Source organism: Watersipora subatra, chromosome 11 (genome assembly GCF_963576615.1).
Source record: "Watersipora subatra chromosome 11, tzWatSuba1.1, whole genome shotgun sequence".
In the NCBI taxonomy this organism is placed as follows: Eukaryota; Metazoa; Bryozoa; class Gymnolaemata; order Cheilostomatida; family Watersiporidae; genus Watersipora; species Watersipora subatra.
Genome location: NC_088718.1, coordinates 2,562,874 through 2,673,712, shown reverse-complemented (window position 1 = coordinate 2,673,712; position 110,839 = coordinate 2,562,874). Strand labels below are relative to the sequence as shown.

The 110,839-nt window shown below is 36.4% G+C and overlaps 2 protein-coding genes across 3 annotated transcripts; one reads left to right on the top strand and one right to left on the bottom strand.

Moving 5' to 3' along the window:
* Positions 1-3,316: 3,316 nt before the first annotated feature.
* Positions 3,317-9,835, bottom strand: LOC137408510 (cytochrome c oxidase copper chaperone-like). Its single transcript, XM_068095062.1, has 3 exons — positions 9,744-9,835; positions 8,229-8,347; positions 3,317-3,863 (listed from the first exon to the last, which is right to left on the bottom strand). Exons 2-3 carry the CDS (start codon positions 8,324-8,326, stop codon positions 3,779-3,781), a joined length of 183 nt encoding a protein of 60 aa, XP_067951163.1. The 5' UTR covers positions 8,327-8,347; positions 9,744-9,835; the 3' UTR covers positions 3,317-3,778.
* A 148-nt stretch (positions 9,836-9,983) lies between these two features.
* Positions 9,984-87,575, top strand: LOC137408375 (ribosomal protein S6 kinase 2 beta-like). 2 transcript variants are annotated; one of them, XM_068094879.1, is made up of 20 exons: positions 9,984-10,140; positions 11,281-11,334; positions 39,460-39,585; positions 40,461-40,542; positions 42,710-42,790; positions 56,906-56,985; positions 59,312-59,418; positions 64,092-64,215; positions 65,248-65,378; positions 68,008-68,096; positions 71,821-71,988; positions 73,886-74,028; positions 76,848-76,973; positions 79,020-79,109; positions 79,605-79,763; positions 81,664-81,825; positions 83,151-83,345; positions 84,151-84,288; positions 84,408-84,541; positions 87,029-87,575. In XM_068094879.1, exons 1-19 carry the CDS (start codon positions 10,099-10,101, stop codon positions 84,531-84,533), a joined length of 2,223 nt encoding a protein of 740 aa, XP_067950980.1. In that variant the 5' UTR covers positions 9,984-10,098; the 3' UTR covers positions 84,534-84,541; positions 87,029-87,575. The 2 variants fall into 2 exon arrangements, with proteins under 2 accessions (XP_067950980.1, XP_067950979.1); XM_068094878.1 differs by lacking the exons at positions 9,984-10,140; positions 11,281-11,334 and adding an exon at positions 34,629-35,578.
* Positions 87,576-110,839: the final 23,264 nt, after the last annotated feature.

The window sequence follows — 110,839 nt, the reverse complement described above, 5'->3', positions numbered from 1 at the left end:
CTTTCATTCAACAGTCCTAGAAAATTGCAGAGTTCAACGATCCAGTGAAGCACTTCGCCGTCAATCTCAGACAGTATTTATTGTACTGGGAGTGTATGAACCCCGCTATGGTTGACAGACATTCATAGTCTGACTAGCAAAGTGAACATAATTGGATACAATGTACCTATGGTAATTAGCGGACTAGGCTATAATTCATATGATAACGTTGAGAGATTACCTTGAGATTGTTTGCTACTAAATACCATGAAACAGGTGGAGAAAACTTAATGTTACAAAAACCTAGTGAATGTTTTTATAAAACTCACCAAAATAGACTTTTATGAATATAAATGAGCAGTGGTTTTTTACTTCAGTAATACAGTCACTCTCTCCGTTAAACCTAATGTCAAAATCTATGTTATTTAGCTATTTAGCTTATTTAGCTATAAAGATGTGACCCATTGAGAAGATAACTCCATTAATATCAGTATTTTGAAATTGTAAACTTGTTAGATTCAGCAATTTATTTTGCTATACACGTAGTAATGTGTACATCTTTACTCACTGTCCAAGTCTATCAGCTGTCCTCAAGAGACAGCAAACAAGTCAATTTTAACCACAGGGTTGTGATTTCACCAAGCCTTGTCCTCATTTTATGTGTTTTTCAATACTATTTCAACATTTGTGTATTTGGTTTATAATCGGAAGTATGATTCATTAGCAATTGGCAGCAACACTTTTCTATTTTTTGGACCACCTGAGGCATTTATCTTGTGCACCTCAAGCTGGTAACTTGTGTTTTACACTTATCATATTCGTCAATATTCCTAAAGTAAACTAAGTCATCAGAAAGCACGATCAAGAATATTTATCACGTTATACGACAACCAGGACAATTCTTATTGCATTTCCTGAGAGGATGTAACAAGGTAATACTTTTTACTTTAATATCATTATTATACAGAGTGCCTTTTTTATTTGTTATTGTTCATATAGTTAATGCTTTGTTTTCAGCTGCTTTTTCAAGTATATGCGCATTTCTGCTTTATATATGTTATATACTCATTCATATCAAATCATAATTTGTTGGCAATGTTTTATCTGCTACATATTATTGCGAGTTTTTATACATCTTTTATGCTACTTTCACTTGCTATCAAACTTGCTATCGCCTCTTTTATTATTATTTACTCTTCATTTAATTTCATTTTAGATTCACGATATATCGGTATATGCATATATATCAAATAAACATACTATTCACATACAACTAACAACCGATAATCCGTTGGATCTCAGATCTATTGGGAAGTGCAATACAAAACTGTTTACATACAATAACATAAATTAATAAATTTATCGTAAGAATAAGGGAGTAATAAAGTGAGTTTTAAAAATCTACTAAATTAACAAAATTCATAGTTTCCATTGACTTCATTTGGTGCTTGACACAGTCCTATGCCAATATAACCATAAATCAGGGTGTTTCGCTACAAGGTGGGCCTGCCAAATGAAAGGCATAAGAACTGGCATAAGAACTATCATGAGAACTATCATGAGAGCTGGCATAAGAACTGGCATGAGAACTGGCATAAGAACTGGCAAGCTTGTAGCAAAAGAATGATGATATTGTGAAGCGCAGGAGCAGCATCACACTGACTGGAGAACTTTCGATGGATTAGCAATGAATTGACTATTGTATGCTATAAAATTGGGTTCATTTTACTAACTAGCTTAGAGCGAAGATTCAAACTAGCTTAGAATGAAGATTCAAAAAGGGCTGGCTATATAATTTGAATAAAGATGCAAATTCGAGGATCAAAAGACATTGGTTGCTGTTGAATAGTGAGCCTGAAATATATTTAAAAAAAAGAAGTGAATAATAACAGCACAAAAGCTCATTATGTTCCATTTTCAGCGTGCTGATAAGCCTCTAAAATTTAACAATAGAAAAAATTGATCGAAAATGATTATTCAAAAGCCAGGTTGTACGATACAATACAACGCCTAAAAATGATGTAGATGAGCTTATAAACTAATGGTATAATCTTGAACAGAAATCTATGAAAATACATTTCAACCGGTTCTACTACAACAAAGACTGCAAACAATGGGGTTAGTTAGAAAGTCAGGTGGAGATTTTTTAAATCATAGCAAAAATAGAAACTCAAGGAGCAATGTGGGGTGGAGATAGATGACAATATGTTTTATGTGTTTTCTTCTAAAGCATTGTATCTCGATAGTATTGCCATAAACCTCCCTAAAGTGTTATATAAGCATTATCTCCAGCATGCCTTAACTAGTATCACATCTTTAATCAATTGCAATGCAACAGGAAGTCGTAAGGCCAATTGGCAAAACGATGAAACCTACCTTATATGCCGGTGAGAACTCTCTAGCATCTAAGCGCTGCCACCATCATGTTATCCTGTCCCACCCTTAAAATAGATCAGAGAAACAGATTATGTGATCAAACAGACTGGATACTCAACAGCATGCGCAGTATTTATAATATGACATATTTACTCGCTAAACCTAAGTCAAGTGGGCTTTATACTATCTGATTAGTAAATCTACCTGCAGAAAATGGCGACGATCCTCATCTCAGAAGACATGTGCAAACATGTGCTCTTCTCTAAAGTGGCCCCTAGATTTACCGTCAATTGTAGATTCGGTAGAATAGCCCAAACAAACACACGCGCACAAGGAGTAAAGATTGGATAAAATATCCACTAGACTTTAGTGTTATCCTTATGTTTGTTATAGTCAAATACTAAAAACTAGGTCTTAAATCACTCAGAGAAGAAAAAATTAGGTGCATAATTAATGAATGCTTACCATCACTAAAGACACTCTTCAAGCATAACTTGTTCTGTGTATAAGGTATCGCAACTCCGATTTCCAACAAGCATACCAGTAGCTTTAGCGCAGTCTCCTTAATGAGCTCAATACATACAGGTGTTCAAGGAAAGGCTAGTGTAGAAACTTATAGTAGTTTTTAATAAAATAGTGCTTTTTTCATGCATAATGAGAAATACTCTAATGCTTGTTTTTAACACATGTCAATGACTAAAAAGTTGACCTGAACCAGAAACAAACCGCACAAATTTTGCCAATTTGTGTGCCGAGTATGCAATAGAAGCAGAAACTATACATGTGATATGCTGGGGAAAAGGGCTAAAATGGTTCATAAAATGAGGGTTAGATAACATGAAGGCTTTGAGATGACCTCATGACAATCAAACCCACATTAGCACTCAACCCACCAGCAGTCATGCATTCAAAGCAGCAATATTTGGTACAACATGCAAACTTTCCAAGTTAAAAAAATTAATTCACATAGCGTATCAACATAATTTAATAACAGTACAAATATCTGGAGGTTTCATAATCAGAATCTTATTTGATTTTTACAAAATTTCAATCACATCACACATCTTTGAGTTTACAATAATTGTAAGTACATATATAGAATATTATACAATATTCTTAGCCCTGACGTGGCTATTAATGTCTTCATGGGTTAGAATAAATGCTCTTCCTAACCGGAGGGCATACAACTCCAACTTTGAGCTGAAGTGGATTATACAAGCTTCTACGTCATGACTGCCAACATGAAATTTAAAATCTCGTTCAGAGTTGTCTTTCCTCAATCTGGAACTAAATCTTAAATTCAGAGGAAGCAGTAGGCTTCGGAAATAAAAGCTAAAAGAATTTCTTTGAAATAAAAAGTAAACATAACATGATCGTTGGCACACAGGAACTGTTCTTGAAACATCAGTTGATTTGGTATAAGCTAGACTTTGAACCCGAGTTTTCTCATGCACTCTTTATGAGCAGCTATCTCCTTGCTGCAGTGCTCCTCACCCCGCTCTATGATGCTGTCAACAAAAATAAGGCTATTTTATAGTAAGTACACTATGTTTAGCTTAGGACATAGGGCAGAATTGAGACCTGTTAAGCTAGTGGTTCTTAACCAGGGTTCGATTGAACCAAGGTGTCAGTGTGAGTCAGTATCATGGTTCGATGAAGGCCTCTCACAGGCAACAGAAGTCACACTGTTTTGCAAGGTAATACGATATCTTTATGATGAGATATGTAATTCGTTGTAAATTGTATCAGTTTTGTTCTTTGAGCAAAGTAATGTTAAAGGTTGACTTGTAACAAAATTCACATTACAGTTATTTGGTATCAAAAGATTCACCATGTCTTACTCTTTTGTGTTGCAGGTCCAAAATATGTGGGAATGCGATTACAAGCTTTTAAAAGCTAACAAAGAACAGTTAATCGCAGCCACACGAGACCGCCGTAGTTTGGATTCTCTTTCTAAAACGGCTCAAATGGGACGTAGTTGGTACAGGACGATTTCTGTTTACACTTTCATGCGATCTTATTCGTCGAAATATTTTCACAAATATACTTCACGCATTCAATAAAACCATGTATATTGTTCTTACACGTCTGTTTTATCGTCATTGTAATGCTGTCAGTTTTAGCACTGATACCTTATAACTTACCATAAAAAATCGTTTCATTTTTTAACCTTAGCTCGAAGGAGTACATATCATTGTCTGATAATCATGATGAGCCTGTTGATCATCTGTGATAATCAAAAAGTGCTGCAGTAATTATTTGCGAAGTATTGGGTCACATGATCAGATTACGACTTGACGATTTGATCAAGCCGAAACAAAAATGTAAAGTAGCGAGCATCTATATTTGATACGGGTTCTTTGGTAAAACCCGAAAGGTTTGTCATAAACTAGTGCTACGATAAGTTATATATTGAGCTTTTTATTGACCTTTCAATTCACGTGAGAATATCACGTGACAAGACAATAACCAAATGTAATGACTACGTCAGAGAAATAAACAGATTCCAATATACGGCAGCTTTTCGTTTTGAGCTTTTAAAAACTTGGAATCACATTTCCACATATTTTGCACCCACAACACAACAGAGTAAAACATGGTGAATCTTTTGATACCAAATAACTGTAATGTGAATTTTGTTGCAAGTCAACCTTTAATGCACACAGTTCATTCTGAGCACCAGTGAAACATATACCTGACTTGATGATAAAAAAAGTCATATTTTAGTTTTATATAAAGAAGAGTTTGGCAAAAAACGCATATGAAACCTGAGAAGGGTCAGTATGGCCAACAAGGTTGAGAACCACTGATCAAAGCAAATAAATACGAAAAAATAAGAGTTATTCTCTCACAAATTTCAGATGTAAGAAAGAGAACTTTGACGTAGATATTACTGATAAAACACGATGATAACACATATCTCTAAGGTGCGTTGTTTGCTGCCTGCCAGATCACTAGCGACAATGATAATACAGAAAAACACTGCTTTGGAACTTAGAGGATCTTCCCATTTCTTCAATTTCCTCAACCTTTACAGCCCAAACATTCGTACACATACCAACCTCAATTACTAATGAGAGAGGTGATATGTTATTGTGATGGCTCCACAGAAGTTTGCTTTGAATTATACACTTTCTTGCTGTTGTTAATATGTTTGACAAATCTAAATGAATGTTTAACAGCAAGAGGAACTTGCGATAGTTTTCCTTGTAACGCAAACATAACAAACCATGTGGCATATTTCACGAAAATCTCAACTCGCATAAAGTTAAATAGTTAGATGAGGGTTAGAAAATAAAACTTGCTATATTTATGTTGGAAGGCATGAAGCCATATACTTTGTGCTGTCATCTCTGATTGGTTTGGTTGTTTAAAAGCGTAATCATCTGAACGTTGAATTAATTCAAAATGGCTCACGCTGGCGAGCGATAACAATTTCCTCAAAGATCAGCTAGTTAGTTTGCATCAAAATGTTTACTAATTATTGGAGATGTTTTTAAGGCTTTAAAAATGACTCGATTCAATTCAATTCTCATCAAAAAAATTAACAATTCAATTCCAAATTCTTTTGCATCATGAATCATGTAAGAATCGATTAAATCCCGTCTTTAAGCTTCAAACACCACAATTCAGTTGTCAATTTTTTAGCTATCCCAATTTCAATGAATCGATTCAATTCATCCAAATAGACAAAATTAATTATTTATCAACTTTTGGCAAAAATTTTTTTATGACAATTTATCAAAATAACAATAACCTAACATACACTAGCCTAACTACACGCATTACCTCAACTCCTTGGACTGTTTACATAGGATATCACTGTCCGTGATAGATTTTCCATTGGCGCAGTAATAGTCATAGATATTATAGTACAGTGCAACCTCGGTTCTCGAACACAATCTGTTCCAGAAGGTTGGTCGAAAACCGAGTTATTCGAGATCCGAAACAGGTTTTCCCATTAGAATTAATACATATAAGTTTTAATCCGTTCCAACACCCTGAATGTTTACCTTTTTAGTATCTTATACATTATTTTATGCATGAAAATGCACATTAAAATGCTGACCAACACATAAAAAGCAATGTATATCTCAGAAAATGTTAAGCAAAATGGCAAAGACACAAATAACATAAACATAACCCAGGCTAATCGTACGTTCGCGTTGTCGTAATCTTCCATACGAAAGATTACGCTAACATGAACGTGTAAAAATAAAAAAAAGAATAAAGAAAAGAATTATGAATAGGATATTTTACTTGGCTACAGGATGTTCTTTTCTCTTTAAATATCTATCCAATGACACTTGCTTCTGCCTTCTTTTTAGCACTTTTCGGAAGTGGTTCACGATAGTGTCGTTAAAGTCATTGATGACTCTGGTGGCTGCAGCTTTATCGGGGTGGTGGAGTTGGATGAAATTCTGTAACTCGGCCCATTTGCTACCCATTTGTTTAATCTCAGACAATGCGACCACAGTTGGTCACGGAGATAGCGATCTACACCCGTACGCCGCTCAGCATCCCATCCTCACGCACGCACTCATGCGTCGTACCGGCGTTCGAACTCCGATTTGTGTTCGAACTACGAAGCAAGAATTTCTTGAATTTTTTGTTTGGACTCCGATTTGTTCGAACTGCGAGTCGTTCGAAAACCGAGGTTACACTGTAATAATATAGGGAAACATTGATGCATTTGACTCGAGTCATTTTGCTTATTGAAAACAGAGACGATTCAATTCTTACTGGTAAGATGTGCCGAGTCAACTCGATTCTACAGTAAGTAAGAGATACCAGAGAATCAATTCAATTCGTTTGTGAGTTGAGCCTTAAAGGTTGACTTGCAACAAAATTCACATTACAGTTATTTGGTATCAAAAAATTCCCCATGTCTTACACGGCTGTGTTGTAGTTGCAAAATATGTGGAAATGTGATTACAAGCTCTTAAAAGCTAAAAAACGAACAGTTAATCGCAGCCACACGAGACCGCTGTAGTTTGGATTCTCTTTCCAAAATGGCTCAAATGTGACATACCGTAGTTGTGGGAGATGGTTTCTGTTTACACTTCATGCAACCTTATTTGTCGAAATATTTTCACGAATATACTTCACGCATTCAATAAAACCATGTCTATTGTTCTTACGCATCTGTTCCATCGTCATTGTAATGCTGTCACTTTTAGCACTGATATTTTATAACTTACCGTAAAAATTCGTTTCATTTTTTAACCTTAGCTCGAAGGAGTACATAGCATTGTCTGATAATCATGACGAGCCTGTTGGTCACCTGTGATAATTGAAAATCGCTGCAGAAATTATTTGCAAAGTATTGGGTCACATGATCAGATTACGACTAGACAATTAGAGCAAGTCGGAACAAAACTGTAAAGTAGCGAGCATATATATTTGATACGGGGTCTTCTTTAAAACCCGAAGTGTTTGTCGTAAACTAGTACTACGATAAGTTTTATGTTGAGCTTTTTATCGGCCTTTCAATTCACGTGAGAACATCATGTGACAAAACAATACCTAAACTGTCACTACTACGACAGAAAAATAAACAGATTTCAATCTACGGCAGCTTTTCGTTTTTGAGCTTTTAAGAGCTTGTAATCACATTTCCACATATTTGGCACCTACAACACAACAGAGTAAGACATGATGAATCTTTTGATACCAAATAACTGAAATGTGAATTTTGTCACAAGTCAACTTTTAAGAAGCATTTGTAATGAGTAGCATGACTATAAGAGCTAAGGCTGTAACTTGCATACTTAAAATACGACTTGAAGACAATGCTTGTACCTAAACTTACATGTGAACCACAGACCACTACTAGCTTAGTCAATGTAGAATGATAATGATAGCCTTCGTACCACTGGTCTCTAGGTTTTCTAGTTTCGGGACATGCGCAGCAAGGCTTCAGCTTTTTTTCCCCTTCTTGGCTGGCAGAACTTTGGTCTGTTGAAGACATAATTTCTATCCTTAGATTCCTCTACAACATGTCCATATAATAGTGTACATATAGTAGTATATATATATTAGTGTAAAATGTAAATATAATAATGTATATATAGTAGTATACACATTGGAGTGTACATGTAATAGTGTGCATCTAGTAGTCTACATATAGTAGTGTACATGTATATAGTAATATAATATAGTAGTGCACATATAGTAGCGCACAAACAGTAGTGTGCATATACTAGTGGACATATAATAATGTATATATAATAGTGTATGTATTGAAGTGTACATACAACACTGCATATATAATACTATATATATCATATTATATCTGCACTATCAATGACACTCGACACCTAGCAGGAGGTGACTGTAATGTGTAGGAACACATGTAAATACTGACACAGTAAAGCAAATATTTTCATCGCTACTGTTGACTGTCAACAAGATATTTATTATTACGGTATATTGCTAAGTGAAATCACAAAAGATTTTCAATAAGCTTACGGTAGCCTATATACCGGCTTTTATTCTGTTTTCCAACAAACTTTGCCTGAAAGACCCATATGTTATTATAAACGAATATTTGTTTAAACAGACTTATTAATATAAAAATTGTAGGTATACCTTTTTTGTTAAATATGACGTGCATTGGAAACAAATTTGAAACATATAGCCAAGTAATTTGAGTTTTTACTTCAATTTTGCTTCAAAAAAATTGATCACTGTCTGATATAAGAGTGCATCGTTTGGTTCAGAGATCGCATTCTGATGTTGATTATCGGTATGTTAGAAAACAACCAGGTTCTGAAATTGCCCAATGGCCTCAACACTTGCTTTTTCAGAAGGATCTCATTAAAAAGCCAAATGCTCACTTATTGGTCAGCAGATACTTGCATAAGACAGAAATTTAGATCTAGTAGTGGCTTCATAGACAGAATATTTACGACTGCTGAGCACCAAACTTGCAACGCTAATTTATGTTGTGATATGGGTATTGTAGCAGCAAGTGGTTTGTGTATAATCAGAAACGTTCCTTGCTTTTAACTAGCTGTTGCTCCTCATCTAAGTTATTATTTTGCGATATACACAATCTGTTTGTCGAAATTTTCAATATTTATAACTGTCGTTAAAAAAAGTTGACAAACCACTAGAGTATACGTAATTTTGATCAAATTACCGCAAAATGCTCTAAAAAGCACAAAATTGATAGAGCAATAATGCAAAAAGAGATACATATATAATATATATGTATAATGGCTCTTTGAACAGATTTCTTTCACAGCTCGGGAGTCGCGAAATATTGCATCACTCGATGACTAGCCGATACATGCTAAAACACTAGGAATCATGGCCAACTAATGACTAGACTAAATGCGGACAATATGACTATCGCAAAAAATATTTTAAGCAGTTTTGAATACCTGTTATCAAATCAATACATGTATATTTACTTATTTCGTAAAAAATAAAACTTATGCAACTGGAGAATGCAATGAACGCTGATAGTGCTTTGTACCAAAAAGTAAAATAACGGAGTCGGTGACTTATAGTTTGTGTTCGTCACATAATTTATCGTAGCATAGTCCACGGTTCCATTACCGTGTGATTCGAAACTTGTGCACGAAAATTACTTCCGGTTATCACTCGCAAGGGTAGTTGACGCGCAAACGAGGTGCTTCTTTTCAAAATATTTGTTGAGTTGTAGTGTATTCGGGAATTACCTGCAGAATTCTGGCCGCCAGGTGTCAGACTACTCTAAAACCCTGTTTTTTCAACATGCCTCTTGCTCAATGTGTCGGTCAAGTTCCCTTTGATATGGTAAGAGCTAAAGAAAAGTGTACAACTTATCAAGTAGTGCTGATTCTGATTCTGATTAAAAAGAGTCTCGAGACCTCAAAAGGAGGAAGTGGAGACCGTTTGCATAGATTGTATAAGAATAAAAATTTATCTATTTGAACAAGTGAATTTAAAACATCAATTAATAAAACCTTCCTGTTCTAATGATCTCCCAATCTAATATCCCGAGAAGTTCGTGGAATGAAGCTGTTAAAATATGTGTTTGTGTTGCAGGCGATTGCCTTTGGAGCGTTAGACCGAGATGATCTGGTGTCATACTGGTGTGGTTGGGACATTAAAAAATTAAAACTTTCAATTAGCGCTGAGTGTGTGCTATTAGATAAAATGTTTATTAAAAGGTTGAGTCTTGCTCGTTTTCTTCTGATCTCTAAAACTTCCAACTGGATATTCTCTCGAGCTTCCGTTACGCTAGCAACTCCTTTCAAATTACATATAAATCTCACGGCTCTTCTTTGTATAAATTCAATTTGAGATATGTGTTTGACTAAAAAAGGGTCCCAGACCTCACAAGTGCTGAGTTTTCACTTTGGTCAAATGCAGCAGATTCGTATACTATATCTTAAGCAATCCTTTTTGCTAACTTTTTGCGTCTATTCAAACCTTACATATGTTTTAGCGGTCTGCGTTTTATAGATTTCTTCACACGCTGATCTTCATATTTATCTTAGGATTGCAAGGAATGTATCACTAGCAACTATGACTACGCCCATTTCGCTTTATGCTATTTTAACAGCACCTACAATATGAACCATTAATTGCTAATGATTCGGTCAACTATAAACAACCACCAAAATTTTTCATGACAGCACAATAACAGTTATTCATTTGACAATATCATGGATGATTGCTTGCAATGATTAGTTTAGATTCTTTTCAGGTTTATTTATTGAGAGAAAATAAATTCATTTATTTCACAATCTGCATCGTCCACGAATTCATTCTTCAGTTGCTAAGATATTCATTAATGACACACTTGACATAATAGTGAAGAATTCATTTCTGTTATTTGTAAATGGAAAGGCCACATCAAAATGGTTTGAAGTTTTCGATTACAAAGCACAGCCAAAGCGAGTTTTAGATCTTTATATTAATCTGTTTTAGTCCTTAGGGGATGGTCTGGAAGCCATGCATGTTGATGAACAGGATAGTGGAGGGGTAAGTTGCATTTGTTAATTGTTAGTGTATTACGTTACGTCATGGTGAGTGACTTAGCCTGGCAATCTTGGAAGATTGCCGGAAAAAGGAGCGCATATCCTTGCTACACAAAATGATATCGGTGATTTACATTCTGGATCTCCAGGAGTTTTATTACACAAATTTCCGAATCCTTTTTGGACCAAAGCTGCACCGCTATTCATAGTTAGCAAGCTACCCTACCGATGAATGTTTCTGCTAAATGTACTGCGTATCACAACAGTTGCTTCCGCAGAACGATATGGGCTGTAAAACTCGGTGACGTGTACAATTTGTGATAAATTTCACTCATTTTTATTAATAATTTTATGAGTATACATCAGTTGTTTTTATTTTAATTATTCATTTTATTTTTACCATTTTGTTGAGGCTTGCACAATATATTCGATGGAATATTTGCAAGTACTAATTTTACTGATATCGTTGTGTTAGCCTCTCGTCTTTTACTGTTCTGGTTGCTCATTGATATGTTTAGATGGAGGATATTGTGCTTGACTTGCTGTATTGAGGTCCTATTTAAAGGTAAAGACTGCGTCATATTTGTTGGTTAGTAACTAGTCATTTCTAAGACTGATGGGTAAGAATTTGGCATCATTCATCTGTTGATCGGAGATGGATGTGTGGATACCTCTCTGAATTCAATGAGCATCAGCAGTTTTACACTTACTCAAGCAATAAATCATTGTCCTCACATTTGTATGCAATGAGCTGTGACAAAGTACTTTTGTGATATCTTTGACTGACCTTTGGCCAAACTCTTTCATATCTTCTTCTTGATATTCTATGTTGACCATTTGCTTTAATAAAAGCAATCTCAAGGCTTATTGTTGTCATGTCTGAATGTCCAGTTGTGACATGTGACATGACTCGCCATCAAAACATTTGACATGACTGTCATCAAAACATTTGACTGCACTTATGGTTTGATTATACAAGAACAAAATATGCACCTCTGCAAAGAATGTTGTTTTTTTTAATGCTGTGTCCTGTTTTTAGTGTTGGTACGCAAGGGCTGTTTGATTGTGCGAACACAGTTTTTGTGTTTCCTTCAGTTGTGTTCCCTTTTTGTGTTTCCTTTCCTTTGGATTAGTTTGGTCACGGAAAGGTGAGGAGTCCTGTGCATGGACTTCACAGTAACTTCCCTGAAGGCTATTAATTATATGTTCATGTTGGGGGAGAGATATATGTCATAGATGAGGTTTGTCTAGTGTAACCGTTGTCATATGCTAATGAGGTTGCCAGGGTGTCATGCGTTGCTAGTAGTTGATGTACGGCTGACTTCCAGCATTTGTCATGATGTGAATGTGACTTGGTTTGTGAGATATTGTTCTTTGCATCTGTTGAACAGTTTGTTACTAGTCTATAAAAGCCATGAAAGTTTTTAGTAGAAAAACTCTGTCATAGTTCGTTATCAGATGATCGCTGTATGAAGTTTGCTAAACCAGAGGCCGCCGTTGCAAACTTCCATGCTATTCAGTAATGATTAGGCCTCTCTTCATTCCGTTTTTCAACCCAGCGCAGTTCTGGAGCGCTTCCAATAACTAATAAGCAAACAGCTATTGAGTCTATAAAAAGAATTTATTTGAACCAGTCCCAAAGGACTAGCAGCGCTGCCGTTAAGCACTCTAGTGTTTCCATGACTGGCGCAGATCTGCAGAGGTGCAAAGCAGGTGCATGAAGTCCTACTAGGCCAAGCCATTGTTACACAACAGCCCATTATACGCTAGCTATTATAGGGGTAGGTGACCTGCTAATTTGGCCAGGCTGTTGCTAGTTGCTAGCCTAGTAAGCCTAGTACTCCTCCATCTTCCCAACACCGTAAGCTGGACAGATCAAAAAGCCAACAACGCCCACTGAGTTCTTCCTGCAAAATCATCCAATAACTTCCTTCCCACAATGCTGTTGAGTTTATACGAGGTGGTGTGGCAGGTGCAGTTTACGCAGTTAGATTTGGTATGAGCACTTCTTGGTTGTAGCTGCCGGTCTTAACACCTCGAAATTAGTCTACCTTGTATGAAGAGTTGCCCCTTTTCATGCTTGCTTATATGATGAAATTGTTCAATTCGACCCTTTCAAAATGACAGATGTTGAGATGATTTGTTTTCCAGTGTGTAATATTCTGCCTTCTTACGCATCAAGTAATTATGTCTCTACTCTATACACTAGTGTTACATGCCACGAATTTTTTAGCTTCGAAGTTGTGGTTTTGATCGTAGGAATGAGGAGGGTGAGTTTGCATGATACGCAGAAGTGGTCGCACAACTCGAAATTATTCGTAGCTGACGAGTTTATGTGCTATGAATAAATTGGCTGCACAACTCCGCGTTTTCTATATTAGTCTGTTGCGCTTTTATCTACGACGGGGCGCATAATTTAAGTCGCGGCTGGCACTTCTAAAATGCGTCCAAGGTCAAATGCCAATATCAAAGCGTGTAAGACAATTTTCTTTAAAATTCGAAGCTAACATTTTTTATTTTGGAGATATTTTTAAAACACATGCATTAAAAACAGAGTTGCGTAGGGATGCGGTAAAGACGTCACTAATGAAGACGAGGAAAATCCAACTTACGATTGCTAAGATTTGTGCAATAATACGAATATCGATGTTTACATGATACGCAGTACTTCATTGTTGATACGATGTTTTCAAAAATACTCCCCCTTTAAACGGAGATTTGATCGCTTCAAAGATTTAAAGATTCGAAGTTTTAAACAATCACATGCTACGAAGATGAAAAGTACGACAAAACTTCGTAGCATGTAACACTAGTGATCGCCATAGACTGTGTTTAGCTTCATGTAAGCCATTGCTACTGCATTAGGGAAAGTAGTACCTACTTCATTAAACAATAACTGTCACGTACAACTTTTATCGTATTTTCTAGGTAAATCAGACACGCTGATTCCGATTTTGTACTCAAAATAAAGATTGGTCCACTAACCTTCAAAGTCATTAAGGCTTTTTAAAGCGTTTCAATATCCGTCTCGAAAACAACACAATCGGCATAACAAGCTCCGCCCATAAATACGTGACGAAACCTAGCTTTTTCAGGAACGGAAGTTAGGGATGCTTAGTCCGATTTAGAATAATAGAGATCGGTGTCTTAAAACCCATTATTATCTATATCCAGCCTGTAAAATAATCTCAATCTTTTATTAAAGGTATATAAACTATTTAAAATTGCTCGTAGCTTGTTACATGATGTTTAAATAGGCTGAACGCCGAGAAAAAATGAGCTCAGAAAGCACGGTTTTATCACAAGCTAGCGTAGTTATGACGCTTTTTTGAGCTCGTTTTTAAATATGCAATGTTAAATAGCTTATCTACCTTTGAGAAAAGACTGAAATTATTTTTAAGGCTGATTTTAGATAATAATGGATTTTAAAACACCCATCTCTATTATTCTAAATCGGTCTAAACATCCCTAACTTCCGTTCCTAAAAAGCTATGTTACGTCACGTATTTATGGGCGGAGGTTGTGCCGATTGTGTTGTTTTCGAGACCGATATTAAAATGCTGTAAAAAAGCCTTCATTATTCTGAAAGTTAGTGGACCAATCTTTATTTTGAGTACAAAATCAGAATCAATGTATCTGATTTACTTAGTAAATACGATAAAAGTTGTACGTGACAGTTATGGTTTAAGTAAATGAATGTTGGAAAGCTCCTAAGATTTTAGCGTACAATCTGCTGCCAAATGAACCAAATCAAAATAATCTACCTATTAAAAAAATTATACAAAGTATGTAGGTATTCTAACGGTTCTCTATATACATACATATATATATATATATATATATATATATATGTATGTATATATATATAAATATATATGTATGTATATATATATATATATAAATATATATAATGTGCCTTCTCATACGGCAATACATAACACCATCACCCTCGAAGTGGTCATCACTCTGCAATCTTAGTGATGACTGATACAGAATGTTAAAAGATCCTGAATGATCGGAGCCTGAAAATGGCCAAAGAAGCAAAGCTTAAAAGATTACTAGCACGGTTTGGTTCATCTAGATGTGACCAAAGCTCAAATATTATTGGACAAGTTATTAGTGAATCCAATATTTGCTTTATTTCCTCACCATCGTAAGGTAGTAAACCCAATAAGATTACAACATCATCTATAACAAAGCTTACAAACTGTATAAAAGATCAAACGATATAAATGGAATTGAGCAGCACTAAAATAATAAATAGCTGGAAGAATGCTATTTTCGTTTTTTATTTTTAGTTTAAACTCGTTTGGCTATTCATTCTAAACTTTGGGAGCCTTGGATGCTGTGTTTGTGGCTAGAGCATTCATCCTATCATTGTTAATCACTAAAGCTTGCTAGGTAGTTGGCTTTTCCTAGTCTTACCCAGACATGCGTAGCCGTTCTAACAGCAGTGTTCAGTCAGTGTATTACTGTATTAACACTATTAACTCACTATAGTAATTCATTATTACTATATTGTACTCAGTGATTTCATTGCTGGAATCAAACTCAGCAATTTGTTAAGATGTTGGTAACAGTGCATCTTAGGTCGGTACAACGCGCATACAACGCATGCGCAACGCACATTCAAGGCACTTGCAACGCACAAACATTGTGGATACAACGATACCAAAAGAAATTTGACGCACTCTGGGAAAACATTTAGAAATCAGAAACGAAAGCAGAAACAATCTACAAACAAAATTTCCGGTTTTATTTAAAGAAGTTTTTATTTTGGATTTTTCGTTTGTTTAGTATTGCAAAAGCAATCGTGTTTTCTCAAAACGGCTAATTTTTTGGTTGCTAACAGAGAACACTTGTAGTTTGCTATTGGTAAAAAAATAAACAGAACAGGCAGTAAGCCAACTAGAATTCATTCGCTCTGCCCATTATCGTCAGTTTCGCAAAACAACAGTGATGCCGCTATGCCTGCAAAAAGGTTAATATTTTTGTTTCAAGCTTGCTGAATGTTTGTCTTACAACAAACGTACTCTGTTACTGCTAAAAATGTTTTAGTTGACTCGTGTGCAGCTTATAGAGTGAGTGATCATTGTGTCAGTCTGATATCTCAGAAAATAGCTTGTAGAAAACAACTCCAAATCTATGAATAAAACTGAACGAATGCTTATCGTATTCGTTCAGCTCTACGAATAGAACTGAATGAGTTCATAACTTGATAGTTAATTCTTGGATATTTTGTCACTCATACTTTTCTAGGGTTCGCGTAGAAAACCAACAAGTATCCTGTATTCTGAAGTATGTAACAGGGATCTTTATTGCAGCTAGGAATTCTGGTCTAAAATTGTCTTGTACATTTCCTCACGCTCTGGTACCATAAAAAACAAAGGTTGAGGTGAACTCAAAGGCAACTTTGTGCTAATCGTTTCCATTTATTGGTGTATTTGATTGCTGATTATGTTGCAAGACCTGCTGTCATTCAGCTCTGGTTTAGTTGGATGCCTGAGTATGACATGAGTATACAAAGTTATAAGCAATGAAGCACTTGCTCGACTACTTCAAAGGTTTATTTGGAAGATTTGGCAGTTTTCTTTTGCACTGTTTGTTTTATTATCATTCATGTTTATTATTTTTTACAACTTATGTGTCGTCATACCTCCACATGCGAAGTTAATTAATATCCACTTGTATATAATGTTACCTTGAGACTATGCTAATCCCTTTGGTTCTCTTTATGCCCTAAAAGCATATCACTACTTAGTAAATACTGCAGGTAATTACACATAGCATTATTATTACACATAGCATTAAAATAAATAAATAATGTATAAAACTATGCAAAGAAATTAAAGTGATGTAGAAAAAAAGAGGTTCTCACTGTTATTGTGCAGTAGAGCCAGGTGAACAGAAGTGTAGACACAGCGTTGCAAAGGCTCAGCTGTAAAAGTGGTGATAGAGATACATAGTGTAACTTACTGTAAGTCTTAACTTGAACTAACTAGTGTAACTTACTGTAAATTCTAATGAGAACTAACTAGTGTAACCTACTGTAAGTCTGAACTTGAACTAACTAGTGTAACTTACTGTAAGTTCTAACTTGAACTAACTAGTGTAACCTACTGTAAGTCTGAACTTGAACTAACTAGTGTAACTTACTGTAAGTCTTAACTTGAACTAACTAGTGTAACTTACTGTAAATCTTAGCTTGAACCTACTAGTGTAACTTACTGTAAGTCTTAACTTGAACTAACTAGTGTAACTTACTGTAAGTCTTAACTTGAACTAACTAGTGCAACTTACTGTAAATCTTAGCTTGAACCTACTAGTGTAACTTACAGTAAGTCTTAACTTGAACTAATTGGTGTAACTTACTGTAAATTTTAACGATAACTAACTAGTGTAACTTACTGTAAGTTCTAACTTGAACTAACTAGTGTAACTTACTGTAAGTCTTAACTTGAACTAACTAGTGTAACTTACTGTAAGTCTTATCTTGAACTTACTAGAGGATAAACTGACTAAGACTATATATTTTTGCTTATTTTTATGTTTTTGTTCATTTTTTTCCTTTTCACCACCTTTTTCTCTTGCTGACGAAATTTTGCTGCTTCAGGAAGCTTTGAACTATTGTCTGTTGAAATTTACTTTGAGCGTTGAATACTTGCCGGAATTTTATGTCGTTTCATGAATAGCAGAGGTTTGGCTGGATTTATTCAACTCTAACATGGAAGTAGTGCTACAAAAGTTGGCTGAGTACGCATGCTCCTTCTGTCTCCTGTTCTATTCATACTGATGGGTTGCATAAGAATCAACTCAATGGGGAGATGGTTGATGGGAAACCAATATTATGATTACTTGCCAAATATCTGACCTTCATAAGAATGAAAACCTATTAATTTTGGAAGGAAGTAGTCCTGTTGGTCATGTGACTACAAGCAATTGGTGCGTGAATCGTTACTAGTTACTATTGACCCCATTCAAGTTCATTGTGTTTTACCCTCGAGTGAGTTTGCATAGAGAGACTCGCCAAGCCTTCTGCAAGTGTAATAGGAGTATAAAGTATGTGGAATTCAATGCACTCTGATTGTCGAGTCATGATCTTGCATGTATTACTTTCATCTTGCCCTCAAGGTCTACCTTCTACAGTCCAGTATTGATTGAATGTCCGTCCCTCTTGTGTAGATTGTTTATATCCAGAAGTTACCTACTCCATTAGTCTCCTCTTTAGAAGAAGCAGTCATCCATTACAGATTAATTTTTCACAAAGTTTTAGAAGATTTATCAGAATGTATCAGTATTTTTCTATCATTTGCTATCGTTTTTGATGTTTGAGGGGATCTGACTGCCAGGATGTTTCACGATTAACATCGACAAAACTTGATCATGGTTCAAAAGCTCAGAAGAAAAATATGTGCGAAATGATGTCACTAGTTGCTATTGCTGCTATAGTTGGTATCGGCTATTGCATTCAAGTTACAGCATTGCATATCTCTATTCTGGCAGTCGCTTTGCAACTATAGGCGTCATAATCACACTTTCGCTTGACCTGAGCGTTTTAACCGCGATCATGTTTAGTCGATTTTAATCTTGAAACATCCTGGCAGTCAGATCACCTCAAATATCAAAAACAATCTCGAATGATAAACAAAACTGATACTTTCTGATAAAATCTACTAAAAAATTTGCGGAAGTTATCTTTAAACCCAATGTCGACACTTACTTCTCTCCGGAAACGAACATCTTAAAACCTGTTACCTTCAGGTTTTTTCACCAAGTTGTGACCCTCTGATTACAAATCTCTTTGTTAACCAAACTTACATGGTTGCATTTTATGTCATACATGTATTGCCTTAACAATCGCTGACAATTTAAATGGATATACAGTGCGCCCTCGAGTTACGATAACCCATTTATATAATTTTTTCACCCTACGATATAAAACACGATGATTTTTCACCTCGCCATCCGAAATATTTTTTACCAACAAAAATTTTTCTCATAATTCAAATCTAGCAGTCAGTGTGCTAATATGTCGGAATAACAAATATGCTGATATGCTATTCGCCAAAATCCCTCCCGAAATTCATGAACGAGATGCGATGCTCGAGGTCTCTCAGTTCCGTGTTATTAGTTCTTATAAAAACGAAACTGGAAACAAATCGGTAATAAAATTTTAGCCGATGAAAAAGTTGAAGTTCAGTCAAATAGTTAAAAATACATACTCAAACTTACGCGTTGCATATCAATATATAGATTGAGATAGCTGGTTCATTCAGAACATGTGACATGATGATAGAGCAATTGAGAACATGGTAGTTAATCACGCGGTAGCAAGCACTACACAAACCATACTCAATTCAGACTTGTTAAACTTTGATGACATTATGTTGGCTCATTTCAACCTTGACCTTATCGCAGGCCCACCTAATGCAGCTCACTATTATTGATTGAATGCAAATCTTACATATTCATATCATATATATCCTTTACAGGTTTTTATATATTTCTCAAAATTTGTGTGTGTGTAGTTCCAGCTATAGCTATTAAAATCTTGGAATAAAGAATCCGTATTGCAGAAGACTTGATCTCAGACCCTCAGATTCGCCTGCTTGATGCCTTGCCAACTCAGCCACACGAGCTCAATGGATTAATTAGGCGATATATGTCACTATATGGGAGCAAATACGCTACCGCTCTCCGTCATGACGCCAAGTGATGGCGTAGCGTCATGAGAAGCAGTAGCTCTTATTAGTAAGCTTACTCAAATTATCCATTGGCAATGTGCCAGTCTAATAGCAGGTAGCAGGCAACTCTCATTACCTCTCATTAATTATAAGGTGATTTTTAATACCCAGGCAACGCCAGGTAGCACAGCTAGTCTATATTAGCGCTGGGCACGAGTTTGGCCAACATCGGGTAGATGGTAGTGCTTGGCACGAGTACTTTTTGGCCAATGGGTTTTTTGAGTATCGGGTTTGTTGATACGGGTTTTATATCTAAAAATTTTAAACATTAACCTTTTGAATACCGTTCCCGTAATCTGACGGGCTGAGAGCGCAGTCTCAGCGTACCAAACCCGTAATTGCCCGTCAGATCTGAGTCTTCGATACGTATTTTTTAAATTCATTTATTTATTTTACAAACGGCACTAAAATTTTTAATTAATATTTTTAGGAGTTTTAAAAGATATCACACTACTATTTTGAGGCAATAATTAGTCCCTTCTACGCATGTGCAAAAAGAACACGTTGTTAGAAGTTGAACGTTCTTTATGGAAAGCTGATCATCATGAATGGACTCGATATTCGAGGCGCTGCTAAAAAGATTCGTTTACAGGAAGATACCGACTGGTTTGAAAGTGAAGAAGAGGATTTTAGACCAGAAAAATGTGAGGAAGACGATGAAAGTAAAAAAGAAAATCAACAGAATGAATTGGATTGCGAAAGTGAGACTGAAACGGCCGGCATTGAAACGGCGAATAATGGCGGATATCAAAGAGGAGCTGATTTAAAACCAAAAGAATTACATTTTGCTGACAGCCTGAGAGGAGTATAAGTTTGAATTCTTAAACAGGTAAGTGTTTTTATTATTCAAAGCTTTTTAAACATCGGCCATGATACATGTTTTATTTAACAAAACGAATAAATATGGCCTTCAGAAACATTGCGATGCTTCGGAGCCTGTTGATGATAAATATTTGGCAAGTTGCTTGTTTAGTTTTGCATATAGGTATTTTTAAAAAGCCTACTCTATTGCCTTACTGGTCCACATTCCTTTATTATCTACGCTGATTTTTAATCAGTTTATAAATTGAAAGAAAATTAGAAGCAAGTTTACACTTTATTGACAATTTTGAAGACCCTGCTGGCAATAAATTGTTCAAATTAAAAAATGTTTTTGCCATGACATGCGACTGGTTCTATCCTGTTTTTCTATCTGATAAATTTATATTTGTAGATGAAAGCTTGCTGGCATGGAAAGGCTGGCTCAACTTCAGACAGCATATTCCATCTAAAAGATCTAATTTTGGAATTATGTTATTTGCTTTCCGTTGCTGTCTCTGGCTATGTGCATCAATTGTCTGTATACATTGTCGATGAGCAAGCTGAATGCACTGGCAGCGGAGTCAATTTTGGAATATCTTTGTGCGAGTCATGTTTTGATCCTTACCATGCTAGCTAAATTTATTTACAAGTGGTATTTTATTTAGTTTCTGCAAATGCTTCACTGCTTTGTATTGCTAGCTTTTGTACATACATTTGCTAATCTATTGTATTAGTTGTGCATCAATGTGCTGTATTTGTTGCACACTGCCATCTCCAGAGCAGCAGTCTAATCAAATATTTCGGTTCTCATATTGTTCTGCAATCTAGCAGTCCATGATTTGCTGTTTCTGCTCATAAATGTTTCTTCCTGTCTTTTGCTGCTTCACCAAATGTGTGAATATAGGCTCACGACTCAATTCTTCTTGCACACATCCAGTTAATCTTTGCTGCAGCACACATGAATCTGTGCAATGACTTTATATGCAAATTTTTTACATAAATCTAGTCTCAAGAAATGCATAAAAATTCAGAGCAAAAAATGGTAACTGCACATATATAGATGTCTAGCTGCAAAGTTTTTGCAAGCTGTGTGGAGGAAAAAATCTCATTCTGCAGGAAAATGTCTCCGCTTCCAGATGCATATTCATTTGCAGTTTTGTGCCAATTTGCACGAAAGTTAGAGCAACCTTGTCGGATGACTGTCTTGCGCTGCTTATGGACATGGCGTTTCGAGCTTTTCCAATGGCGCTCCCGCTGTACATCGGAGCTCATAACTCCGCTTTCAATGCTCTTGGACGACTAAATTTTTTTGCAAATTGTTGTGAACATATGAATTCATGCAAGAATTATTTATACAACATTGCCAATTGCTTTTAGTGAATATAAAATACGATTGAAAATGACGTACTAACATAAAAAACTCGTAGCTTCAACGAATTGCGACTCTTGCAGGTAAGCAAATGCAAGCTAACTATATTAAAAAGTATCAGCTTGTAGAGAAATTTCTCAGGATTCTGATGCATGTTAATTTATGTAACTACCTCAATTTTGAAGTAAATTGATGCAGTTTTCACGCAGTGGTGTCGAAGGCTCAAATCGCCATAGTAAATGCACTGGTACGCTGGGGAATTTCCAGCCGTAAGCCCGCGGTCGCTAAAGGGTTAAACATGTTTTAAATTTTACAATGTGCAATTATAATTTTATTTAGTTTATTTATTGTTTTTTACTATTTTCTAACGACTGATATCCGACTGAGTTTTTTTAAATCGTACAAAATTTTTATAATTTTAGCCCGAATAATGATAAAGTACTGCTTTTTTCTGTTTGATGACATTTGCTGTGATTTGCTCGACTTTTTTTACTAGTGTTTTACCAAATACCATTGTATTATGAGCATGTTCAGATATATACAATAAAAGTTTAAAAACTTCGGCTCATTCGACAGATTGCCTAGGGTTACTGACACGCATTGACAAGAAAGGCCAGTGTTCAAATGGTTAACAGGCGGGTTATTAAACACTATTTAGAACGCTGGGCGCAATAGACCGAATTTTTGTCCACTTTACTCGACGGTTTCGTGTAACAAAACCCGAACTCGCAAGTCAAAACGTGAACCCGCAAGATCGAAATGCTCAAAATCTCTATTACCCGAGACTCGAGAGAAGATAAACTCGCGGGTCCAACATGTTTTATTACCCGTGCCCAGCACTAGTCTATATATAAATGTGAGTGTCTGTCTGTCGTTCGTAAGTCCAGTTGTAGCGATAAGATACGCAAAAAACTGCTTCGCACTGGAATTTAACTCCAAAACATTGTTTCTGCAGACAGGTGTGCTATCCACTACACCACACGGCCTGCTTGCCATACTATGGAATAATTGTGCACATACCTATTACACCTGCAAATCTTTAATGGCGATTGATTATAATACCCACGCTTCATTTAGCAAGCCGAAACTAATTTACTATAAGAAAAACCTTTCTGAAAGAGAAATACATGCTTAGACTTACACAAAATACTATAAATATATGTTTATATAGCATAAACCTAATTAAACTTATAGTAGACACAAACATAAGCAAACACCTTCAATTAAAAGTTACAATGGTAAGTGTTGTATATGTTGATTAAAATTAACTTTTTTGTATAGAAACCTTTTTATCACCCGCACAACACCAGCATTCAGTAGTATAGATATACACCCTACAGGATGAAATCATTCGATGGATTTAATAGTTCGTGTACAGTCAGTTTCACGAATTACTAAAATCTGTGAATAGTTAGTTATTTTTAACCCAAGGAAGAATAACTACTACCTCAAATTAAAAACTAGCCGCTAGGCAGAGTTAGTAAACGTAGCTGAGTTCCAAACACTTTTAAAATCATCGCCGCGGCTTTGACTTAGGCCCATTGCCAATGCATCACACTTCTTTACAAAATGATTCAAGGTTGTCAAAAGTTATTCGGCACGACATCATCATCGAAAAAATCTTTCCTTCAGTTCTTTACATTGAAAAAACTCATAACTTACCACAGTTTGTCGGTTCACCAAAGGCCTTCAAATCGATGAACATTCATGAAAACATCTGGATGCAGCCAAGAATTTATAGCTCAGCATGATCGACATAAAATTCTTAGCTAAATAGAAACTTAAACACGTGGTATAGGCACGTGAAGGTTTTACTCCATTGCTAGCTGCTTTCATGGATTAATTTATTCGCGAATGTGTTCATTCGCGAATGAGTTCATTTGCTAATAATTTCGTCTGCCAATGGGCATGAAAGACGATTTTTGCGAAATTTAAATCCGCGAATATTTTCATCCTAAAGGGTATATGATATATATATGTATCTATATGATACATATATTATATATGCGTATTATGTACATGTATATATATCTTCGATACAATACATTGACACTTGTCATATATCCATCTTTACAGCAGTAATTGAAGTGAGGTGATACTTGAACCGTTTTCATCTCTTTCACTTAACTTTCTTTCATAAAAGTATTTTTGTTGTGGTATTATGCAGCTCCTTAGTGAAATCAAATGAGACAAACAAGTTAAATGATTATAACATGGGAGTCGTCTACCGTACACACTTACTTGCTTTGCCATTAGATGAGGAGTACTGAGTTGGACTGTACTTGTTCTATGGTTTTTGATCACAGTATTTGTGCCGTATTTATCTGACTATTCGTGCCGTATTTATCTGACTATTCGTGCCGTATCTATCTGACTATTGCAATACAACAGTATGAATCTGATGACTACCACCATTTCAAAAAGTGCTGTAAGGAAGTTCTTTTGAAAACATACAATATCGTCAATGACGACCTAGACAATTTTATTCTCACGGTGACTCGCTTCTATTGCAGTCTGTTGTTTTGACAATGACTGTCTTGTGGTTTAGGCTTTATTACTGACTTCCATGCAGCTCTGTTTTCTACCTGCTGCTTGTCATCTGTTTGGGTCTAGTTCTCTCAACTTCATGTTCCATTCAGCTACATTTTTGTATCTCAGTCTTGATCTGCCCTGGTTCTTCTTTTCCTCATAGAGTTGTGAGTATACTAGTTTTGTTGTCAAGACCATCAAAAACATTTTTACGCACTGTAAAATAGTGTGGATAGATAATCTTTCAAAAAATAATTTTTTCTTTTGGTTTATTACGAAGACATAATTTTGTTGATGATTATCATAGCGAATAAGAAGTTATACGTACAACCAACTCATGAAATGCTTCGCTATTTGCGCTAGCATGTCTGGCACAGAGATTAAAATGATGTCATGGTCCTTGGGCTATACTGACATTGCAATGTAAGTTTTCATCCTTGTAAGCCTTGCAGATGACCAAATGACTAGTCGCCAAAAGAATGGTTGTACTTCATTTTAAACTTGTGATAGAAATCATAAAGATGGGAGATGTCAAAGCTAATCTTTCTCTGTCCTATCTCCAAAAGCCAAGACAGTTTTTTGATGAACTAGTAAATAGACTTGCTAACCCTTTTGCAGGCATAGCGACATTATTGTCGTTTCGCGATACTGACGCCAATGGGCAGAACGACTATTATGTCGCCACGCGAACGTTTTTTTATGAATTGATTTCTGGTTAGCTTATTGCCTTTTTTTATTTAATTTTTTTACTAATAGTAAAAAAATTACAATATATTGGTCTCTGTTAGCAACCAAATAATTAGCCGTTTTGAGAAAAAAAACGATCGTTTTTGCAATACTAAACGAACCAAAAATCTGAAAGAAAAACGTGTTTGAATAAAATGGAAAATTTTGTTTCCAGCTTGTTGATGCTTCTGTTGCTGCTTTCTGAATATTTTCCCAGAGTGCAACAACTTTCTTTTACTGTCATGGCGTCCTCCAAAGGCTATAAGCAAAGGCAAAGCTATAGAGGAAGAATAATAAGCACATGATGTCAAGGCTGTGGTGTGGGCCTCTGCAAGGGCAAATGCTTCCAAAATTACTATAGCTAGAGAAACACTTATATAAGAAATTGACTTATAAATGTTTATTTGTATTTACCTGTATAATAATAATAATGTTTTTGATGTTTGAGCTGATTTGATTGCCAGGATGTTTCTAGATTAAAATCGGCAAAACTTGATCCTACAAGTTAAAAATATTCAGATCAAGCGAAAGCGCGATTATATCGCCTATAGTTGTAGAGAGACCGACAAAACAGAAACTCATAGCGCATCAACTTAACGCAATAGTCGATATCAACTATCACAACGATTACTACTAGTAACTGATGTGATGTTGAGATGTTCAACTGCGATCAAATTTTATCGCACCTATTAATGTACCTATCGATAGTACATAGTTCATTATCGGTGACTGCAAATTAAGACGATTATTTAACATTCGTGAATATTTCAGGTTAGTTAAACATAAGAAGTTTTAGCACGTCGAAACCTAATCTTGTATACACAAGAAAGTCCCCTGATCCCAGATCCTATTAAAACTTCCTATTGACTGTGAAAGTACTTTGACTAGCCCAACTTGTATAATATATTGAAAGTTCCAAGCTTGCAAGACTCCATGAAACAAAACAAAAATCAAACAAAGTAAACATTTTTTTCCCATTTCAAAAAAGTGATGTTTCAGAGGTAACTCAAGAAACAATGATTGCAGTACACAGAGTCTGATAAAATGTGTATATTTGTTATGAATAGAAAAGCAAATAGTTTTAATGTACAGCTCTTGTTGCTGAGGAGAAGAAGCTTTCCAGTTTTGTTACCAAGAATGTGAATCAAGGTGTCATTAAAAACTAATGTCCTGTCAGCAGCATTTTTCATTTCTCGGTTGGTCAGACATGCCCTCGGTCTTCTGACGATATCTCAAGAACTAATAAGACGATTGACTTGAAACTTTGCAATTGACCTGCGAATGTATCACTTACAAGGCGACCAACATTTTATAATCTCACAGAAACTGGAAATGCGGAAAAACGTAGTGAAACTACACAGCCAAGTTTACGCTGGCGTAGAATAAAGTGGGAAAACAACTTTGTAAATTATATTGGGTCCTTCAATGTGTCAAGCACATCGTTCTTTTCAGTAACAAGTTGCAGTAGGGTAGGAAGCTGTAAGAAACAACTGTATAATGCATTGCTTCTTGTCAGTTATTTTGGTGGGCAGATGACAAGTTCGGCAGGTGCTTGAATATTTTGTTCATTTGCTCATGCTATTTTGATTGCAATGTCAAGTAACAAGTTAACTTTGCAATAGTACTAGTGGTTGACCTCATTGACAACCTGAATATTGGCTACCTCTCATAACATTGGCTGATGGAAATTCATGCTCTCTGATGATTTAATGCGACGAAAAGATTACAAAACAAAAATACCTGCATTAAAAGCAGGCTTTAGTTTCTGTAAACACATTATCATAATCAAGAATGCTTCTAGATTCACCATAATAGCTACTTGTCCGCGTCTCAAGAGACCTTGACCTGCCATGGCCTCCTCTATTTGATTAGCTTCGGCTTAGACTATGGTGATATCATCTTATAGTTATTTTCATCTTGTTAATTGATTCCTAAACCGACAATGTTCTGATGCACTAACAGGTTGTTTCTGTTGTCCTAGCTTAGCTGTTAGCAACACAAGATGGAAATAGGTAGTAGTTGTCGCATCTTGTTCCTAGTTGTTCCAAATTGTTCCTTTTGATTGTAGAGAGGATTTTAATTTCACTCCATCGTGGTATGTTGAAGCTACCATGATTTTAGTTACTAGTTGTTGTTGTTGCTAAAGTATTTTATGACTTTTTTAGTTGTCATAAAGCTCTCTAAGCTTCTCTGTGCTAAGCATGTCTACTTTTGACTAGTTACAACGATTTGCCGACATCCTTCCAATGTTTATGTTAACTATGCTATGTGAAAATGATTTACAATGGCATAATTATGAGGCACAAGCACGTTTTGAAAATCTGAAAATTAAAGTTAGTGTGCGATTCACCTGTTGACACCTGCCATGTTTGATGTTGTTCTTCTGATAAATAGAATAAGCCGGCAGTAATAACATACCTATTTCCTTTTTAATTCAATTTGTATCCCAAAAACACATTTCTGCGGACATTTGCTACGTTTACAAGACCAGCAGAAATATGACAAAAATGATCAAAATGTATTGTATTTGGTTTTAGAAGTTGTCTGCTCTGTTGTTGTATTTAATTTTGCATGCTACCATTTAGTTACGACCAGTGTCGTATAGTTTCACAGAGTCCCGTGAGTCTTGTTACATGATGTTTAAATAGGCTGAACGCCGAGAAAAACGAGCTCAAAAAGTGGGGTTTTATCACAAGCTAGCGTAGTTATCGCGCTTTTTTGAGCTCGTTTTTAAATATGCAATATTAAATAGCTTATCGACCTTTCAGAAAAGACTGAAATTATTTTTAAGGCTGATTTTAGATAATAATGGATTTTAAAACACCCATCTGTATTATTCTAAATCGGTCTAAACATCCCTAACTTCCGTTTCTAAAAAGCTAAGTTACGTCACGTATTTATGGGCGGAGGTTGTGCCGATCGTGTTTCTTTCGAGACCGATATTAAAACGCTGTAAAAAAGCCTTCATTACTCTGAAAGTTAGTGGACCAATCTTTATTTTGAGTACAAAATCAGAATCAATGTGTCTGATCTACTTAATAATTACGATAAAAGTTGTATGTGACAGTTATGGTTTAAGTAAATGAATGTCGAAAAGCTCCTAAGATTTTACCGTACAATCTGCTGCCAAATGAACCAAATCAAAATAATCTACCTATTAAAAAAATTATACGAAGTATGTAGGTATTCTAACGGTTCTCTATATACATATATATACGTATACGCATGTATATATATATAAATATATATGTATGTATATATATAATGTGCCTTCACATACGGCAATACATAACACCATCACCCTCGAAGTGGTCATCACTCTGCAATCTAAGTGATGACTGATACAGGATGTTAACAGATCCCGAATGATCGGAGCCTAAAAATGGCCAAAGAAGCAAAGCTTAAAAGATTACTTGCATGGTTTGGTTCAGCTAGGTGTAACCAAAGCTCAAATATTATTGGACAACAAGTTATTAGTGAATCCAATATTTGCTTTATTTCCTCACCATCGTAAGGTAGTAAACCCAATAAGATTACAACATCATCTGTAACAAAGCTTACAAACTGTATAAAAAATCAAACGATATAAATGGAATTGAGCAGCAATAAAACAATAAATAGCTGGAATAATGCTATTTTCGATTTTATTTTTAGTTTAAACTCGTTTGGCTACTCATTGTAAACTTTGGGAGCCTTGGATGCTGTGTTTGCGGCTAGAGCATTCATCCTATCATTGTTAAATTGGTAATCACTTAAGTTTGCTAGGTAGTTGGCTTTTCCTGGTCTTACCCAGTGTCGTATAGTTTCACAGAGTCCCGTGACCAAAAACCGGAAACAAAAACGCTTGATTCCAAACAAACCCGATCGACGTACTGATCTCTAATGGAATATTCATACCTCGCTCTCAATACCGCTCTTTTTTGCATTTACTTTACGTTTTTACAAAAACGTTATTAGTCGCTTTTTGTAGGACATTTTGTTTTCTTTCAATGGTTTATGGTACAACGATCAATTTTAAAGCGACTGCTAATGAGAGTAGTTTTTGTTAATTAATGTTGCGGCCTTTCCATTATAACTTATATAAAAATAGTAGCGTGGCCTGTTTGTTTGGAATCGCAGGACCTCCCGTATACGCTTCTGTTGGTCGCGGGGCTCTGTGAAACTATACGGCTCTGGTTACGACTAGCTGTAAGCCTTAGATTTCTTCCGTTTTGTCTCAGATAGCTCTCTGACGGTTGTTTTTGAACTTGGTTCTCGAGAACCAAACGGAGTTTTGAAACTAGATGTTTTTTGGGGACCTGGTCGAAGGCACAAAGCATATACGTGAAGTTTCCATTAAATCGGCCCCCAAATATGGAAACTTATAGTGTTTGCGCAGGTTTACACACATAGGTACTAGTACAATTGCCAGTCCCGTGCACTGTGAGAGCTCGTCATGAGTAATCAGTATACGTAGAATTATCATATGGAGTAGTAAGGTGGCCGAGTGGTGTGGTGGTAGCATGCTAGCCCATAAATCTTACACCCTGGGTTCGATTCCTGTGTAAGGCAATCTTTTTTGCTATTACAATGCATTGACACATTGATGCATTGTTACATATATGCATTGATTGGTTTGATTGCATTGATTGCAATGCAATCTTTCCTTAATGTAGTAAAGATTGCGAGATTGATAATTACTATGTTATATTTTTATTACTAGTTCATTTATATATTTTTTAATTGTTATGTATTCAAATTATTGGAAATACATCATTTATTTGATAGGTTTAAAATATCTGTAAATAATAAATTTAGATATAACTGGATTAAGTTACTCCATATAATCTCCGTCTCTCACACTTCCGCCAAGAATAGCATCCAGCCTACAGTTCTCTATGTTAAAGGTTGACTTGCAACAAAATTTACATTACAGTTATTTGGTATCAAAAGATTCACCATGTCTTACTCTATAAATACTCTACAAAATATGTGGGGATGTGATTACAAGCTCTTAAAAGCTAAAAAACGAACAGTTAATCGCATCCACACCAGACCGCCGTAGTTTGGATTCGCTTTCCAAAACGGCTCGAATGTGACGTAGGTGTGGTAGATGGTTTCTGTTTTAACTTTCATGTACCCTTATTCGTCGAAATATTTTCACAAATATACTTCACGCATTCAATAAAACCGTGTCTATTGTTCTTACGCGTCTGTTTTATCGTCATTGTAATGCTGTCACTTTTAGCACTGATATCTTATAATTTACCGTAAAAATTCATTTAATTTTTTAGCCTTACCTCGAAGGAGTACATATCATTGTCTGATAATCAAGACGAGCCTGTTGGTCACCTGTGATAATCGAAAAGTGTTGCAAAAATTATTTGCGAAGTATTGGGTCACATGGTCAGATTACGACTTGACGATTATATCAAGGCGAAACAAAACTGTCAAGTAGTGAGCGTCCATATTTGATACGGGGTCTTCGGTAAAACCCGAAGTGTTTGTCATAAACTAGTGCTACAATAAGTTTTATATTGAGCTTTTTATTGGCCTTTCAATTCACGTGAGAACATCACGTGACAAGACAATAACCAAACTGTCATGACTATGTCAGAGAAATAAACGAATTCCAATCTGCGGCGGCTTTTCGTTTTTGAGCTTTTAAGAGCTTGTAATCACATTTCCACATATTTGGCACCTACAACACAACAGAGTAAGACATGGTGAATCTTATGATACCAAATAACTGTAATGTGAATTTTGTTGCAAGTCAATCTTTAAGGTTATTGAGTATTCCTTTATTAATTTTACTTTGGTATACAATTTAGGTTTTTAGCATTTTTTTATGCATTTGTTATTATGTTATATGTAATTATCGAAGTATTTATTGTTTTTTTCACTCTGGAACAATTTTTTACAAAATGCGATATATTCATATAAGACTCCACATACAAAGCAAATATCAAAGTGGACTAAATTCATGTTGAGGTTTGACTGTATGTCTATCTGTTTCAGATATAACATTTGAAATTGTATAAGAATGGCTCATAATATACAAGGTGGTCAATGCCCTAGTAACTCAACACATTGAGTGCACTCTGTATAGATAATTGTATCAATGGCTTACATAATTATTATAGCTATAGTGTTATGATTGTGTACTTATGCAATACTATTATATGTGCCTATGCAATACTATTATATGTGCCTATACAATAGTATTATATGCATATATTCCTATATTTTGCTGTTACGATTGCTACTACAAACTATGGTCGTTTAGAACTGCACACACATTCCTGTGTTCTCTTTAATGATTAGCAGCACCGTACTTATAAGTTGTCTTCTCATTTTTGCTTATTTCCGTGCCATGAGAAGATGATTCTTTGGGTGTGCCCAACGAATACCGTTTCATTTGTTTGGATTGTTTTTCTAGTTGTGAGAGGTTATTGGTTTGTGTAGTTGGTATTTTAACTCACTGACTGTATAATAGACGTATATGAGCTGCTCTTTCGACCCTTTACGCAGTTTGATTCGGTTCTATTTGGAGTCGTAATCCCTCTGGCCGCTTTTGGTGACTTGGTAGAATATTATTATCATGATATTATACGTTATTGAAGGCTTTGCTGTGAGTAGTAATTCAAGAGCTGGCTTTCATAGAAAGCCAGCTCTTGAATTACTGCCTTTCATGGAAAGGGGACTATCTAACACGTCTCGTTATATAAACAGGCATGAACCAGTGCTATATGAACCAGTGCTCAGGCAGAGAAGCCTCAGTGAGCAGAGCAAGTGAGCTGGGCTACCGAGTTGCCGTGCCTCTGCTGACAGGAAGTTTGTTTGTGGTGGTCTGGTCATAAGCGACCATCATATAGCAGCGAGGCTGCTTATTTGGCTTGCGTACAGGCCGGCAGTAGGGACTGCTGTGAGATTGATAACAGTATTTCTGCTATAGTTGTGTATCGTCATGGCGATGAAGGCTGGTAGAAAAGGGGAGGTTGGTGCGCCATCATTGCAGCTCGGTGCTGCGTAACAACTTCTATGTTGTTTTGTTTACAGACTTTCAATATGAGGTCCATACCAGTTGAATTGTTACTCAATAACAACAAAAGGCAATAAACTTTAGTCATGGTAGGTTACATAGACACACAGCAATGAAACCTATTGCGGTTTGGAATGAGTAACTAAACATGTACAAACCCAGCTTTAGAAAATAACATTCCTTCAGCTATTTATTGTTCTATTGCTGCTCAATTCCATTCGTATCGTTTGATTTTTATCCAGCTTGTAAGTATTTTCATGGATGGCAATGTATTCTTATCGGGTTTACTATGTTATTGATGGTGAGGGTATGATGTGAATAATGGATGCACTAAACATATTGTCCAATCAAATTTGAGCTTTTGTTATGCCTAGTCGCGATAAAAAGTAATAATAACACGTAAAGATGAGGAAGCTTGTCAATTGATCATGTGGTTTGAAAGAGTCAAGGCGTGCTACTAGGACACAACTTGTAGCATGCATTCAAGTCTTCAAAAGAACTGTATCAGGCTTATAAAAATAACCAGAGATTGATTTCCATCAAAGCCACCTTAATACCAGTTCTCTAATTTTCTCTAATTTTGCTCTCTGATGTTAGATGATTTTTACAGAGACACTGTTTAATTAACGCATTGTTAAAATTATTTAGCGGGGTTTGCCTGAGCGTTTTATTTCAGTGAAACATCGGTGTATAAAAATAATTTTTCCTAGATCGGCTACACACATTAAAAATAATATTCCTATAAGAGTAGGCCTACATGGCAATACATTTAATTCTTAATGAATATCACCGGTAATTCACATGCCATTAAAACAAATGCATTTTACAAAGTTATGTGAAAAAATTAAATGAATGAAATATTAATTAGAAGATAGATGTTTTCGTGGTATGTTATCTTGAAGAGACGTGAAGTGTCGACTGCACAATGCACAGATTCGAAAATAGAGGTGGCTATAGAAATATGAAGCTAACGAGAAATTACTCTTCGTTAATATAGAGCAAATTTAAGTTAATTTATTTTATACATGTATATGTTTCCTATGTATATTTCACTACTTTTTATTTTTAATTTGTACCAGCCTTTTCCACTTTAACTTACAAAACTTTTGAACCATTAATTAAAATCACTTCAGGTGTAGGGCCAAAAGATTGTATATCAGAAAATTTGTATGTCAAGGTTATCGTAAGTTAAGGTCCGACTTTGATTAAAGTCGGACCCAAATACACATATAATTGTGATCAGTGTAAATATGGTTTAACTTTCCTTTTCATGGCTCACCATTTTACCAAAATCCTGAGTTGTCTTTTCTGGTGACTGCACTCATATTACATGTAAAGACAACTTACATTTGGCATACATAATGCCACCATACTCTCAGATTCCTTTCAGTAAAAATGGCAGCAGGTAATACTGTTTGTACAATCATCTCATTACACATTGTTTGCAGTCTCATACAATCAGTTCAGATCAGGCCAATAGATTGCTCCAGCATCGAAGACAATAGACTGAACATTTGCAGCAAAGTTTTTATTATGGTGAAACTTTAGGATTGCATATTACAGGAATAGTTTTTTAGATTTTTTTGTAGACTTGCTTTGTCTACCAAATTTTATAGTTGCTCATAATAGTATTTAAAGTGAAGAACTGAGGTCATTGGGAAGATTTGATTTTTCCACTGTTGCTATTATCTGTTTTTTGTCTATCTAACTCATCTAAAATGCTTATCTGACACATATTACCAGTCAACTTGTAGAGAAGGAATTACACGTTATTGTAGGATGTATAAATTAATGGCTACTTTAGTTCTAAGCGTGGTCTGGTTCGTTGTTTCGTCTGTAAAGCTTTTGTCCATCGTTACTCCATATATATCACGGCTACTAGCAATGGCCAACACGACGATTTGTTGCGCGGTCCAGTGCAACCGCTAATAACTATAATTAACCAATCAGAGCCTTAGCCTACGCAACTATTTACTCCACACATTGTGAATGGCTGTTGATATACGCCCTTAGTAATGGATCTATTTGGACATGCCCAGGCAAATGCAGCTGCGAGTCACTCATAGCGCAGTTTGTCTCCAATTGCCTGACACTTCGTGAAAATCTGTCAAGTACAAAACAAGTGTTTAAGCAGAGAGAATTGCATTTGGAAGGTTTTAGAAGAGTTGAATTGGATTGCGTCGGTAAAGGGAGTATTTAGAAAGAAGATCACAGCTGTTTATCGCATTCAGCAGTGCATGGATGCTGTATAACTGGATTATTCTTTCTACTGCTAACATTGGAAAATATGACACCACAGAATAAACTAAAACGCTTTTTGCGATGGCTTGGAAAACCTCGTAGCAGCAGTAGTAGTCCATCAATATCTGTAGATACCGGTCAGCATCCGGCAGATGAGCACTGTCATCTGCCGATACAACGCAGTCAGACTGACGATTTTCTCATTCCTTCTCGCAAGGCATATACAGATGATGCAGAACACATATCAAAGTCATATGACAATGCTCATGTTTCGACTAAAGTTGGGAGAAGCATGTCATTACAGCCACAGAGAAATAGGAATTCACAGCTCGTATCTTATCGAGAAGCTGTAACAGTTACATGCGATGAGGATTGTCCTTGCGACTGTCACAAGCAAGAAACCATCCAAATGTATCTAACATTATGCCGATGCAATATGTCTGGATATGAATCGTATAGGAAAGCCGTATATGGCGGTAGAGGTTTCGTTCGACGACCACCAAGACAAACAGAAAAGCATAATCAATCAAAACGAAAATCTTTACCCGATACTAAAAAGTTCTTTGGCAGCTCAGACACTCTGGGGAGCACAAATAGCTGTGATACAATCAAGGCTTCTAGTGAGTATACAACTACATCAGGAGGTACAAAAAGCACAGGAAGTAGTGGTAACAAGAGCTTCAATTCATCTAGTCCATTTAGTGTGCAAGCGAGCACAACACGAGCATTTCGGGAGAGAGAATTGACATTAACAGAGGATCATGTATCTCCGTCTAGTCGTGGGAGAAATAAAACTAGTCGAAAGCATCACTCAAAGGTAGGCATGTACTTGTGAAGAAGGGTAGGCGTGTACTTGTGGGAAAGGTAGGTGTGTACTTGTGAGGAAAGATAGACATTCCGGGTTAAATATCGCCAGTATTCTCCATATATTCTCTTAATTGTTTTAAGTAACAGTTTGGTTGGAACTAGCTCCGTGTTTTCTGCGTTTAATTACGCCAAGTGTCTATGAGTGGGGCTAGATATCTTGCCCCACTCATAGACTAATTCCTCTGAGGCTAGATTATCTAGTCTCAGAGGTATCAGTTGGTGAGCTTAGCTAAGAGGCTTATTATGTGTTGGCGTTGTGTGTGATACTCTGGCCTCAAATTGCATGTTTAATTTAAAACATGCTTGTTAGACATACCTACGCACTAAAGGCTAGTTTACACTGGCTCGGCGTATGTCAGTGTTAAGACCACAATTATACTTCAGTGATCGTCTGTAATAGCAATATTCACACTATCACACACCCATCCGTGTTTGCATCAGCAAATATTCCGTGACGTAGTATTCTCAATATACAATATGTCGTTATACAATGTAGTCGCGGAAACGATGAAATACTAGTCCAGCAGTAACTGTCATGAAAGAAAATATAGATCAAGCTATCTGCAATGGCCAATCATTGCTGAAGTGGTGCACATTGCACGAACTGTCATTGGTTCTCGGTTAACTATCAGGAAAAATTGACAATTGCAATCATTTCCGATGTATTCGCGTTGCCTCGAAGATGCCGTCAGTTTACGATGCACATAGTTGACAAAATAGTCGCCAAGAGGTCGACATATGGCGATACAGTGCCAACCAGCCTTAACACATCGCAACAGCTTCGGCTTATCATGGTTGTCAGCTAGCGAAACAATACTGAATATATCTTTGCCTTCTGTTAGTAGAACTAGCTGTATTGTGTAGCTAGAAAGAAATGGTGGTTTGCATCTATAATGCAGTAATTACTTCCATCCTATGTCATAACCTTCTGACCCCAATTTCATAAACCATGCCGCAGGGATGCCATTCTACTAACCGGTTGACTTTTTTCTTACCTTCGAACTCGGTAACCAAAGCACTGCCTGCCTACACACCGCGTTACTATTACATAGGTTGATATGTCCTTATTAACGCATTGTCATTATGTACCCTAGCGAAGAACTCTAATGTCGGTTTGGACTCGATGTAAGAAAGCCATTGGGTTCAGTAACTGACTCACTCACCAACCTCCTGACGGACACCACTCTAGTTTCATTGCAGTTTCGCTTATAGTTTCTCGCCAAAAGAATGTTCTGGATTTGTCGTTGCTCAGATCTCAGCAGTCAGTTGGTTAGAGCTGGCAAGATCTAAGCAATAAATGAGAGTTCAATGAGGCCGGACAATGAAATGCCATGACAGGCATGCAAATCAGGCAATTCCTTGAGGGATGCTTCGCGTTTAGTCAGGTGTAACAAACGCCCGCTAGTAGTACAAATATCCATGCTAGTCACAGATCAGGGCTGATATAAAACATGTGTCCATAGCTCACAGTAGGTATCACTACGCTTCCATTGTACAGATTTGGAATTGTGCGCACGTTGATACGTTGATTTACCTTGAGATAAGTGTTTCAAGGTACATTCTTATGTTGCGGATTAGCTTGGGCTCTTTGTTGAAGAAGTAAAGGATTGAAGTGATAAGCATGATAGTCTCGAACTATCGGGCAGTCCCTTTTGCTTTGTTTGTATTTTTCTTATTTTCTATGTTTAACCTATAAATTACACGCAATTAAATATTGCGTGTACACACTGAAATGGAATAGCTTGCCCGACATTTTCTTTTACAAGAATAAAACATTTAATAAATGTTCGTGAGTAACAAAACTCGCTTGCATCGCGAGCTTTCGCCGGTTTCCTCTTGCGGATTGCAAACTTTCGGATTCAAGGCATCGTGAAAACCTAGGGAATAGGTTCCCAGGATGCTTACACTGAAAATATTGCTCGCAGAAGAATTACAAAACTCTTTTCCGTCTCTAATATTCCGAAAACTAAAATAAAGTATTGATTACGCAGAATGCTATGTGTCATTTTACAATGTGTCATTAAACCATAACTGCCACGAACAACTTTTATCGTATTTACTAGGTAAATCAGACATGCTGATTCCGATTTTGTAATCAAAATAAGGATTAGGCCACTAACTTTCAGAGTAATAAAGGATTTTTATAGCGTTTTAATATCGGTCTCGAAAACAACACAATCGGCATAACAAGCTCCGCCCATAAGTACTTGACGTAACCTAGCTTTTTAGGAACAGAAGTTACGTAGAGATGTTTAGACCGATTTAGAATAATAGAGACGGGTGTTTTAAAATCTATTAATATCTAAATCCAGCTTTAAAAATAATATCAGTCTTTTCTGAAAGGTAGATAAGCTATTTAGCATTGCATATTTAAAAAGCGCGATAACAACGCTAGCTCGTGATAAAACCGCGTTTTTTGAGCTCATTTTTCTCGGCGTCCAGCCCATTTAAACGTCATGTAACAAGCTGCGAGCAATTTTAAATAGTTTATATCCCTTTCATAAAAAACTGAAATTATTTTACAGGCTGGATTTAGATAATAATGGGTTTTAAGACACCCATCTCTATTATTCTAAATCGGACTAAACTTTCCTAACTTCCGTTTCTGAAAAAGCTAGGTTTCGTCACATATATTTATGGGCGGAGCTTGTAATGCCGATTGTGTTGTTTTCGAAACGGATATTGAAACGCTTTAAAAAAGTCTAAATGACTTTGAAGGTTAGTGGACTAATCTTTATTTGGAGTACAAAATCGGAATCAGCGTGTCTGATTTACCTAGTAAATACAGTAAAAGTTGTTCGTGACAGTTATGGTTTAACACCTTAAAACAAAAGAAAAGATAACAGTGCATTGTTTTTCCTTGCTACGATGATGCTGCATTTCTCTCCATAAAATGATTTGTAATTCAATTGACATTATTAGAATTACTTAACAACACTTGATTTAAAGGTAAATGTATATAAAACTACTATAAAATAAAGAGATATATGCTATAAAGAGCTACCATAAAATAAACAACAAGATACATACATTTGTATACACATCGTACATGTAGGAGTTTCATTAACTTCAGTAGGGAATTTAACCCAAATATATTTACTGTGTAAGCTCTATGCGTGCCATAAAGATATCACATGTTAAATCTATGGACTATTTAATTTTAATATGTTGGCTCTATTTGTTTTTCATATATGGTTTTTATATTTTGTTTTATTGTTAGAAATGCTAACAATAAAACTAAATAACTCGAACCATTTATAAAAAACATATAGAGTTACTCACCCAAATCATCATAAGGTCTTAAGGCTTGGTTAGACAGTCACTGTTGTTAGCTGTGGACCTTCATGCTCCAGTTCTTTTCCCCGCATTCATAATTTACTTTTAGAATTCAACCGTAATTGTTATGCAAATCTTGAATAGATGATAAATTGTTACGCTATAGATAGTCTGGTACATTGTCTTGTCAAAGAACTCAAGCACCTGTGGCTGCAGTTAATCCTAGTGTATGAGTGTGATGTGTTTCAGCCAATAGGCATCATGACAATCAGCAGGCAGTATGAGATCAGAGAGTTATCATTCACTCCCACTTTGGTCTCTTATCAGCTGATAGCCATGTCCTCCCTGACATAATGAAAACTCGGCGGCGCAGGCGTTGCTGATGAGCTGTCACTTTTCCAACTCTGTTTGATACCCTTGCATTTGCTTGTCATCGCTAGAGATTTGTTTAGAGGTGACTCCATAGTTGAAGCGTGCTGCCGATCCAAGTATTGTACTAGATGCGCCTTTTTACTGAATAAATGAAGAAGCTATTTACGATGTTGTCTGTCGCAGGAGTACGATGAACCAAAAGTGGAAGAGAGTGAGATGGATGTCCTGCACATCACCCGACATAATGACAAGGTCACTTCAAAGGATTTTGAGTTGTTGAAGGTTCTTGGACAGGGCTCCTTTGGGAAGGTAAAATGATTATGTTGTTACTGTCTTGTATTTCTATGAGCTGTCTTGTCCATTGCAGTGATGGATGGGCATTGTTCTGTTGTAACAATTTGCTGATCGGCCGCCAGTCCATGAATTGGATAATTTTACGTACCGTGCGTCATTCATAAATTTTAAGCAATCATGTGAATGACTTAGAATTGGAAATTGTGGCTCGCTATACCTCGCAGTTTTTTTTTCAATTTCTGCTATTCGAGTTCTATTTAATGACAGTAATACCTTGCTATTTCGTGAATCAGATTCCGCAGCCTCAGTACTGCGTAGGGTAAACAGCATCCATCCATTTAAAACATAAAAATAAGTCAATAAAAACTGAAATACGTAAATATATAAATATCTTTTCTACTCTCTTCTACTACTGTTTTTCTTGGTACATATTGTAAAAGTGCAAAATGCACTTGACATCCTTTATCATGCCTCCTAAATGCCCTCAACTTTCAAAATTGTCTAATGAACCTAAAGAAAAAGAGGAAAATACTCACGGATGATATAAAAGTGACTTTATTAGATATCAGTTTATTAGTTTCTACTTTTAAAATGTTCACTTATCGTGGGGAGGCTGAGAGTTCTATTCCTAGTCCCTCACTTATCATGGGGAGGCTGAGAGTTCTATTCCTAGTCCCTCACTTATTGCGGGGAGGCTGAGAGTTCTATTCCTAGTCCCTCACTTATCACGGGGAGGCTGAGAGTTCACTATTCCTATTGTTGTGCTTAATCGCAGAAAGTGAGGGACTACAGTAAGAGTGAACTCCTAGGAATGACGCCAAGTTCATTTGTTTCATTTCCCAAATTTTGAAATTTACAGTCATGTTAACACTGTTCATGTTTTCACCTAGGTATTTCTGGTACGGAAAATAGTTGGACCCGATGCGGGCACCCTCTATGCTATGAAGGTGCTCCGGAAGGCTACACTGAAAGGTAAATGTTTTGCATACTCTTATCATAGTCACTGATTACAGATGCTAGTTTTATGTAATTGTATGATAACACTGTTAGTCAAGCTCCTGTGACAACTAGTATATGTCCTGTGACAACTAGTATATGTCTTGTGACAACTAGTATATGTCCTATGGCAACTAGTATATGTCCTGTGACAACTAGTATATGTCCTGTGACAACTAGTATTTGTCTTGTGACAACTAGTATATGTCCTGTGGCAGTCAAGGCTGGTTCACACACTGTCAGAGTTTTCCTCTCATCGATTATGTGCACCGTAAACTGAAGGCAACACGGATACTTCTGGAAAGTTTGGTACTGTCAAACTTTCCTGATAGCTCACCAAACATCCGCTACAGCTCCTGCAATGTGTCAATGATGATGATTAGCTGTCACAGTTGGCTCGATCCATATTCTCTTTAAACACTGTTGCTGCGGGACTAGTATTTTGTCATTTCCAAAACCGAGTTTTATAATGAGAATGCTATGCCGCAGATGTTGCGGATATAAACGCGGATTAGTTTGTGATAGTGTGAACAATGTTATCACAGACGATCGCTGAAGTGTTGTGATCGCGTGTTGGCGGTGAGGTGATGAAGTATGGCTTGCAATATATTAGGGTTTCCTCGTTGTCATAGTTGCGCATTACTCATGGAACTACCTCATGCTCTAGGGAACTCAGATGTTGCCAGACATTCGCATCATGGAAATTCCTAAACTGCAAACATAATTGGATACAACTTTGTTAAAAAAATTTCAAACAGTTTAGTAACTGCTACAATACTGAAGCAGGATATTAGACTATTATTAAACTATATTTAGATCTCTGAATGGTAAGAGGTGGGTGAGCCAAAATGTCCTACTTCATCGTTCGCTGGTCTTACGTCATTGGATTGCATTTGCATTGGCACAGTGTAGTATCTTCTTTAGTAGGTCTCTGACTTTTTGTTTTTTGGTTGCCGGATTGCACTCACATTAGCGGTAGTCTGTCGGTGTTTTAATATCATTTATTCAGGATATAGAAAAGCTGGGTGTCAACTTGGGTTCCGCTAATGTCAACAACTTATACTTTCCTGTCTGACGCAGAGCTGTGATAAAATCATACCATATCTCATACTGACAAATTCTTTATGTTAACACCAAAATACCTACCATACCACTCTACAGATAGTTACCAACCAAATGTCATTGTTAGCCTCAGTTCCTTTTAGAGTGAATGCTAATAACTTATATTGATCTCCTTAGAATTTTACTATTATGCCATAAGTTGGTCACCGTTGCCCGTTAGATCACTGCCTTCCGTTTGTGACCAAAGACCGATATGTACAAAGTAATGGCTTTTATTGCCATTAGCCAACAGGTTGACACTGATGGCTTTGACTGGTATTGACAGCACTACCTATATTTGTTGAATTAAAGCCTCAGTGGGGAGGAAGTATATCCATTTATAGCTCTAATGTGCCAAATGGAAATCGGAAAATGTCTCTTTAGCACATCCATGGCACTCCGACTAATTCGGTCAAATAGACCTGACAGAATACAGCCAAACAGGGATGATATTAGGTTCATATCTCAAGACATTTGTAGGTCAGAACAAAATATTCGATAAAAATGTACTGTACGACATTTTATTCGTTTTAGTGCCAAAAACCAACAAGTAATACTTATTCTGTTCAAGTATAACATAGTATAACCAGTGTTGAACATGTATACGCATAATAACTACTTACTCATATTTAAATTATAATGCATTATATACTGCGTAAAATACTTAATGCTTATATCTAACAATAAATTAAATATATAATTGGTATAATGAGGCTCTTATATTAAACATATTTTAAATTAGTTTTCTCTATATATATATATATATATGTTACTTTTCCGTGTTATTTTTAACTTTTATCAGCTTATGTACTGTTACTTGGAAAGCTGGCATTATCTGAGACATTTCATCCGTCATGTAGTAGAAACTACTCGGTATGTTGAGATGAATACTATTTTATGTCAATGCCCAAAAGGTTTTTTAAATAGAATTGATTGTAAATCGAGGTTAGACTGTAGACTGACTATTTATCTTGTATATGTAGGGCCTATATACCTGAATATGTATCAAATGCATTCTATTTCATGGTTTGTTTTATTTCAGTGAGAGACCGTGTTAGGACCAAAATGGAACGAGACATATTAGCCGAAATTAATCACAATTTTATCGTGACTTTACATTATGGTGAGTTGTCTGACCATTTTCAGTTTTCCATTGTAATGTGACTGGTGATAGTAGGATGTCAAAGATGATATAGATGAGTCTCAGACTTCGTTGACTTTATGGGTTGTGGTACCAAGACGGCGCTGAAGAAATGTCGCAAGGAAAACACGGTTGTGATCAGCGAAAAATTGATTCCAGTTATGGTAAATGACAGATTGTTGGCTATTTATTATTGAAGTCAAAATGATCCAACAATAAATAAGTGAATAATGAATGCAAAATCACATGCTTTAAATACCGTGTGTTCCAACTTCACCACAAGCTATGCACAAGTAGTTTTGAATGCATGACATGCTCCATAGAGTAGTAACTACCAGTTTACCACCACCTCTTGTATATAGCCACACGAGTCTTACAATGTGATGAAGGAACTGCCTCATCCATGTAATCGTACCGTGATAGGTTTTAAACATCACTGCCTTCCGGATGGTGTTAAACATCACTTCCTTCCGGATGGTGTTAAACATCACTTCCTTCCGGATGGTGTTAAACATCACTTCCTGTGTCTTTATTCGTTGCTTTATCAAACGGGATGGTGTTAATATAAGTTTTATTGATTTTTTTTCTAAACATTAGTCTCATGAGATTCTCTGTCCTCATGAGATTCTCTGTCCTCGTGTGATGGTGTCTTGCCTAGAGTCACAGCTGATAATCGCAATTGCAGTTGACCCTCGCTGTATCATTCATAATGTCAGTACAAGATACATTTATAAATAAATGTGTCACAGGCCAAGGTCACAAGTTGATCGAACTTATAAAGCTTTGATTTTGGTACAATGTGAAGTTGTGATATACGTGTATCGGCCCATGACTCTTCGTGATATTGACCTTTTTTAAACTATGACGTCTCATTATGTACATCTCTGAATATCAAAGTGAAAACTTTAGCAGTCACACAAACTGGGTGTCAAGGTCGGTCGCTACATTAGATGACGCACCCTCTAACTTTTGGCTATGTATTTCTTGCTTTGTGGGCTTTATAGCTACATTTGGCGCGATTAAATCGATCTTTCCGGGGCCGAATTTTTGCATGACTACCGTGTTCACGACATGATCGACCAGCCGCTCTACCAACCAGATTCCATCAATTTAGCTTCTCTCATCTTAGTCACTTATGACTATACTTTTGTCGATATTTTAATGTATTGACCTTTTTTGATTAAATTTTTATATTATCATAAACGCAACTTATCGAATCATCAATGACTTGTCCTTATTAGTCTAGTGTTACGTTTTGTAGAACGCTACTTGGCAGTCAGAGGTAGGTTATGGCTGCCAAGTCAAGAGGTACATACCGCTTTTACAATGTGACACTTAGTAGATGCAGTGTTCTATCTCTGCTGTTTATCGCTCCGCGCAAACCTTGAAAACTACTGGGAAGTTTGCTAAGAGGATTTCATCATTTTACAAAATAAAATAGCTTTGCTTCTGTATAATTTCTACCATATTTGCTCATGACGAGAGGGAAGTGTGTGCAAGTTCTGTTTATTTAAGCGGTAGCCACGTTCTACTTAATAACCTTTTTGGTTTATGCCTCCATAAAATTGTGAGCACGAACGACAAAAGTAATCACTTGCATAGGTACCGACTAATTCACCTGCCATAAATAGCTCTATAGTGTAACGGGAGTTTGTCTTTACTGTTGTAATATGGAATGCTATCAGGCGTGGGTGGGGGTGGGGTCTCAGCCCGAGGCGGTAATTAGGGAAATCTTACATGGTGGCAGAAGCTACTATTTCGTTCAAACTGATGAGAGCTAAGTTAGTAAAAGGATGACCCATAGAGCTATTGTCACTCCATATAGCTATTTTTTCTCCATACAGCTATTTTCACTTGATAGAGCTATTTGCACTCCATAGACATATATTAACTCCATAGAGCTATTTTTATTGTGAACATTCGACTTTGCTGTGCAGTACTTATTCACTTCTCTTTGCACCGGAATATAGCCTGGCATTTTTAATGGTTTTTTCCTTTTACAAAACACTGCATTGAAAGACGAACTTATACAACGTTTTAGTTGATTTTATCAAAAAGCATTGGTATTGTTCTATCATTTGCGATTGTTTTTTATGTTTGCGGTGATCTGACTGTCGGTATGTTTCAAGATTGAAAGCTTGATCGCATTGAAATGCTCGGGTAAAGCAAAATCACGATTATAATGTCTATAGTTGCAAAATGATTGACAGAATAGAGACGTACGTGTGACCCTGCAACTTGAACGCAATAACTGATATCAACTATCACAATCATAACTAATGACGGTCATTTCACACGTATTTTCCTTTGAGTGTTTTAACTGCGATCAAGTTTTGTTGATTTTAACTTGAAGCATCTTTGCCATCAGACCTCAAACATAAAAAGTTGCAAATGGTAGAAAAATACCGATTCTTTCGGAGAAAACCTGCTTAAATTTTTTGCAGGTTTGTCTTTAAGTAATGTATCAACTGAAGCTAGTACTCTACTAATGACACAATGTCATTATGGCAGCAACGATTGGTAGCGCATCAGCCAAGTCGTAACGACTACTTCAGCTTTTCCTAAATTCTGGTATGTCCGCATGCACACATAGCTGATAGTTGATGCTGTTGCTACAGACTGCGAGACCGGTTGGCTCGAGTCGATGCCGATTGTCTCGAGGTGTTTTTAAACGATTAATGCTTAATAGTTTTACCCATTGATTTGCCTTTGTTTGATAGCAGAAGCAAAATTCCTCAAATTGCATCACACTGTCCGATGAATGGTCGAATCAATGCATTGGCTCGGGATTATACAGAGTTATGTTAAGGCACATTGTGATATGTTTTTCTATATCCTTTTGAAGTCGCACGCTCTCTTCAATGATACTTATTGCTGCTATGTTCACGCTGTCAAATGCTGTTGATTGCTTCAGCACAGAGTTGTATGCTTGGTAAAGCATGTGCCAGGCATACAACTCCGAAACTTGCAAGACGAAAAAATCCCTAATAGATTTAGTACTCTAGCAACACAATCGCTGTGTTTCCACTCTTCGAATGGGTTCAGAGTTGCTTCCACTACAGATCATATGAACCGTAAAATCCAAATGCATGCGATGCCATTTCGTTTCGTCAAATTTATGCGAAAGCAGTCATTCTGAGAATACTTCGAAATCATAGAGACACGACCGAATCGATAATACTCAGCTAAACTCTCCCCAGTAGAGGCTACTTTACCAAATTAAAGTTCTTTGCTAGAATTGATTGTGATTCTGAATTTAGATTTGAATACTAAGCAGTAAATTCTGTTGATATTTTGTAATATAGAGTACAGCAATAAGGAACACAGAAAATAAAATTGTGATCAGTCATCCTGGCTTAGTTAGTAAAACTAGTTGATTGCGCATGGGTTGAACAGTGACTGACCCGAATACGAGTACATTTTGGCAGGTATTGTTATGAGGGATACATTGTGGATCTGGAGACGATCTGTATAGTGCGACTCCAAATCGTTGAAATGGTAGGGTGCGAATTCGTCAGCAACAGGCAACTCATTCAAAGCATAGAAACACGATTATATTAATGTTCCTCCAACTGTTGATGACTCATCGAATATGGCCACCGTTAGGCTAGGTTAGGTCTCGTGCTATTGGCTTGTAAGTACATGCCTATAATGTGCTAGTGTCATGTGTGGCCCTTTTGGATAATGCAACAAAAATATGGTCACCATGTCTTGAACTCAGTTATGCTTAACAAACCTATAAGAGCCTCGATTAAAGATCAGTTTTTTTGTGTTTTATAATGTATCAAACAGTTGGCCAGTGCACCTCGATTATATTGTGCGTTGTTCAAGCATAACTGTTCTGATTGATTGCATACACTCGTCTTGGAATGGCAAGGAAGTTACACTTCCGAAAAGGCAGAGTAATTAGCTGTTTCATCGAATCCATTTGTTTACTATTCTTCGTCTGATGGCATTGTCAGTGATAGTCATTGTTGTCGTCAAGCAAAGGCTTAACCGAACGCTTAATTTAAAGCTGGTTCACACCGTATCGCAGTATGTCGTCGTTGTCCTCTCGGCTGTTATTCATAGACACGTGCGCTGTAGTCCAATGGCATCACTGAGGCATCACAGGTATGTCGGGAAACATTGCAGCTTTCAAACTTTCCCATTATTTCACCGTGTATCCATGACAGTTTGTGCAATATGCCCCACTTCGGTGATGTTGATTGGCTTGATTTACATGTATTTATCTCTTCATGGCAGTTGCTGCGGGACTAGTATTTCAGCGACTGCATTGTGTAATAAGAATGCTGTGCTGCAGACTATTCACTAATGTAAATGCAGATGGGTTTGCTATCTGTTATATGTTTTAATGGGAACAATGTTATCACAGATGATCACTGATGCATTGTGGGATTACTACTGACATACTTTAATATAGTGTTTACCAGCCATAAGATTAACATTTTACACTTCAGGATGCTCTGAAGGACGTTCACTGTACGGATTATGTTAACACAATCTTTTCGCAATGTGTATATGTCCTAAGTATTGTGAAGAGATATTTCGGTAGTAGCCTGTCATTGTGGCTCCATTGTGCAGATTCAGACTTATGAGCACCATGCGTTACCGTGTGATGTGTCAATAGCAATATGCGTGTTGCGGATTTGTGTGGCCAATTTGTCAAAAAAGAATCTATAGAAGAAGTTCTGCATCAGAGGTCATAACGGCGCCCTCCTGTCTCACTTAGCAGCATACTTTTTTGATGGGCGAATCCAGCAATACACTTTTCGCATGGTTACACTGACGCTATGTTGTGATGAATGTTTGGAAACTGTTTAAAATGGAAAAAATATCATAGCAGTGTGTCGCAAATCATACGAAAAGGCCGTTTCCATCATTTACAACTTGAAACCGCCGATAAAAATATATGAGTAATCTAACTCGCTTGACTTGTGACTTTTGTCACTTCCAAAGCAAACTTGCTGATTAACCCATCGTGGAACCATAGTGTAGGAACGTGTACATACATTCCAGAACCCTCTGATGGCAATATTAACAGAGTGTACTAGTTGTACTTATGTCGTTTGATATAGAGCAGCTCTCTAGGCTACAATTTGGCCCAGACTAGAATTAGTGCCAGGCGATTGACCTAACTAACATGCCAAAGCCAATCAATTGCGGCTTTCTTTCCACTCAACGTTTGTTCTTCTCGCGACAGGAAGTGTCGCTTCCTGAGCTTGCCCTCGTCTGTTTGGACCGTATGTACTAGAGTCTAGAGCTAGTTAGTAACAAGGACGACAGTGCTCTGTTTAATCCTAATATCCCACTTGTTACACCCGGTAATCTCTCCCACACTCTCATCGCTCTGAGTAGCTGGCCATCCATCACGCTGCCAAATGATCATTTTGACAGAACTTCATAGATGTAGTACATTGCTCAAGAATTATTCATTGAATTTAAAATCATCAACCACTATTATTACTTTTGTAGTAATCTGTATGATAGAGATATATTTGATCGCCTATTATCCCCAAGCTTTTGCAATCACCAAGGCTCAAAGAGGTCGTGTTATATCGAGCAATTGGGCAATTTCATGACAGCTGAAGCATATATGCTGATATATTGTAGAGCTCAGTGTATGGTAAGGAAAAAATTAGTACTAACAGATAAATATTTAATTATTTCGCCCACTTGACTACATACACGGGTTGTTGTGATGTCACATCGATCAACAGAGTTCTTTGATGTACATGCTCACTAGTTTTCATGTGTTGACAAACCATATATAGTGAAACTCGGCTAACTCGACCTTCACGGGACCGAGAGAACGTGTTCGAGTTATCAGAGCATTCAAGTTATGAGAACATTGTCACAAGTGCATGTATTTATCAGTACATATACAAACTATATATAAATCAAAAGCATTGATTGCTCGTTGCAAGTTAAGGGGCCTCTCATGTAATGTCTAAGTTTATCTGAAGGTTACCTTGCTTTCGAAAAGCTATCCCCAAGCGGATGTTCGGTAAAATTTGATTTTTTGCAGACCTTTAGAAAAGTCGTTAACGAAAATATTTTGCCGATAGTGTTAATAATGATGCCTAAGAACTACTAAGGTTGATGTTTATCTCTATGGCTTGAAATAAAGTGATATTCTAAAGCGATAACAACCGTCTCGGTAGACGTTGAGGCAAAAACTGTTGGAGTTGACGGAGTTAAGGTCGAGTTATCTAAAGCAATTTATCATTGCGTTGGAACGGACCAAACAATTCCGTTCGAGCTAACTACGTGTTCGAGCTATCTGAGGGCGAGTTATCCGAGTTTCACTGTACAATAAAGGGGTGGTCACAGGAGCGCCGAACCGAACTAAATGACACAAAACGACGTCGCTCTCAGCTGTAAAAAGTTCGGCCGAAGACATTTCTGGCCGAAACGAACCATTTCGGTCCGGCTCGAAATTTCGTGGCCGAACCCTTGCTCTTATTGGCTGGTTAAAGTTTCTAGAATTCTAGCGAGCATGCGTCACATTTCTCCTTACGTGCGTGTGAGTAAAGTTAAAAAAGAAATGGGACGATACTTTTATTTCGTTAAATAAACAACATGAAGCAATTTACGACAAGGTTCACCCGGACTTGTGATTGTGTTGCATAAATGTAAGAGGTTGCGCTTAAGTTTTGCATAAATGTAAGAGAATGGTTGTGATTTTCTTTCGTGTAGAATATAAGTAATGTGTCATATTCATCCTGATGAAGTATCGTTGACTGATTTATTTATGTAAAACCACAATACTATAATAAAGACTGTTTTTATTTGTTATGTACTCAGCATAGAAAAACATTAATATGCAAGTAAAAAAATATAATTATGTTGATGGGAAGGGTTGGCAAAATCTTTGTATCGAGTGATTTATTTTGAGCAGCTGAACGATCTTCTGATAAATCTGCTGTGTAATTATAATTTATAATTGTTCCTCAAAGTTTTTAGTTTACAATAGAAATATTTAACTCAAATACATAACAACTACTAATGAAACCGTGTCCTGTCTCTATACGTATGGTATCTAGGAAGCGAAGTGACTTCGGATGCCGTGTGACATGTGCCACGAACCGAACCAGCCTCCGAACCGATCCTACGTTGGTTCGGTGCTCGTGTGACCACGCCTTAATGCCCCACATATACCACGCAAACAACTACAGAGTTCATATATTCGTATAGTGGAAGTGCTGCAGGCTTCCTTACCAGTAAACGAGTGAAGCCTAGTAAAACTCTGGTGCAATTAGTTTAGGTGAGAAATATAATTATTCATCGGCCAGGTGATTGGTCAATAATGTGGCGTGTTTTAGAAATCACTGATCTAATTAAGCTTGTTTTTCTGCAAAGGCAATCTTATATTTAGCATATATTACAGAGCCTTTTCCATGGTTGCTTCCCTCACCATTCAACCACCACACAGGTCGGCGTATACAATCATCTCTGTCAGACTTTATTAGCTAGTTCCGTGCAAATACCTCTCAACATCTTTTATCTGCAAGATTATTGTAAAATATATATTGCTCTGGTTTCGCACTGGCTGTTTCTTGAATAGCTGACAGGAGCTAATAGTTCGTGACAGCAAATCAATCCACATGTTTGGTTATCACACTTGCTCTGATGAGTGAAGATTATGGTCAACTGTGTGGGTGGTCGATGTCCGCCTCCTCTCCTTCCCCTCCCTCGCATTCATTATGCATGACTGGTTGAGTCACTGCAGTGAGTCGCGTGTTGCAGTAGCTAGGATGGAGGTTGCTCTTTCCTCCACACAGTTAGACTTGCCGACTGATGTTTACGTTACATGTTTGTTCATTTTTCGTGCTTGGTGTCTTTGAAATTAAGTTTTACTTCCATACTTCTCATACGATAGCATTTATTTACTACATTTTTGTTTAAATAATTTTTGTGAGATATTATGTACTCGCTGCTGCAATAAACTTACTACTTTTCAAAAGCAAACATCTTTAGACAATGATTAAAAATAACTATTTCGCTTATTTGTTCTTTAGTGTTGCTATCTAATTGTCTGATTCAATTCAAACATCGCTGTAGGAAACAATCAACTTCTGTTTCCAGATATTAACAGAGGTCCTATCTTTTATACAGTCAAACATGGATAACTCGCCCTCGGATAGCTCGAACACATGGTTAACTCGAACGGTTTTTTGGTCCGTTCCCACGTAATAATAAATTGCTGTAGATAACTCGACTTCAACTTCGTTAACTCGAACAGTTTTTTGCCCAACGGCTACCGAAACGGTTGTTATCGCTTTAGAAAATCACTTTATTCCAAGCCATAGAGGTAAACATCAACTTTTCATAGTTCATAAGCGTCGTTGTTACCACCATCGGCAAAATATTTTTGTCAACGACTTTTCTAAGGGTTTGGTGAAATTTTATTTTTACCAAACATCCTCTTAGCGATGGCCCTTCGGAAGCAAGGAAAAGTGAGGTAACCTTCGCATAAACTTCAAGAAAAAGCGGCAAAATTTATCTTGGTTAAAAACGCTCAAAAGAAAAAGATGTTTTTCTTCTGAGCATTTCAACAACGATCAAGTTTTGCCAGTTTTAATCTAAAAACCGTCCTGGTAATAACATCACCTCAAACAACAAACCAATCTCAAGTGATAGAAAAATCTATACTTTTTGATAAAAACATTTTAAACTACATTAGAAGCATTTAATTTGAAACAATCCATTTATGCTTTTGATTTATATTATAGTTTGTATATGTACATTTATCTACTAATGAAAAAATAAATACATAGACGTTGTGACAGTGCTCTGATAATTTGAACGCTCTGATAGCTCGAACACTTTCGCTCGGTCCCGTGAAGTTTGAGTTATCCATATTTGACTGTATTTACAGTAATCTCTTGCTACTTGCTGGTTCAGCCTTTGCACCACTAGTACTTCGTAAGGTAAAAAATATTAAAAACTAAAAACGAAAGAGACTAAAATACATTAATTTATCTCATACTCTGTTCCAGGAAGATCCCTCCACGAGCATTGTGATAGCAGTTGTCGAGGTTCGCTGTTTTTCTGTTACGTTTAGTAACGTGTAAAAGTACAAAGTTTTCATGACACTCTTAATCATATCTCTTAAATGCCCTCAACCCTTAAAATTGTCTATCGAGCCTCAGAAAATGCGGAAAATGTGTATGATTGATGAAAAAAGTGAATTTATTACAAACATATTAGTTTATTAGCTTCTGTGTTTCACTTTTTGCTAGGCGTCAGTCACGATTAATCTCGAGAACTGAGGAATTACTGTACTACTAAGTGTTGAACTAAATCAGGATTTATCTCCCTTGTTTATGTATGCATTATCAGCCTGATATAAATGGTAGTGTGCTGTGCAAATGTATTAGATTTCAAAGGTTGTCTGGTGAATGAAGGAGATGTGATGTTTGATAAGGAATGGTAATGTGAGAAGGTGGAGAAGTGTTGAATAACATTTCTGCATTGGTATTTCAAAAGGATCAATGCCCTCCTTCCATGTTCTTTTAACTTATCATGCCTCTTGTTCATTTGCACAAGTTCATGAAACTATGGAACATACTATTACCCAGAATTGCATACTGGCTTCTCTATGTGGGTTGTATACTGGCTTTAGTATGCGGGGTTGTATCCTAGCCTAAAATATGAATACTTGTTTGTAGCACTGCTGGACTGTTCAGCTATCTTTTTGCATCTGAACAGGTTTACCACTAGTGTCGCTGTTGTGAGATGATTAAAGTGGTTCACATTGTACTCAAAAGCTCATTGGGCAATTTTGATGATCGTATTTCAGCTTTGGTTAGTAAAAAACATCGAAAGGTCAAGAATATGTAAAAAAAAAGAAAAACAATCCTTCAATGATTAACATTTACAATATGAATGGCCCTATTTCAGTCACACAGCATCTCCCTGTGAAATTTTTCAAATCTGACAGGATCAAGTATAAAAGAGCTTGTGTAGCCCCTAAGCGTACCTTGTAACAATTGTTCTATTTCTAGTGATTGTATCGCAGAAATCAATATCAGTCGTACGGTCGGTCGATAGGTCAGCTGTAGCGGATTACATATTTAGAATAACTCAAACAAAGAATAATAATAATAATAGCGAAAATAATAGGTAATAATAGTAGCGATCTTTCTCACTCATGCTTGTGATCTTGCATGAATATATTTTATAGTCATTCGATAGTTGCATTTCCTCTAGTCATTTAACCTTGATATTGCTAACAATGGCCATATTTGGTAGTTGTCCAGTGTATCTACAGAAATCCTTGACTCAGCACTGTGAAAGTTATTAGTTACACTAGCGAGTGCTTCCCAGATGAAGTTTGGTTCACATTGCCTTGGATCACGTGGAATGATACTCCCATGGCACTAGCGCTTGTCATCAAAGTTGAATTGCCAAAAAGGATATCTGACTTTAGTTCACATTCTTATTGCATGACAGTAGATTTTTTCTGCTTCAACCTCTGTTCCTCGCATACTAGTAGATATTTGACTCGGCGAGAAGGGATATAATTAGCGTCTATGGAAGCTATAAACAATATAATTTTGGTCTCAAAAATGTATATTTTTATGCAGAAAGGCGTCAATTAAGGGAAAATGATTACAGGTTCATTTGACTCACATTCTTGTTCTTATACTTAAAATTTCGTGCAAAATCCTTAGTATGTTTGTCTAAATACAATTAATAAAACATTTTGAATTGACAGGAAAAACAGAAATGTTGGAATGAGTGAAACACACTTGCGTAACAGTATATTTAAGAAACCCCATTGATAGACTAATCATTGCTGACAGCAGTTCGTGTTGAGAGCTTCATAACCTCTTTACCAAATGTTTCCTTTTGTCATATGGCAACTATCCATTACTCCGGAAGTATATAAGCAGTTGTTACTATAACCATCATTAGAACAAAAGCAGACGACTCTAGTATTTTATTGTAACTTGGCTGAACACCTGGTAGGAATCTATACTTTAATAATCACTCTGTGTGGGCCTTCCATAAACAGATCATTTTTCCTTGTGTTCCACGAATTGACAATTAGAGTTTCATAATTGTCTTTTTCCTGATATGATTTTTAACTATAGTGGCTCGTTCATATGGCAACATCAGCATTCTGGCAGTTAAATTTAGCATTGACATTCAAATGTCAGACTCATTTTTAAAAATATCTTTTACTATCCGATGAAGGCTGTGATATTATCGGATGAAAGTTTACCGGTATACCTGTTGGTATTTGATCTATCAAATTTGCTGCATGATTTTAGTGTGAGTACACATCAAGTAACATGGAACATGATGTGACATTGCTAAATAGCAACAGTAAACATGCCCTAGCGTATACCTCACTGTCAGTAGTTTTACTTTATGTTACTTGAGTAATGCATTCGATTTTTATTCCGAGTTGCCTGCTTTGAGCGACTATATGCTTTCTTCGGTCATGATTCTAGTAAAATACCGACATAACATGAATATTCTTTTATAAAAATGATAACGGGCACATCGCAGGCTGTACATCTTTGGAACACGAGCTAAGGTGACACTCACAGTTCTCAATGTGTTCGTTCATAAATGCACTGAATAAATATTCATCAGACAACTCCTCTTCAAATATATCCAAGTGATACAATGTTTTGTAATAGCTGGTCTTTAGATAAGATTATCTTAAAACGGCTGGCTAGTCGTGAAAGCGAAACAATGGAAAAATTAGCTAACCAGCGAGAAACTTCAAACTACGAACGCCAAAGAAATTTTAATTTACGTTAAGTTAAAAATGAAAGTTTGCTTTTAGGTTTGCTTCTACGTTTGTCTTTTAAGACATTGATAAAATCCAAATTTATCAAAGTCAACTGTTGTAATGAAGGATAACATCTCCCTCTCTGGCAAATGCTAGCGTTAGCTGCTATTGTATGTATTTAATTTTACATTTGAATTAATCACATTTCCTTGCATTGTTTTTTAATTGTTGCTTTTTGAAAGCATTTGGTAAATTAGTACAATAACCAACATGTTCTTTCTGTTACAATATCTTGTTTTGAGTGTTTTATTTGCATTTTTTAGAGTATGGAAACCAATTAATATATATTTAATTGTTCTATATATAAATAAATTGCACCAACATGCGAGTAAATTAACATACGAGCTCAGTCTCGGAACGCATTAAGCTCCTAAGTCGAAGTATGACTGTAGATACTTGACTAGGCGAGAAGGGATATAATTAGCGTCTATGGAAGCTATAAACAATATAATTTTGGCCTCAAAATGTATATTTTTATGCAGAAAGGCGTCAATTAAGGGAAAATGATTACAGGTTCATTTGACTCACGTTCTTGTTCTTATGTTAGTATGTTTGTCTAAATACAATTAATAAAACATTTTGAATTGACAGGAAAAACAGAAATGTTGGAATGAGTGAAACACACTTGCGTAACAGTATATTTAAAAAACCCCATTGATAGACTAATCATTGCTGACAGCAGTTCGTGTTGAGAGGTTCATAACCTCTTTACCAAATGTTTCCTTTTGGCAGCAGCTCGGTGAACTTGTCATTAATATGTCATACGGCAACTATCCATTACTCCGGAAGTATATAAACAGTTGTTACTATAACCATCATTAGAACAAAAGCAGACGACTTATGTATCTTATTGTAGTTCACGTAACTTGGCTGAACACCTGGTAGCGAGTCAATACTTTAATAATCACTCTATGTAAGCCTTCCATAAACAGATGGCGAATTCCCTGTTTGCGTCATTTTTCCTTGTGTTCCACGAACTGACAATTAGAGTTTTGGAGACAAGAATTGGCTTTTTCCTGATATGGTTTTTGACCATAGTGGGTTTCTGGTGAGGCCGTTGGGGAAACTCGTTCATATGGCAACATCAGCATTCCGATAGTTTGATTTAGCATCGACATTCAAATGTCAGACTTTTTTAAAAATATCTTTTACTATTCGATGAAGGCTGTGATATTATCGGATGAAAGCTTATCTGATAAAGGGATGTACAACTGTACCTGGATCTTTCTTAGAAGATGTCAGCCAAAAAACATGCCCGCCAGTGAAAAGTCAACACAAATCATGTAGTTGAATAAAAACTTTTTTGATTATTGTGAATAAAATTCTGCAATGTCTGCAATCATTTTTTGTGAATAGATTACCATCCCACAGTCTCTGTCGCCTCATGAACTCAAACAAATAGCTGTCCACTATATAGCTCAGTGAGCTACACAATGGCGCTTGTTCTGCATTCTGTAAACATGGCAGCAGGACTCCATAGGTTATGCGCTTCAGAATCAGGATTGAGTTCATTTTCAATTTACAGTATGATTTACCATTTGGTAGGTACTATTCATACCGAGCATATTCTCAATGCACGCATGCAAGTGGCGAGTATATGTTCCGTGTGTGTGGAATCAGTGGCGGTCCCCTTGTAAGAAAGATCGCGGTATACCTGTTGGTATTTGATCTATTAAATTTTCTCCATGATTTTTAGTGTGAGTACACATCAAGTAACATGGAACATGTGACATTGCTTAATAGCAACATTCAAAATGCCATAGCGTACACCTCACCGTCAGTTTTTTTAGTTCGTGTTACTTGAGTAATGCGTTCCATTTTTATTCCGAGTTGCCTGCTTCAAGCGACTATACGCTTGTGTCGGTCGTGATTCTAGTTAAATGCCGACATAACACAAATATTCTTTTATAAAAACGCTAACAATCACATCGCAGGCTGTATATCTATGGAACACGAGCTAAGGTGACACAGTTCTCAGTATGTTCGTTCATAAATGCGCTGAATTAGACAACTCCTCTTTAAATATATCTAAGTGATACAATGTTTTGGAATAGCTGGTCAATATCAAGTATAAAAACACTGCTATGATATTTTAGACACTCCTAGTGTTATCACCAGGATAGCTCTGGTTGATATTATGCTTCTTTGTTTGTTGTGTAGATAAGGTGTCAAGCTTCAAGATACTTGATACCTTATCTGCACGTGATTGCTGAGTTACATATGAATTAAACTTGTGCATCGCATGTACAATTATATTTTGTACATCTGGTCTCTGGTGGTTGTAGCATTTCAAACGGAAGGTAAACTTTATCTTATACTCGAGTTTCTACGCGGAGGTGATCTCTTTACACGGCTCTCGAAAGAGGTGAGTGAGTCTTCAGAAAATATGAGCTTTAAAGATGAACGTATACAAAATTTTAATTAGTTTTACCAAAACATATATAGTACTTTTATCATTTGCGATTTTCTTCATGTGTGAGGTGATCTGACTGCCGGGATGTTTCAAGATTGAAGTTGATAAAACTTCATTGCTGTTAACTGCTCAGATTCACGTGAAAGTGTAATTATAAAATCTATAGTTACCTGCAAAGAGTTACCTGCAACTCGAATATCAATAAGGGAGAGGCCAGCAGCCGAGCAACTGATGGCGTCGTTTCGACACGTATTTTTCTTCGGAGCATTTTTAAATGCGATCAATTTTTTTCGATGTTACTCTTGAAACACCCTGACAGTCAGATCACCTCAAACATAAAAACAGGCGCAAATAATAAGAAAATACCGATACCTTTTCATAAAATCTGCTAAAATTTTGTGTGTAAGTTCATCATTAAATTAGATTAATTTTCGGTTGCCTCGACTTCCTACAAAGTGTTGAGTAACAACAAAAACAGAAAATCTTTTTTCAGTTATCAAACAAGTAATGACAGTGATAGTATTGGGTATATAGTCATTTGGTAGTATTTTTTGTGCTAGCATAACTACTCTCTGTAACGAGAGTACTTGGTCCAAAACTCACGAGTATTACTATACCTTATTCGTTTTGAGGTAATGTACATTCTTTAAGAGTAGCTGAGCGCATAACTCCTAATCTCCGATAATCGATGGAACGAACGTTGGACAATCACCGGTGGTGGTGGAGGAACAATGAGAGTTAGAATTGATATCCGTGGGAACTTAGCTGCCCATTTCTATCTTTGCTCACCAAATTGGAATTTTATAGCGCAGCCTGCATCTGCGTTATGTCACGGTACATTTCCTTCCAGTCCCATTATGACTCATCAGTTTAAGCTCTGGTATACTTTCTCGCAGAGAGAGCAGCTCTCTCGCGTTGTAATTACACTCAGCTGCCAATAGCATGGGCTCCACTTTGTTCAAAATAAATTATTAATGTGTATGTCCTTTTGCTGAATTAGATTTCAGATGTCTGCAAAAATTCCAAAATTTTCCAATTTGTCATCAAAATTTCCCTAAGTTTCCATCAAAATTTTCCCAGGTGTCCTTTGAAATTCTGTTTACTCTTCTGTCATGTCAAATCTGTTTGCCTTTACAAAGTTTTCAGATTGCTCATCATGCGGTTTCTCTTATCAGTATCAGTTTGGGTCCTGAGGCTGAAAACCGAAAAATCGTAAAGCAAACTTTTCTAGTAATACAAAAGAGCTTTCATTTGTTCCACAATGCTCTCTGCCGGTTTATTTCATAGCAGTCATCTAGCACATGTTTTGCGATATTTTTGAATTTATATTCTGTCATCATTTCCTTTCTTGGCCAAGCTGACAGCCTCATTTTCACCGGCTATAGTACTAGCCATTTGATTGAGCAACTTTATCCCGCCACCCTTGACCAAACTGGGTGGAATATTCCTGTAGCCAGTGGACTTCCTTTTGCGCCACGGTCAAGACTTGATAATATCCAGTATCTTTGCTTGCAATGTTTTCTTAAAACGTAATGTTTTGTTTTTTTGAAAAAAATGTTTATTCTGTAGATAACTTACAAAGTTTAATATTTGCATCCTGTGATATAAAACATTTGTGATTGGCTTGTTTGTTGTACTTCTGTAGTCCAAAAGTTAATGAGCATGTTGGATGGAAACAGTTTTTTTATTGGCTGTTGGAAACTGGAAGCGATGTGTAGATTTATTGCATGTAGTTTTATTAAGGTTTGCTGGTTGATCGACCTGAATACCAATATAAAGCATGCTTTTCGCTCCAGTGATCCCTCACTTGTTCACTGGTCAGCTTTCGTCACTTCACGACGTAAACGATATTTATTATAAATTATAAGAAAATAGATAGATATACAAAAACTAAAATATATGTTTTTCTTATACTCTGCACCAGTGAGATCCTTTGGCGAGCCTCATTGTAATAATGGTCATCACGTTTTGCTGTTTGTCTGTTACATTTTGAAAATTGCTTTGTGATACTTTTCATCACGTCGCTTAAATACCCGCTACCCTCAATATCGACAAGTGAACTTGAGAAAAAGAGGAAAATACTCATGATCATTAAAGTAGTGACTTTGGAAATTTCTTTTCATTCCGTGAATTTTCACTTTTTGCCTGGGAGGAGGTCTTGATTAATCTTGCAAAATGAAGGGGATCACTACTGTGTCCCATCACAAAACGATTTAAAATTCAACGAGTAACAAGTGAAGACAACTCCAACTCTACTATTTATGTCGTTTCTATTTAGGTGATGTTCACAGAAGAAGACGTCAAGTTTTATCTTGCCGAGCTCGCCTTGGCCTTGGATCATCTACATAAAGTAGGAATTATCTACAGAGATCTCAAACCCGAAAAGTAAGTGCTGATATACAGTGAGGTGGAATCATTTGTCTGACGTTGAAAAGGAAATGATGCAGGAAATTTTTACTTTGTGTAGACCAAGCCTCCTAATGGTCTCGTTGATGCTAGGAAGGGGGTTAGGGTAGAGTTCTGAGTTGATGTGTGCTTGAAGCTTCTAATAGAACAGCTATTAAAACTTGGTTAGCATCCACTCCACCTTCATGCCTTTTAGGCGTGATTTGAGGTTTTCTTTGAATAAGGTAGCTGCTAACAAAAGTGCCATCTGGAAGGCATGTTCAGGCTTGTCGGTTTCTGTTGTTTGCTTATCTACTCCCTCTAACCACTGCAAGCATTATAGACATGCATTATATTTCAATTCTGTCTCTCGATGCTGATATGTACTTGTTTGAGATGCATGAGAATAGAGGCATTTCGAATTAGGTGTTTCCATAATGTTATGCAGCAATGCTAATAACAAGGTTATAAAATACAGGTAGTCCTCGTTTAACGACAGTAATTCATTCTAGAAAACCCATCGATATACGAAATTGCCGGTTAAATAGGTTAGACCATTTTGTCATCATTTGGCAATATGGTATCCTTTTCCTCTTTTATACATTAAAGATTAACTTACAAAATTTTTGTTGATTTTATCAGAAAATATTGGTATTTTCTTTCATTGGCGATTGTTTTCGATGTTTGAGGTAGCCTGACTGCCAGGATGTTTTAAGATTAAAAGCCACAAAACTTGATCGCAGTTAAAATACTCAACAACTCCCCAACTTTCTTGCAGAATGGCTTTGTTAGAAACTGGGTATCCAGTGCTTAAAATCAGTGACCTATTGGTCTAGACTGCCTGAACTGCTAACAACAGGTTTAGGTTCAATTCCCAAAAAATACCACTGGTGGTGGCAGGAATGACATCCAACATTGAATCACTTTCTGCAACTGGACATGACTCCCGTCATCAAGGTTTCCTTGCCACTGGACTCGGACATGCCCAGACAAGTTCACAGATCCATTATATGTCCAACAATACCGTTAAAAACACACACAGCTTCTGCTTGCTGGAAGCTAAGCAGACGTCATAATCGATTTTCGAGGGATTGCTCTCACATTTATGCACATTCCCTGCACCGGTCTTTGAAAGAAAAATCATCTAATGTATAAAACAAGGATATGGAAAACAACTTGTTTTAGGCATTCTTACTTCGTGTGAGATTGTCACTTCATTGATATCTAGAATATTTCAATCAATAATTATTGAAATTCGTTGGTCCGATTTGGCAGAACTCACATTTGAGTTATTGCTGCTGCTGTCTAGCGTTAAGGCTGGTTCATCACTGGCATTGATTCCACAACACTTTGATGATCGTCGATAATAAAAATATTCACACTATCACAAACTCATCCACATTTGCATCAGCAAATACTCTGTGACGTAGTGTTTTAATTTCACTATTTAAATTTCGCAAAGAAACCTTTTTGTTTTCGTTTGCATGAATCAAATACTAGTCCGATCATATCCGATAGTCCGCTATCATAAATAAATCACGTGAATTACTATCGCTTAAATGGTTCACATTGTAAAGGTGTTTGTCAATGCTCGGCGAAATCTAGGGAAAGCTTGACAGCCTCAAACTTTTCTGACGTGTCCGTGTTGCTTCATCGATGCCTTGGGCTTACGGTACACATAATCTACGATGAATGCCAAAAGGAAAACGGCGACATACAGCGATTTAGTGTGAATCAGCCTTTAGTTCTGTTACCATTTTCAATCAGCAACATTAGCCAATCTGGTTTGCACTCCATTAATGATGATCAGATTAATAAAAAGTTTCTAGTCATTGGTCGACAGAGTTTTGATGTTAGCGTCTCTGTACAACTGTAGAACATTTGAAAGGGTGATACACGCATCGACCCTTTTAGATAAACTAATTTTGAAGTAATATAGCATTGGTAAGGTCAAGATGCTAGATTCAACATGGAATATTATATTATTTAATGAGTACTTCACCCACAATTGCTCACTTCTTGAGGCACATTTTCAACAGAAGTAGGTCAAATCTGAAATGAAGCTGTACCCATGCTGAAATCTCGGCCCGAGATACTTTGGGGTGCTGTTTTCCCATCTAATCCTACCCCGAGAAGACTTGGCTGCATGGTTTCGCTTGTTTTCCTACTTCCGGTTCGCCTTGTATTATGATGTTTTGGCTGTATGTCATTGAGAAATTTTCTGTACAATTCTCATGTTTCATTGTCGTTGCTGTCGATATGTCACTAAAATACCGAGGACATTTCAAATTGACCAAGAAATAAAAAATGGCTGCTTTTGCATGCTTTGACATGCTTTCACAGTTGATGGAAAGTTGTGTTTAGGATCAGGGGACCTGCTTGTATATACAAGATGAGGCTTCAAATTATTAAAAAATTTCAAAACCTTATGAATGTTATAGCCTGTTGATGCTTCAACAGGCTGTGTGAAGGTTCACTTGTTATCACAACCGTTTATATAACGCCTCCCTAGTATCAGCAACTTGGCTGGTTTTCTTTGTTTCACAATTATTCTTTCATAAAATAATTTCTGCCTAGTTTGTTACTAACCGAATAGTTATGTCAACAACCCATGGGATTTTTGTATTTTGTGGTTGTCTATCTCTGTCACACGGAGCAATGCTATTGGAGCGTTACGTGTGACTCGACCTTACTCATTGTTGCACGATGTAAGTGATGCTAGCGGTGAGAAATAATTTTTGGAACATTCCTGAATAGTTGAGCTATTCAGAAATGCTGGAAGCTGTGTAGTCACCAAGGTTGGGAGCTGCTAAAAGGGATTGCATTATGTAAGATTTGAACTCATGACATTGAGCTTAAAACCCCATCAATCTAATACCTGCTCTAAACATCTACCAACCAGCATTCCTCAATAGTTGTACACACACTTATTCTCTGTGCCTTATTAGCATACCTGATGATCTCTCATGGCACTCGAAACTGTCAGAGTAATAGTATACCTAAAACCTGAGAGGTGACCTCTTCACAGTTTTCTACCTTTTGTGGTCAGTGTTGGTCCCTAGTATCTGAAGTTAAGTCAGGAATATCCGGCCTTTTGAAATTTTCATTCTTGTCCATTTGAATACTATCACAGAAATACTTGCATGTAGAAACAGAATGGTAATTTTTCCATTCCTTCTGTAACATTTCTTGTCACAGCAGGTTTTTCTACTGGTACCGGGAAAACTGATCTGTCAGAAAATCAGAAAAAAATGTCCGTCGGTGCAAAATTCTTGTAACAAGCACTAGAATAATGGGCAGTTTAAATCAAAAACTTGTATTACTGGCATACATCAAACTCTGTGCCAATTCTCGGTGAAACCCTCATTGTACTCTGGCTCCAAACGGCTCATCAAATGCATTTCCTGTTCGATTCTTATCAAGCCTAGCTGCCGGGTTTAGTTGACACACTCTGAGGGTGAGGAATGTATTATTTATAAAGGAGTAATAGAAACCTTTTCTGGATGCAATAGAAGCTCTGATTTATCTGCTAGCCGTCTTAGAGGTCAAAGGCATTTTAGCCGTAGTCTCTTGAGACATTCCTGATGATTAATTGCAGAATTATTTCAGCTCGGATACTCGACCCTCTCCTGCTGTGTTCATATTTTTCTCACAATCCTTCAGGGAAATGTGCTCTAACCAGAGGCTTGACTTGGCCACGATTGAAATGAACACGATATGCTAGTGTTTTTGATTAACATTCTTCTTATAATTATACGCCAAGACCTAAATTTTCTATTTGACCTCTACCATATTTACTAACAACAAAAAATTTAATTAATTTAAACGTTCAATACAAACGCTACTCTATGGCATACGTAGTTGTAGTTCGTTTTGCATAGTTCAGTATTTGTAAGTTGTTTGTACATAAACATCCATTAACATATGTGTGTTAATTTGTGTTATTTCATACTTTTTTGGGTTAAAATTTTAAATAGCTATATTGAAACTATAGCATTAAAGGTAGGGCCACATATATCGTGTAATTTCAACTAATCTGGGAAATTCAATTCGTACGAAATTTCTGACCTGCCACACGGAGTTTCCCCACCACGGATTCGTACGAAACTAACTTTCAACTAGCCAATCATAACGCGGTGATAAATTGAAGCCGATTCCGTTTCAATCATTTTCTTCAGTACAAACAGAAAAACCAAAGAAAACGACCTTCAACATTCAACTAACCTTTTCAACCGACCAATCAAACAACGATTCGTAGGAATTTCTGACGTTTCGTCCAATTCAGGATTCGTTCATCGTGCGCAACCAACGATGGACGAATTCGTCCAAATGTCAATTCGTACGAATCGTTTCGTCCAAATTTCGCCGATTTCGTGAGAATTTTGTCTCGTGGAGGCCCTACCTTAAGTCATGTTCAGAAATTCCTTTTTTTTTGTTAGTTTTTTCTTTTTGTTGTATTTGAGCATCTCCATTTTTAGCCAACTCATGAGATGGCAGGCTCATTACCGAAGATTTGTGCACCATCATCTGTTTATAGCCTTGGCAATATCCTTCACCAGAAAAACAAAATGAGAGATGGACAATGCAGTCTAGTGCTCACATCATCTCGTGTGTGTGTAGTGTAGTTAGAGGTTTGTTACGCGTGTTTCAGTAATATATTGTTTGTCTGGCAGCATTCTATTGGATGACGAGGGACATATCAAGCTCACTGACTTTGGCCTCATAAAGGACTCCATATTTGGAGATGATAAGAAGGCCTTTTCCTTCTGCGGCACTGTCGAGTACATGGCCCCTGAGGTAAGACTTTTTCCTACAGCTATATAACCTTGTGTCCTTGACATCTCGTGTTATAACGGTTCTAGGCGGTGAGTCCATTTTGTAACGCAGGTAAAACCAACCTTTCTAGATCAGCAAATAAATTTTTAACCAAGCCACGGAGTATCCTAAAGATGATATTATTTGATGGATAAAAGTTCACGAACTCGTAAACAGACAGTTCTGCGAATGGTTAAAATCCACTGAAAATTAAACGAGTTGACTTTTAAAAAAGGGGAGAATAACTACTACCTAAAATTAAAAAGTAGTTGAGTTCCGAACTCTTTCGTTACCATCGCTGGGGGTTGGAGTTGTTCCCACAGCCAGTGTAACACAATTCTTTACAAAATTATTCAAGGTTGTCACACTTTCTTCAGAATTCAGCATGAAGTCGTCATCTCATAATTTGCTCTTGCAGTTCTTCACTCTGAAATCACCTTCAACCACTTGTCATACTGAAGTTGATGACATTGATAATGATGATTCTAATTTAGGCATAATATATATCATTTGATTTGCAGATACATTTACATATAGAGTAAAAAAGTCAAATAAAAAGTTAAACAAGCGCAAAATAGTCCGGGAATAGGCATCAAAAGACAACTTCTACGAAATATCGCTCTGTGAATAATTTTGTCCTGTAGAGTGTGACTTCTAGTAAGTGGCATTAAAAATTTAAGGACGTTTCATCCCATGTCAGTCATAGATTTATTTTGGTGATTTTCACTAGTCTAATGTAGAGTAAACAGAGGTGCTGCTGGAGAAGGTTAGCCGCATGCAGCGCAATCAAGATCGACAGCTAGTACATTTAAACTCGTTTGTTTGTTTTACTTTGTGGATGTTTATATAGGTTTACTGAACGCTGTCGTATGCTTATTTGCTTTCTTACTGATTGAGAGCGTTTAGACAAGGCTCACTGCTGCGTTTGGTTGGCTAGACAAATGAGATATGCATTCCTTTCATGAATAGTTTAGCTAGCAGCCCCACTAGCAGATTCATTTCTGTTCTCTCTAGGTTGTCAACCGGAAGGGTCACGGTACCGCTGCCGACTGGTGGTCTTACGGTGTGCTCATGTATGAGATGCTAACTGGCTCGCTGCCGTTTCAAGGAGCCAATCGGAAAGAAACGATGAACCTCATACTAAAGTATGTTTGTTTAGTTTGAAGTAGTCGGCATCAACTCTTCATTGTTTTACTGTTGAAGGCCATGGAGGTATAAGGGTACGTCTTGCTACCCCAGTAATCGTCTTGCTACCCCAGTAATTGTTTGTTCTAATTCAATTGCATAAATCAATTCAAAGTTTGTAAGATTTGATTTAACTCAAAGAATGTTGTGTTGCAATGATGTATAAAGGTACTGCTAATCAATGGATGGAGCCTAGTGTTCTTTGCTCGCTGGTCAGTAAGTGGCAGCTGTTAGCTGCATTTACTAGGAAGGCTGGCAAGCTCACTAACCTTGTCAAATGAACTGTGTCAATCATTTATTGGTTGGTTATGGGCTAAGAGCATAGTTGTTCTATGATTTCCTGTCTATAGTGTCCTCAACATCTGACTTCCTGTCTATTGTGTCCTCAACCTCTGACTTCCTGTCTATAGCGTCCTCAACCTCTGACTTCCTGTATACTTTCTCCTCCAAGTTCTAGTTTGCCAAACAAAACCTAAGGTTTTCATGAGAAATACCTACTTTCATTTCACATACTGATACGGTTCGACCGGCTGTGTGCCATTTGTCTCTGCAAATTTCTAGTCACCATTAAGTCGTTAATTATGTTTTCATGATGTAGATTTGGAGTTGTGCTCACATTGAGTTATCGCGCTATGTGTTTCAATAGACATTCGTGTGTTGCGGATTAATGTGAACGCTTTATTGCAAACGATAATGATTTCTACATTAGAGGTCATAACGGCACGAATAGTAACGCAGAATAGCGCATAAGGAGCACAACTGAAGTGTGAAAAATGTTTAAAATGGAATAGCTTGCTCAGTACTTTTTGGCACATCATTCACAAGTGCCATTTTGCTCTTTTGAAAGCATGAAACAATCGGGAAAATTTGTGAGTATCAAAACTTGTTTGACTTGAGGATTTTCGCCATTTCCATCTTGTGGGTGATACAAACTTGCAGTTAATCGCATCATGGAAACAGTGGTAATGGCGGCCATCTTGTGGCTGTTCACTCCTAAAATTGGCTGCATCAAGCTTTCAGGGTTAGAAGGGTAGCTACAGATTAACTACCAAATTATTATTCCAGAAGTTTCCAAATGATATGCTATCAAGCTCAATCATGTTGAAAATTCCAATGTTACATATTTTTCACTCTGATGAAATATCAGTGTACTTGTCATCACAGTGGCACAGCTTGAACTTCCACACATCTTAGTAGATTTTATTAGAAGTTATTCTTCTATCTTACGATTGTTTTTGATGTTTGAGGGGATCTGACTGCCAGGATATTTTAAGATTAAAGGTAGGGCCACATGTATCGTGTAATTCCAACTAATCTGGGAAATTCAATTCGTACGAAATTTTTGACCTGCCACACGGAGTTTCCCCCACCACGGACTCGTACAAAACTAACTTTCAACTAGCCAATCAGATCGCGGTGATAAATTGAAGCCGATTCCGTTTCAATCTTTCTGGATATGCGCCAAAGAAAACGACCTTCAACATTCAACTAACCTTTTCAACCGACCAATCAAACAACGATTCGAAGGAATTTCTGACGTTTCGTCCAATTCAGGATTCGTTCATCGTGCGCAACCAACGATGGACGAATTCGTCCAAATGTCAATTCGTACTAATCGTTTCGTCCAAATTTTGCCGATTTCGTGAGAATTTTGTCTCGTGTGGCCCTACCTTTAAATCAGCTAACGTTAAAGCGCTCAGATCAATCGAACTGCGATTGGGACATCTATAGTTGCAAAGAGACTGACAGAAGAGAGACGCGTTACACTGCAACTTGAACACAATAGCCGATATCAACTATGTCAAATAGTGACATCGTTTCACACTTAGTTTTTTTTCGGAGCATTTTAACTGCCATCAAGTTTTGTCACATTTAATCTTGAAACATCCTGGCAGTCAGATCACCTCAAACATCAAAATAATCGCAAATTATAGAAAAATAAAGATACTTTCTGACAGAATCTACTAAAATGTGTGTAAATTTAAGCTGTGCCACTGTGATGACAATAACAAGTATACTGATATTTCATCAGAGTAAAATATCATAATAATAATAATAAGAAATATATAAAATGAAATAATAAATATCATGAGAAATAATCTGCAGCTACCCATCGAACTCTGAAAAATAATTGCAAATGATAGCAAAATACGGTTACTTTTTGACAGAATCTACTAGAAGGTTGTGTAAGTTGATCTTTAATGGCAACATGTCGGCTCTGCTAGGCTTTCATCGATTCATCTCAAATGGTCTTCTACTCGGTCTTCTGGTTGACATTTTCTACCTGCTGGCATACTCATCTCTGATTCGTCGCAGAAGTGGAATGGGATGTTTTTCTTGTCCCGTTGAATGTTGTTTACAGTCATGAAAGTAGGCATTTGTGATAATACCGCAAGGGTAATCAAAGTCTTCTGGGATTGATTTTATATCGGGCATGCCTAAACTTGTTCTGATAGGGTGACCTTGGTTAAGTGGGGTGAGGAGAAAGTTCACCGAGTGTACCTATTTATGGCTGCTGATAATGTGTCGCTTTGGATGGTGCCAATGAAAAGTTAATTTGTGTAATAGTTTGCTGTAAAACTCTTACAGGGCCAAGTTAGGCATGCCACAGTTCTTAAGTCCCGAGGCACAGGCTTTGTTGAGGGCGCTTTTCAAGAGGAACCCAGCTAACCGACTAGGTATGGTTTCTCAGTTTATTCTGAGGTCTTTTTTGTTATTATAAACTTGAAACCAATTTGGTGGTCAGAAGCCAAGCAAATTATTTATATGATTATTTTTAATAACTGTTATAATGGATTTATAAATAATTTCAATGGTATGAATAATAATTGACCAATGAAAGCTCAGGAACCATCAGTTCATTTGCAATTCCATCCATAATAATATTTTTTGTCACTGGAAACCAAAGTTGCATCTTGATTCTTCAGCATGCCTTTATATTTATTATTTTAATAATTTTATGATATGGCAAACGGAAAGACAACTCTTGATTTCATTGCTCTATTAAAAAAACTGGAATGATAGAGAGGCAGGTCAGACCAAGTGGTCGCTGCGCGTTCAAGTGTGATTGTTATAAAATGTTATCTGAAAGTCTGACCTTAACTGATGGCGGCTGAAAGATCTCAAGTGATTAAAACAGTGGTTCGTAACCTTATGAGACTGAACTCCACCAGTTTTATGTGGGCTTTCACCAAACCCTTCTTTGTTGGAAAATAAAAATATAATGTTTTTCACATTCAAGACCGATAGGCTACAAGTTTTACTGATGCACAAAATGAACTGTGTATTAACATTACTGTGTTCAAAGAACAAAGCCAGTACAAAGCATAAACTCACTATGAATTACATATCTTTTCATAAAGACATAGCCTCGTAAATCAGTGTGACTTCTGCTGTTACCTTTGAGAAGACCTTCACTGAACCACTGAGACTGGCTCATTGAAACCAGGTTAAAAACCACTGCGATAAATAAACAAGATGCTGTGTTCACCACAATAAATCTATTGAGACAGCAGGGATAAACTTCTTGTGTTCTATTTATGTTTTAATGTTTAAAAAAATAATCTTTAAATATATTTGTTTAATTTCCTATTAACATTTGCATTTTTTATAATTTTCATTTTATTAGTTACAATTTTTTATTTTATTAATCATATTTAATTTTAGTTAAATATGTGCATCGCGTAGATAAGAAACTAAATGAATTATTTATTGTGAAATTATATGTTGGGTTAGTGGCAATGTGCGGTTGAACGAGGTTGCCATCGTCGGTATTCATGATCCTCTGCATGCTAGAGCTTATCCTTCTCTAATCCTTTAGGCTATCATTTTTTTTATTTTAATCCATAATGAGCTGCGCAATTGTAATCACTATGAAATTATTACGTCTGCGATTATGGATATAAATTATACGATTTCCTATGACACCTGTTTTACCTGCTAATGAAAGCTATATAATTAATTAGCCTCTTGTCTAGCGGTAAGTTCATTGTCCGGCTGTTCCAGCCGAGTGTAAGAAATGTGTGGTTAAGAATAAACTACATTTTTTATCAAAATGGTTGTGAATGCTTAACTGGATTGTGACATTCTTCGCTGTTTATGCACTTTTTTTTAAACAATGACCCGTTGGCTGGGTCAAAATTTCCCAAAAATTATTGAAACCTGCGTAGTTAATCGTTAGAAATTCAATACAATCGCTACTCTATAACGTGTTGGCTTTGCATACTTTAATATTTGCAAGTTTGTTTGTATATAAACATCCATTAACATATGTATTACAACAACTGTCTATGTATGGTATGTTTTAAAACATTTCGTTGGCAGAGGCAAACGCCAGTTCATACGCCGTGTTGTTATGCCTGTTCCTTTATTATCGCCTGAGCTACTGTAACCGTCACTTTTCATTGTATTTATTTACGGCACTACCATCATTTGAATTATTATCATAGCCATAAATAACATTGATATCCTTTTCCTGTGTTACCCGGTTTTATCAACTTCTACCAAAAACGGCATGAATGTCATCTTGTCTGCATAAATCGGTTGTCTACGGAACCGATTATAGACATCCATGTCGTTTTCCCAACAAAAGGGTTAATCAAATAGTTTGTTTCAATTTTCAACAATTTTTTTGGATATTCAAATCTTTAAGAATATGTTTTCAACAGCATTTCAAAAGTTGCCAAACTTGAAGTTTTTTTTCTTCAATTTTTTAAATATATTAAACTCAAAAAAATATAGATCAGTTTCATTTTAACTAAAGTAAGTTCTGTCAATTAGATCTAGGTTTAACTGCATGGTTTTACTGAATACGTATTTATTGAGTTACTTATTATCTTGTCTAGCTAAGAATGTTATAGTTGGTAGCATTTGACTGAGCCATAGACAGGTGGTAGGTCGCAAGAAGCAAATCAAAATTCAGTACTATACTGAGAAAGATTTAATGGCCTCCTTTTTGCTGTTGCGAGTAAGCTAGCAGTTCCGTGTGCCGTGAAAGATCATCATGTGTAATAACTTTGTTTACAATTATTCTTAGATATTAAAAAGGGGTCAAGCGGCACAGATGGTAGTGCGCATGGCAGGGAATCCGAATATTCAGTTTCGATTTCCTTGAGGTGCAATCTTTTTTTCCAACTCTGGCTAATTCTAAGTATGACTTCGGACGGACAGACACAGCTCTTATTATAGTAAAGATTGAAACATGAAATCATTTTAGCAGCGAAGGCCCTTGTCTGTGTTTGTCTCAATCTATTTATGTTAGTGATGCTCTGGCAGTGAGCATCCTGTTGGAAGACGTATGCTGTGAGACGGTGCTCACTTCCTGTTACACTTACAGCTCTCAATCGCTAGTGTTGATTTTGCAATTATTTTTACATTCTAGGAAAATTCCTTCCAAGATTACCTGTGTCTTTGGTTAAAGCCTTTTTATGGATTTATGCAAATCACGAGTCGCTGCTTCGACTGACTAAAAAAGAGAGAGATTGTTTTTCAAAATTGGCAGCTGGAAATTTGAACAGTTGTTATAAGTATCCTGTCAAGTCATTTGTAGTTTGTATCATAAGATAAATGAGTTAGCGTGTCACCATGTTGTTGGAGTAAAGGTAAAATAACTCCTTTATATCTGAGAAGGCAGGCTTCGAATTACAGTAAGTTCTAGTAAAAAAAGTAATTTTTAGTTCTCAACGGCCCCTTTATATGAATTGATGACATGGAAGCCTTGTAACATGTATTAACCTCAACGGCCCCTTTATATGAATTGATGACATGGAAGCCTTGTAACATGTATTAACCTCAACGGCCCCTTTATATGAATTGATGACATGGAAGCCTTGTAACATGTATTAACCTCAACGGCCCCTTTATATGAATTGATGACATGGAAGCCTTGTAACATGTATTAACCTCAACGGCCCCTTTATATGAATTGATGACATGGAAGCCTTGTAACATGTATTAACCTCAACGGCCCCTTTATATGAATTGATGACATGGAAGCCTTGTAACATGTATTAACTTGACTTTACAGTTTACAGCGGTAAAATACCAGTTACGGAGAATTCGTCTCCCCACATTCTTGGTTCAAAGAAGAAAAAAACATCTTGATTTTGTAAACAATAATGGATAAATGTATATGGATGACCGAAATACGAGCTTTTACTTGTATTTGTTGGAAGCATTTAGTCAATATGTCGCAAGTGTTCCTCGCAAACTGTAAAATTCGCAGACAGGCTTCTCCCCTAGCATTCAATAAACACAAATCATAGTTTTGCATGCATAGTGTTATGTCAGCAGTTGTCTTCTCCTGATCGATGGTCAAAGATAACAATGAATGTTCTATTAGGTTTGTTTTATTTTATTACCTTTTCTGCTGTGTTGACAACTCAGCAATTGCGGATGTTGCAGGTACGGGAGATAATGGACTAAACTGTATCATGGCTCAACCATTTTTCGCCTCAATCGATTGGCCAAAGTTGAAGACACGCACTGTATCACCTCCTTTCAAGCCAATCGCCAGCCGAGCTGATGATACGTTTTACTTCGATACAGAGTACACCCTCAAAACGCCTAAAGGTTCGTGAAAAGATCGCCACAGCATGTTCTCGTTCTCCATCTTTTTTTGTTCATTGTGTCCTCAGCTGTTACTCCTAGAGTTATCAAGTCCTCCTTCATTGCATTTATAGGTTTCTAGGTTCTCCATTCCTTCTCTTCTTCTTATTTTATGCACACTTTCTCTTATGTACTCTAAATCCTTTGTCAATATGTGTCTTGGTACTAACTCAAAATTGTCTCATGCAATTTCTTCCCCATTTTCTCAATTGTTTCACTGATCTACTCATTTTTGATATCAGCCATCTTGTCAGTTCCATTGCAAACTTAAGCTTCTTCAACTCTGCTGCATGAAAATTTCTTCTGTTTTCTAGCCAGTACTATTGCATGTATACCACACAACATTGCTGGTTGTAGCTGTGCGCTGCATACCCTGTAATCTAGCTGATACTTTCCTATAGCAGATAATACCTGTTATTAGTTGTCATTGTAAAACATATAAAAGCTATGCACAGAAACATTACAAGTACTTTCTGCTGTCGCGTCTCCTTTTGCAGGTTGTCAGTGTTTGAAACTCACTATATTTGGTATAGCAAGTTTGTACCATTCCATTTGTATATTGAAGCTTTTATTTTGTAAATTTTGAATGAGCCTTAGATTTGAGCGAAGTAGCTCGGTTTTGTACAGAAGCTAGTTGTACCTAATTATAAGTATTGTCTATGTTTTACATCATGCCATCTCATTAGAAAAAATCTCAGTTAATGTAGTTCGTGAAAATTATTTCAAAATTTGAATAATTTTCAAGCAAATTTATTTTCATTAGAGGTTATTCCCTCTTGACACAGTTTGTAATCATGAGACAGATTTCAAAGATTATAAACTCAACTAAAAACAACTAGTTAGGCCAAGGGCTATTACCACTTCATTTAGCTCTATATGCAATTTTAAAATGAACTAATATTTTCATTAGGAGTTATTTTCTCATGACACAGTGTATACTCATTTGACAGAGTTCAAAGACAAAAGTTAACTCTTGTCTTTGAAGCCTACCTAATGAAACTAGTAATATAATTATTAGTGTTTAGTGTTCTAAAATGCTCTCCTGTCGGCAACGGTTTTGGGTTGGATTTTTAGAAAGGTCGCTGTCGGTAGTGCAAAGGGCATTCGACATTAAATTGCTCTCACTTTCAGCAAAATTAACTCACGTAGATTATTTTGTATTCTAATCGTCTAATTTAAGTTTAGTAACTATGTAAGAAAATTGGAACACAGTCATAATAAGCGCTTCTAAATAAAATGTGGTTGTTAATCACGTAGTGCCGTTTCACTATTGTACTGGAATGTTATTATATTCTCATTGTATTTTGAAACTCTTCAATGTATAGGCTGGTTAAAGCTGGTTAGTTAAGGCTCTTCTAGTTAAGGCTGGTTCACATTATATCGCCATATCTCGGCATTGATGCCGCAATGCTTCGGTGATTGTTGGTGATAACAATATTCACACTATCACAAACCCATTCACGTTTGCATCGGCAAATACTCCATGACCTTCCTATTTTTATTGTTAAATTTTCGCGACGAAACCTCTTTGTTGTCGCGTGCTTGAATCAAATACGAGTCTTGTAGGGACTATCGTAAACGGAAACAAATAAATCATGCTATCCTCCTCCACGAATTGCTATCGCTGAAATGATTCACATTGAAAAGGCGGTTGTCAATACTTGGCGAAATACCGGAAAAGTTCGACAACTGCAAACTTGCTTGACGTATCTGCGTTGATTCGTTCAATTGCATCGGTATACAGTTCCTTTTGACGATGAACGCTGAAAGGAAATTGCCGTCACACGGCGATATAGCATGAACCAGCCTTCTGATAGTTTCACAGGTTGCCAGATTTATATTTGCAAATCATGATTTTCAGATTCTCCGGGATTACCACCCAGTGCTACTGCTCACGAATTATTCAGGGGTTTCAGCTATGTCGCACCTCTTCTTGTCGAGACAGCGGGAGATGGCAAGCCTTCACACAACACTAATGGACATACTCCTAGCAGTAGAGTCAATGTGAGTAATTGCTTTTCCTGCAAGGGCTTTGGGCGGGTCGGACTCCTTGGTCATCAAAGCGTTTTTCCTATCTACATACATCTCAAAGTCCATCGTTTGGTGTGTCCAGCCATAGCTATTCAAATTTGGGAATGAAATATCTGCTTCGTGCTGCATTTGATCTCGGAACTTCCCTCCCGTTTGTCAGACAAAAATCTGACAAAAATATTTTGCCAATGATGGTAATAACGACGTCTATGAACTACTAAAAGTTTAGGTTTATCTCTATGACTTGGAATAAAGTGATTTTCTAAAGTGATAACCGTTTCAGTAGCCGTTGGGCAAAAAACTGTTCGAGTTAGCAAAGTTGAGGTCAAGTTATCTAAAGCAATTTATCATTACGTGGGAACGAACCAAACAAAACCGTTCGAGTTAACCATGTGTTTGAGCTATCCGAGGGCGAGTTATCCATGTTTGACTGTATCTGTTTTGTGCTGGATTTGATCTCGGAACTTCCCGTTTGTCAGGCAATAATCTTACCACTAAGCTATGCGAGATGCAATAAATTCACTAGGCGATATGAGTTGTTATGTCGGTTGAAATCCTCATAGCACTTTGCATTAACGTCACTAAAGCTTGTTCTCACAGCTTTTATTAGTGTAAGTTTAGCAATTCGGATAGTTAATTACTCAAATTAATAATTGACAATGTGCCAGGCTAATGTCGGGCGGCAGGCAACTGCATTGTCTGCCACTGTTTATAAACAGTTTTTAATACTCGTGCAACACTGGAAATTCATCTAGTTCTGTTCTATAAACATAGTTGGAAATGGAGCAAATAACAAGCTATTCGGAAGTTTTTATACTTTGAGTTTTTATGCTGAAAACTTTTTAAACGTGGTGCCAAGCAAGAGCAGAATTTTTCAGCGTCGTCAATCCAGTATTAACTATTATTTTATTATGAACGACTATAAATCTTGTGATTCCATTCATTTTCAATCTGACCACCGGCGGTTGGGTTTTTCCACAAATTGCTACGCCGCTTTCACAGCAACACACAGTTTTTAATCAGCAGGCCGTTTCGCAGCAACCAGACGGAGTTTTAAAACCAACTATTTTTTAGCAACCTGGCAGAGGGTAGGGAGCATATGCGTGTGAAATTTGGATGGACTTGGGCTAAAAATTTGAAAACGTGTAGTGTTTATGCAGAGTAACAGACATGCAAAATGAGTTTTATTAATATAGATTTCAACATCTGCTCAACTTTTTATGTAATGATATGTTATAGTAAGTTTTATCAAGCATGCAGCTGTAGCATGATCAGTATTGGCATTTAACATTGGACTCAAGGTCATTGAACTCAAAGAGGTCATTGGACTGGTGGTGATGTTTATACCTACAGACAACCACAGCCTGCAGTTATCTTATCAAATTCTTGTTATCATAACTTGAATTATTTTGTGATCCTGCCGCTTGTTTGTAATCTTTGGTTGCATGAGAGCACGATCAATAAACTTAGGCCATTCAGCTGTAGGAAAAATTGTATTTGCCAAAATGATTTTTATTCTAGAGACTATTTATGTAAGACAAATGGCGCAAGGTTAACAGGAGCAGCAAAGAAAGAGTGTTCTCTTCCGATAAAAAAATAATGGGTGACATTATTTTATTGTTTTCTGTTATTATGTTTTCATTTATCCCACGACCAAACGAGCGGATGCGAAGTTTGAGAGTTTTTATGATAAATGCATGTGCACACAACTTACGAAAATTATTCATCAACAATGAGACGAACCCTTGTCTTGAAATCTCATCAACAAATTTAACCATCGTTTTGTAGAGTCGTTAAAGTATAATAACGATACAAGACACATAAGCCTATTTAAATATATTACCCAGTCTTTGTATACCGTCGGCATTATCTTAAAACATACCCATCTGATCGGATTATACACAAATAGACAAATTAATTTGGCTGAAATTCTTCACAAAACGCTTGACAAGCTTGGTTTAATAAAAGTTGAGACCGGAAATTGAAACGCCGAGCGACAGAGAATAGAACGATTAAGTCCTGCGCATTTCACCGGAAAATAACATGCACATTTCACCAGTCTATAGCATTGTCGAATTGCCGAAGGTTTCTGTAATTAACGTAGGAGTACTGAAATCATTTCATTTCATGAAAGTTTCATTTTTGCTGATTCCAAAGTAACTGACGTTTCAGACACTCTTGAGGGCTTTGGTATTCTAACTGATGTCCAACGCAGTGTAAGTAAAGGAAATGACGATGATTTTTTTCTAACGATCCTCATGAGGTTATTACAATATTTAATTATAAGTTTTGATGACTACAGAACAATGACTACGTAGTACAGATTTTCTAAAAATCTATATAAATATCACAACTTCTTGATATTGCTAGCTATGACGTTTTAAAATGTAAACAAAATTAAGCATTGGTTTTATATTATTACCATATTAATAATATTGGTTATTCTAATAATATCAGTGCATTTTACTTCTAATATTGGCCAATATTGCATTTCTCCTATTGCAGGGGGAGAGATATAAACATATAATCTTTTCCTTTCATTATTGCTATTAATTGTATATAATAACACCCAGTACATTACAGCTACCATTGCAGTTATCCTATTGCACTGCAGTGCCATTTGACTGCTAATATTGCATTTCTCAACCATCAGTACCCTTTCTTTTTTTCCAATATCTCTTTGGTCGTGGGCTGTATGACAGTGGAAATTCTAGTATATTTTCTTTCAGTTGTAGGATTCACACAGTCATGCGGTCATTGGTCCTTGTTAATATTCATGTTTGACTTTGTAGTTGCCTGGAGTAAAGCTCCACCTATTTACTGACGATTATGATATGCACGAAGAGATTGGTGTCGGTTCCTTTGCGACTTGCAGAAAGTGTGTTAGCAGGAAAGACGGTCGAGCTTATGCCGTCAAAGTAAGAGATATTTTTGCTTGTGTACAATGATGCTCAATCCTTATATGCAAAATTTGTTTTTCTTTGTACTTCTAAAAAATAATTACTGCCAGAGCTACAGGTGAGCAAGTTTATTTTAACCCATGTGGGATACAGAGAACAGAATTGGTCCTACGAGATCCTGGTGCTAGAGTCCTTAAGCATTTGTAACAATGGCGCTAATCTCTGTGTAGTTAAATTCATTAAATCTTGTACACCTCAAGGGATTTTTTGTTCTCCAATATCGGCCACCTGAAGCCTTTATCAAGCTCAGCCTACTAGTTCACAACAAAATTAAATTAATTTGTATAAAAATAATTAGTACTAAATAAAAATTGAGATATCAGTAATCACGGAATAATTTAATATTTAGGTCAGCAACTCCACATACATTTCACATTACAGTCAGAGGAGGCAGCAGTGATAGTAAAACACTTCATGTTGTTTCTCTGTCAGCATATTTGGAGGCAGCACAGCTTACACATGGTGCGCCGCTATTATGATGTTGCTGTTTGTACATGTAGAGAGTATAAACCATCTTTAGCTTCTACACTTTGTCCATTCTTTATTAACATTTATATTATTTGCTTCTTTTGCAAAAGCAACTGTAGCCATGCCAAGTATTTGTATACGATATTGAAGAAAAAACCCAAAATATTAGCTGAAGTAACTTTTCAACATTTCTGGGGATCTCAGTCTATTTTAGTTATACACAGTTAGCTTTGATTAAAGGCCCTAATAGTGTATGTTCATGTGAAACAATCTGTTAACATCGTGTTTATAAGCAGTCTTGTGTATAAAATCACAAAATTTCAGGTAATTTGAAGTAAGTTTTTTTGTAACTGGCTGAAATTTACATGCCTATTTAGCCACGACTCAGCAAACCATTCTAGTCTTGATCAGTCATTTGATGATGTGTAAAAAGAATTGTGTGTTATTATTTATACAATGCTAGTCGAAATTTATAAATACTTTAGTCAATCATGATCTATATCTTGAATAATAATCTGTTGCTAGCAGTACATCTATCTGTGGGACATTTCAGCTACCTTTGCACTCGCACCTAATGTATAATTTTCAGTCAAGCCGTGGCAATATTTGTCTATGAACGACCAACTCGGCCTACACTTCTCTTGAACATTTTGTTTTTCAAGTCTATGTATCTTGTAAAAGCGTGATATTATTGGAATTGGTTAGAGGAGGTGCAAGTAAAATTAGGTGATTATCTGCCTCAACGATGATTTAACTTGGTTCTATTAGATCACTGAGCGAGTCGGCTATCAGTTTTTGCAGGATTCTTCTACATGTAAAGTTTGAATATCGTCAGTTGGTCAGCTGCTCTAAACACTAACCGCCTATCCTTATTACATGTCATCAAATGACCGACCAAGACTATAGCTGTTTTTCCTTAAAACTATACATATACAACTTAGTTACACCCCTCTTAGCGGAACACCCCTCTCATTATAGTGAAAAAAGTGGGCGATTAGTGCAAGTGTTGGACTACCAAACGGACTATCATGAAATCGAGACCCATACAAGGCAATCTTTATGAAACTCTAATTTACGCCTATTTTACTGCTTCAGTGTGGCGGTTTCCATCAAAATTACAGAATCAGCTGTTCATGATATAGTATACACTGTAAAACCTCTATTTGAACGCCATGACACTCTATTTTTTATCCCTTCTCTATAGTGACGGTCAAATATAGGTGGGGTTGATGAGAGGTTTTACAGTATTAGCTTTAGATGACATATTGTACTACTCCATGTCAGACATGTCTCACATGAGTTATGAGACTTACACATGTCCCACGTGAGTTATGAGACTTACACATGTCTCACATCAGCTATGAGACTTACACATGTCCCACATGAGCTATGAGACTTACACATGTCCCACATGAGCTATGAGACTTACACATGTCCCACATGAGCTATGAGACATACACATGTCCCACATGAGCTATGAGATGTACACATGTCCCACATGAGCTATGAGACTTACACATGTATCTGCATTTGTAGATTATAGATAAAAGTAAACGAGATCCACATGAGGAGATAGAGATACTGCTGAGGTTTGGCCAGTACCCCAACATCATCAAACTGAGAGATGTGAGTCCGCATCACTTCCTACTAATTTCAGTTTTATAGATATTTCTAATAACCCAAATTGACCTCTCCCATATGATGCATAGATATCTTCAGTAGTCTGAGTGAGGACATTGCTCGTACACAAACAAGCAAGCTTAATCGCGGCTTCATGTTAATTCCTGCAAGCTCAGAAAGTCCTAAATGTTCACAATTTTTGTAGAACTCAATTACAAATGTATTTTATATATTTATATATTATTTATTTATTCAAATTTATTTTGTCCTATTCTCCTCCGGCTCACCAAGTTATTAGTATTTCTTGACATCTATGTCAAGTGTACCTCACATTTTGCGTTAGCAATTAATTCGAAATGCAATAAACTCAAGTAAAATAAAATAAACTCAAAAAATATATGAAAGCATAAAAAATTACAGATTTCAAAAAGGCTTGTTGCTGACTCGCTGTGTCTACATTGGTTTCATGAAAATTCAGAAATCTCCATTTGTTCTACGCAGGTGTATGACACTCCCAAGCAGGTCTACCTCGTTACGGAGCTGCTGACGGGTGGAGAATTGCTTGACAAGATTCTAAGGCAGAAATTTTTTTCGGAACGAGAAGCTGCAGCTGTACTAGAAAAAGTGACCAAAACAGTTCACTACCTCCACTCTAACGGAGTGAGTACTCTAACTCAGTAGATTGTTTGGACTCAGTTCATCTAGTCGCACTGTAGAGGTCTACCTACACGTACATGTAGTTCGTCTTTTCAGGCCAAGAAGTGGAAAGAGGCTAGGTGCCTGTAGTGTAAACATCCAGTTTGATAAAAATCTGTGTGACCTCACACTATTTTTTTTAGTTGGTCATCTGCTCTGATTTCTTTGATAAGATTGTTGCATCTGTTGAATGAACAGTTTGACAATGCAGTGGACCCTCACCATACGATTTTAATTCGTTCTAATGTTGGCATCATTGCTCTCCCACGGATCTTTGTAAGACAATCACTTATTTTATAGTTTGCTCGCTAGAATAGCATTAACGATTTTTTTATTACGTTAACTACAGGACCCTACCATACGATTTTCCAGTTTTGGCATCCTAAGGCGAAAGTGTCGTATAGAGGGGTATAGAAACCCATAGTAATTGTTTGATGCAAACACCCCTTAGTATAAAAAATATCAAAATTTTATATACATATTATGTACATATTAAAAATAGTAACAAAATAGTATGTTAACAACCTTAGTAACTATGGTTATCTACAGTAACTTTAGTGTATTTAGTGGTTATGATATGTAATAAAATGTAACATTTCAATCAGTTTGAGCTAACTAAACGCATACTTAAAGCTAAGTTTTACTGCGTAGTTTACTAAACTTCAACTTATTCAGTGGCTAAAATTTTATCACCGATTTGTTTCCGGTTTCGTTTTCACCATAACTTATAACGAGTAACCGAGAAAACTGAGAGAAAGCGCGCATCGTATCTCTTTCAAACGTTTTGAGAGGGATTTCGGCTGATAGCATATCGGCAATTTTCGTTATTTCGACGTATTCAGCATACCGGCTGCCAAATTTTAATTTCGAGAAAATTTTGTGTTGATATCATATGGCGAAAAATTTTCGTATGGTGAGGATGAAAAAACATCGTGTAACAGGATCATCGTAACCAGCGGCGCTCTGTAATTAGGAAGCATAAAAAAACAATGCAGAACAGGAAATTGTGGTCGTATAGACACATTCATGGTAATCGATAATATAAAATTATACAGGGAGCTATAACTCCCAAAATTAGAACAACATAGATAAGTCGTCACTGAAGGAAGCTTTCAGCTTATTGATTTTGTATGCAATTGAAATCTTTCATTACCTTAACTATTTAAGTTTATTATTAAGTCTATTATCTTTAGTAATTAAGTTAGGGTCATTTTTAGCAATTTCACACTTGTACATTTCAATGACCATTTTTGTTCCAAGTTATTTGGCTTGTTAGAAATTTAAATTTTTATAAAAATACAGATATTCATTGTTTCAATCATTCTTTACAATTGACTTTCGACTAGTTTTCACACACTAATTCTGACAGTATGTACAGCAGTATTAGCAAGAGTACATCTGACCTCTAGAGGTCAGATGTACTCTTACTAATACTTACCATTTACTAATACTGACCTCTTACTACATCTGAACTCTACAGGTCAGACCTGACCTCTATGTAGAGGTTAAATGTGCTGGAGGCTTTACTACTAACTAGTGTGTATAGGTCATGAAGCATTCCTGAAAACTGTGTATGTTTGATACCTCATTAAATTATTTGCACATTGTTATACTATCTGCCCTTCCAGCCTCTTCCGCCCCTCCTATTAGATTCATCATGTGCATCTATGCTGTGGCAAATCATCAAGCTTCAGCGATAATGGTAGTTGTCTCCCCTTGTAGATAATTCGCTACTGGACGCGCCTCTCTATTAAGAACTTTTTAGTTGGGAATCTTTATTGGTTCATACAAAGTATTGCCTCTATCTCTATTGTTAAGATGTTTTCCAACAACAATCAGCAATGTCTGTCATCATTGTGTTCAGGTGGTGCACAGAGATCTAAAACCCTCAAACATTCTTTACGCTGATCCATCCGGTGATCCGGGAATGCTGAGAATTTGTGATTTTGGTTTTGCCAAGCAGCTCAAAGCCGACAACGGGCTCCTCATGACTCCGTGCTACACAGCAAACTTTGTCGCACCAGAGGTAGGCTTTTCATGTACCACAAATGGTGACAGGAAATAACTGCATTTATATTTAATGTTGCTCATAAGATAGATGAATTAAATTTCATGTGGAAGACTCGATAAATTCATTGATAAACTGCTTGTTTTGGGTGGCATAACAAAAACTTACATCACTCTTGAAGTTTAGTCAATCTGCATGTTTGTATACATGGTTTCATCTTCTTCAATTGATAGCAAATACTCTGTTTTTAAAATGCTGTTTCGGTGGTACCTCGCCTCCATGGCTTTTTGGTAGCGAAACACTTGAAACAAAGTCTATGTGTCTATGCTTGTATTACAAGCAAAAGAATTAGTTTCAAATCGAATACTTTTCCAACATTATTGGACGTAGCGTGCACCCGCCAAATTAGATACATCAGGGTTATGGAAAGATTATGTGTATTCGAACAAATTTGATGCAGAGAATTAAATTCGAAAGCTTTTGGGGTTATACTCTCTCTGTATGTGTTTAATAAGGTGTACAAGCATAACTGTCCAAGCTACCAGTTACATGAGCAATGAGTCTACGTAGATAGAATTTGTACTGGACTGAGTTACAGCAATGACACTTGTGACAGCTTGAGATACTTTTGACAGCTTGAGACTTTAGAAAGTCAACACAGAATATGTCAGGTTGGCTGCAGTGGTTTAGATTGTTTGTAGCAGTTTGAAGGCGTGGCTACACATACACACACACACCTGTCTGTAGCCATGGTGTAGGTACTATGGCTACACCACCGCGCAGGTACAAATGATGCACTAATGCGTCGTTTATGCAGCAACGCATTGGTGATGCGCCATTTTAAAACACATTTTGGAGATTGCTAAGGATAAAGCTGACACACTAGTTACTTATTTTGTTCATGATTCAATTCTGTTCATTTCCAATGCATGCTAGTTGCATCCAAAATTGGCTTTTGAATGACGATACGATGACAAAACGATTTCACACTAACAGTTTAAACAGTCATGGGAAGACAATTTCTGTTTGTACATTTTATTTAAGTATTATAATGGTGGTGTTTAAAATTTACCATGGTAACACAATGGCTGCATATGTGATATAAAAGCACATGGGAAGACGACTATATACCTGAAATGAGAGTAACACCACATGAAAAAGTGAGAATGCATTTGCAAAGATTTACATTATATTACATTTACCCAAGATTCAAAGCGATATGATCTGTAGTTTGTTTTTTTAAACGAGAAGAAAACTCTCATTGGATGGATTATGTGAATCACTTTAAATAGACGCGAGCTATATAGACATATAGACTACTAGTCAGTTTGCTCTTCCCACAGGTATTGAAGAAACAAGGCTACGACGCTGCCTGCGACATTTGGTCACTCGGTATCTTGCTCTTCACTATGCTAGCCGGCAGCACTCCCTACGCTACTGGTCCTCACGATACACCCCAGGACATTCTGAAGCGAATCACGGAAGGTCATATTGATCTCAACTCTGGCAACTGGGAGACAGTCTCAGTCGCTGCAAAGGTCAGTTGAGCTGTTATGATGTCACCCGATTGTCTGCCAAACTGTGTAGTTACTAAACTTTGTAGGTCTTGGCTAGTTCTGAGGTGAAGATCATGTGAATAAGTCGTAAGTGCTGCTTCTCTTTACTATTCCATCTACTTTAGCAGTTGGTCGTAAGACTGACTAATCAGTCCTGATTAAAGAACCGTTGTCACACCTATTTTATTATAACCCCATCAGTAATAGATTAATGTTGTCTTAAAAGTTTGCTAGAATAATGTCATTCCTAGATGAAAACAGTATTGTTAGATAATTAGCAAACAGGAGTGTGAATTGTTGGTTGTAAGGTACAGAATAAGACATTGCGATGACGATAATTGAAAATGGATTTGACATCGTGAACTTGTTTCCGATAGAAAGTGCAAGTAGAATACTTGACTTCTAATTGAAGAGGTGAATGATTCTTCAGCACTCCAGTTTTTTTAATGTTGTCAAATATCATCGAGTATTATCATAGTTGCAAATCATTTCTATATCATAATAATTTATATTAAACTCAGCATTGTATATCCAGCAACCTATGTCTTGCCCGGTCATCCCTCACTAAATAAATGTATTTCACTAAAAGTTGCAAACTAAGAGCACCTGCTTACAGCTGTCATGAAAAATTCAAGCATGTAGTTTTATCAATTAGCTGATAAAGCTTTGAGCTTGAATTCCTATGACAGGTTATAAGCTCATCGACTGTTAAATTCTACTTGCAACCTCCAGTCAACCTTGAGATACAGTCAACCTTGTGACTGAACCTCTGTATGTTGTGTGCTAGGATCTGGTACAGAGGATGCTACACGTAGACCCCAGCCAACGTCTCACTGCAGAGCAGGTGCTTAAACATCCTTGGCTTGCTGACAGGCATAATCTCCCACAACATCACCTCAAACTCCAAGAGCCAAACAGAGTCAAGGTTGGAGTTGTCTATCCTCATCTTATTTTGCTTATTTTCCTCGTGTCTGAAAATCTTCACTTTAAAATTTTTTTATTTGAATCTCGGTCTTCAATACCTGGCATCACTTTCATCCTTAGGAGGCTATGTCTGCGATGTACAGAGCTGTAAATGCAAGTCCTAAACCAGCCTTAGAACCTGTCGGCGCATCCATGCTTGCGAGGCGCCGTGGGAAAGCTGCGCCACGACCCTCAACTGAAGTCTAACCAAGCAGGTGAGATTGTATAGTTTCTGTAAGCATCATCTCAATCCACTCATATATCTCAGCTCTCAGTAATTGTATCACCAGTTGAAATATTTATAACTGCACAATACATCGGCGACTGTTTTATATTGTACATGGCCTAGTTCAGGGGTCAGCAATCTTTAACACCGAAATAGCCATTTGAACCCGGTTTCGTTGAAAAAAAGCCTTCTGGGAGCCTTGAATACTTTCTAACATTTAAAATGGTCAAAAACGCATTTATTTAAAAATATCTACATACACCTTTTAGCGTTTTGACTATACTTTTGAAGATGGCTATAAAGATAATACAGTAGTTTGCTTTTTTCTCTATATCTGGCCTTGTTAGGGTTGAAAGTTACAACAAATGGATGGCGTTCTAGCAGGAATACCGGTTTCGCGATTATGACATTTATTTTCAGTGACAAAAAACAATAAAATATACTTATTTTATTAACCCTTTTGCGGGCGAATTTTCAAAACTAAATCAGACCCCCATGGGCGAATTAGTTTTCCGAAAAATCAATTTTTTTTTTAAAGGTTCATACGCTTTTCTGTGTGTTATTATAGGCATATATCTATGTTTAAAGGTGCATATGTATACATGTATATGTCCATAGGCATATATATATATATTATAAACAAATAAAAATGTATAACATAAAATATATGCTTTTCATAATAATTGTCTATTTACGAATGATATTTTCGAAAGCATTCTCTTTTACAAAGGCATTCTCCTTTACATTTCTCCTTTTCAAGTAGTACTTGTGGTACTGGTTAGTCTCTGTAACAAAGAGCTCCAACAAAGATGCACCTCCTGGATTGACAGGCTCAAAAACTCTTCAAAATACTCTACTGGCTGAGCATCTACTGGAGTAAATACTGGGCCTGTCACTGCTACAAACTGCTGAAATGTAGGAGATTTATCTCTGTTCATGTTGGTTATATTCTTCCAGGCACTGGCATCACTCCTACTCACATACTCATCATTACTGCTACCAGCCTTTTCATCATTGTCACTTCCAGATGTAAAGTCATTCCAATCACAATTCGAACCTGATTCACCGTCATCTCTCGCTACTAAATCTATAAAGTCACTGTCAGCTCTAAATCTCTTAGTAATTTCGGTACTAGTACTTGCTTTATTAGAATAATCTCGGGAGGTTCTTTTAGAAGTCGCCATGACGGTAAACTAAATTCAAACTCTCGAAAAATTCGATAAATAAAAGCTAAAACCGAACCAAAAAGAATAAAAGTTGATAAATTATTTAGAATAATTTTCTAACTTTTTTCGAAAGTTTATTTATTCATCACTGCTAAAAACGATCATTTTTTTCAATTTTAAAGTCAATTTGTGAGACTAACCGAAGCTACTATATCGTAGCTTGCTATTGGTAAAAGAAGTAAACAAAAAACGGCATTTAGCTAACCAGAAACTGCAATAATAACATATGTTACCGAAATGACAAAAATGTTGTTCTGCCCTTTAGCAGCCGTATCGCGAAGCGACAAAAACATCGCTCTGCCCGCGAAAGGGTTAATATTTAATATTTCCAGATTGCAATAATCTTCCAATTTAAATCTAAAACACTAAAAAATATCTAACACAAATAAAATGCTCCTGAATACTTTTTAAACCCTTTGAACCCTGGCTGTCCTTGCTAATGTGTGTCGGTATCCCTGGGCAATTTGTCCAATGATAGAAAGCTTTGAAATTTTTATTAAATTCATCTAAATATGCTCATAGTCTATTGATATTTGGTAAAACACAGGGAAGAAAGTCCAGCAACACACAGCAAATGTCACCAAATATTTATAAATGTGTTTCACAGTATAAAAATTTTGTTTCACTATTTTTCAGGTAAAAACCATAAAAATTTGTGCGATTTAAGAAAAAGAAAATTCTGAAAATCTGTGCAGTAGCACTATATCCATTGAGCACATGTTCATCACTATTCCCTGACTTGAAATAATCAGAAAAATATTAGTTTGTATCACATAATTCTTCATCTGCCTCACAACCATCTATCACATACCAACAAACGAGCCATATCAAATTTTTTAGGATATCGACCCAAAAAAATTGCTATTATAACAAAAAAAGTAATTAAAAATATTTGAAAATGGTTAAAAATGGAAGCAAAATTTTCAAACTATCTCCAATGCGAAAGTTAGTATGATTGGTTTACGCTGTTACTTAAAAACAGCATTTATAAACGGAGCCATGTGGAGCTGGTATACTGGCTGTCAGGGTTTCTGACTCACCCTACGCAATGCAGGAATAGCAGCCATCAGAGTTCAAAGGGTTAAAAGTAATTTATTTTTCCAAGCCACTTGGAGCCTCAGTGTAAGGATGAAAGAGCCGCTTGCGACTCCGGAGTTTTGCCGACCCCTGGCCTAGTTTACAACTATTGCTAGTAGCCAAGTGTAGGCTGAGCATACAACTCCAATATATCAGTTGTATGGGTGTTGTAGAGAGCGTTAGCATGGGAGGAAAAAAGCGTGACTAGACACGGAAAGCTCTTGCCCTCACTGCGGCCTCTTTACCGACATTTTCGGCCTATCGCTGACTCGTCATCCATTTTTCACAGTTTTGATGACATCACAACTTTTGTATATTATGGTCTCATATCCAGCCTAATCGGGCATTAGAAATGCATTTAATAGTTGTTACTGCATCGCATAAACGTGATAAAAAGTTGCTCTCTGTCTTATTTTATTGAATAGGGTTCTCTTAGGCTAATCTTGGAAAGTTTCTATTTTACGACGTATTTCTAACATTTAAAATTTGAAAGATATACTCTGTCTATTCACTTGTGTATTCTTGTTTTTTTGGACCATTGATATGAATATTTGGCCAATTGTTACATTATTTTTATAGTTTAACGGACAAGTGTGATTGTACATATTGGTTTATGCATTCTAACCTTGGAGCCATGATGACAATGTGGAAGATTGGATTTCTATCATTCTCCTTGTATGTTCTATTGTATCTTGAAATAATTATTGTCAAACAACCCAATAGTATCAAAGACTACTTGCAGAGGTCAATATCAATAGATGTAGCTCCACATACTACTGATAAACTGAGCTTAGAGCAAACTAGCTTTCTACGAACGACAGAACTGCGTTAGCAAGAGACAACAATTCCTCATTTAGGATGATTGCCTTTTTGTTATAAGGCATATGATGCAAATCACACTCATTTGTTGCTGTCAACCGATCAATCAGAAATCCCAGTTGATTTTGCTGATAACATCTGTTTTATTGGCCGAATATTAAATTTTGTTATCATTCAATGCTGAAAGTTGTTGGCCTGTGTCAAAGGTAAATGTGTTGCTTTTTTGGTCAGTTATATTATGTACATGCATCTATTGTTATCGTGATTTTTTTCAATTTTTCCAATCACGCAGTATATAACTGAAGAGCCATACAAATTAGAGATCGTTACCAATGCTAACTTGGCTCATAAAATAATTGTGGCAGTTCAGACTAACAGAAGAAGAAATAGTCAATGGTGTTTAAAATGAAAGTTTGGAATGAATTATTCAGATTCCTTTACGATTTTGGCTACATAAAATTAATTCGCATCAACTGCAGTTTGGTGGTTTTTGGAAGGTGTCAAGTGTCAACCGGTTGGTCTCGGTATCAGCAGCTCTACATTATAACCGTCTGGCGGCAAAATATTTGTATCAGGAGTTATTTGATTTGGAGCAAGCTTTTGACATTTAATTCATCAAGCTTGAGATCTATTATTCTAGAATGTTCTGAAGCACCGGTAATTAATAACTTAATATGCAAAATGTTGGCCATGATTGGGTCTGCATGGCAATAATCCAAGAAGTCGACACAATGGCTATATGACTAGTAGCAGAGGGAATAATTAAAATAAAACTGAAACTGTATTGAACATAACGAGTTAATTTATAGAGCAAACATTTTAATTTAGTTCTAATGGATATTGGTTTCAGAAAGAACACAAATGATACAGTGTTTTTCTGGCACCCCGTATATGTATTTTGGCCAAAAGGGACTGTGTCATAACAATAACTATCACCAACTAAAACGGGTTCTTCAAATGACCTCAAATTTTGTGATTCTATATAGAAGACTGCTTAATGTTATGAATTTATGATATTAACAAGCTATTTTACCTGAACATAACTCAACAAAGCCTTTAAGCAATGCTAATGTGTACAACTAAAATAGATTGAGATCCACAGAAGCGTTGAAAAGTACTTGAGCTAATATTTTGGGATTTTTCTTCAATATCATATACAAATATAAGAATATACCAGAAAATCCACCATTGAAGCTTCGGTACAAAAACTTGACAAGGCTATAGTTGCTTTTGCAACGGGAACAAATAATATAGATGTGAAAGAAGAATGGACAAAGTGTAGAAGCTAAAGATGTTTTATACCCTCTCTATGTACAAACAGCAACGTTGTAATAGCAGCGCACCATGTGTAAGCTGTACTGCCTCCAAATATGTTGACAGAGAAACAACATAACGTGTTTTACTATCACTGCTGCCTCGTCTGACTATAATGTGAAATGTATGCGGAGTTGCTGACCTACATGTAAATATTAAATTATTCCATGATTACTGATATCTCAATTTTTTACTTAGTACTAATTATTTTTATACAAATCCAAGAAAAATTCAACAAGCACAGAATACCTTTTATTAATAGGTGCATGTTGGTAAAAATATAGGTCTTGATTTTTTAAGCCACTCTAAAATTATAACCATAATTTCTGGTTTGCTACTTAAACAGTAATTTAATTTTGTTGTGAACTAGTAGGCTGAGCTTGATAAAGGCTTCAGGTGGCCGATATTGGAGAACGAAAATCCCTTGAGATGTACAAAATTTAATTCTAGTTACACAGAGATTAGTGCCATTGTTCGAAATTGGAGGTAGCGAATGCTCAAGGTCTCTAGCACCAGGATCTCGTAGGACCAATAATAACCCCACCAATTATGTTCTCTGTATTCCACGTGGGTCAAAATGAACTTGCTCACCTGTAGCTCTGGCAGTGGTTGGTTAAATAGTTATGTAAATCGGAAACATCGCCCCATTTTTTCAAAGATTCACATGCGTGTCGTCGGAGCTCGGTTACTTTGCATTTATTAGGAGGACAGGTCCATCGCAGAGAGCAACAATCATTAGTCATATTAAATTCTTGCTTGTTGAAGTGTGACGATTATTTGTTTGTTTGTTCCACAGTGGTTTTAGAGGCTATCGTCCAAAACTAGCTTCTAGTTGTATTCTTAGAGCTCTTTTTTCACTGGGATGTTGTGAGTTTTCATATGCTAGGAGTTGAGAGTGCAACTAATACAATGTGATTTCATGCACGCTGGAAGTAAAACCACTATGTGATTTCATGACCACAAAAAGTGCATCCACTATAGTGCAGATTTTATGGTCACAGGAAGTTTATCCCGCTACAATGATTTTATGACCTTTTAAGTACAACCACTATAATGTGATTTCATGCCTACAGGAAGTAAAACTACTACACTGTGATTCCATTACCCAATCCATTGTCTACTTGTGAACCATTTCATAAGACATTGCATTCCTGTCGCAAAGATAATCAGATATTCCTGAAGCTACCAAATGAAAAGAACTAACCTGAGCTGTCTCATACCAACCACACATTTTTGCACCGAAATATCGAGGATATTATTCATAAGCTGTAAGGAATTGGCAGTTTTTAAACTTTTTAAAAATATTTCTTAGGGTTGTTTTGTCAACATCCTGTGTTAGTAGCATTTGGTGGTACAATATTTGTACTAAAATATCCCGAGAATATTACTACACAGTTAATGTGTCAATCTGTATATCACTCTCAATGTTCGCCTTTTGTTTGTTGGTTTGTCTGTCCATGTGTCCAGCCATAGCAATGAAACATCCGCTTTGCAGAGGATTTGTTCTCCGAACCTACCGGTCTGAAGACTAGCGATCTAAACCACTACGATCGTTCAACTGAATATAGCGATGAATGATTGTGATGACATTCATTACATCGGTTAAAAAACGTTTCAAGCACTTGGGGTTACTAACTAGCACAGTTGATCATTACGTTTAACGTAACGATTATTAAGCTGGCTTCAAACATGGCTATTGTTTTAGTAAAGATTTAGACTACTAGCTTACCAAGTAAGTTACTCAAATTTATTAGGTAATTATTTTATTACCCGTGCAACGTCGGGTATTTGGCTAGTCACTGATGAATAGCGGCAATTCGTACTACACTATTTGTTAGCATTCTGTGTTGGTTTATTATATATAGGTAGATAAAAAGAAACTTCCGTTATCCATCAGTAACTGTCTATGAATATAATTAGGTCAGTTTTCTGAAAGGTCGATCTTGCTAAAACATAAAATTGCAACATTTGTCAATTAGCTCAGCGCACTTTGCAATCAGCTCTGTGATGTTCTACTGTAATCATTGATAAATGCCAAAATACAGTAATCCCTTATTTTTCACAGTTAATCCGGGACCAGTGGCTTGAGAGAAAAGTGAAACCCATGAAATAGAAGCTAATAAACTCGTATTTAATAAAGTCACTTCTTGCTCAATTGTAAGCATTTTCCTCTTTTTTAGCTTCAGTAGTCAGTTTTGAGGGTCAAGGACGTTTAAGAGGCATGGTGAAGAGTGTCACAAGAACTTTGTACTTTTACACTTTACAAAACATAACAGGAAAACAGCTACCTGCCATGACTGCTATCGCAATTACTTTTCTCACTGGGTGAGAGTATGATAGAAATTTATATATTTTATGTATTTTAGTTACTTTTTTATAATGAATACTTCTTATTCGACCAAGTACTGAAGTCAGGCAAGCTGAGCTGCGAAGTATTGATGGATTGCTGTGGATAACTGCAACTGTCATAGTTATGTCAAGGTCAGTAGTGTTAGTGCTTTCATTTTTTGACTGCATCTAGAAAAATGTTCTGTTAAAAAAATGGCATAATCACCATATTGCTGACTTTGTGACTATACGACAATTTTTGGAAACTTTTTCATCAATTATTTAGCTCAACCATCACATTGGTTCAAATTCTATCGATCTTATTTTTACTTACCTTCTAATGTATCGATAGACTTTTTATCAATTAAATCTTTATCATGGACGATGCCTCACAGAATTCGTTATGTAACAGCCAATATAATTAACAATTCAATACATCAACTTCCCCTCAAAAATAAACTTATCGATGAACAAGAAAGTGTGCTAATAAAACTGGTCATAGAATAACCGGAATAACAGATAAATTTTAATGACCATTTTTACCTGCTCGTGGTCAAGAATCGTCACAGGTGCTGATCGATTTACTTTGTACACATGCAGTTTTTTGTCATGGTGTAATTTGCACCGGTCGAAACCAGTGACAATCTCACGTGGTTTAAGGGTGACGCAGCTGAACATATTCCTAAAGACAGTGGGTCGAGTTTGGACAAATGTCATAATCTGGTTTTTAGTCTTTGCTGTAATCTCTACAATAACAAGAGCCATGTTTGTCTGTCCAAAGCCAAAGTTGAAGATTGGAAAAAGATTGTACCATACAGGATTTGAACACACGACTCTCAGCATGGTGGACTATCGCTCTAACAGCTGCAACAATCATCCACCTCTCGGGATTTCCAAATAATTGTATATATAGTTATTACACATGACGATTTCTTACAGCACTCTAGGCTGCCAGGGTACTAGGATAAAATAATATGTACGGATGTTTGAACATGTTCCTCATCATTGTTTTGTGCAATGTCTATGCTGGAGCCTTCTTTGTCATAGTCTACAACCATTGTTTTAATGTCAGAAAGGTCGTTAAAACAGACATACCAGTAATTGTTATGCCACAAAGAGTTGAGGACGAATCTGATGGCATGTATATACAAAAACATTTTGGCTGAAATAGTGTGTGCACTTTTTTGGCAGGTGATGAACCAATTGAAAGATAATTTATTCACTATTATTTAACATAGTTATATATAGTCTCTCTCTGACAGTATTGTGTGTACTCTCTGGTTATGTGTCTTGTTCATTTTTGTCAACCCATTGATGCTAAAAATCTCTCTACACTAACAGGACCTTGACACTTAAGTGCGCTGCTGCCGACATCCTCAGGTGTGTCCATAAAGCATAGAGGAAAAGTATCTACACAATTGTTGTGAGTGCTCTCAAGGCAGTTGATTGGTGCAGGTATTAGAATGTCAGTCTACGAAGGTGAATCTCACGTGGTCCAATCCTGCGCAAACCATTATTTTATATTCCACCTTTAACCTCACCTTTAACTTTGGCTTCGGACAGACACGGCTTTCAATAATATAAAGAAGATTGTTTTCACTTTTTAGCCTTTGAGAGCCATATTGAGCCACCGTAAAAGGGAGGGATAAAAGATTGCTTTGTACGGTGTTAGGGTGTCAGTCTATCAAGCTGAATGTCATAAGTTGAAATCCTGTTTGTTGTAGTCTTTCTTTCCTAACCTCCATCCATTGCTTCGAATGAATGGACAGACACCGCTCTCATTATAGTAAAGAATGTGTGTACTCTCTAGTTACTCGTCTGGTTTCCATCTGTCAGCCCCTGGAGGCTAAAAATATTTTTTTATACAAATGAGGAGTTCATGGAAAGGCTGGTTTTATACAAACACTGTTTATTCAAATTTAGCTGTTAAACTGCTGGAACACATTATTCTAAGTTAGTTATAGTAAAGAGATATCGGGATCGAAATATTTATCAATGTAAAGCTGAATGCCCTGCATTGCACGGGTGTTAAAAATCAGCTTATAAACAATGACAGGTAACGTAGTTGCCTGCCATTTGCTATTAGTCTAGCGCATTGCCAATGGCTAATTTGATTAAGCTAGTATTGCTAAACTTACTGATATGAGCCCTGAGAGCAAGCATAAAATGATGTTGCACCGAGAGTGGTATGCATATTTTTACCCAGATAGCGGCATATATCGCCCAGTGAATTTATCAATCTCGTGTAGCTCAATGGTTTAGCATATTGTCTGGGAAACAGGAGGTTTTGAGATCAAATCTTCTGCGATACGGATTCTTCATTCCAAGATTTTAATAACTATAGTTAGACAAGCTCAATCACGCACACACAAACTTTGTAATTTATACATATAGATGTTGAGCGGGTAATGCTGTTTTTAGAATGTAAACCTGACTTAATAGTTGACACATAGATTCAATTTGTGGCAAAACCATCATTCATATTATAGAGTTGGTATTTGCTAGACTTTAATTAATTGTTAAACTGTTCACAGCTAGGAAGGGTGGATCTTTACAGATGAGTGTGTTGTAATTTATTTCACTATTTCACTGACACCATACCAACGTCATCGTGAAGTCTAAAATTACATGAATAAATCACACTAATGCAAAATCACCCAAGTAAAACTTTTGAAACAACATTCAATACAAGCAAAAATGTAGACAAGTGTATGCATTTAAAATATAATAAAATGTAAAGAGACATGCACTCTTAACCTTTGCCTCCTTTACTAGTAAATCTTGACTATCAAAATGACCATAAAGTGGATCGCATTATAAACTGAAATACTGAGTCGAATACATTTTCAACAGCAAATTGCTTGTCGTCTAACTGAATAGCACAAACCGACTGAGCAGACTGAGCAGATGGTTCAAGGCAGCAAGATGGTTCAAGGCGCTGAACGGATGGTTCAAGAGCTTGAAATGTGTCAGCACACCAGAAAGTCGGGTCCAATTGGTCAAAAAATCGGCCCCATAAGTCCAATCCTATTCAAACACATACCCATGGTGTGACAATAACCAGAGAAGCACTACCCTAGGACACTTATATTTCGCCAGTATTTAGTTTCGTGAGTAGCACACAGAGTAAAATATCGCTGCAACTTAATTTCGCAGCTCTGATGAGTGCGAAAATATAGTGATGTGAAAATAAATACAGCGGAACAAACAAATTAGATTCCTCAGGTCCAGTCCTCTAGTAAAAAAAGTTTTTATATTTGCGACTAGTTTGTATCTGTAACCCGCAGGTATAAATGTATGGCAGAAATCGATAATTCAACGTGATCGCTTGCTGCCATTTGTTTCTTGGACTATCAATGACGTCTCGGTCCTTTCCGTCGTGATCGATATGGCACCAATATTAGATCTCGAGTATTTATAGCAAGCGATGGCCATGGCACGTTTTGAGTTCACAATATTTCAAATTAAAAAAAAATCAAATACAGTACATGTCTCATAAAAAAAGAAAATAGATAACAACCAACATCAAAACCAGAACTGTATAACATGGTTGGACCTGGTGAGGGTTGTTATCGTTTTTGGTTGGCAGTAAAATTCATCACTACAATAAGTATTATTTAATTGTATGACTTCACCTACCAGACTTTCATCCTCATCAGTTACAAATTCGGTGACTAAACTGATATCATCATCTTCTTCGTTTGTCTTGGCTTTTCCAAAAAAACTTGTTATCTTAATTTGCTTTGCCATGCTGCTCATTCGGTGTATTAACGAATTTACTAGAAATTTCCCAATGAGCTCAATCACACACAAAATTATCTGCATTTCTAATATCACGATTTTGTTGTGGATATCAATGAACTACAGGGCCGTATTCCCTTGGACAGCTGGCCGGCTAAGACGCCCCAACTTTTTAGGAATTTCATAGTCCAACGGCTATAGAAAGGTTTTTATCGCTGTAGAATATCACTTTATTCGAAGCCATAGATACAAACATCAACTTTTAGTAGTTCTTAGGCGTCATTATTATCTTCATCAGTGGCAAAATATTCTTGTTAACGACTTTTATAAAGGTTTGCAAAATATCAAGTTTTAGCAAACATCTGCTTGCCCATATCCTACTTAATGAACTTGAAATAAAATCGGCAAAAATGATCTTTGTTAAAACGCTTAAAAAAAAAGATGTCTTATCTCTGAGCTTTTTAACTGCATACAAGTTTTGCCTGTTTTAATTTTAAAACGTTTTGTCAGTCACATCAGCTAAAACAAAGCAAATCTCAAAAAATAGAAAAATGTTGATACTTGCCAATAAAAAATTTTAAAACGTCACGTGAGAGGCCCGGCTGAGACCTTACATAAGAGAAACCTGTTGGGAGCTTACAGCACCCCCCCCCTCCTTCTCCACACCCCAGATGTTCATAACTAGTCGTCTAACATTAGCCCCCCAACTTGCAACCAGTGAATACAGGCCTGTGTAGAACATAGCTATTTAATTTCGAATTTTCGCTAGTTCGTTATTATAGTTTAGTTTCGCGCATGAATTTTTCGCGTGATGATGACTCCGCGAAAACGCGAAAGTTAGATGCCGCGAATACTTAAGTGTCCTAGGGTAAGTCAATCAGGCAGACCACAAACATATCTGCAGCAAACAGTTTCGTAATGCATACAGCTTGTTACATAATTTCTTTGTACCATCCCAGAAATGGAACAGTAGTGCAAATGACTGCAAATCACAAACATTTTCACACCTACCAAATTTAATATTTATTAAATTTTTACAAATTAATCTTAGTTTTAACATCTTTTTATTTAGTACACAAAATAAACTAAATGAAAATAATCTATTATACTGATAATGACAAGATGAGAGTAACATAAATAAGTAACGTGCAACAACTCAAGTAATGTCTACTTATAATATAAATTAGTAATATGCAACTTCTAATACTACTTCTGTACAGCTCCTATATAAAGCAGTTTTACAAGCTTTTGCATTGGTCTTTGCCAAACTGTCGCGTATTCCATTGGCTTGCTTTTGCTTTTTACATTGGAAACACGTGTTTACTATGTCAGTAGTCATTCTGGCACCTGAAATGATCCAGTAGCCAATCTGCCTAACAATGTAGGCGATGTTCCTAGGTGAGTTTGTTCATGACATTTTGTGATGAGTAACTTGATCATATGACTATTCTTAGGGAAGATAATTGGATGCTTTTCACCCAGCTTGTACATCTGGCTGTTTCTGGCTCTTGCACCAATGCGCAGTAATCCTTCTTCATCGATATATGGATTGAACTGAAGTATGGCGCTAGCCCTGGACATCTGTTGTTTCTTTTCTAATGCATCTAATTCTGTTTTCTGATTTAAATGCTTTCTCTGAGCCACTTGAATAATAAATTTCTTTACTACATATAGTCCTGTGACTGTGGGCGCAGAGACAGTTTTCCATGATTTACTTCTGCAGAGTTTTGTCAAATAAGTCATAGAAGTCAACAGCTTGTGGAGGCAACTGAACCTCGAGAATCTGTCATACATGGGAGTCCGTGAACTAACTTTGGTCTGCTTGACTTCCTTAAACTTTTTGACTTCAGGGTCTGAATCCTTTAGTACTTTAATCTTCTCATCTTTGGAAAGCTTTTCTTGCACCTCAACGAATTTCATGTTTTCTTGGGAGACTATGGTTTGTTCATCTGAGTCACTTAATGTTGTTGAATTGATTATATTCTCTATAGCTTCTTTTTCTTTTCTTGGCTGGACTTTTCCTCCCAGCACGGTCCATACCAACATAGTTTTCTGCGCTAAAGGTTCTCTCTTTTTTCTGATATGGATTCCAAAGGTTCAAATGCTTCCGCACAGTCTGTACCAATCAAAAAACCTATAGGTATGTCTAGAGATAAAGGTAAGTAATTAGCATAGTTTCATAGGTGTGGAAACTGGCAAATATTTACACAATCAGGTATTGCTTGAGCATCGTGTGTAAGCTTGTTCCACTCAAAAACCTCAATAGATGTTGAGTCGGTTTTCTTATTTCCTCGAATTCTAAGATCACTGTACAACTTTAGAGACTTGCATGATTCACCAGTAAGAGTGTCAACCGTCACATTTTTAACCGTAAATGATGGCTGAATCATATTAGCTGTATCTTTGGTTATGTAAGATGCGTTGGATGCTGTGTCTAACATTGCGTAAACTAATGTTTCTTTGAAAGGATTATGTGTGATAGATACGTGAACAGGAACTACCATGCTCATTGTCGGGTTTGTAATTTTGGTTGATTTCACCTCAAGCTTTTCAGACTCTTTGGTTTCATTTTTTTCTTTAGGTGACTCTGTTGATGTTTGGTTTCATTGTCCTTTTCCACTTTTTGTTGACCATTTTTGCTGGTCTTTTTTTCAGTTTGATGGCTCATTGTGCAGGGCAGTCAGATGACGCAAGCTGCATTTTTTTGCATGTGACTTTTTGATAGCAGTCTTTCAACTGATGGCCTGAATTTAGACAGCTGTAGCAAAGCCTGTTACTTTTAACAAAAGTCTCCTTGTCAGCAGGAGAAAGTCTAGTTAGTAAAAAACATTCTGTCGTTCGATGGCCCTTTTTGCAATGTTTCCAAGATTCAGTTTTAGATGTAAAACTCATAGCAAAAGTTCTTACATTTGAGTTAGGAGATACTCTCGAACTTTTAGTGCTGGCAGTAGAGCTCTTATTTCCACTAATTCCTTTCATCATAGGCTCATTCATAATCTCTGCATGGTCCACAACAAAGTAGACGAACTCATAGAAGGTAGGATAATGATATTCTACTGATCGTTTCTCTTTTACTTTACGTGGCCATTTTCTAATCATCCAGTCAGGGAGTTTTGCGTCTAACTTCTCATGTTCTTAGCTATATTGAGAGACTGCAATTCAGAAACATTTTTCATGGCGGACTTTATATGTGACGGAAAGTCTGCATAACTGCGTAACGATGTTGCATTTAAGTATCCAAGTGGTTCTTTTTCGCAGTGTCCTTCTGATTCGATGGAAGCATCAATATCTAATTCCCAGTCTTGGAAATCAATAGGGTTGCCATCATACACTGTGGGTTCAGGAGAAGATCGTTTCGAGGCTTTCATGGCTAGTACTATACTGTTTGACAACTCTCTTACTACGCTCATGCCATTCGTCTCTCTTGACTCGCTCGACTCTTGACAGCATAATGTTGAAGATATGTCGTTGTCCTCAAACCCAGTGGTCTGTATGTAGTCATACTATCTAAAGTTCTTTGACTAGTTACAGTTGGTTCTTGACAAGGTACAAAGTTAGTTGTTTGTGGCAGAACAGTGGTCGAGTCTATAGATCTGTCTCTGTCTTCTGACTTGTTTAACACTCTATCCCTTAATGCAGTGCGTTCTGCTTTTCGCTCTTCATATAATCTGTTCTTCTAACTGTTTTTGGAGGTGCTCAATTGTTTGCTCTAATTCGCGCATCTCATCTTCTTCTTGTGCCATTGAATCAAGTTTTTCTTCTAATGTTCGTTTCAGAAAGTCAACTTCATAAAATCATTGAGGGGTTCAGGTGTGTTTAGTTCCATTTTATTATTAGATAAAACAACAAGTTCATCAAATATACCATTTGTGCACTTAGCATTTTCAAATAACTCAGCAAGTATGCTTTGTAGAGTCTCAACAAAATCAAATTGCTCAAAGTTGCTATAAACATCTAACATGCGTTTCTTTCAAAAATCTTTTTTGAAAGGGTTACGCGTAATTGCATTGCACTATTGTTTTAGCAATAGTAATTAAAGTTTTAGGTCTAGATGACCTTCTGAGGTTACTACTGTAACCATTGCTAGGTGCACTATCGCTAATCAATTGTTCACTAGCTTCTGTGTTATCTCTACCAGGTAAAATGCTTTCTAAAGGTACACGTTAAGTCGATTCTGACTTGCTAGCTACGCCAGACTCATTTAAGTCACTGAGTTTTTCTCCCATCATGCTACTAAATGATTATGCTTTTAAATTATGTGTTTTAAATTAGCTATGCGACAAACTGCAAGCAATGCAAAATATTGAAGTGACCTGCACGGTGGACCAGCCGACCAAACCAATGCAAACAGTGGCAACCGACACACCAAGGGTGGGTCAACGAACAAGAATGAAATGGCCAAAAACCAATTCCGTCAAACAACAAAGACGGAACAGTAATGCAATGACAGCACTCACACTGTCGCACTGAACCACGCACTCCGCCTGCTCAATTTACAAGTACTAACAATAATATCCCCTAAGTGAAACTAACCAAAGAAAACCAAAAACAAGGCAAATATTACAAGTTATTTTCCAAAGTTGCAGTCAATACTACGAAGTAGTGATTGTTACTTTAACTTCGCAGTACAAATATAACGTTCGCAAATGTTATAGGCTTCGTTTTTGACAGGCCTAAACTAGATGTCACTTAACTGAGAAAAGCAGTAAAGACGACTCCGATGTGTAAGCTGAAGTACTGATGCAGGCAAGAAACTAGGCGACGTCAGCTTGGCTCTTTATTGATTGACTAAGTTGAATTACCAGTTTGTGGGCTGTATATAACTCTTGATGGCTGGAACGCTGTTGAAACACTTGATGGCTGGAAAGACGGTACCGCTTGCTCCAGGTTGAGAGGAAGGCTTCATTACTTTCTCCCACTTGATGGATGACTTCACTACTTTCTTCAACTTGAAAGGAAGGCTTCAGTACTTTGTTCAACTTGAGAGGAAGACTTCACTAGTTTCTCCAACTTGAGAGGAAGACTTCGCTATAGCGAATTGGTATTCGCTAGACCTTAACTAGCTATTACAACTGTTCACAACCAGGAAGGGTTGGATCCTTACAGATGATTGTGTGGTAATTTATTTCACTGACACTGACATCACACCAACGTCACCATGAAGTCTAAAATTACATGAATAAATCACACTAATGTAAAATCACACAAGTAAAATTTTTCAAACAACATTCAATACAAACAAAAACGTAGACAAGTGTATGCATTTAAAATATAACAAAATGTAAAGAGACATAGTAAAGACACTAACCTTTGTCTCCTTTACCATTAAATCTTGACTTTCAAAATGACCATGAATTGGATCGCCTTTATAAACTGAAATATTGAGTCGAATACATTTTCAACAGCAAATTGCTTGTCGTCTAACTGAATAGCAAAAGGTGACTGAGCCCGCTGAGCGGATGGTTCAAGGCAGCAAAAGCTCGAAATGTGTCAGCACACCAGAAAGGCCACGTCCCATTGGTCAAAAAACCAGCCCCATGAGCCCAATCCGATACTATTCAAACGCACACCCATGGTGTGCCAATAACCAAAGAAGCACTAAGTCAATCAGGCAGACCACGAACAGATCTGCAGTGAACAGTTTCGTAATGCATACAGCTTGTTACATAATTTCTTCGTACCATGCCTGAAACAGAACACTAGTACAAATGCCTGCAAATCACAAACATTTACACATATCACCTTTAAAAAATAAACACAGAAAAATTTGTTTAACAAATATTAAACAGTATAATGGCCATATTGAACATTAAAAAACATGTGGCTGCCTGAATAAGAATTTTTGGTTGACATAAAAATAAGCAAATTACTTATGATGCATGAAGGAAATAGTCTTCGTTTGTATATTGGGAAATGTTGTGATGAAGAGCTATGGAAACGTACATAGATATTATACTAATCATAATGGAGATGTAACAGCTGAAGTCTATGCATTTTTATTGTGGAGCAGACAACTTTGTTTTATTGGGAGTAATTCTTTCTTGAAATAATCTCTTGTTTGACATGCTTGCCCACGGGCAATAGCTAAGGTAATTGGCAAACTGGCAGTTTTTGTGTGTTTGGTTATCACTTCAGCTTTCTTAAACGCTCTATGTCATGAGTAATGCAGTTCTACATTTTCACGTGTATCTTTATATCCGCGGCTTTTTGTATAACTGTGTTTCAGATAGCGTATCAGATATGAAATAGTTCATAGTGTTGATGTGATTGTTTGTGGTTGTTGAAGCTAATTGCTTCGGGGTTCAATGGTTAAGGTATTTCGTTTTACTATGTGCTATTGTCAATTTAATCACCACAAGTCAATAGTATTAGTTCAAGAGTCGGCAAAGTTTCAATTTTCATTTTTATAAAACTTGTTTGCATACTATACAAACAATACAACGCCACTTTTGATTTTTCTGCTACACTAGAAATAGGAGAAAGCATGCATATATATATATGTATATATATACAGTCAAACATGGATAACTCGAACTTCAAGGGACCGAGCAAAAGTGTTCGAATTATCAGAGCGTTCAAGTTATCAGAGCACTGTCACAAGTCCATATATTTACTTATTTATTAGTAGATACATGTACATATACAAACTATAATATAAATCAAAAGCACAAATGGCTTGTTTCAAATTAAATGCTTCTAATGTAAAGTTTAAAACGTTTTCATGAAAAAGTATAGAGATTTTTCTATCACTTGAGATTGGTTTGTTGTTTGAAGTGATGTTATTGCCAGGACGTTTTTCAGATTGACATTGGCAAAACTTGATCGTTGTTGAAATGCTCAAAAGAAAAGACATTTTTTTCTTTTGGGGTTTTACCCACGATCAATTTTGCCGTTTTTTCTTGAAGTTTATGCAGATTACCTTACTTTACCTGGGATTCGTTAAGAGCAACACTCCGAGGCAGTTCAATTAGAAGTTTTACGAGGTTTTACGGTACATTCTATATCACTCACGCTTTTTTAATAGATACTTATTGAATATACACACGTATTCTGTGTTTAGGTCAAACGATGAATAGTTTTTTTGTAGCTCAGACAACGTATACGTTTAATTACAACATTTTTTAAGACGTTTTAAACATTCAACATTCCGACGTTGATTCAACACGGAATCAACGTCGGAAAACTATTCATCACGGGCTAGCCGAGCCACGCACTCAAGGATTTTCGCCACGCACATACAAAACAACATGCGATTTTTGTTTTGTATGTGCGTGGCGAAAATTCTTACACGCGTGACCCGGCTAGCCCGTGCTATTTATCGTATCGCAGTATAAATCAAATTTCACCAAACTTTTAGAAAAGTCGTTGACAAAAATATTTTGCCGATGTTGGTAATAACGACGCTTATGAATTACGAAAAGATGAAGTTTACCTCTATGGCTTTGAATAAAGCGATTTTCTAAAGCGAAAACAACCGTTTCGGTAGCTGTTGGGCAAAAAAACAGTTCGAATTAACAGTGTTGAGTTCGAGTTATCTATAGCAATTTATCATTACGTGGGAACGGACCAAAGGAAATGTTCGAATTAACCATGTGTTCGAGCTATCCGTTGGCGAGTTATCCATGTTTGACTGTATATATATATATATATATATATATATATATATATATATATATATATATATATATATATATATATATATATATATATATATATATGTATATATATATATATGTATATATATATATATATATATGTGTATATATATATATATACACGAGTATATATATATATACTCATGCTACAGACAGTACTGTTTCGGCTATTGAAGCCTCATCAGTGCAGCTCAAAGTCAGCAAGGGAGACAAATCCCATTGACAATATATATTTATAATGGCCTGTATAACATAATAGGCCTATATAAATAGGCCTGTATATATTGTTTACATATCTTAATGGAGGTGTAACATATGTAATATGTTGAATGATAAGATGAAGTTTGAATGAATAGACAGTTTAATGAGTGTATGTCTTCATCACATAGTTACAGAAAACGGAATGCCTGCTCATAAATTAAATATTCAATATACAAGGTCAAAGATATACATAAAGCTATATATAGCTACATAAAGCTATATATAGCTACATAAAGCTATATATAGCTAGATAAAGCTATATATAGCTACATAAAGCTATATATAGCTACATAAAGCTATATATAGCTACATAAAGCTATATATAGCTACATAAAGCTATATATGGCTACATAAAGCTATATATAGCTACATAAAGCTATATATAGCTACATAAAGCTATATATAGCTACATAAAGCTATATATAGCTACATAAAGCTATATATAGCTACATAAAGCTATATATAGCTACATAAAGCTATATATAGCTACATAAAGCTATATATAGCTACATAAAGCTATATATAGCTACATAAAGCTATATATAGCTACATAAAGCTATATATAGCTACATAAAGCTATATATAGCTACATAAAGCTGAATAACCATAATAACACATCTCCCTTATTACAAACTTTGCAAAATCAATTCTTGAACATGTCTTCACAAACTTTCACAATATAATCTCAAAAAATTAAACAAAACATGTTATAAAATTTGAAGTTAACCACTTAACCGCTCATAATTCAGGCGTTCAAGACAAAGTGAAACCCGATATGGTATTCTACATGGTGTAACAATCAGAGTTCCCGATGATGTTGACTCTGAAGCTGCTGCTTCACTAAGTAGCTGAACTGATGAGTGTGGACTTGAGGCTGGACTTGGTAAAGCAGATAGAGAGCGTCTATTTCTGCGTATAATTTCGTTACCAGTACTGATTATATGTGATCTGCCAGGTAGATTTTATGTGGCTGTACCAGGTCTGTCAAGGTCACGTACATGTATATACACCGGATTGCCTGTACTGAGTTTCGGAAGCTCCTTAACATTGTGGCGATTGTCAATAGTTTTTCATTTTAGTTTGGTAATCCTGTTCATTACCAGCAATGAGATGGTGGTCTGGCATGTTGGGTATGAGAGTGTTTGGATCTGCAGGTAAATCAGTCTGGATTTGTCTACCCATGAGCATCACTGCTTGAGAGTAACCGTTGTGTATCGGAGTGTTGCGGTAGAAGAGTAAAGCAAGATACGGGTCAGCAGCTTTTTTGAGGAGATTTTTCAGTGTTCGGAGTCGTTGTCTCTGAATTCTAATCATAAGGTCGTTGACAGCTTTAGAGTTGAAGATAGGTACAAGCGGTTTGTGGTCCGTTTCAATTGTAACATCCGTATGTCCTAAGATATACATCTCGAACTTAGAACATGCCAGCGCTTTTCTTAACCCTTCAAGCTCAATAGGCGACGATTTGGATTCAGTATCAGTTAGACTTCTTGACTTTGAGGCTGTGAGGCGGCGTGATCCATATGACTGTAGCCTACTTGAAATATCACACATCCACGGTGACATCCTAATCCTTGGGTTGCCACATCGCTAATAATGATGATATGTTTCTGCACATCATACCATCCAAGATAGGAGCTTTGGAGAGTTCTGACTTGGCATCTTTTATAGTTTGATTTATGTTGATATCCTATGACCATTTTTCTCAGCTCAATAATTCTCCAAGTGGCTTAGTAAGCTCAGAAATTCTAGGAGAGAATTTACCTAGTTGGTTTACGGATCCAAAACTTGACTGTAGGTATTTAATACATGGAGGGTCAGGCAACTCCAAAATGTCTTGTTTGGGTCTGGCTGCACTCCTTACTCACCGATGACATGACCTAAGAATTTTACTGAATTCTTACTGAACAAACATTTCTTAGGGTTTAAAGTCATTCCGGCATCTTTGAGATGATTCAGCACTTTGCGTACATTGTTGTCATGTTTCTCCTCACTAATAGTACTGTAAGCTAACAGATCGTCTATATGGCATACGACATTGTTGAGTTCATCGAGAATATTGAACATGCATCGTTAAAATATGTATCCTGAATTGATAAGATCAAAGGGTACTTGATTGTATTTGTAGCGGTTCAAATGAAGTTATGAATGTGGTTAGTAGTCAAAAGTTTTTGTCCAATGGTATCTGATAGTATCTAGAATTTGCATATAGCTTGGTCATGAATTTAGCTCCTGATAGTTATGCTAAAGTGCTGTCTACAGAACTGCTGAGATGAGTTTCAAGTTTTACTGTGCTATTCAGTTTAGTCAGGTCAGCACATAGACAAATTCGAGTAGGATCTTGTTTAGGTACTTGTACCATACCAGAGCATCAGTCTGTAGGAACAGTTACTTTAGAGATTACATCCTTACTTTTCATTTCATCTAGTTGTTTTTTGACTATTGATAGTCGCGGTTGAGACGCTTCATATGGCACGTGTAGCGCAGTGGGCTTCACATCTTCCCTTAGCTGCATGGCTGTGTAACATTAACTTTGCCTTCCATGGTTTGTCATTCTGCATCTGGGAACTTATTTCACCGAAATAAGTAATACAATATTTCTACGAAATATCGTATTACTATCATCCTCTGCAATTTTGGTGATATGAAAAAATTTGTTACGGCATGCTATCTGCCAATGTCCAGTTTCCTTACAGAATCTGCATTTAGATTTACTTGCTGGGCACTGTGATTTGTTGTGTGGGTTTGTACTTCCACATCTGTTTTATTTGCTTTGCTTGATTTCAAACTTAGACGTTGTTTTGTCATGACTACTCCTTGGTTTACGCCTGCTGCGATTTGACATGACATTTTCCACCGTACCTGTAGTAGTTGGACGTACAATAGTCTTAGCCTGTTTAGCAGTTTCATACCTGCGACTAATTTGGACTGCATTTGCTAGTGTGAGATCTGATTCAGAATGTAATTTATCACTGACTGGTCATCATCTACTTCAATAACTATTCTGTCTCTGATAAGTTCTTCATGTAAGGCACCAACATACTCGCAGTATTCTGCTTGTCAATATAGTCTATTTATAAATGTATCCATTCCTTCTCCATGATACCGAACAAGTTTGTTGAACTTGGTTCTTTCAACAACAAAGTTGGTTTGTACTCCAAAATATTCATCAAATGCTGTTAACACTTCACCATGGGTATTTTCATGAATGCCTCTGGATAGAATAATGTCTCCAGCCTGTTCTCCAAGAGAATATACTAGAGTGTTTATCTGTTCACCGTCAGGATGTTCATTTATTCTACTGGCTTGCCTGTGTCTCAGCCATCTGGCTCTCCACCTTGTCCATTTACCAGGTTCAGAGAAATCAAAAGTTACCTGGTGGTTTAATCCTAGATGGCGGTACAGCTCTGTGTGCTTGTACAGCAGGCTCCTCTTCTTCAGCCATATTTACAGAATGTCAGATACAATAATGTCATAAATAATGTGTTAACAATTCATGAATATGCTGTCTATTCATAGGTAATCACCTTTCCTCTCGCTGCCACCATTTATTGTTAATATATACATATACATGTGGATTACTAAGATAAAGTTTTAATGAATAGACAGTTTAATGAGTGTCTTCACTATATAGTTACAGGAAACAGACTGATTACTCATAAATTAAGCATTCAATATATAAGGTCAAAGGTCATTCAATATATAAGGTCAAAGCTACACATGAGTCTACATAAAACTGAATAAGCAGAATAGCACAACATATATATAACATATATATATTTGTTATAAAGTAATATATATAACATATATATATTTGTTATAAAGTAATATATATAACATATATATATTTGTTATAAAGTAATATATATAACATATATATTACTTTATTCGCAATAAATTTCATTTCAAATAAAAATGTTTTTCAATATATTCCCTACAGCAATGGTGAAACAAAAAAAAGAAAACGGCCAACAGCCACTAATATCAAATAAATGGTTTGACATATAGTATTTAAAATACTGTATCTTTATTTTATCCGATACTAGGTAGAAGATTATTAAAGCAGCTGGTAATGATATTTTCAAATAATTGTTAGAGGTATGCAATTTGTTTATATCAAGTAAGCTGAAATAAGTTGAAAATCTGTAACTAGCCAGTAAATAACGAGGACACAAACTATGAAAGGTCTTGAGAATATGGAATGACATGTTGAGAGTATAGAAAGTTTGGTCTGGTAATCATTACCCTTGACCAATCAATGAAAAGAAAGGTTGCTTCGTACGGTGTTAGGGTGTCAGTCTACGAAGGTGAATCTCACGTGGTCCAATCCTGTGCAAACCATTATTTTATTCCACCTTTAACCTCACCTTTAACTTTGGCTTCAGACAGACACGGCTTTCAATAATATAAAGAAGATGGTTTTCACTTTTTAGCCTTTGAGAGCCATATTGAGCCACCGTAAAAGGGAGGGATAAAAGATTGCTCCGTACGGTGTTAGGGTGTCAGTCTATCAAGCTGAATGTCATAAGTTGAAATCCTGTTTGATGTAGTCTTTCTTTCCTAACCTCCATCCATTGCTTCAAATGAATGAACAGACACCGCTCTTATTATAGTAAAGAATGTGTGTACTTTCTAGTTATTCGTCCGGTTTCTATCTGTTAGCCCCTGGAGGCTAAAAATATTTTTTATACAAATGAGGAGTTCATAGAAAGGCTGGTTTTATACAAACACTGTTTATTCAAATTTAGCTGTTAAACCGCTGGAACACATTATTCTAAGTTAGTTATAGTAAGGAGATATCGGTATCATAGTGTAATGTCCGACGTTGCATGGGAATTAAAAAACGGCTTATAAACAGTGACAGTTAATGTAGTTGCCTACCATTAGCCTAGCGCATTGTCATTGGCTAACTTAAGTAAGCTAGTATTGCTAAACTTACTGATAAGAGCTCTGAGAGCAAGCATAAAGTGACGTTACGCTGTAACGCAGAGCGGTATGCATATTTTTTACTCAGATAGCGACATATATCACCCAATGAATCGATCAATCTCACTTAGCTCAATTGTTTAGCATATCGTCTGGGGAACAGGAGGTTCCGAGATCAAATCGCCTGCAATACCGGTTCTTCATTCCAAGAATTTAATAGCTATAGCTGGACAAACCAAATCGCACACAAACTTTAAGATTAATATATGTAGATGTAAAGCGGGTAATGCTGTTTCTAAAATGTAAACTCGACTTAATAGTTGACACACGGATTAAAATTGTGGTGAAATCATCCTTCTTAAACCATCACCTTTAAAAGTATGATATTACAAATGACGGAAGAGGAGAGCTAAAGAAGGTGGGAATAGAATGGGAAGATGAGTGTGAAATGGCTAATGGAAGAGACGGGAGCGAAGAGCGATCTGAAAAAGGAGAATAGAGAATGAGAATTGAATTAGTACTATAGACTAATTGAGAGAGATGCTTAGTGCCATAGACGGTAAACTTGCAGGCATATGCCAGTAAATAAGGAACCAAAATTGTGATTGACAACTTTGAGAGAAGGATTCCCATCAATGGCCAAATATTGAAAGAGGAAATCAACACGAAGTTCAATATAAAAGCTTTTGATAAAAAATTCTACAATGATTTTATTATTTGAGTTCATGTTATAAAAACAAACTACAAACTATTAGATACTAGCACACTGGCAGTCTCGTGCGGCGTCAGAGATTGTCTTGAGTGATAATTATATGCACAATTATTCCTAGATGTTGAAGGATGATCTAGTGGAGCGAATGGTAGCCTGCTTAACCGAGAATCCATGAAATCGAGTTTAATTTCTGCTCGATGAGATTTTTTTTCTAAGCCTCTTAGTGAAGCTTTGGACAGATGGACACACGCACAGATGGACACACGGACATATGGACACACGGACCGCTGGGCAGATGGACACACAGACAGTTGGACACACGGACCGATGGACACACAGACCGATGGACACACGGACCGATGGACACATGGACCGATGGACACACGGACCGATGGACACACGAACCGATGGACACACGGACAGACGGATACACGAACCGATGAACACACGGACAGATGGTCACACGGACACACGGACCGATGGACACACGCACCGATGGACACACGGACAGATGAACACATAGGCGGGGCTCTTATTATCGTAAAGATTGGGGAACGCTAGAAAAGGGCGTAAAACTTGTAGCGTCAGTACGAATCTTTCTGAAATATTATTCAGATATATTTAATGAAATAGCCATATAGATATATTATATATTATTCAGATATATTATATGATATAGGCATATACATATATTATATATTATTCAGATATATTATAGGATATAGACATATAGATATAATATTCAGATATATTATAGGATATAGATATATTGTATATTATTCAGATATATTATATGATATAGACATATACATGTAGATATATTATCTAAATATATTATATGATATAGACATAGGGACCTATAGATATATTATATATTATTCAGATATAATGTATGACATAGACATATAGATATATTATTCAGATATATTATATGATGATATAGACATATGGATATATTGTATATTATTCAGATATATTATATGATATAGCCATATAGATATATTATATATTATTCAGATATATTATATGATATAGCCATATAGATATATTATATATTATTCAGATATATTATATGATATAGACATGTAGATATATTATATACTAGAAATTCCACTGTCATAAAGCCCATGACCGAAGTGATATTGGAAAAAAAGAAAGGGTACTGATGGTTGAGAAATGCAATATTAGCAGTCAAATGGCACTGCAGTGCAATAGGATAACTGCAATGGTAGCTGTAATGTACTGGGTGTGGGTGTTATTATATACAACAAATAGCAATAATGAAAGGAAAAGATTATATGTTTATATCTCTCCCCTGCAATAGGAGAAATGCAATATTGGCCAATATTAGAAGTAAAATGCACTGATATTATTAGAATAACCAATATTATTAATATAGTAATACAGTAATAATAGAAAAACAATGCACAATTTTGTTTACATTTCAAAACGTCATAGCTAACAATATCACGAAGTGATATTTATATAGATTTTTAGAAATTCTGTATTACGTAGTCATTGTTCTGTAGTCATCCAAACTTATAATTAGTTATTGTAATAATCTCATAAAGATCGTTGGAAAAAATATCATTGTCATTTTCTTTACTTACACTGCGTTGGACATCAGTTAGAATACCAAAGTACTCCAAATTGTCTAAAATTTCAGTTACTTTTAAATCGGCAAAAATGAAACGATTTCAGTACTCCTAACTTAATTACAGAAGCCTTCGGCAGTTCGACAATGCTATAGACTGGTGAAATGTGCATGCTATTTTTTTCATGAAATGCGCACGACTTAATCGTTTTATTCTCTGTCGCTCGGCGTTTTAATTTTCGGTCTTAACTTTGATAAAAGTGAGGCTTAGCAAGTTTTAATAACGATTTTCGGCCAAATAAGTCTGTCTATTTGTGTATAATCCGATCAGATGGGTTAGTTTTAGGAATTTGCGGTAACCTTTCAAAGGCTTGGTAACATATTTAAATAGGTTTATATGCGTTTTGTATCATTATTATACTTAAATGACTTTACTGAAAAATAGTTAAATTTGTTGATAGGATTTCGTTACAAGGGTTTGGTGACGGCCGTTAACGAATCATTTTTCGGGAGTTGTGTGCACATGTGCATTTATCATAAATCTCCCTAACCAATCGCTTCGCTCGTGTTTGGTCGTGGGATTATTCAGGTCAGATATATCAAAAGAAGGAGGCCACTGCTTTTAGCCTACAAGCTT

Bases quoted from the DNA above. Each gene is read 5' to 3' on its own strand.
- LOC137408375 (XM_068094878.1), top strand. From the start codon at position 34,808: ATGACACCACAGAATAAACTAAAACGCTTTTTGCGATGGCTTGGAAAA. The intron at 39,586-40,460 runs GTAAAATGATTA...GTTTTCACCTAG, and splicing joins GACAGGGCTCCTTTGGGAAG to GTATTTCTGGTACGGAAAAT. The intron at 71,989-73,885 runs GTTCGTGAAAAG...CATGATTTTCAG, and splicing joins CACCCTCAAAACGCCTAAAG to ATTCTCCGGGATTACCACCC.
- LOC137408510 (XM_068095062.1), bottom strand. From the start codon at position 8,326: ATGTCTTCAACAGACCAAAGTTCTGCCAGCCAAGAAGGGGAAAAAAAG. The intron at 3,864-8,228 runs GTACGAAGGCTA...TTTTGTTGACAG, and splicing joins AGAAAACCTAGAGACCAGTG to CATCATAGAGCGGGGTGAGG.